At 44.9% G+C, this 144,179-nt stretch overlaps 3 protein-coding genes and 1 pseudogene across 3 annotated transcripts; all 4 read right to left on the bottom strand.

Moving 5' to 3' along the window:
* Positions 1–24,603: 24,603 nt before the first annotated feature.
* Positions 24,604–41,913, bottom strand: LOC135876358 (sulfotransferase 6B1-like). The gene is made up of 7 exons (XM_065401543.1): positions 41,712–41,913; positions 40,326–40,471; positions 32,371–32,460; positions 31,711–31,837; positions 30,213–30,307; positions 27,179–27,335; positions 24,604–24,734 (listed from the first exon to the last, which is right to left on the bottom strand). Exons 1-7 carry the CDS (start codon positions 41,911–41,913, stop codon positions 24,604–24,606), a joined length of 948 nt encoding a protein of 315 aa, XP_065257615.1.
* A 5,779-nt stretch (positions 41,914–47,692) lies between these two features.
* Positions 47,693–79,891, bottom strand: LOC135876159 (sulfotransferase 6B1-like). The gene is made up of 7 exons (XM_065401365.1): positions 79,677–79,891; positions 78,491–78,635; positions 74,460–74,548; positions 73,770–73,897; positions 69,065–69,159; positions 52,586–52,742; positions 47,693–47,823 (listed from the first exon to the last, which is right to left on the bottom strand). The coding sequence occupies exons 1-7, from the start codon at positions 79,889–79,891 to the stop codon at positions 47,693–47,695; spliced, it is 960 nt and encodes a 319-aa protein (XP_065257437.1).
* A 7,196-nt stretch (positions 79,892–87,087) lies between these two features.
* LOC135876394 (sulfotransferase 6B1-like) lies at positions 87,088–112,190 on the bottom strand (annotated as a pseudogene).
* Positions 112,191–121,037: 8,847 nt separating this feature from the next.
* On the bottom strand, positions 121,038–135,388 carry LOC135876449 (sulfotransferase 6B1-like). The gene is made up of 7 exons (XM_065401667.1): positions 135,187–135,388; positions 132,887–133,026; positions 128,347–128,436; positions 127,532–127,658; positions 125,930–126,024; positions 125,242–125,398; positions 121,038–121,168 (listed from the first exon to the last, which is right to left on the bottom strand). The coding sequence occupies exons 1-7, from the start codon at positions 135,386–135,388 to the stop codon at positions 121,038–121,040; spliced, it is 942 nt and encodes a 313-aa protein (XP_065257739.1).
* Positions 135,389–144,179: the final 8,791 nt, after the last annotated feature.

The following is a 144,179-nucleotide window of genomic DNA, read 5'->3' as shown; positions in this document are numbered from 1 at the left end:
AAATGAATATTGGAAGATATTTGTTCCTCTATTTGCCTGGATCTAAAATTGATAATACACCAAGCCACCAAATGATAGTCAAGTCTCTAAACTGTAGATATTTTAAGGTTTGTTTATCTTTGGATTATTTTTAAAAGGCTTTATGAGAGACGTGTGGTTTCCTTAAGAAATTATTTGGGGACTGGAGGGGAAATCCCAGATCACTGAGTCCAGTCCCCTGCTATCACAGGCAACCCTGTCATATAATTTGAATGAAGAGAGGGTGGCCATTTGCCAAACAAGGAAAAGGAAGGAAAGACAAGTACATGGTGGAAGGTCCAAAGACAAGATGTAGGACAAGGATACAGAAAGGACACCACCGGAGAAGCATAGAGATTAAGAGTCAGAAACTCTCTGTGGTTGTAATAGAGATATTTGGCCACTTTTATACATTAGAGAAATCCACTGAATTCAATCATGTAATGATCCCTGTATCTCACACCCACAGTTACTTTTCTAGTCCTGACTCATTGACTCCAACATTAATGAGCTGGATGAAAGTGTAAAAACTGGAAAAGGTTTGTGAGAAAATTACATTTGGAACTTGTTTGACCAGCTATAACTGGATTCTCTTTTGGTGGGTATAAAAAACCTGTTAATATGTTTAAAATGACAGAACATAAGAGCTGGAAGAATAATGCAAAAATCTTCTATAACTGATGTGAAATGCACTCACCTTGGCTATGCTCCTGCCATTTTTGCATTCTCCTTAAACATTGCAAGCCTTTCCTTAAACATTCAAAGAATCAAGTTTCACTGGCATGAATATGGAGAGAAAGTGAATTTTAAAGTTGTCTGTGTGAGTATTCTCACACCGGCTGAATTATAAATGTGTACATGCAACAATTCACCCAGGAAGTGTGAATCAGGGAACTGAACTAATACCATGTGACTTAAGTGCCCAGTAACAGTTAGGCAACACAGCTCAAATTTTGAATAGAAACAATCAAGCCATAGAATAAAACATTCAAAAAGATATTTTGCAAATAATATTGATCACTGAGGAACCTGTGGTTGTCTTGTGGAAATTCTGGAAATAGAAAAAAAAAGTTAAATGCATCAAATAAATTCGTTGGTGTGAAATATTAGCTCAGTTCTACAAACAATTAGAGCTGGTCAAAAATAGCAGAGAAAACTAAGTAAAACTGTTTTCAAGGTCTCCCACCCCCACCCCTGTATTTTGATTGTAGTGTCAAAACTCAAACTTTAATTAAAAATGAGGGTCCACCCACTGCAGGGAGTGGGGGGTAGTACCCAGATCAGTTACCTCAGGGAGCTGTGCCACAAACCAGGTATGCTCTCTGACTCCCCCTCCCCCACCTCATATAATGCACCTCGACAGGAAGAACCACTGGGCAGCTCTTGCATAGGGGAGAACAGAGGACAATCCAAATGGCAAATGATGCATCTGACAGATAGTGGAGTCTCCTGTGCATTTTACCAGAGAGGGAGAATTGGGATTGAATGGGAAGAACTGGAACTGGTTATAGCATGTGGCATTGCTCTTTGCTTGTCTCATTAGCTTATCAACACCATTCCCTCTAGACCCCCCTCTCCCACCCCTTTGGCACACTAGGAGAAGGACAAGGCCTCAGAATAAACTTGCTCTGTGTCAATGTCACCAATCTTTGGCAAAAGAGGTTAAAATAGATCAAAATAGAAAGGTGGAAGTGACTGGTTTTGGTGGTTGTCCTGGATGTTATCATGGTTGTTGAGGTCTTGACATGAATATCATTGCATTGTCTTGTGCAATGGGAAGTGGTATGGGATAGAGAATGGAGATGAGGAAATGTGTCTGAAGGGAGGCAGCATCCTTCAAAAGGCCCATAGCCAGCCAAACAAACGTATGGACGTGCTTGTGAACACAGACCATAGTGCTGCATGGGGGACGACACTGGAGTTCTTATCCACAGAGCTAGGACAGGAGACAGAACTAATATTGCCATTCTGCCATTGAGATTCTAGCTCAGGTTGGCAAAATTAAGAGCAGGGTCCCCATTTTCCCCAGGAAAGAAGGGGAGTTGGAGGTGGCAGTATACTTCTTTCCCACCCAGAGGAGAAGCCAGCAGGGAAATAGAAATATGAATGTAAATAGGGGACTCCACCTTGGACAATTCTTCTCCATCTGCTGCTCCACCTGCTGTTGGAAAGGCTTGGGGCCTACTAAGGTAAACTCCCCAGGGGGTGTGTTGAGCATGCTAAGGCACGGAGTGGCCCTTAACATGGAAATGAAGGAGAACATACTTCCAGGAATGACTCCATGACAGCTGCTCCACACATCCAGCCACCAGCTCCCACTTCTGCTCCCAGTTCTGATTCTCCCATCTCACAATTTGTCATTTCACCAGCCATTGCAGTGACAGAAGGTAAGGGAGTTCTCCTGAGCTCCCCCAAGCAGTAGAGCAGAGGAGGGGAACTCCCTTACTCAGCATCTAGAATGGGTTTAGCTGCCAGGCTGCACTTCCATGTGCTCCCTTTTGCTTTAATCCTTGCTCAGCACCTTTTTTTCATTGTGCATTGTAGAAGCACATGCCTATGTGAGGTCACTGGCTCTGCTCCTCTATCTGATTGGGCTGATATCAAGGGAGAGGTCTCTGTGACACTGGGTCAACATCTCTGTTGCTGTAGCTGTAGCTGGCTGAACTGAAACCAAAGCAAGACACAGGCTTTTCTGAAGTTACTACCTCAGAACGTCTGGCTTGCTGGGCTAGTGTCAAGCAACAGCAAGAAAGATGAGGTTGCTAGTCCAGCAGCAGTGGTTCAAATAGATCAAAATAGGATAGCCACCATTCTTGTGTTTGTGTCTCATCACGGTTGTTGATGTCATGTTGGGGTTGTTGAGTGGCAGCTATGTTGTCCTGTTAACTCCTGCTTGGCACTCAGAATGAGCTGTAGGGAATAGGACTGGCCAGAAGTGAACTGTGTTAGTGTTTTAGTGCGTGCTTAAGCAAGACACAAAACATTACAGGAGGTGGCCTAGGAGCAGGCGAATTTATGCTGGGATGGAGAAGAAAAGGTGGGAGAAAAAATGAAGGTAGTCAGATAAAGGGAGAGGGGGGAGAGAGAAAAAACAACAAGCTGAGAACAAAGAAAGAACAGGAGAAAGAGGAAAGGCAAAAGGAGAGATGGTGGCAAGCATGCCAAGAGTGAGGGGACACGAACAGCCTTGGGAGGTCCATATGTCAGTTGGTCACCAGGGAACAATTTAACAAAAATGTTTGGTAACCATTGCCATATGGGGAGTGTAGGAAAACGGTCTGCTGTGCATTGTTTGTGATTTATTCAGCTCAGGCAGGAGTAATATAACCCTGAACAAAGGTCTTGACAGGTAGGTAAAAGAGGAAAATATGTTTTACAATGTGGTTAAAATAAATCAGTGTGCACCACATGCTCTCCTCCACTTGTGCTCATACACAGTTCTTAAACCCTTAAAAAAAAAAAAAAAAAAAAAGCTTTCCAATTCACCTCAGCTCACCTTTAAATGAATGTTTTGTTTTCTCAAAATGTCAACAAGGAAAAGCTGTCACCGAACATTAGCTGTATACCCAACATCTTGCTATTCATGGCTTATGAATAATTGCTTGGCATATGCCAGCTTGCCTTAATTATGGTTTGAATACATACAAAGTAGATGGATTGTTCTGTTAGGAGCTAATACAATAAATATCACAGCGTCTCTTTTGGCTTGATCAAGCAGAGCTACAGCTATCACAGCTCTGTTACCTGCTAGCAACCACTCATCATGGGCTAAATTCAGTAAGTGGGTTCAAGTCAATGGAGTTAACCTAATATTGAATAAGGGCCAAAATATTTTGGCCATCGTGCAACCACTCTTGGGGCCTGATTCTCCTCTCACACTGCTTTTGTACTAGCATAACTCCATTGATGGAACTGGAGTTTCTCCTGTCAATTACCCAGGTGTAAATCAGGAAAATTGGCACCCAATATTTCTCTCTTTTCTCTGTCAGCTTGGCTCATGGGATCCTAGGAGTTAGAAATGGAAAAGACCACCTAGATCATCATAGTCTTTGTCCTACAAGCGCACAGTGAATGGCCAGATCTTTCAGGCCTTCCTTATGTAAGTAATCTTTACTCCTGTAAATAATCCCTCAGTTTCAATAGAATTATTCCTGTGAGTACAGGTTTGCGGGACTGGGCCTCTAACCCCTCCTACTGATAGAAAACATATCAGATATTAAACTGCCTCAAGTCAAGACCACCTCTCTCTTTCTTTCCACAAAGATCCTCAGTTGGATCACTTTTGCCAACAACCCCTCGTTTTGAAGATTTAGGTGGCAGGGAGTTATCAGTGGAGAACTCTCTGCTGTGAAATTTTGCTTCCTCCCTTGATCTGACAGAATGCACATCTGTTGACCTTCTGGACAGGGAACATGGCTCATCTATTTACTCAGGCCTTTGCCTGCAGAGGTAGCAGTGGGAAATGTGTCTAGTTTATTCTGGATGTGATTCTACATAGAGCTGACATAGATCAACAAGCTACTACTTGGTTTTCAAATCTGTACAGCCAAAGGCTGTTTGGACACATTTAATAAATACAAAAGGAAATACAAAATACTACATTTCACCTGAGCTCAACTAGCACAGCAAGAACTCCCTCGAGAATGCATGTAAGGCCTTATGGGGGTGACTGACAGAAAGCCAGTATTCGTTAAAAGAAAGCAAAAAAAAAAAAATCAAATTTTGCTTTTCATCCTTCCTGCCTGTCTCCATTACAAACTGGCGAATTAACAAAAAATCTAGACATTAAATACTGTCCATTCATTTGCTTTGCTTTGTGTACAAAGAAGTCATGGTTCTGTCCATTCATTTGTTTTGTGTGCAAAGAAGTTATGGTTCATAGTTGTCACACTCATTTTTCCATGTTGCCAACGTTCCCGCTCACCTTTGAGCACACACAAAACTATATTGGATTGTGGGAAAGAGAAGGGAAGGAAATGAAGGAGCGGGGGACAAGGTTAGCCAGGGTCATTGTAAGAAAGATGGGACAAGAAGGGAAATGTGGGGTGATGTAGAGGCGTGCACCCCTTCCCCCAAACACACATCAACTTCTATGCCGTATTACATGCTGGAGCACTGTGGTCCTACAGTGTACCACCATGACCTTAGGCTGCATGGTGCTTGCACACTGGGTTTTTTAAAAAATACAGTTTAATGAAATAACATGTTAACTGATGAATGTAAATCAAGCAACCCTTATTGATGCAAGCAGTCTCAATGAAGCTGAGGGTTGCAAAATCGGGGGGAGAGAATTCTGTAAATGCCTCTCAAAAAAAGTGATCCGAGAATAGATCTGTAATGTTAATTGTTTGTGATCCTTTTGAATAGAAGATGCAGTCCAGTGTTTCTCAACCTTTTTGATACTAGGGACGGGCTTGCTGCCTTCCTAAACTGTCAGGATGATCTCAGGGACCAGTGCTGGTTCACGAACTGGTGGTTGAGAAACACTGAGTAGTCTATAAAAAACAAATGGAAATCAATATCATTAGAATGAGATGCTTATTTTTTCTTTCTTCTGTTTCTGTACCATAACCAAAAACATTTTTTTATTTCCAATTTATTTTTAAATGAGAATTGACTTCTCCCATGAAAGTGAACACAACTAATGACAGGTTTCAGAGTAGCAGCCATGTTAGTCTGTGTCAGCAAAAAGAACAGGAGTACTTGTGGCACCTTAGAGACTAACAAATTCTCAGAATTAATCTTAATAATATGCAGATCTTTACCTTAGCCTGTAGTGCCATCTAGTGATTGTTCCTTTAAAAGAGCAATAGTTCGTATGTTCTCATTTATTTTATGTTTCTTCACTAATGTGCCATGCAAAAATGCAATGCTATGAAAATTACTAAAATTAGAAGACAATACTACATGCACAGCAATTTGGGCACCGTGGGGTCCATATACAGGGCATCATACTGCAAACACTCATGCAAATGTAGTAAGTGGTAGTCCCTGTTTGGGTGCCATTTGTGTTACAGATACTTGGCTTAAATTATGAACAATTCTAGGACACTTCCTTTTCCTGCACTTCAGCTTAACTCTTTTCTGAAGCACAGGCCAGAGTTCTGCCTTTTCAAGACTTTTTGGAAAGAATTACACAGAGTTAAACCTCAGGGCTACTGTTTGCAAAACCCTGAATGTAGGTGCTTGTGACAGCTTCCAAGCCGGTACCCCACACTAAAATAATTATGCTAGATTCTTTTAAAAAAGTCATTAAGGACCAATTTTCAGAGTAGCAGCCGTGTTAGTCTGTATCCGCAAAAATAACAGGAGTACTTGTGGCACCTTAGAGACTAACAAATTTATTAGAGCATAAGCTTTCGTGGGCGCATCCGAAGAAGTGGGTTGTAGCCCACGAAAGCTTATGCTCTAATAAATTTGTTAGTCTCTAAGGTGCCACAAGTACTCCTGTTATTAAGGACCAAATTTTCTAACATAGGAACCTGATATGTGCCCTTAAAAATTATGTGTGCATGTACAAACTTCTAATTGCATATAAAACCAGGCAGTAACATGCTCAAAGATCTACTGGCATATGTACATGCATGCTTTGTCCACTCAATTCTCTGTTTGCATGGACATATGATGTGCCTGTGTTTAAGGCCTTGTCTATGTAAGAAAGTTACACTGGTTTAACTTATTTTATCACTTATGCAAGTAACACTCAGATTTACTTCCATCTTTCCAATGATTCATTTTCAGCAACAGAGAATGTCATCCAGTGCCAGCTGTGAACTTAAGGATGTCAAAGAAGTTCCTAAAATGAAACGCTGGTTAAAACAGAAATGTCTCTTATTGGGGCTAAGCAGCTGCTCCATGTCCCACCTCCTGTTATTGTCACCCAATGAGGGTCACATCCAAACTTCTCTTCCCACATAAAAACATACACATATTCCCTCTGATCCTTTTTTTAGAGAAGAAATTCTCTACAGTGTGGCCTTAAAATGTATCTGTAACCTGGATCCTCCTGAAAACTTGAGAAGTCTGGCAACGTCTCAATTCTTTATTCTCAAACACTGCAGTCTTGTCAGCAAACGAAAGTCTGGGGATTCTCACAGCTGGCAGTGCTTCAGTCCTTGGATTAATAGTTGACTTGGCTTCTCAGTAGCTGGTAAAATAGGCACTCTGCAGCCTGTATCACAAGTGGTACAAGTATTGGGATCAGCATATAAAATTACAGTTTCCTGTGGATGTCTGAAAGGCTGTCACTCTAGACCAGGGGTCGGCAACCTTTCAGAAGTGGTGTGCCGAGTCTTCATTTATTCACTCTAATTTAAGGTTTCCCGTGCCGGTAATACATTTTAACGTTTTTAGAAGGTCTCTTTCTATAAGTCTATATTATATAACTAAACTATTGTATGTAAAGTAAACAAGGTTTTCAAAATGTTTAAGAAGTGTCATTTAAAATTAAATTAAAATGCTGATCTTACACCACCAGCCTGCTCAGCTCGCTGTCAGCCTGGGGTTCTGTTCACCTAGGCCGGCAGCGGGCTGATCAGGGCCTGCCGCCGGGACCCCAGACCTGGGGGGAGGGGTGTTTCAGGGATCAGGGCAGAGGGCTGGGGGAGGGGGTTCAGGGCAGAAGGCTGGGGTGTGTGTGGGGGGGTTTCAGAGATCAGGGCAGAGGGCTGGGGTGTGTGGGGGGTGTAGGGCAGAAGGCTGGGTGTGGGTGGGTTTCAGAGATCAGGGCAGAGGGCTGGGGTGTGTGGGGGGTGTAGGGCAGAAGGCTGGGTGTGGGGGGGTTCAAGGGTCAGGGCAGAGGGCTGGGGGTGTGTTGGGGTATGGGGGGTTCAGGGCAGAGGGCTAGGGGGTGTGGGGGTGCAGGGCAGAAGGCTGAGTGTGTGTGGGGGTTCAGGGCAGAGGGCTGGGGCTGTGGAGGTGTGCAGGGCAGAAGGCTGGGTGTGTGTTGGGGTGGGGGGGTTCAGGGCAGGGGGGGTGCAGGGCAGAAGGCTGGGGTGCTCGGCTCATGGGGGTGCTCCCAGCCCCCTGCCCTGAGCAGCTCAAGGCAGGGGGCTGGAAGGGATATGCCCTGTTCCACCCCCTTCCCCCAGGCTCTGTCCCTACCTCTCTCTGCGTCCTCTACGGAGATCTTCCCCCTCCCCCTCGCTAGGGCCATCAGCTGATTGGCGCAGGGAAGGAGAGGAGGAGGGGCAGGAAAGCACCACGCTGGGGGAAGAAGCGGGGGAGGGGGGAAGCTTGGCTGCCGCAGAACCAAGCTTCTGCCTCCTGCCCCCGCAGGGGAGAGCAGTGAGCAGGGGGGCTGAGTGGGGCTGGGGGCCAGGACCGCAGCAGGGAGCTGCGTGCCACTCAAAATCGGCTCGCGTGCGGTCTTTGGCACGCGTGGCCTAGGTTGCCGACCCCTGCTCTAGACCATTGGGCTCTATCGTATCCCCACGAGAGCAACTAAGTCAGAGATGGATTTACAGACCCTCACCTCTCTGAGCTCTAATTCTTTTCTCTTTACTCAAGACACAATCTTAGTAGGAAGTAGTTAGCTAAAAGCCAAGTGTTATTTCAATAGACTCTGTAGCCTCAAGATGTGACAAATGCTCCCCCCCCCCCCAACTCTCCCTCTGGGTCCATAAAATACACTGTAATGGACCTTTCATTACTTCAACTGAGGGTGTCCCTATTATGTAAAGTCGGAATAACTCTGTATTGTATAGGAATTGGGTAATATCCCTTTAAGTAGACTGTAATCCCTCTAGTAGGCCTCACTGTCTCCTATTGCACTAACCACCAGAACTTAATAGAGCAGCAGTGTATATAAGTAGCTAGATCATGTACGTTTATATAAGAACATAACCTAAGAACATAAGAACGGCCGTACTGGGTCAGACCAAAGGTCCATCTAGCCCAGTATCCTGTCTACCGACAGTGGCCAATGCCAGGTGCCCCAGAGGGAGTGGACCAACAGGCAATGATCAAGTGATCTCTCTCCTGCCATCCATCTCCATCCTCTGACAAACAGAGGCTAGGGACACCATTCCTTACCCATCTTGGCTAATAGCCATTAATGGACTTAACCACCATGAATTTATCCAGTTCGCTTTTAAATGCTGTTATAGTCCTAGCCTTCACAACCTCCTCAGGAAAGGAGTTCCACAAGTTGACTGTACGCTGCGTGAAGAAGAACTTCCTTGTATTTGTTTTAAACCTGCTGCCTATTAATTTCATTTGGTGACCCCTAGTTCTTGTATTATGGGAATAAGTAAATAACTTTTCCTTATCCACTTTCTCCACATCACTCATGATTTTATATACCTCTATCATATCCCCCCTTAGTCTCCTCTTTTCCAAGCTGAAGAGTCCTAGCCTCTTTAATCTCTCTTCATATGGGACCCGTTCCAAACCCCTAATCATTTTAGTTGCCCTTTTCTGAACCTTTTCTAGTGCCAGTATATCTTTTTTTAGATGAGGAGACCACATCTGTACGCAGTATTCGAGATGTGGGCGTACCATCGATTTATATAAGGGCAATAATATATTCTCAGTCTTATTCTCTATCCCCTTTTTAATGATCCCTAACATCCTGTTTGCTTTTTTGACCACCTCTGCACACTGCACGGACATCTTCAGAGAACTATCCACGATGACTCCAAGATCTTTTTCCTGACTTGTTGTAGCTAAATTAGCCCCCATCATATTGTATGTATAGTTGGGGTTATTTTTTCCAATGTGCATTACTTTACATTTATCCACATTAAATTTCATTTGCCATTTTGTTGCCCAATCACTTAGTTTTGTGAGATCTTTTTGAAGTTCATCACAGTCTGCTTTGGTCTTAACTAGCTATATAGTTAATAAACGTGGTTATTTGGAGCCCAGCTGTGTCCAGCTGGTTTCCTCATTTCTTAACATTGTGTGCAGAGCAGACACAACAAACACCTGTATCCAACATGGTATTGGGACCCAAGTCTTACAACAGACACATCTCTTGGTCCTGCATTGATCAGCCACTGAGTCCACAGGGCTGTCTTTACCTCCTGTGTCTACAACCTTCCCCTCTCTAATGTCTGATTGGCTCTGCTATCAGATGGTGAATATGTGTGGGCCCTGCAAGATGGTTTGTCCTTACTGGAAACTGTCTTTACGGCTTCTGAAACAGTTATTGAGCATGTCTAATAACTGCTACACCCTATATCTAGCTGAGTTGTGCTGCCCTGGATTCAGACAAAAATCCATGTCTCCTCCCCACTGCTTCTCTCCCTGCCTTTGGACTTAAAAACCAAATGTTGCTGTATAAAGCGTGAGGATTATACAACCTTAAGTTCGTGAGTAGTGCCAATCACTTCGGTGGGACTACTCACATGCATAAAATTAAAGAGAATGAATGTTTGCAGGTTTGTGACCTTATTGTGTCTCAGTGGCCCCAAATCAAATTTGCAATGTTTTTAAGTAAAAAGATGGGGTGAAGGGTGTTAAACAGACGACAAGCTCAGCCTGTGTTCTGAATGCCAAATGGTGTTCTTTCTGGTTTGTGACATCACCTACCTAAAGATTCTGCAGGCCAAATGCTGCTCTCATTTCAACATGTACAACTTAATTGGCCAAGAATTATGCCCTGTGTTCCACCTGCGTAATTCTGCCCTTCCATAGGATTGCACAGGTGTGACTGAGCACATAATTTGAGAATGGTGGGCTTGCACAGATAGCCCTTCTAATGAAACTTAGTTACCAATTCTGTTAATGATCCATGAGCCAGAAAAGGATCCAGTTCACGCTCCCTTCTGTGTTATTTCCAGCAGACTGACAGTAGTGAAATGTGACTCTTTGTACAAAAAGGAGAGGTGACACTGCACTGTGTTGCCAACTCTTGCGATTTTATTGTGAGTCTCACAATATTTCTTAAAGCGCCAGCTCCCTCAGTCAAGTGATTATGTGAAAATTTCATCTTGCATTTTAAAAAAATAAACATGTTTCTAGCCCTCATGGTTGTAGACAAAAGCTGGAAAATGTGCCCCAAGTGAGTTTAAACACTCAGAAACCAGAAGGCAAACAAAAAGAGCCATAAACTTATTGGTTTTTTTTAATCGCATGATTTTAAGCCAATCCCATGATTTCTTGAGGCCTGACTCATGATTTTGGAAGGCTTGGGATTGGCAATACTATTGCATACCCAAAGGGAGAAGATCTGTTGAGCAAGAAGATTCCATTTTCACATTGGCACTTTTCATGGCAGATGTACTCCATAAGGAGAACCCTTTATTTTCAGACTGAATACTGACTGTTGTCACTGCTTCATCCAAAATGGAGACAGTAGTTCCACAAAGTGGTATTTAGGGAAACCAAAGATGGTCTGGTGTTTAAAGCACAGATCTACTGGTCGGGGGGAGGGGCGGTTAGTCTGGCTGTGCCACAAGCTTTCTTTGTCATGTTGGGCAAGTTATTTAACTTATTTGTGCTCTATCTGTAAACTGGAGATAATAATACTTAACTTCACAACAGCTATGAGTGTAACTACTGATATTTGGAAAGTTCTCTGAGAACTTCAGAGAGTGCCTTTTGGAGTACAAAGTAGTATAAAACTAAATAAACATAGTCACACACAAAGAATCAAATAATTCAGCAGAGTTCCTTTTGATTGTCAGACTTTGTCTCAGAGATGCTCATGATCGCGTCCTAAGGACTATGTACTTGTGGCAAGGACTGTTCATTTGAGCCATGGAGAGCCAAATCTCATGTGGAGTATGTGGGGAGTGAAAAACTTCTCTGATGCCCCTTTCTGTACCTGGCCATAGGACAAGCAGCAAGTTCCAGTTAGTGGGTGACAGTTGCCAGCCATCAGGAGTAACACTCTGATTTTGAAAGGAATATATTCAGTCTTATTAAATATTAAATATTATTAAAGTCCCAGTTTTGTGTACTTTGATTTTAAAAATAATGAAGGTCTGAGGGTGAGCTAAGAGGCAGAAAAATAAAGCATTACATTTTCTATCATCTAATGTTACACAGCACAAGCTAATTGGTTGTGGTCAAGAATTTTTTCTTTCTTCCAGCCTGTAATGCACAAATGCAAAATTAGGTGCATTGTAGCTGGGATTTTCCACTCATTCATCCAGGACTGGCCGTTGTTGGCAACATGATAAATGACAAGATGGTTCTTGGATCTATTCTTGTATGGAAAATCCTGTTTTCCTGAGTTTCTTTGTTTTCCAGAAGACAAAGAGACAATGCCTTCAAGAGCCACTCTGAGCAATCAGTTTGCAAATTACCAAACATGGTGACTATGTTCTACTTTCTGCTGACAGCTGATTCTTTAAAAAAAAAATCAAAGTTTTAATAAAGAAACATTAGACACTAAACACACGCAAAGTAGTGTAGATCTCTAATTACTATGTTTGACAAAAAATGTAATGAAAAATATACCCCTTAATTCTTTCCAGTAAAGACATCTGATGACTTGTTACCACGATCTCTTTGAGAAAGCCTTTCCCATAGCCATGCGATTGATTCCATTGCTGTGGAATTGCAGTTATCATCTGACTTTTGTATTTTGCATTTCTAACATTTCATCTAGATTAATCTTTCGCTAAATAAAGAAAGAAGCATTTGTTCACTTTGAGAGGTACCATCTGGTTTGAGTTTAACTGGGGGTGGAGGCTGAGGGGGTGGGGGGAGAGAAGTAGTTTTCAATGTGACAGTAAAAAAGGAGCCCAGAGCAATAGGTTTGGGAAAGCATGTTTACCCAACTATCCCCAGCATTCTATTTCAGTATAATCCAAAACACCTGTTCCAGGGCTCACACCTAGGTAAGGCACATGGCTGGGCCAGGGCCAGACTCCCCTTTTTTCCGACTCTGCAAATTAATAGATGATGTTTGCCCTCTGGTGGCTGTTTGGGGCTACAGCAGTGAACAAGGATACCTATAAGGATGATGATGAAGTATGGGCCTTAACAAACATTGAACTTTGTTGTACCACTGAATCAAGTGGAAGGTCAAATCTACTGATTAGTCAGAGGTTAAAGAGATATTGTATGAAGTATTTTAAAAACTATGTTGAAAATAAGTTACCTCACTCTTTCTGGCACACGGGATGGGGGACAGAGAGAAGCAGCTCTGGATACAAATAAAGCGGCTCTGGATTACTGCTTCCTCCTATTCATGCATGTGTGGGTTGTACACAAACTGCTAGTAGGGAGAGGGGATGTCATGATCCATCTCGTATTTGTGTCTGAGAGTGGGTTGGAGGGGAAATCATACTGTAACTCGTTTGTGTGATGGTTGCGGGGATAAGGACCATACATCATGTCCTTGCGGGGGCAAGGGCCAAGGCCTCTGCACTCCCACTCTCTTTTGCCAAGGGTGAGTTGTGGTGAAGCTCTTTGCTAGGATCTGAGCGATAAAACACTCAGCCGCACCTAGAGACTGAGCCCAACCTCATCAAAGTCCATGGGGGCTTTGTCATGTACTTCAGTGGCAACAGGGCTGGCCTTACCATGAGGCAAACTGAGGTGGCCGCCTCAGGTGCCAGACTGTGTGTGTGTGGGGGGGCGCCACGAGGACCCAGAGTATAGAAAATTGTCTGCTGCCAGTGCATATGTATTCTCTCTGCTCTAGATGCAGAGAGATGGTGGAGTGCTGTGCTGGAGGAAGGAGGGCACAAGAGACACAACAGGCAGGCAGGAGAAAAGGTGAGAGGGAATAACAGAAAGCAGCAGGAGCTGAAGGGAGAGAGAGGAGGAGGAGCCTCTTATGCACCTCTCTAGCACCCCCGGGAGCCTGGACTGATTAACACCAGCTTCTCAGGGAGCTTCCTGTTTCCTGCTGCTTCCCTGAACCCATTTGAGGAGAACAAGCAGTCAACTGAAGTAGTAGGAGCCAGTTAGGCCCTTAAGACGCTGATATCTTCCCTCACTCAGGCCCTGCTACCAGCCTGCTGATTTGTCCCCTTCAATTGAGTGTTGAGAGCCACTATAGCTGGCACGGAACAGCAGTCATGTGTGAAAGAAGAAAACGCCCCTCTGGGGCAGCATTCAGAAAAAGAAAGAAAGCAAAGGAAGCTTTTCTAGCTAAGCAGGAAGGAGCTCTCCTGAGATACATAGACACAAATGTTCACGATGAGCCTTCCGGCCCCAGTGAGGATGTGAATGGTGAGGAGATGCCTGATCTTCCAGTTAGTCAGAGTGCAGGTGACCTGGCAGCTACTGCAGCATCCATATCTCCATCTCAAATGGATGTAACCATGCACATTCCTGAAGAAAAGTGTAGATCAGAGAAGAGTGTGGTGGAGGTGCAAGAAACAGCTGCTGCTGAGTTTAGTTCCCTAAGTCTAGATGATCCAGGACTGTGGACCCACTTGAGCAGTAGCCTGAGGGACTTTCTTGTACTGCATGGGCCACAGCAAGTGAAAAACTTCATGTTCCCCAAAGACAATGAAAATAGAAGTTTCCATCCAACACATTACTGGCGTGAAATCCCAGATGATGACAAAGTGGAGAGGCCATGGCTTATATATTCAAAAACCCAGAATGCTGCATACTGTTTTTGTTGCAAACTCTTCCAGTCTAATGTTCCAGCCACATTGGGTTCTACAGGAACAAAGGACTGGAAAAATCTGTCTAGAAATCTGGCATCTCCATTAATGATCTGGAGGATGGCGTGGCACTGCACTCTCAGCAAGTTTGCAGATGACACTAAACTGGGAGGAGTGGTAGATACGCTGGAGGGTAGGGATAGGATACAGAGGGACCTAGACAAATTAGAGGATTGGGCCAAAAGAAACCTGATGAGGTTCAACAAGGACAAGTGCAGAGTCCTGCACTTAGGATGGAAGAATCCCATGCACTGTTACAGACTAGGGACCGAATGGCTAGGAGGCAGTTCTGCAGAAAAGGACCTAGGGGTTACAGTGGACGAGAAGCTGGATATGAGTCATCAGTGTGCCCTTGTTGCCAAGAAGGCTAACGGCATTTTGGGCTGTATAAGTAGGGACATTGCCAGCAGATCGAGGAACGTGATCATTCCCCTCTATTCGACATTGGTGAGGCCTCATCTGAAGTACTGTGTCCAGTTTTGGGCCCCACACTACAAGAAGGATGTGGAAAAATTGGAAAGAGTCCAACGGAGGGCAACAAAAATGATTAGGGGGCTGGAGCACATGACTTATGAGGAGAGGCTGAGAGAATTGGGATTGTTTAGTCTGCAGAAGAGAAGAATGAGGGGGGATTTGATAGCTGCATTCAACGACCTGAAAGGGGGTTCCAAAGAGGATGGATCTAGACTGTTCTCAGTTGGGGAGGCTTAGGTTGGATATTAGGAAAAACTTTTTCACTAGGAGGGTGGTGAAGCACTGGAATGGGTTACCTAGGGAGGTGGTGGAATCTCCTTCCTTAGAGGTTTTTAAGGTGAGGCTTGACAAAGCCCTGGCTGGGATGATTTAGTTGGGAATTGGTCCTGCTTTGAGCAGGGGGTTGGACTAGATGACCTCCTGAGGTCCCTTCCAACCCTGATATTCTATGATTCTATGCCATGAGAAGGCAGCAAATCACCAGAGAGCATTCCATAGGTGGAAAGAACTTGAGATGAGACTAAGGTTGAAGACCATCATAGATGATCAGCATCAAGAGAAGATTGCATCAGAGTCTCTTTACTGGCAAAATGTTCTGAAAAGGCTCATTGCCATTGTGAGAATGCTTGCTACCCAAAACCTAGCACTGCGTGGCACTTCAGATCAGCTGTATGTGCCAAACAATGGAAACTTCCTTAAAATTGTGGAGCTGATGGCTGAGTTTGATGCTGTACTCCAGGAGCTTCTAAGAAGAGTCACCACCCAAGAAATGTACACACGCCACTACCTTGGAAAAACTATTCAAAATGAGATCATACAGTTACTGGCAACAAAAGTCAAACAGAAGATTGTGGCAGATCTGAAGTCAGCAAGACATTACTCTGTTATTCTGGACTGCACACCTGGCATCAGATTCTTCCTCACTCACATGACACCATGGGCTTCAGCATAGCACATCCCTGATTGGTTGTGAATGAGAAGAGAATCCAGCTCAATGGTTCCATGAAAGACTATTAGGATATGTCTACACTTCAGCTGGGAGTGTGTTTCCCAGCCTGGGTTGTTATATCTGTGTTGGTCCCAGGATATTAGAGAGACAGCGTGACCAACAAAAGTTGGCCAATAAAAGATATTACCTCACTCACCTTGTCTCTCCCAGCCCCGATGGACAGACATAGACTAGCTCTGCTTCATCTAGCATCCTAAAAATAGCAGGGAGGATGTTGTGGCATGTGCAACTAGCCTGGGGTAACTAACTTAGCTCAAACCCAGGGGGTCAGGCAGGCTTGGACTCAGTCAGCTAGCCTGAGTCATTGACCCTGCCGCAAGGTCCACACTGCTATGTTTAGCTCGCTAGGTCGGTCTACCCGTTCCAGGAGGCACACTCCCATCTGCAGTGTCATTATGACATTATGGGCCTGATCCTAAAAGCACTTTGTGTGGAACTCCCCATTGTCCACAGCGAGTGCCAAAGAAGGAACAGCTGCAGGATTGTGCTCATAATATGCATACCATGTATTCCTCCCACCCCCAATTAATAATGGGGTCTTTTTGGTCTGTAAATAAAGCTTCCCTGGGAGGTCCATTTTCAAAATGAAATGAGATTGTGGGGGAAGGGAGCTGCTGGTTCTAATATCTTTAGATTCCACAAAGAGCCCAAATAATTATGCTATGTTATACCAGCCAACATACACGTTATTTTGCATGCTATTAGGCCACAAATACTCTTTCGTCAGTCCATTGGTCTTTCACCAACTCCAGCACCCCAGACCACCAGAAACCTCTGTTTCCGAGGTTGGCATGCTTCTCCTCAGAGCTGTGCCAAGGATTTGGAGCTGAGTTGCAGCTAGAAAAATGTCTAAAGCCATCTAGTCTGCATGTAATTTTGATATGAAGAAAATAGCATCCAACAGTGACAGGATTTTAATAAAACCAGGTTTGTTGCTGTGGGCTCATAGAGGCACCAGTATTAAAAAATGTTGTTATATTGAGTACTGTTCTGAGAAATCACCACTGTTTGGAATGAAATATATGCACATGCATACATACTGTGGCCCAAGTTTTGAAAAGTAACTAGTGGTTTTAGGTTGCCTCATTTTTTGGGTGCCCGGTTTGAAACTCCTTAAAGGGCCTGATTTTTAGAATGTGCTGAGCATCTGTCCTCTGAAAAGCAGGCTCCTTTATGGTGTCTTGGGTTGGGCACTGAAAATCACTAGCCAATTCTAACAATCTTGGCCTGTATCTACATCTACACATAGAAATTAGGGTTGGTCTGGAATTTTCTGGCAACATGTATTTTGGCAGAAAATGCAGTTTCTGGAAAATTTCACTCTTGCTGAATTTTTTTGATTTTCCTAATGGAAAATCAAAATGAAATATATTTTGTCTGGGGTCTGGTTGCCTAAGCAGAAACATCTCATTTCCAGGCAAGTTTGACATTAATCCGTATGTGCCTGAGATACTGCAGTGTCTCATGGAAGCTGCAGTTTGAGTGCGTCGTATCTCCATTCTCCTCTATGGGCTAGGCTCCCTCCCTAGACTACATCTCCCATGATACACCTCAGTCTCCCCTCTGATTTCTGCAGTGAATCATGGGACTTGGATGAACATTGCATCATGTGGATGTAGTTTGGCCTGGGAGCCTGGTTGATAGCAGAAAATGGGGATCTAAGCCACCTAAACTACAACTCCTATGAGGCACCACAGCAGCTCAGAAGGACACAGACTATAATACTGAACCAGGCCAAAATGAAAAGTTTCAATTTGGGAATGTCAAAACATTTTGTTTCAGTTGAAAATGTAGAAATGAAACACGTCACCATTTCTGAATTGAAATATTTCAGTACTTACCGTTCTGCGGAAAATTTCAGTATCTTGACTTTTTGTCCTGATATTTTGAGTGAAAATAAATGTAGAAATATCAGAATTTCTCAGGGGGGAAATTCTGCTTTTCAACCAGAAACATCTATATATTATAGATAGATAGACACAGACAAGAAGGCTGCATGATACCTGCAACGAACACTATTTTTGAGAACAAGTAACCAAAAAAATAGGAATGGGAGAACTCATTTTTCTAAATTTGGAATACACACTAACATCATTTGGGGGAGGGATAGCTCAGTGGTTTGAGCATTGGCCTGCTAAACCCAGGGTTGTGAGTTCAATCCTTGAGGGAGCTACTTAGGGATCTGGGGCAAAAATCAGTACTTGGTCCTGATAGTGAAGGCAGGGGACTGGACTCAATGACCTTTCGGAGTCCCTTCTAGTTCTATGAGATATATAGATAGGTATATCATGGTTTCAAAATTGGGTGAAGGGAGAGAAGAAATTTATGAGTCTGATGGGAGGGGGAAAAACACCCAACCTCTTGGGCTAATACAAAGGAGTAGATTAAAAAGGGTCATTCACAAACGCTCAGAAAGCACAATGATACCAGCAGCTATGTCAGATACATGTGTCTTGGGCCTGGTCTACACTAGGAGTTTATGTCGAATTTAGCGCCGTTACATCGAATTAACCCTGCACCCGTCCACACCACGAAGCTATTTAGTTCGACATAGAGCTCTTTTAAATTCGACTTCTGTACTCCTCGAAAACGAGAGGAGTAGCGCTAAATTCGAAATGGCAATATCGAATTAGGCTAGGTGTGGATGGAAATCGACGGTAATAGCTCCTGGAGCTATCCCACAGTGCACCACTCTGTTGACGCTCTGGACAGCACTTCGAGCTCGGATGCTCTGACCAGCCACACAGGAAAAGCCCCGGGAAAATTTGAATTCCTTTTCCTGTCTGGGCAGTTTGAATCTCATTTTCTGTTTGGACAGCGTGGAGAGCTCAGCAGCACTGGCAACGATGCAGAGCTCTCCAGCAGAGATGGCTGTGCAATCTAATAGAAAGAGGGCCCCAGCATGGACTGATCGGGAAGTCTTGGATCTCATCGCTGTGTGGGGCGATGAGTCCGTGCTTTCAGAGCTGCGCTCCAAAAGAAGGAATGCAAAGATCTACGAGAAGATCTCTAAAGCCATGGCAGAGAGAGGATACAGCCGGGATGCAACGCAGTGCCGCGTGAAAATCAAGGAGCTGAGACAAGGCTACCAAAAAACCAAAGAGGCAAACCGACGCTCCGGATCCCAGCCCCACACATCACGTTTCTACGAGGCACTGCATTCCATCCTAGGTGCGGCCGCCACCACTACCCCACCAGTGACCGTGGACTCTGAGGATGGGATATTGTCCACGGCCGGTTCCTCGTCGGAAATGTTAGCGGACGGGGAAGATGAGGAAGGAGATGAGGAGGACGAGGCAGTCGACAGCGCTTGCACCGCTGATTTCCCCGACAGCCAGGAGCTCTTCATCACCCTTACCGAGATCCCCTACCAACCGTCCACAGCCGTTACCCCGGACACCGAATCAGGGGAAGGATCAAGCAGTGAGTGCTTTAAACATCTAAACATTTAATTTTAACATAACTGGAATATTTATATTGTTAAGAATGGGCTTTTCATTCACTCATTTAAACATAGAAACTTTTATTTATAACAAAACAGGAATATTAACTATATCAGCAATTGGTTGTTCATGATTTCTTTGGCTTAGTCAACTATTTAGTCCCAACTATGTATAAAAAATCGAATAATGTCCGGATTTTCATGATTAGGCCACCACAGGACGCTCCACTCTGTAGTCCCTTCTAGTGCAGTTAAACGAAAAGACGGTCAATATGCCCGGGAATTGACAGAGAGTCCTCCTGGGATAGCTCAGCATAGCTCTCCTGGAGGTACCGCTCAAGCATGCGCATCAGGTTCCGTGGCAGGGCGATCTTGTTCGGTCCACCGTGGTAACACACGTTCCCACGCCATGAGTCTATTAAGTAGTCCGGGATCATGGCACGGCAGAGCGTGGCGGCATACGGCCCTGGCCTCTGCATGCTCTCCCGAAGCATCCGTCCCCTCTCGCTCTCCGAGATCCTCATCAGCGTTATGTCGCACATGACGCCCTGCTTTAAATTAGGGAGGGGAATGTTAGTATTGGGACTGCTTTACAGCCACGCGGTGGAGGCGGCAGAGGGGCAGCATACAGGGATCTTTCCCTGGGACAGCCGCGAGGTGGTGGGACAGGGGCAGAGCTCATGCTTCCCTGATTGCTGCCAGCAGAGAGTGGCCTTGCTTTCAGTGCGAAAGGAGCCCAGTGCTACTATTACATTTTTAAGCTGCCACAACTCTACGGCTTACCATGTTTTCCTGCAACAAAAGTAGAGGTGTCCTGCCACGCTTCTCTGATCGCAACTGCAAGACCCAAGGCACTGAAGGCGAGGGCCAAAAATTTGACCTTGTCCTGAGTGCGCATGTGAAAGGTGCAGTGCATGGTGTTGTTCACAGAGAAAGACTATGTTCTTTGTTAGCAACTTCATTTATCTGTCTCAGGAATTCACTCCCTTTTTCCCATTCCCACAGACACATCTGCGACTGTCTCCCAACCCAGCCTGGCATCACACTCCCAGAGGCTAGCGCAGATTAGGAGAAGGAAGAAGAAGACGCGTGAGGACATGTTTTATGAACTTATGGACTGCTCACGAGAGCAGGCAGCCCAGACGACACAGTGGAGGGAGAACTTATCACAAATGCACCGAGCAGTCATGGAACGGGAGGAGAGGTGGCGCCAGGAGGACCAGCAGGCTACTCAAACCCTGCTTGGACTAATGAGGGAGCAAACGGAGACGCTCCGGCGCCTAGTGGATGTTCTGCAAGACCGGAGGCAGGAGGACAGAGCCCTGCTGCTGTCTATCTCTAACCGCCCTCCCCCGCCACCAAGTCCCACACCCCCCTTACCAAAAGTCCAAAGAAGGAGGGGCGGCAAGGGCCGTTAAAACTTTCAGTCAGCCCCTGCACAGTGCTGCAGCAATAGAAGGCTCTCGTTCCACAAAGTTTGAAAAGTCCTTTCCTACCCATCTCACACAAGCCCACGTCCAAGTTTCCTCCCCCCCCTTTTCATGTGCGGTTCATAATAAAACATCTGTTTCTGTTAAGTACTGTTTCCGAGAGTGTCTTTTAGAGGGGATTCTGTCTGAAGGGGGGGAAGGGGTTTGTTACTTGGACAGGACAGTCACCTTTAGCAGGCTACAGAGGCGGGGGCAGGTCCAGCATCAGGACACATACACAGTGCAGTCACCAGTTACCCTGGTCAGTCTGGGAGGCGGTTTTCATGTTCTGTGGTGCGGGGGGGTTGATCTGTGACTTTGTGGCGGGGGAGGGCAGTTAGAGATCTTATGCCGCGGTCCTTATCCTGGATCACAGAGCCACGCAGCAGGGGGTCTGTAACCCTCCGCCCCCTGCCAGAAAGTCACTTGGCCGACACATACACGCAGTCCCGCCCAGGACTGCTGGCAGGCTCCGTTGAAACAACCAATCCAGCACAGCGGAGCCTGTCATTCCAGGAGTTTAGAAGCATCATTTGCATCAAAACACTAAACCCGCCCCCCGCCACAGTCTGCGTCCCCGGTTTAAAACATTCCCGCGAAAACAGTAAGAAAGAGAACCTTGTTCATTAACAAAACGGAACAGATTTTATTTGTTGGGAAGGTGGTGAAGGGGGTATGTAACTTGGAAGGATAGTGAACAGTAACTGGGTAAAGAAACGGGGGCAGGTTCAGCATCTGTGTCCACAAACTAAACAGTCACTGGAGACCCTGCTCAGTCAGGAACCTGGCTTTCAAAGCCTCCCTGATGCATAGCGCGTCCCGCTGGGATCTTCTAATCGCCCGGCTGTCTGGCTGGGCGTAATCAGAAGCCAGGCTATTTGCCTCAACCTCCCACCCCGCCATAAAGGTCTCCCCCTTGCTCTCACACAGATTGTGGAGCACACAGCAAGCAGCTATCACAATGGGGATATTGGTTTCGCTGAGATCACAGCGAGTGAGTAAGCTTCTCCATCTCCCCTTGAGACGGCCAAAAGCACACTCCACCACCATTCTGCACTTGCTGAGCCGGTAGTTGAAGAGTTCTTTCCCTGAGTCCAGTGCGCCAGTGTAGGGCTTCATGAGCCAGGGCATTAGCGGGTATGCAGGGTCCCCGAGGATCACTGTAGGCATCTCCACATCCCCAACAGTTACTTTGTGGTCCGGGAAGTAAAGACCTTCCTGCAGCCGTCTAAACAGACCAGAGTTCCTGAAAACCCGAGTGTCATGAACCTTGCCAGGCCATCCAACGTTGATATTTGTAAAACGTCCCCGATGGTCCACCAGTGCTTGCAGCACCATGGAAAAGTATCCCTTTCTGTTTATGTACTGGCTGGCCTGGTGGTCCGGTCCCAGGATAGGGATGTGAGTCCCATCTATAGCCCCACCGCAGTTTGGGAATCCCATCTCGGCAAAGCCATCTATGATGAGCTCCACGTTTCCCAGGGTCACTACCTTTGATAGCAGTACCTTGACGATTGCCTTGGCTACTTGCATGACAGCAACCCCTACGGTAGACTTGCCCACACCAAAGTGGTTAGCGACTGACCGGTAGCTGTCTGGCGTTGCAAGCTTCCAGAGGGCTATGGCCACTCGCTTCTGGACAGTCAGGGCTGCTCGCATCCGGGTGTCCTTTCGCTTCAGGGCAGGGGACAGCAACTCACACAGTTCGAGGAAAGTCCCCTTCCGCATGCGAAAGTTGCGCAGCCACTGGGATTCATCCCAGACCTGCAGCACTATGCGGTCCCACCAGTCTGTGCTTGTTTCCAGGGCCCAGAATCGCCGTTCCACAGTATCCACAAGACCCAGTGACACCGAGATGTCCTGGGCACTGGGTCTCATGTTTTCTGATAGGTCGGAGCTAGTGTCCGACTTCATGCCGTCACGGTGGTGCCGTAGCCTCCTCTCCTGATTTCTCTGCAGCTGCCTCTGGTAAAGGTGGATGAGAAGCTGCGAGGCGTTGAGAACTGCCACAACTGCAGCGATGGTCGCAGCGGGATCCATGCTCGCACTGCTGTGGCGTCCGCGCTGTCAGTAATCAGAAAAGTGCGCGAACTGATTTCCCGCCGGCGCTTTCAGGGAGGGAGGGAGGGCGGGAGTGACGGACGGATGACGACAGGCACCCAAAAGCACCCTCGACACATTTTTTTACCCAGAAGGCATTTGGGGCTCGACCCAGAATTCCAATGGGCAGCGGGGACTGCGGGAACTGTGGGATAGCTGCCCACAGTGCACCGCTTCCAATGTCGACGCTTGCCCCGTTAGTGTGGACTCACAAAGTCTCACAAAGTCGAATTACTGTCCTTAGTGTGGACACACACGTTCGACTTTGTAATATCGATTCCACATAGTCGAATTAACTAAAATCGAAGTACTCTCGTAGTGTAGACATACCCTTGGTTTTGCCCAGGATGGGTCAGATGTGTCGTGAGAAAACTCCCCACTGGTCTCCACACTTTTTGCTTTATTTTGATTTTGTATCCTCAAGATCTTCTCAGGGCAGGGGTGTCCTATATTTTGGCAATAGCCTGGTTATGCTAAGAGTACAATAGATAGACTGAGAGTTTCAAAGCCAACTAGGAGAATTAACCACTAATTAATTAATTTCCCATTAATTTCAGTTCAGTTGCCCTGGCTTTGAAAATCTCAGCCACAGCTTCCAGAGTAGACCAGTTAGTTTGCAGCAATGATACAAACATTTGCTACTCTGTATAGAGCTTATGACCATGAATAATTCAAGCCTCAGGGATCCTCTTATCTTTTACCAGGCCTAGGGTTGCCGACCCTCCAGGATTGTCCTGGAGACTCCAGGAATTAAAGATTAATCTTTAATTAAAGATTATATCATGTGATGAAACCTCCAGGAATATGTCCAAACAAAACTGGCAACCCTAACCAGGCTTCCAACATGCCCCCTCTGATTAAAACAAGATGAACCAATTAATAACATTTTTAAAACACTTATCAAATCAATGATTTAAAAGGACACAGACAAATAATGAATGCAAGCAGAAAAACAGAAATAGAAAAGCTGCTTGGCTAACAGTTATCCTGGAGGGAATCAGCCTGTTCCACCAGAAGATAGCCAGATTCAAGTCACTGTTAATGTTAATGGCAAAAACTAATCTATTTGGTGGAATTTCTATCGCTTTCGTTCATCTGGACACTCTAAGCCTAATTCTGCACTGACTTACATCAAATGCAACCCCCATGAACTTCATGGGATTTCTCAATGCAGAATTGGCTCTCCGATTAAATTGTTTTTGATAGAATGGTTAAATAACTGATGGTGCTTCGGGCTGATACCTCCTAAGAATAGTGTATATGGTATTGAAGTCTACAGCTTCTTTCTAAGGCAATGCAATACAATGGGCATATGCATACATAAAAGATCTATTAAGCATGGTGAGATATCAAATTTAAAGCACACATCTGAGATAAATTGGTGGTATTAAGGACTAAAACATAATGATTTACAATTGGATACACAGAAGTTTAGGTGATTTTTCCAGTGTACAAAAACAAGTGAACAGATCATACTAAGGGGAAAAGTTGCATTAGGTTTTGCTGTTTTGCTCTTTAGGCCTTGCAATACAACCCATATTTCATCTTTTCTCCCAGTTTAGTTCCTGCTAAACACTCTTCAAATTTTCTGTCCATCTCTTTACTCTGAGCTTCAGAGAAATAGTCCTTCCAGTCACCAACCATTCCTGCAAACATTAAAAAAATATATAATCATTTGTTAGAGAGAAAGGATCATCACTCCTTGGTTGAAGTTGTAACTAGCTTTCCATTGCAAGGCTGATTTTTGCACATCACAACCTTCACTTCCCCATCTATATCCCTAAGAATTGATCCTTTCTACTTGTGACTCTACATTTAGGGTTTGTGACCACAGGATAATTTTTTCAGCAATGAATGAGGTGAATTGGAGAAGCCATCTCTAAGATGTAGGATTTTTTAAAAATACAGGTAGAGTTCTTGGTATATCTTCTTGTTTTGGTGATACCATATCTCAGAAATAATTGGCCCCAGAAAAATCCATTTTGTTATATTCAAGAGTCATTACACTCATTTACACCAGGTCTGATTTGGACCCAAGTCTGTAGCTTTTTTTCTTGATAAGATGGTCTTCAAACTGCAAACTAAGCATGTGTATTGTTAGGTGTGGTGCTTATTCTTAAATAAATGTAGGGGTAGACATCAGATTCTCCATGCACACTCCACCATTAGCAGCTCTGTTCTTGTGTGCCAGCCTCAGCCTGTGGCAGCCACAGATCCTAACTCAGGACCTGATAATGCCCCCATGATTCATGACCCACAGAGGGGAACCACCACACACGAATCTGATGTATTCTTTGCGGAGGTGAGGTGAACCGTCTTCAGAACATCTTCCACTTTCTCTGGAGCGCATGTGATCCACACATCAGGAGAGGAGGGCCAGTGGTGAGGCTGAGGGAGAGATAGACGTGGTCTCCCCCCCCAGTGGACAGGATGCAATGAAATCCCAGTGAAAGATAATAGAGCCCCAGGCTAATGTGAGCTACAGGTAACTCCACTGTATCTCGGAGTACTTCCTGAGCTAACCAGTGGCAGTGCCAGAGTCACTGCAGCAATTGTATTAGGCAATTTCAACTTCTGCACTGATTGTGGCGCTTCTACGTTAGCCCAAGATTCCACAGCCACCAACCACAGCAATAGCACTAGCCCAGGGACAGTCTGGCTCAACACCTATAGTTGGATGCACTCTGGATTTTGTCTTTGGCCTGGGATTGGAGGTGGATGTTACATGCTCGTTACAGTGGGGGTTATCAGTGCTACCCTAGTGGCATCAGAGAGGCCTTTCCCTGGCCATCCACCCAGCAATAAAAGGTTCCTGGATACTATCCCAGCAAGACAAAGGTCCTGAGCCACTAACCCTGGCAGAGGACTGTGCCTTCACATCACACCAGCAAGCTAGAGTTGCCAAGCCTGTGATGTCACAGAGGCCCAGGCTTTCACAACAGCCCTAAAAGATGGGGATGCTAGAGCCAAGACGTCATCAGAACCTGTGCCTTCAGTCAGGGGCGGCTCCAGGCTCTAGCGCAGCAAGCGCGTGCCTGGGGCGGCAAGCCACAGGGGGTGGCGTGCCGGTCGCCGTGAGGGCGTGTAGCGGGGTGCTTACCCCGCTCCTGCCCTGAAGGGCTTAAAACAGCCAGGGATCAGGACTGGGGCAAAGGAAAAGCTACAAGGCTGATTGGGGAAGCAGCCGGAGCTGGGCCATGCCCCAATCAGGCCCCAGCTGGCCTATATAAGAAGGCTGGGAGCCAGGAGCTCAGAGTCTTTCTCTGCATTCAGAGGGAGAAGGGCCTGGCTGCAGCGAGCTAGACACAGGGTACCTGAGTGGAGCAGGGCTGGGGAAAGGCTGAGGAGCTGGGGAGCTCCAGCCTGGATAGTCCCAGGCTGCGACCTAGTAGGAGACCAATGGGTACTGGGGATTGCAGAGGGCAGCCCAGGGCTAGGCCAAGGCAGCAGGTCCAAACCCTCCTTGCCAGTGATGAGTGGCCTATACTGCAGTCTGCCCCAGGGAGCGGGGGCTAGTTGGTGACTGGCAGTGGCCTTATCCTGAGGTGAGGTAGGGATAGTGGATGGGGGTTCCCCAGGGAGGGGAGACCCAGATCTGTGGGGTACTGCCGGGGGGCAGCATCCCAGTAATAGGGGCACCGGGTCCTGGGAGGGACATGGGCTCCAGAGGACGACAAGTCGGATCACCGGCCTGCAGAGGGCGCTCCAGAGGCTGGTGAGCTAATTCCCTGGACGACCAGCAGGAGGCGCCGCAGGGGTGAGTCCGGACATCTACAGGGCGGCAGTCAGGCTGCCTTCGGCGGCATGCCTGCGGGAGGTCCGCTGGTCCCGCGGCTTCAGCGGTAATTTGGCGGCGGGTACACCGAAGGCCCGGGACCGGCAGATCACCCGCAGAAATGCCGCCGAATCCCGGTGACCAGCGGACCGCCCGCAGGCGTGCAGCCAAAGGCAGCCTGACTGCCATGCTTGGGGCAGCAAAAAACATAGAGCCACCCCTGCCTTCAGTTCACCCAGCCAGCTAGAGGTGCTGTGCCAGTGACGTTGCTGCAAGAGACTGGTGATCATTTATAGGAAGTGTTCAGAAATGTACCTTTACGGAAGAGAATTTTCCCAAATGTTCCATGAGTTTTGGAGGATTTCTCTTTCATAGCTTTGAAGCTGCTCTTCTCTGCAACAGTCTGAATATCTTCCTCACTCAGGGAAAACCCAAAGAAGTCAGCTATTTGTTTCAGTCCTAACATCAGATTCTGAAAAAAAGGAAGATAAGAATGAATATTATTGAAATAACATTCAATTTGGATCACACCTGTGGAGTGATTATAACAGTATCTCTGAAGGTTTCGTACTTTCACAGAGCAGAATTACTGTGAAAAATCTGCAACTACTTCATTTTGCATCACTGAGGAACTCTAAGAGGTGTAACTTCCAGGCAGGTTCTGTACAGCGGGCCTTGTCCTGAACTCCTTACTCATGCAAGTAGGATACTTTGGCTAAATGAAGAGTGGGGTCTGTACTTTTTATATGTAGCTGTGCATACAAGTGAATAATAATAATACCTAGCACTTTTGAGCACATAATTGAGTCCAGAGAGTTTGTATCTGTTAATATTCATAGACTTCAGGTGTGCTGAAGCAAAGGGCATTGCTAAGAAATGTGCAAATAAGGATATATCTGAATATAGAATTCTGTACTCTTCATACACCAAATGATGGTGCATTTTGACAGATACAACAGTGAGCTCAAAGAGCTGTTCTAAGGGGATTTGACAATAGTGGTCATAAAAATAATAATAGGGAAAACAAGGAGAATCAAATAAGGTAATCAAATAAGGCAAAAAAAAAGAATTTGCAGAACTTTTCATCCAGAATCAGGATGAAAGGCCAAAAATTAAAATTCTGCAATATTTTGATTCAGAAATGCTGAAATGTTCATATAGAGCAGTGGCTCTCAACCTTTCCAGACTAATGTACCCCTTTCAGGAGTTTGATTTGTTTTGGGTACCCTCAATTTACACCTCACTTAAAACCTACTTGCTTACAAAATCAGACATAAAAACTCAAAAGGGTCACAGCACACTATTACTGAAAAATTGCTTACTTTCTCATTTTACCATGTAATTATAAAATAAATCAATTGGAATTTAAATGTATAGTATATAGAGCAGTATAAACAAGTCATTGTATGAAATTTTAGTTTGTACTGACTTCGCTAGTGTTTTTTATGTAGCCTGTTGTGAAACTAGGCAAATATCTAGATGAATTAATGTACCCCCTGGAAGATTTCTGTGTAACCCCAGGGGTACACATACCATTGGTTGAGAACCACTGCTATAGTGGAAATGTTGTGGTGTTTCCAAAATGAAATATGATCGCTGGGATACCCAGCAGATCACCTGCCAGGCAGGCAGCCTGGTGAGCTGGCCAGCCAAGGAATCCAGTAGCCCAGGGAGCTAGGGAGTCAGGTGCTCAGGGAGCTAGGAGCCCACCTGCCTGCCTGTCCATTCATCAAGCAGGCATCCCTGAGAGACAGCCACCCAGACTCCTGATAGTTTAGGGAGCTGGGGAGCCTGGAAGCCCAGCTCTGCAACTGCTCACCAGATGGGCTGCCAAGGAGCCCGGCTGCTGAGGAACAAGTCGCCTGAAAGCTCGGGACAACCCCAGCTCCACCACTGAGACTGCCAAGAAGCATGGGAACAGAGAGGTGGGCAGGCGGGTGAGCTAGCAGGAAAGCAGGCAGGCAGGATGGCCAGTTGGCTGTCCTACCTGGTTTCCATTGAAAGTATTGAAGCAATCTACATGTTCCCACGGAACACGTAGAGTCCATCGAATCAGCATTTTCTGTTGGAAAGCTGAAAACCTCTTAGAGAGACCGAGAAAGAGATTGCATTAGGATTTTTTTTAATAGATTTAGTGTGGGGCCAAGGTACCACACTGCAGGCACTGAAGAAATTAGATCACCCTGTTTTTATTTTATTTTTTAAAATCATCTCCAAAATACCTTGGTAATTTGCAGCAAGCTTTCTAGGAAAAAATCTATCCTACCCTACGTCACAGCTGTAAAATTTCAGGTGAATTTATTTCAGTTTAGCAAGGTTGGGTGTCGGGATCATAATCAGACTGAAAACTGAACACGTTTTCCCCACCGAAACTATTATACAAGTTGTTAGCGTTTCCCCATGGTCACTCTCCATATGCTTTGTGGTAGCTGGACATAATAGGAAGGCATGCTAAAGACAGCCTGGATTTACAAATGGAAATTGTTATTAGATGGCTTTGTGGATTTTGTCAGTGCTTCATACACTTCATGTTACTATAATTTAGGTTTTAATGCAATATGTAGAATACAATCCCATCCAGCTCACTCATGTGTGAGATTTGGAGAAGTCCACATTGGTTACAGATGGCCATATCTTATTGTCCTCCATTTTGGAAAAATTTCCCACTAAAGACAATTAAAGTTTTGACTGAGTGAGGACTGAAAAACTTGGCCGGTTTTATTGTGAAGATGATTGGTCTGAGTTTCAGAGATGCCGGGCACCCACACGCCCCAGCGAAACCAGTGGGAACTGTAGATGCTCAGTATTTTTGAATATTAGGCCACTGGCTCATGTTAACAGTTTATGTTAAAAAAAATCTTAGGGCTAAATGAAGGCGTGGTGTAAGTGGGTGCAAAACCATTGAAAGATAACGGTGTTACCCCTGCTTACAGCAAGGCTGATATTGGCTCTTGGTGATCATTTCCCCATGAAGTGGATACTATTACATGTAGGCCTTATTCATTCCAAAGTCTCTTTGTTCCTAGATTCATGTTTCTTGGCACAGAGGGTGAAATTCCATCCTACTCAGAGGTCTTGAACTAGGTCTATATGACATTTGCATCTGACTTATTTCTTCATAGGGTTTAAGTAGAGGTGGTTAAAAAATTTCCACTGAAACATGAGGGTTTTTTTTAATAAAATGTGGCTTTTTGATTAAATTTTCATGAAAATTTCTGTTTTGTCAGTTTCTGTCAAAAACAAAATGAATTGTATAGCCCTTGCATGGGCTTAGTAGCTGTGTTGTTATCATTAGCTATGCACTATTTAGGTATGAAGTAAAGATTCCCTTAAACAGCATTAACCTCACCTCTTTCAGCTCTTCATAGGTTATCGCCATAACATTTTCATCAGCCACATGCTTGTTCCATTCAACTAAATAATCAAAATAGGAGCCCCGGCATACTCGAGAACAAAAAACAGAAAATCAGAATGATTCAATAATAATGAGGCAAAGGTGAATTGAGACAGGGGACATGGACTCCTTTCATAGGCTTAGGCTGACTTCATGGTGTCAGACAGGGTTTTGAGGTGAGGACTACAGTAACACATTTTGCCACTGCTCCTCTGAACAGAAGCAATAAGTGTTCCTTCCATCTGACGGCTAGGTACTGACCAGTAATGGAAGAGCACACATCTGCTAAGTGCAAATGACTAAACACCCTCATAACCACCTTAGGGACATAGCATGCAAGCTGGAAAGCTAGCCAGCTGAACATTCCAGCGCCACTCCTTTTTGCCAGGGAGACATCCTGTCTGACTGCTGGCTGGGTCGAAAAGGAGTCTTTCCTTTGCACTGATCCCAACTACAGCTGAGTGAGTGATGGATTTTTTGGTACAGACACTAAACTAAAAAAAATAAAAAATGATCGTTTGATTTGAACCAATAACAATTTTTAATTTTTTTAATAAAAAAAGTAGAAAAAAAATTGGTTTAGAAGCAACCAAAATGTTTCACTTGACTCCAAACAAATTTTATTTTGAATTATTCACTTTGATTCAGACGTTTTAGGTGCTTTTCACCCTTTTTTGTGGTAATTTAAAAGTGAAGTGCCATTTTGAATAGAAAAGTTGAACAAAATATTTCAAACTGAAAAAGTCAAAATGAAACGATTCAGAATGATTGAAACAAAATGTTTCCTCTGTTTAGAAATTTTGTTTCTAAAATTAGAAAATTTCTAAAATTACAAAATTTAAATTCTAAAATTTAGTTTCAAACAAAATTATTTATCAAATTCAACCTGAAATCAGCAAACATTTTTGGCCCCCCAAAAAACAATTAGTTGAAAACATTTTGCTCACCTCTATTCCCAAGGATTTTAGCCTTCTACCCAGTAAATGAATTCAGCTTATGCATCGATTAGCAGAAAGAAAAGTTATAGGGTGAAGTTGTTTTGAATGGGAATATTGGGTTTGGATTTCTAGGCCAGCATGCTTATGCCTATTTTAATAAGTATTAGCATGGTTGGTAATATAATTCATATTTAATTTCCTAAATCTGTGTTTCAGATTATATAAGATTCAGGGTAATGGTGGTCAGGCCATAAAAGCTTACATGACTTATTCAAGATCACAGAGGGAGTCAGTGTCAGTGAATAAATTATCTCTTGATTTCAGGGGTCACAGTCTGATTTCAATTACAACATTTATAAATCTAGAATAACTTTAAGACCAAGAAGTTTTTCTTGAATTATAACAATACAACTGAGATCAGAATCTGCCCTAGGTCTTCCTGAATCCCAGTGCCCAGTTTTGCCAATGCACTAATTAATCAGAATAGCTAAAAAAAACAGAAAAACAGAGTGTACTTTTTCCATGCATAAAAGCTTCAAAATACGCATCCCATGAGCCGAAGGAGGGAAGTGTAGGCATATTGTTGTGAAAATGGAAGTAAGATACAGCGGTGTCTTTTGGATTTCGAACCAGCAGCAGTATCTAAAAAACATAAGTAAATGATTTATTTGTTTAAAGGTTGAAAGTCAATACAAAAAAGTTTGTACTTTTCCTAGCACAATGAGCACTATGGTAATACAAATAATTAACAATAATTAGGTAAGAAAAAGTTTTATTTGTTTAACAATCACAGCATCAGTAGAATCAGTTTAATTAATTTTGCCTTATTTGAAAAATAAGGAATGGCTAAGCTCATTAGCAGGATATTTCTGCTGAAATGATAGCAGAGAAACAGTAAACATTTAAATTGTCAGCATTAGGTTTCAGTGTTCATGCACCATGTAGATGAATGGGGCCAGTTTACTCCCAGCCTAAAGCTATTCTTTCAGCTGTTTGCTGTCCCAGTACATAACACTGTATCAGTTTACATGCAGAAATCTTATCTTCACAACCATAAAACCTAGATGGAATCATAGAAAACACAAGGCCCTGCATATAACATAGAGGAAATCCAAACAGGTCTGAAAATGCCATTACAGTGGGTATTTTCTACGATACTGTAAATGAGGACTCACCTTGGCCTTGCTTTTGAAAATAGATTTCGGCAGGACTTGAGGAGGGAGATTTGTTGTTATGATTCTTCTGAAAGGTAATTCCTTCATCCTCTTTGAATAAAATTGGAAAGAAACATAGAATTAAATAGCCTCTTTAATAGAATTTTATTTTAAGAACTATCTGTTTTTAAAAAAGTAGACTTAGCAGGAAATAATATTTCTTTCCTGCCAATCCAGAGGGTGACTATTTCACTACCATTAATATACGGCAGAATCGAAGACAAATTAGCATTAATTTTTCCAAGGCCGCCTTGAATCTCTCATTTCTTTCAAACTTTAACTACCATGCTCCCAATTATTAATGTTCCTTTAATTCCCTCTAATGAATGTGGCCCCATGTATGTTGCTCCTCCAGAGGGAATACTGTGCAAGACCCTGTTCTAACCGTATTTCCAGCCTGACTAGAAATAGGGGGCCTGTTCTTTTGAGATTTCCAGCTGAGTTTAGGCAGAACCAGTGATACACTCATTATCTAATGGCTGTCAATAAGCACTTCTCCAGGACCTCTTAGACATTCAGATAAACAGAACTAGCAAACCACTCTGCAATAGCATGACTCCCAGTAAGGGTGCATCTGATGGCATCTGGTGGCTTTGTGCCCTAGCAGATGGATAAAGCAGTACTGGTATTCAGGAGACCTGAGTGTTTGTGTGCAAGTCATTTCTCCACTCTGTGCCTCAGTTTTACCTTCTGTAAAAGGGGGATAATGATACTTACCTCCTTTGTAGCTTTGAGAGCTACTGGTTAAAAGTGCTATATAAGAGCATGGTATTATTATGCCTGTCTAATCAGTGTCTTTCTATAGTTCCAAAAAGACAGGTCACCGTGTCACAAAAATCAGCATCATAGCTTGGGCCCTACCAAATTTATGGTCCATTTTGGTCAATTTCATGGTCATACAATTTTAAAAATCATAAATTTCATGATTTCATCTATTTAAATCTGAAATTTCACTATGTTCTAATTGTAGGGGGTGGTGACCCAAAAAGGAGTTGTGGGGGGGTTGCAAGGTTATTGTAGGGTGGGTTGCAGTAATGCTACCCTTACTTCTGCACTGCTGCTGGTGGCGGTGCTGCCTTCAGAGCTGGGCAGCTGGAGAGTGGTGGCTGCTGGCTGGGATCCCAGCTCTGAAGGCAGAGCTGCCGCTAGCTACAGTGCAGAAGTAAGGATGGCATGATATGATATTGCCATCCTTATTTCTACGTTGCAGCTAGTGGGATGCTGCCTTCAGAGCTGGGTGCCCGGCCAACAGCCACCAGTGTCTGGCCACCCAGCTCTGAAGGCAGCGCAGAAGTAAGCGCGACCCCCCTAAAATAACCTTGGAACCCCCTCCCCCCCCGCAACTCCCTTTTGGGTCAAGGACCCCCAATTTGAGAAACGCTGGTCTCCACCGTGAAATCTGTATAATATAGGGTAAAAGCACACAATAGACCAGATTTAATGCGGGGAGACCAGATTTCACGGTCCAAGATACGTTTTTCATGGCCGTGAATTTGGTAGGGCCCACTCACAGCTCTGTCTAATTGTCCTTAGAGATGGGAAATCCAGTTCAAACAGAGTAAAAACAACCTAAATCTTGAATCAAAACAATTTTTTTTTCAGTTTGATAAAGTGAAATGCAAGGGGTGGCTAAAGCATAGTACTGGGAGTCCGAAGACCTGGGTTCTTCCCTTTCTGGCTCCATCACAGGCCTGGTCCACACTAACCCCCCACTTCGAGCTAAGGTACGCAACTTCAGCTACTTTAATAACGTAGCTGAAATCGAAGTACCTTAGTTCGAACTTACCGCAGGTCCAGACGCGGCAGGCAGGCTCCCCTCGCCGAGCTGGAGTACCGGCGTCGACGGCGAGCACTTCCGGGATCGATTTATCACGTCTAGACAAGACGCGATAAATCGATCCCAGAAGATCGATTGCTTACCGCCGGACCAGGAAGTAAGTGTAGACCTACCCACAGACTTCCCATGCTACCACTTTCCGATAAAGGAGAGACAATGTGGCAGTGGGAGGAGGAGCATTACTTGAAGACTAGTGAGCTGATGTTGGGAGTGTTTTGGATGGATGAGAGAAGGAAAGGTGGAGAAGGATGGAATATGGGAAATGGGAAAGTCGAAGGGGGAAAGAAGTGGATTTTTCAAAACAATTCAGATTAATCTGAATGAGCATCTAATGGACCTGGAGACAGGATGATGTCCCCCCACCACAGCAGAGCCTTCTAGATCAGGGTTTGAGATGCATTGACAGGACAGGGTGAAGATGTTTGTATTCAGGGATTTCTCTAGACTTCTCCCCCCCCCCCACCCCCCCAGTTTCATGCAGTATTTCCAATTTAGTTGTTGGTTGGAAATTTGAATTGAAATTCAAACATTAATACACACTTTAAAAGCATATACAGTATATGAGAAAATACTTGTACCTGAGAAAGCATAATGGGTTTGAAAAGTATTAACAAAGACTAGCTTCCTCATACAGCTTTATTTATGACAATGTTGGCACATTCATTTTGGCAATGTTGGCCTACCTTATAATTTAAAATTATGATTTGTAAGCAAGGTCTGAATGAGCTCTCTCCTGACAGCTAGCGATGAGCCAGGGAGGGGGGAGAGGCTTCAGGACCAGACTGTATTTACATGAACACAACTACTCTGCCTAGGTATCCAGCAGACAGAGCTGTGCTGTCCAACTGATCCATTTGGGCTGGTGTTAGGTTACAAATCACTGAAGTATTAAATGTGGGGGTAATGAAATGTTGTTATCCTTACTGTATGAGTAAAGGGCAGCAGAACTGTACTTAGCCTGACTGAATGAGGGGGGTCTCCCTCAGTGCTTGATTTGTGCTAGGGCTTGCCAGGGCTGAGCCCCGGCACCTCTAGGCTCGGCAGTTCATAGCCCTGGTACCTCTGGGCTTGTCACATCAGTTATGAAAGTAACAAACTTCCTTGAGCCCCAGCACCTCTTTCATTACAAATTAAGCACTGGTCACCCTCAACTAAACTGCACTCCCTAAGCAGGAGGTTTGGATGCCATATCCTAGTGAAGAGAGAGAAGGTGGAGCACAGGTGTTTTGCTTGGTGGTGTGGGCTCTGCCTAAGAGTCAGAGGCACTATTTGACCTGTCCCTCTCTCCTGTTTAGAGAGAGAGATGATTAGGCTTCATAGAGAGTCTTTTGGTTTAAGTGACCACTGGAGCTGAAATCACTGATAAGATCTAAGTGCTTAGACCTGCTGCAGGACAGCATTTCTGTGGAAGAGACAGCCCAGCCTGCACTAGCAGTGAGGTTCCCCCACTGAGAGCTGAAATCACTGAGAGCTGGGTGGAACCTCGAGAGACAGACTCGCAGGGGTCACAGTGGCAGGTGGCAGCAGAAGGTGACAGTGCAGGGCCATTGGGGCGGAGCAATAGAGTGAACGGTGGCATGACAAACAACAGCGGCCAGAGCATTGGACTATGTTTTAGTGACTTCACTCCAGAATGCTAGATTTGTGACTGGGAAACTTATATAAATATACATTTTCTAGTAGGCCAATATTTTTAAAATGCATTATTTGCCAAGGTCATTATCTCACATATTTGCTATCTCAAGAGATCATTATTTTGGGGAGTTTCTGTACTAAACTTTTTGCTTATTATAATTATTTTTTATGTAAGAATGGCATATTGGGTCAGACCAATGGTCCATCTATCCCAGTATCCTGTCTTCCGATAGTGACTATTCCAGGTGCTTCAGAGGGAATGAAACAGAACAGGGAATCATCGAGTGATCCATCCCCTGTCGTCCACTCCCAGCTTCTGGCAAACAGAGGCTAGGGACGCTCAGAGCATGGTGTTGCATCCTTGCCCATCCTAGTTAATAGCCATTGATGGACTTAGCCTCCATGAACTTGTCTAGTTCTTTTTTGAACCCTGTTATAATTTTGGCCTTCACAACATCCCTGGCAAAAAGTTCCACGGATGACTGTGCATTGTGTGAAGAAATACTTCCTTTTGTTTGTTTTAAACTTGCTGTCTACTAATTTCATTGGGTGACCCCTGGTTCTTGTGTTAAGTGAAGGGGTAAATAACACTTCCTTATTCATTTTCTCCACACCAGTCAAGATTTTATAAGTCTCTATCATATCCCCTTTTAGTCATCTCTTTTCAAAGCTGAAAAGTCCCAGTCTTTTTAATCTCTCCTCATATGGAATCTGTTCCATACCCCTAATCATTTTTGTTGCCCTTCTCTGAACCTTTTCCAATTCCAATATATCTTTTTTGAGATGGAGTGACCAGAACTGCATGCAGTATTCAAGATGTGGGCATATCATGGATTTATATAGTAAAAGTGGAGGAGCTTGGTTTGCCAGACCGATCAGCTAAGCCAATACCGACCACCTATATGAAAAGGCTGCAAAACACCAGGCCTCTGGACTGCATCAACATGCAGAAAGCCTTATAAGGCAGTCACTGACAAAGCCAATTTTAGAAGAATGTAATAAGGCTGTTAAGGATGCTGGAGACACAACTCAGTTTATGTGAACCAACATGGCTGTTGCATCATACTTTCTATTTAAGCAAGACATACCACACACTACAACTGGAGGCCAATGTTAAGTGCATAGTCACTTGTTAATCCTGAAGCTGGACACTGGTTTCGAACAAGACTGGCAAATGCTCGCTATCTTTCTGAAAAAACTCAGCTGACTCTCTAGAAGCATGGGGTGCAACAGTGAAAGATTCAGCAGTTGAAAAAGTGAAGAACTCTCTCACCATATTCAAAATATGTGCATACATGGCTGATGAATGCACCAATGCAAATAGGCATCAAGTATTAAGTCATTGCGTATGTTATCTTGATGTCTGTGGTAGGCCAGTAGATGCATTCTAGATGTTCAGGTTATAGAAGATACTTCAGCTGCATCTGTGACATCTTAGAAGAGTTAAATGCTTGTAAACTGAACCCTGAACAGATGGCTGCTTGTGCATTTGATGGAGCTACAAATTTCTCTGGAAGACATAGTGGAGTACAAGCTTTGCTTAGAGAAACATGTAATCCTAATCCCTCCTATACACACTGCAGAGGCCATCTACTCCAGCTAGTGCTAGTACAAGCTGCAGAATCTTCACAAGACATTAAAAAGCCATACATTTAATGGCTTTTTATACTCTTTCTAAAAAAAAAAAAAAAAAGAGTCTAAAAGGACTGAACGTCTTGGAAACAAATAGAAGTTACACTGGGATTGAAGTTCAAATTAGTCCAACCTGGGAAAGCCTGCTGGCTTTCTCATGAGCGATTCTTGGCTGTTGTCTTAAAATTACTGCAGCTGTTATTATTGGCGTTGGAAAGTATCCACCAAGACAGGACAGATCTAAGTAGTGAGGCCGGTGGACTACTTTTGTTACTAAGTTCAGAGAAGACTATCACCATTTTCTCTCTTGTAAGTCTACTGTTAAAATCACTTGGGTTATTAAACAATGTCATCCAGGCATCTGCTACAACAGTAGTAGATCTTTGTCCGGCAATAGAAGCTACCCTTGGATCTATCAGAGATATCCATTGAAAATGTACTGGAAGAAGCAAAGACTTCAGTCCAGAAGTTGACTAATGAAGGTACGTATATTGACTCCTTAAGTGAAGAAGACAAGAAGTGTTTGTTAAGCCAGCTGAAATAGTACACAGACTTGATTCTTACAAATCTACAATAGCGATTTCTGGATTCTACTCAACCGCCACATAGCTTTTACAGATGCCTGTCTTATAAAACACCTATAGTTGAGTGGAATGAGGCACTACCAGCAATAGGGCTGCTATGTGATCAGGACAGAATAGAGAATTTTGAACACAGAGTGGAATAGTGTAGAATGAATGAATGAAGATTTAACTTCAACTTCTTTATCATCACTAGTGGTTTGACCCCATCTTTGTGCTATGTTTCCTGGGATGAAAGAAGTAGGAATTCATCTCTTGCTACTCCCAGTCACAACCGTTACAGTTGAGTGTTCTTTTTCCTAATTGAATAGAATTTTGTGTTCTGAAAGAAGTCGCCTTCTGCCTGATCATGAGCATATCATGAAGGACTGGAAGTAACAGACACACAAGGAGACACCAAAGAGTGCAAAATTACAACAAGAACTCAAGAAGGATGTAGATATAGTGCTTCATAGTAGGCTTAAGTAGCCAACTTTAATTTGTGTGATGATTTTAAAACATGAGTTAAATCTAATAAAATGGTTGTGAAACATTTTTCAGTTTTTACTCTGGTGCCATACAGCCCCCCTTCACCCTCACAGTCTCAACCCTCATCGGCCCTCCGCCCCCTCCCCCCTGAATATTCCAACACCCCGTCTAATTTCAATTCCTGGGAAAACACTGTTTGCATTACTTGTGTTATGAGAGCTTTTTGGCCAAACAGAGGACCCCATAAGATGAAGACTTCGATATGACACCTTTCTCAGGCAATAAAATCAGTTACTTACAGAAATGATAAAATAATAAAACACACAAATTCTGTCTACAGGGAGTGTACATGGCATATCAACCAGCTGTTCAGCAGCTGCAGATTTCGTGAGCTTTGTACTGGTGTTAGAGGTTGTTCATCTAGGATTAATCACTTATCTCTTGAGTTTTTGCTCCTGTTGATCTCTATATTTGACAGTGAATGAAACTTCTCCTTATGACATGGGAAGTAATATTTGTCCAGTAATTGTTATTCATTCATACGCCCACTATCTCTTTTTATTTACTCATTGATCTGCACGTTTGTCCCTAATGTTTGGGCGTTTTTGCCCATTGACACCTCAGAAAAGCTATAGACCAAGAGGAAGTATAGATCCAAATATCTCTGCTGCAGTTCTGGCTTCCAACCAGATTTATGGACCTGTCATGCTGCCAGCAATAGGTACACGGAGCCAGGAAAGGGTCCCAGGGGCAGGTCCAACCAGATAGTTGATATGGTCCCTCAGTTTCACCATATGTGTCCCCGAAAGGATCAGTGTTCCCTTCACACCCCTCCCCGCCCTCACTCTTGGGCAGATTACTACTGCTGTCTTCTGTGGGAGAGCTGTGCATGGGCCTAGGTTTAGCACCCTGCTGTGTTTACCCCCTCAGTCTGCTCTCGGTTTTGGAGTAATTTGGTGCAATACTATGGCCCTAACACCATTCAGTGTTATCTAATGTCCTTTTCCTGCAATAGATGAATGCAATACCAAATCTTGATCTTGCCTCTCTCAGTGTGGAGCCCTTCCACGCTCTATGGCCCACATAGATCTGTGGAGCAGTGCAGAGATTGAAAGGGGAAGACCCTCAAGGGCAGCAGCCATAGAACTATTCCCTACTACCCTTTTCTCCGAAGGCAGAGTCTGAGTGCTCTCCCATTGCCTCCCCAAATAGCTCTGAAATAAGGGGAGGGATCTCTCCAGCTGAATGAAATCCTGGGAAACCATGAGGCAGAAAATCAATCCTGGAGCTGACTGACAGTTTAAAAAGGAGCTGTTAGCAATCAGAATGGGAGACTCCTAGGCAAAAGACATCCCCTGTCATGGAAAATAAAACGGAGAGGGGTAACAGAAACTCCCCTAAACCCCTAGTCCCATTCACAATTGCCTGTTTTGGGGTGGGGGCCCTGAAATCCTTCCTCTCCACATAGTCAGCTCTATGGGGACAGTAGTAGTGCAAAGGAGAGAGCGATAGATCGGAATCTAAGGAAACCCTGTGGTGGGAAGGTCATTTGCATGAATTCTCCACCCCTTGTCTGAACTTCCATGGTTTCCAGTCATGGACTGGCTAAGCAAATGCACTGCACCCTGATTGTGCTGACCTGATCACACCTTGGGGGAGGTAAGAGTCCTCCATAGCCTGTAAAATTCAAACATTACATTTTATCAATTCTTAAATATGTCAAACAGTTCATATTAACATTTCTAATATCATCCCGTGCTGACCTTAAATTTCTCTGGATCCCCAAATTCTAGACGTGGAAATACAGATAATTCATTTGTAATATTAATTCTCTCATTAATTTCCTCCTCTGTATATTTTGCAGCTGTAATTTCCAAGTCATTTAAGACTTGATCAAGCCAGTTAGTACCTGAAACAAGATAGAAACTGGTTTCAAGACTACGGAAGTGAAAATTGTCACAACAAGTCTTGAATGTGTTTAGTTGCAAATACCTGTGTATGATATCAATTACTGTGCAAGAAAAACATTAACATTCAAGGATAGTAGCTAACTAAACTGAAATCTTACTTTGATACAGGGATATTTTCCTGTTGTTAATGACACAAGCTATGAGTGAACAGAAGTGTCATATGATTGGGCCAAGTAATCTGTCAACAAACAGGAACAGTCCTGTTTGTGAAGCACATACTTCTTTGCGATTAACAATTTAGTTATAAATCAGTAAATTAAAAACCATGTTTTCTGGGTGAATTCATGTCACAGATAAATGCAGGCACCACCATTGTCACTGACTAGGCTCCTACTTGCCAATCCAGGGTAAGCCATTAGTACTAGCTTGACCAAAAGCCAAATATACAATAATGGTTTCTAAAAAGAAGAAATCAATTTGGGGGAAATGGACAGAAACACTTGTGATCACAGTTATGTGAAATCTGGATACCCTCATATCTGTGAGTCACATTGTGTTTTTTCTCACATTTCAGTTGTGTAAATTTGGAATCATTCAATTGGCTTCAATTGAGTGTTTGCAGATGTACAGCAGTGGAACTGACAGCGGAATTTGATCCAATTTTTCCATGTGAGACTTGCTCAATTAATAAGTGAAGGAATTGTTTTTCAAACCACCAGCTCTTCAAACTCAGTCAAATTGACAGTCAAGCTGTTTGCTTCTCAGCTCATTCATCATCACAATGCAAAATATTAGTAAAGGTTTGTTGGCTGTATTGAATCAGATCTACAATGAGACACACATGAACATTTTATAATGTGTCTCCTCTGATGCTTGGATGCCACATTACAATCTTATATCTTTCATGCTTGTGAACAGGAATTTATGTTCAACATGTAGTAGATCATGCTATCAAAGATCAAGAAATCTTTTTCTGCAAGGTACATGTTCATAACACTGGACATATGGTTACTTAAAATGTAAATATTCAAAAGGAGAAGAAAGTAATTGACAGTCATTAATGGCTGAAATTATTATTCTCACCTCATTCATCTGAACAATCCCTAATACAGTATCTTCATGATGGACAGCATTTTCTATAAACTGCAGTCATGTATAATCATTGTATTAAATGCTGCCTAATCATTCATAACTATAACATTTCAAATTTAATTTTTGTAACAAGCTAGCAATATTCACCATTTTTAGCGTAACCCGCTAGGATCACATCGTCACTCCTGGCTTCAAAAGAATCAAGAACTTGAAAAGTTTTCGGGTTGCAAAAAGCAGCAGGGTACAAAATTCCCTCATAGGAAAATAGCAGATCTTCAGGGGCTGCCTTTTCACTATCAGCCAATGTCTTATTCAGATATTCAGCTACTGTCTTTCTGCTCTTATCCATGTTTGTGAAACTCTCTATTCACAGAGACTGAAACACAAGCTGTCTTTTAGAGAAATAATTGTGGTAGTGATGTACAGTGTAATTTAATGGTAATGACACTCGCTCGGGCATGAAGGTAAATGTTACTGATTAATTTGGAGTGTTTGAGGTTGAAAGGGGCTGTGCCCGGGCCCAGAGTCAGAAGGGGCCCCAGACAGCCAGATCCCCTGGCTGGCTCAGCTTGCTCTGCCCCCCCCCCCCCCCCGGCCCCGCCTCTGCTCCACCCCCACTCCTCAGAGGACTACAGCAGGGATCGGGCGCCCTGCACTCACCGGTGGTGGTAAGTGGAGCGATCCGGTCCCAGCCCGCTCCACTCCGCCGGCTCCCAGCCACGCCGCCGGTGAGTGCTGGGGGGCGGTTCCCCCAAGTCCCAAGGCTGGGAGCCAGGGGAGCGGAGCGGGCTGGGGGCGAGTCACTCCACTTCCCGCTGCCCTGTGAGTGCGGGGTGGGGCCTGCCCTGCAATCACCGGGTAGCACGAAGTGGAGCGACCCGGCCCCAACCCGCTCCGCCGGCTCGTTCTGGGGGGTGGTTCCCCCCTGTAAAAAAAATTGCAGAATTTTAAAATATTATGCACAGAATTTGATGCAGAATTCCCTCAGGAATATGGGGCGCTGTACAGCTGCAATGATGGGACTGTGAAGGGGGTGCTGGACAGTAGGGGATCTGTGGGTTGGGGAGCTGGGCAAGGGGTATGGTGTGCAGGGTGCTGTTCAGTTGTGGTGGGAGGTCAGCGGGAGAGGTCTCTGGGCAGGGGGTGCTGGGCATAGAAGGTCTGGAGGCATGGCACATAGGGATCTGTGTGGGAGGTCTCTGGGCGAGGGGGCGCTGGGCATAGGGATCTGTGGGGGAAGTCACTGAGTGAGGGGGTGCTGGGCATAAGGGCAGGGCACTGGGCAGGGGGGCAGTGTGGAAGGGGCATGCTGGCAGCACAGGGCTCAGCAGGCCAGTGTGCGTCTAGCAGTTGTGGGTTTGCAAACAGTGCCCTTCTGCTGGGCTGAGTGGGGCCACTCCCGCTGCACTGCGCTTCATTGCCCCCAACCGGCCCCTCGCCCCCCCATCACATGCCCTATTTCCCCAATGGGGGCCCACAAATATGTTTGGCGCTGAGCCCACAAAAAGTTAATCTGGCCCTGGCTGTGGCCTTCTGTACTGAGCTTTCTAAATATCTGGAACTATAATCATCCCAGAGAAACACGCATTGAGCTTTGCATTCAGCAGTTCCCACCTGGGTCAAGGGAAGTTTTCAGATACTCAACAATTTTGAAAATAAGGTCATTTATTTAAGTAGCTATAATATGGATTCAGGAACCCAATTTTAGGCATCCATTTGAAAACACAAAACCTTGCTCAGTGTATTGTAGTTACACTACAGTTTTCTTATGCTTTGTATATTCTTTTACACATATCAGCAACATCTTTGGTACAAGGCCAGAATGCCTTCCTTTGGAGAGGAATTTACTTCATGAAGTAAGCCTTTTCCCTAAAATTGCATTGGCTTTTTGCATGAGCCATTTTGCAATACAAAGTGAGGTGCAATTTGCTGTCCACTCTCATGTATGTCTACACTGCAAGTGAAGGTGTGATTATAGCACAGGTAGGCATAATCGTGGTACCTTTAATCTAGCTAGTGCTGGAAACAGCGGTGTAGATGTGGTGTCACAGGCTTCAGCACAGGTTAGCAACCAGCCTACAAACCCACTGGGAATCCTGGATATGTGCTCTGGTTGTTAGCCCATGCCAAAGCCTGTGCCGTCACATTTACACTGCTACTGTTACCTGGGCTAGCTAAATTAAAGCTAGCATGGAGGTTCCTACCTGTGCAATGCCTCCACACCTTGACTTGCAGTGTACCCCAAAATCTCACGCCAGGATCTATATCTTGGTTTGAAACGGCAGGCCACAGCAATTGTTAGTACAAGTATAGTCTGACACCTTGTGGTTTTACAAAAACAACTAGTGGATATTAATGATATAATTAAGTGATAATTGCTGGAGATCCAATTCTTACTTACTTTGAATCATGCCCTGAAGTCAGTGGTACTACTCATCTGAATAAGGTAAGTAGGATTTGTCCCCCAAGGGGTGCTGGGTTTCTGGGGTTGTGGGAAAAAACAGTGCGAATCTGTGAAATAGTGTAAAGACGGTTTCTTAACTAAAGTTTGATTGTATTATAGCTATAGCAGTTGCAATATCAATAGTTAAAGATGACACATCAATGTGTATAGTGCTTGATGCTGATCTCACACCAACTTTATGCCGGAGTAAGGGTAGCTGTTTGAAATGCAACATAACAGGCAAGTTTGAACTAATGTTGCTATAGTGCCAATATTTCAACACCGGCCCAAAACAGACTTCACAATCTGATATAGCCATATCCCAAACTGTCACCCTCAACACCAAGCATTTCTCATTAGCGTCAAGGGAAAAGCATCTAGCTACTCAGCAATTTTGAATATCAGGCCTAATTTCCAATGCCTAAATTTGGACTTAAGAACCTAACTTTAGGCTCCTATATTCAAAAATCTTCGAAATTTTAAACTGCTGTGTTGTTATACTGCAGTTTGGGTGAGTTCTGTTCCACTTTGCAACCCTAACTTCAAGTTAACAAAGTTTGTTTGTTTTTGTCTGTGAGTAATAAAAGAAAGCTTGTCTTTGAATAAAATGTTGTATATTGTTTAAAAATAAAGGAAGAACTACATTTCCCTAATAGTATTAATATTTATTATTTATATTATGCTAGTGCCTGTAGGCCCCAACCAAAATCAAGTCCCTGTATTACTAGGTGCTGTATAAACAAAGGAAGAGTCAGTTCAGTTCCTGCCCTGAAGAGCTTACAATGTAAATAGACAAGACAAACAAAGGATGGATGATAAAACAGAGGCTTGGAGAGAAGTAACTTGCCAAAATTCACAAAGTAGGCCAGTGGCTGAGCTGGCAGTAGACACAGGTCAACTGACTCCCAGGTTAGCACCCTAGCCAATAGACCTGAAGCAGTCGCTAACTTTTCATTAACAATGAGTTTCTGGCTGCAGGAATAATAGAGTTCATAGTCCAGTATTTTAATTATTACTGCCCAGAGCTAAAGGGCACATGTCAGCTTGTTAGCTTTGCTGAACTGAACAAAATACATCAGGCTTGATTATTCACTGCATTACCCTTTGTCTAGTACAGTATATCTATAAACTACTGTAGTTATTTTATATACGTCATTAACATTTTGGTCCCAGGGCGGAGTACCGTATATTTTATTGCTTATGGTGTTGACTTGCACCTTTGGCTTCTGTTCTGAAAGTCAGAGGCACTTGATAGATTGGAATTGAACCATCCAAGCCACACAGCTCACAATTACATTAGGTGTTTCTTCAGAAATCTCCCATCCAAATTCTTACCAGGCCTGAATCTATTTAGCTTCAGAGAAACTGATGAGGTCACAACCTATAGTGAAATAGCTGTAATTATTTCCTGCTCATAGAATCATTTATGGAAAAAATCCGACTAGCTCATCCAGTCCATCTCACTGCCAGTTCAGGATTCTTCCCTGCAATACACCTTCTGGTGCTTTGTTCTATCTAGATTTAAGTGTCCCCAGATGATGAGGTTTCAATGTATGTTACACAGCTTAATACACTTCTCTGTCAAGATTTTTTCCCATTCAGATTAAACTCTCCCTTTTTCAGAGACACACCTATAGTCTTGTACACCCAGGTGTTAAAAGAAAGAATTCTTCTCCCTATTTGATATATTCCTCTGCTTTCTGTCAAATAGGTGTCAGCTGCTTTCTTGTCCCTACTTAGCTGCTGTTTAGCCAATCTATACATACTGAGCGAAATTCTTCACTGGGTTACACCCTTGAAAATCCAGAGAAATTCCATAGATTTTGGCAAAGTCAGTCCTGACTTAAACTGGTGTAACCAAGAGCAAAATCTGGCTCACTCTATGAATCTCCTTTATAAATCAATCCCTCCACCCTGCTGATAAACTTTGTTGATCTTATCTGAACTGCGCCTAGTTTGTCAATATCTTTCTAGCAATGAAGTTCTCAGAACTGAACACAATATTTCAGGCACAGGCAAGTAGAGCCACATAGAGGGGAAATATCACCTCTTTGTTTCATTAGGATTTTCCCTTTGCACCCTAAACTTGTACTGACCATTTCACAGCAGCCATATACTATTACAATCTGAAATGTAGTTTGCTGTCCACTTTCACCCCATTCAGCATTGCTGCTTCCTATATACTCCCACTGAATATGTGTGTTTGAGATTACTTTTCCCTAGGGAAACAATAGGCATTTATTCAAGTTAATCGCTATTTTGCTATACTCTGGCCATTTTTATAATTTCTCCCTGACCCTCTGTATCATCTGTTTGCACTTGGTGTTCTTGGCTCCAGTATTTGAACCTTATCTTGACGTCAGGTCAGCATGCCTGGAATTTTATTCTTGTTAACAAATCTGTTGAATGTTAGTGCTTAGGAAAGATGCTGAATTTAAGCCATGGAGATTAAAGTCTTCTCTTTATCCATACAATAAGTACTACATGGGCCACGGGAGCACCAGTGTCCTTACCCTCCCCTGCCAATCAGCTTTTCCCTGCCTACTGCATGGAAAGCCAAGGGTATTTCAGTTTCCCTGTTCACTCAATTATTGCAATTGTTACCATATCCAGTTAGTGCCTTATATATTCGGCACACTTCAAACACCTTTTTCTGAAAGCTACTATCCCACTAGCGACCCTAAGCATCAGGATGGGCTACCCCAAAGCCTCAAGCCAAGTTTTATGTCTCAGAGACCAACAGAATCTGTGAAATAGCATCTAAGCCATTGCTAGACTATAGTTTTAATTGCATTATAGCTACAGCAATTACAAAAGCAAGAGTTAAAAATGACACACAAGAAAATTTGTACAGGGCCTGACTCTGCTCTCCCTGACACCAATTTTGTACTAGTGTAACTTCACTGATTTCAATGGAGCTGCTGCTGATTGACACCCATATATCCAAGAGGAGAATCAAGCTAATGTAGTTTGGGATACTAACAGCCAAATTCTTTGTGGGTATAAATGGGCACAATGCCTCTGACTCCAATACTTTCCCCATTTACACCAGCAGGGAATTTGCCCATAAATCTGCAGGCAAATTTCCCAAAGCCATTCAGACCCAGACTAAAACTCTATTTTCAGAAAGATGAAAAACATGAAGAAAATATTGTGTTCCTTTATTTTAATAATTACTCTCTCTCTCTCCTTCCATTTGAGCAATGCTTATTATGGGTCTTCTTATGGAAAGATTTGTACTGACTTGAGCTGGGGTTGAATCAGTCCCTGTCTTTGGTAGAAATCCCTTTGTGAAGAAGATGCTTCATTTAAAACATTTTTTGAAAATGTCTCCACATACCAAATGCTGTTAAATATTTTAGCAAGACTGGTGGAGTTGGGTGAGATGGGGCAATGGTAGGGGGGAAAGAGGGTAGTTGGGGAGAGAGGTTCTTCTAGGTGATATGTACTGGAGCAGTGGTGTAGTATTAGTCTGGGTCTGACTGATTACAATAGCATTGAATAAAGGAATGCAGTCTAAGCATGCTGAGAATCTGCTGTCACTGTAAAGAGAGGTGGAGTGTTGCGATCATTTACAAACATTCAGAGAAGTTTGGATCACTTGATCTATTTTTCTAGTGCATGTAATGCAACTGATCTGATAGAATTGTGAGGAACTGTTGCTTTACCAATGTTTTCTTCGTCCTCAGGCTTTGCAGTACACCTCATACTTTATCTTTGCTCCCAGCTTAGTTCTTGCTAGGAGTTCTTCAAACGTTTTGTCCATTTCTTGGTTCTGATCTTCATTAAAAAGATTCTTCCAGTCGCTAACACCACCTACAAAGAAGCAACATTTATTGTGTTAGTATGTATAATATATGTACAAAAACTTTGAAAATGAAGAATTTAGCATTTCTATTTTTTTCTAAAGATCAGTGATTTTGATCACTTTCGCTAACTGGAGTGTGTTGCTATGATTTTTAAACACAAGGCCTGATTCAGTGTTACTTCAGTGTAATTCTACTGATGTCAGTGGAATGACTCCAATGTAAAACTCCTATAATAGAGTCCATCTCATTAAGCTTCATTGACTAATACAGTATAGCACATAAAAAGGAAAATGCACCTCATTTAAGGAAAGAAAGTAATTATTAGGACTTTATGCAGTACAGTTTTGTGAGGCAGCGTTGAGCAAATAAAGGGGAATTACTTATCTGAATTCCCCTTAGCAGATGATTGTGAGACTGGTATTCACAGCAGCAGCATCAGTGTAGTATGCTCTCCCAAGAGAAGGGACAAGAATCATGGAACTGGAAGGAATGCTGAGAGGTCTTCTAGTCCAGTCCCCTGCACTCATGGCAGGACTAAGTATTATCTAGACCATCCCTGACAGGTTTTTGTCTAAGCTGCTCTTAAAACCCTCCAATGACAGAGATTCCATAACCTCCCTAGGCTATTTATTCCAATGATTAACTACATGGGAGGAGTTTTTCCTAATGTCCAGCCTAAACCTCCATTGCTTCAATTTAAGCCCATTGCTTCTTGTCCTATCTTCGGAGGTTAATGAGAACAATTATTCTCCCTCCTCCTTGTAACAACCTTTTATATACTTGAAAACTGCTATCATGTCCTCCCTCAGTCTTCTCTTCTCCAGACTAAACAAACCCAGTTTTTTCAATCTTCCCTCAGAAGTCATGTTTTCTAGACTTTTAATCATTTTTGTTTTTCTCCTCTGGACTTTCTCCAATTTGTCCACATCTTTCCTGAAATGTGGCACCCAGAATTGGACACAGAACTCCAGCTGAGGATGTATCAGCTCAGAGGAGAGCTGAAGAATTACTTCTCCTGTCTTGTTTACAACACTCCTGCTAATACATCCCAGAACGATCTTTGCTTTTTTTGCAACAGTGTTACACTGTTGACTCATATTTAGCTTGTGATCCACTATGACCCCCAGACCCCTTTCCGCAGTACTCCTTCCTAGGAGTCATTTCCCATTTTGTATGTGTGCAACTGATTGTTCCTTCTTAAGTAGAGTACTTTGAATCATAGAATATCAGGGTTGGAAGGGACCTCAGGAGGTCATCTAGTCCAACCCCCTGCTCAAAGCAGGACCAATCCCCAACTAAATCATCCCAGCCAGGATGTCCTTATTGAATTTCATCCTATTTACTTCAGACCATTTCTGAATGGTTTGTCCAGCTCATTCTGAATTTTAATCCTATCCTCCCTTCACCACACACCTAGCACCTTTCCGAGCAGGGTAGAGCAATCTCCCTCTCACTTCCTCCTGTGCTCTTCCTTCCTGTGCCTATTTGTGGGTTTGGGTTAATAGCTTAATTGGCTTTTCTGCCCTGCCCGACCCACTAATTAAGCACAGGTCTGCCTTGTCAGCTCCAATCTGCTATGCCTGATTGCAGCTGCTGTGAACTGAGTGTTTACTCATGGGTTCCTACCTAGCACTCTGTCACACAAGGCAATAAAAATGTATCCCCTGACATTCTTTGGAGAGATCTGCCTCAAAATCCTTACCTACCAGTGAAGGGAGAGGGGAGTTCTAGTTCACTCTGTTCATAGATCTTTAGCCTTGGGCCTAAATCTAGAGCCTTATAAACTCTAGATTGCTCCTGTGAGACTATGTCCTCTTTGTCCTCAGTGATTTTTATAAAAATGATACATGTTCCCAAAATGAGTCACTTATTAAAGAAGATTGTCTGAAATTTTGAAGATCCTTCTATTAACCTCTGTCATTTTTGTGATAAAATAAAATGAAAAAAGCATAATGAATCTGGGTTACAAATTCCATATTTTCAAATTTAGTCTACACATTTAATAATTGGCATAGGTAGAAAAAGGAACAGTACTTTTTCCAGTCATGAAAGCTGTGAAGAACTCATCCCAGGTCTCATAAGACGGAAGTGGAGACATGACATTGGTAAAATGGTAAAAAGATTTTGAACAAGCACCAGTATCTAGAAAATTAATATATATTTCTGGAGCTAGACCTAGCAAAACGGCAGTATCAGAAAAATAATATTATTTAATTATAATATTGATAATTTCTTGGACCTCATATATTAGGCACATAAGTAACAATTTAATCCTAGATGCAAAGGATGCAATTCTTTCATTATTCCTCCTCATTAGATTTTGAAGATTACTGGCTAAATTCACTTGTGTGCTTGTCCTGAACTTCTTGGAGTCTCAAGTAATTAAAGATTAATATTCTATTAAAGATTGTGTCATGTGATAAAACCTCCAGGAATATGTCCAAACAAAACTGGCAACCCTAACAAGGCTTTCAACAAACCCCCTCTGATTGAGACAAGATAAACCAATTAATAACAATTTAATACACTTATCAAATTAAAGATTTAAAAGGACACATACAAATAATGAATGCAAGCAGAAAAACAGAAACAGAAAAGCTGCTTGGATAACAGTTATCCTGGAGGGAATCAGCCTCTTCCACCAGAAGATAGCCAGATTCAAGTCACTGTTAATGTTAATGGCAAAAACTAATCTATTTGATGGAATTTCTATCGCTTTCGGACACCTGGATCATCTGGACACTCTAAGCCTAATTCTGCACTGATTTACATCAAATGCAACCCCCATGAACTTCATGGGATTTCTCAGTGCAGAATTGGCTCTCCGATTAAATTGTTTTTGATAGAATGGTTAAATAACTGATGGTGCTTCTGCCTGATACCGCCACAGAATAGCGTAGATGATAATGAAGTCTAGGGCTCCTTTCTAAGGCAGTGTCATACAATGGGCATATGCATACTTAAAAGATCTATTAAGCATGGTGAGGTATCACATTTAAAGCACACATCTGTCATAAATTACTGGTATTAAGGACTAGAACATAATGATTTACACTTGGATACACAGAAGTTTAGATGATTTTTCCAGTGTACAAAAACAAGTGAACAGATCATACTAAGGGAAACAGATGCATTAGGTTTTGCTCTTTAGGCCTTGTAATACAACCCATATTTCATCTTTTCTCCCAGTTTAGTTCCTGCTAAACACTCTTCAAATTTTCTGTCCATTTCTTTATTCTGCAATTCAGAGAAATGGTCCTTCCAATCACCAATAATTCCTGCAAACAATAATATATATATATATATATATATATATATATATATATATATATATATATATATATATATATATATATATATATATATAATCATTTGTTAGAGAGAAAGGATCATCACTCCTTGATTGAAGTTGTAACTAGCTTTCCATTGCAAGGCTGATTTTTGCACATCACAACCTTCATTCCCCCATCTATATCCCTAAGAATTGATTCTTTCTTCTTGCGACTCTACATCTAAGGTTTGTGACCACAGGAGAATTCTTTCAGCAATCTATGAGGTGAAATGGAGAAGCCATTTCTAAGTTGTAGGATTTTTTAAAAATACAGGTAAAGTTCTTGGTATATCTTATTGATTTGGTCATACCATATCTCAGAAATAACTGGCCCCAGAAACATCCATTTTGTTATATTCAAGAGTCATTACACCAGATCTGATTTGGTCCCAAGTCTGTAGCTTTTTTTCTTGATAAGATGGTATTCAAACTTCAAACTAAGCATGTGTCTTGTTAGATGTGGTGCTTATTCTTAAATAAATGTAGGGGAAGACATCAGATTCTCCATGCACACTCCACCATTAGCAGCTCTGTTCTTGTGTGCCAGCCTCAGCCTCTGGCAGCCACAGATCCTAACTCAGGGCCTGATAATGCCCCCATGATTCATAACCCATAGAGGGGAACTTCCACACACAAATCTGATGTATTCTCTGTGGAAGGTGGGGTGAACTGTCTTCACGTCATCTTGCCCTTTCTCTAGAGCCCATCTGATCCACACATCAGGAGAGGTGGGCCAGTGGTGAGGCTGAAGGAAAGACAGACGTAGTCTCCCCACCAACGGACGGGATTCAGTGAAATCCCAATGAAAGATGATAGAGCCCCAGACTAATGTGAGCTACAGGTAACCCCACTGTATCTCGGAGTACCTTCCTGAGCTAACCAGTGGCAGTGCCAGAGTCACTGCAGCAATTGTATTGGGTGATTTCAACTTCTGCACTGATTGTGGCGCTTCTGCATTAGCTCAAGATTCCACAGCCACCAATAACAGCCATAGAACTAGCCCAGGGACAGTCTGGCTCAACACCTATAGTTGGATGCACTCTGAATTTTGTCTTTGGCCTGGGATTGGAGGTGGCTGTTACATGCTCATCACAGTGGGGGTTATCAGTGCTACTCTAGTGGCATCAGAGAGGCCTTTCCCTGGCCATCCGCCCAGCAATAAAAGGTTCCTGGATACTATCCCAGCAAGACAGATGTCCTGAGCCACTAACCCTTGCAGAGGACTGTGCCTTCACATCACATCAGCAAGCTAGAGTTGCCAAGCCTGTGATGTCACAGAGGGCCAGGCTTTTACAACAGCCCTAAAAGATAGGGATGCTGCAGCCAAGACCTCATCAGAACCTGCGCCTTCAGTTCACACAGCCAGCTATAGGTGCTGTGCCAGTGACTTCACTGCAAGCGTCTGGTGATCATTTATAGGGAGTTTTCAGAAATATACCTTTACAGAAGAAAATTTCCCCAAATGCTCCAGGAGTTTTGGAGGATTTCTCTTTCATAGCTTTGAAGCTGCTCTTCTCTGCAACAGTCTGAATCTCTTCCTCACTTAGTGAGAACCCAAAGAAGTCAGCTGTTTTTTTCAGTCCTAACGTCTGATTCTGAAAAAAAGGAAGATAAGAGTGAATATTATTGAAATAATATTCCATTTGGATCTCACCTGTGGAGTGATTATAAGAGTATCTCTGAAGGGTTTGTACTTTCACAGAGCAGAATTACTGTGAAAAATCTGCAACTACTTCCTTTTGCATCACTGAGGAACTCTAAGAGGTGTAACTTCCAGGCAGGTTCTGTACAACGGGCCTTGTCCTGAACTCCTTACTCATGGAAGTAGGATACTTTGTCTAAATGAAAAGTGGGCTCTATACTTTTTATATGTGGCTGTGCATACAAGTGAGTAAGTATAATACCTGGAGCTTTTGAACACATAATTGAGTCCAGAAAATTTATACCTGTTAGTATTCATACACTTCAGGTGTGCTGAAGCAAAAGGCATTGCTAAGAAATGTGCAAATAAGGACATGCCTGAATAAGGAATTCTATACCCTTCACACACCAAGTGACGGTGCATTTTGACAGATACAATAGTGAGCAGAAAGAGCTGTTCTAAGGGGATTTGACAGTAGTCGACCTAAAAATAATAAGAGGAAAACTAGGAGAATAAAATAAAATAATTCAGCCCCTCAGAACAAGCCAGGAAACAGAATTTCCATCCCACCAAAAAAATTGAATTTGCAGGACTTTTAATCAAAAATTAGGATGAAAGGCCAAAAATTGAACTTCTGCAATATTTTGTTTCGGACATGCTGAAATGTTCCTATTGTGGAAAGGTTGTGGTGTTTCCAAAATGAAATATGATTTCTGGGATATCCAGCAGATCACCTATCTGGCAGGCAGCCAAGGAGCCCAGTAGCCCAGGGAGCTAGGGAGTCAGCTGCTCAGGGAGCCTAGGAGCCCACCTGTCCATTCATGAAGCAGGCATCCCTGGAAGCCAGCCACCCAGACTCCTGGCCAGAGGCAATTATGGTTTTGTGGGGCCCTGGGCCACAGCAAGTGGGATCCCCTCCCCATCCCTTCCACCTGCAGACCTCCCACTCCCCTCCCAGCAGTCCTGCTGGGGAAATGGGGTTGGGGCATGGGGGCTTGCCCTACCCTGCCTGGCACTCCTGCATTGGTACCCCAGCCTGGTCTGCCCACCCGGTGCTCCTGCCGGGGATGGGGCAAGCCCCCGCACCCGCATCCCACTCCCCAGCAGGAGCACCAAGCAGGCAGAGCAGGTTGGGGGACCCATTTTTCCAAGGGCCTCCAATTAGCCGGGGCCCCTGGACATGGGCCCCATTAGCCCTGTGGCTAATCCGCCACTGCTGGTAGTTAGGGAACTGGTGAGCCTGGAAGCCCAGCTCTGCAACTGCTCACCAGATGGGCTGCCAAGGAGCCTGGCTGCTGAGGAACAAGGAGCCTGAAAGCTCGGGACAACCCCAGTTCCACCACTGAGGCTGCCAAGAAGCATGGGAATAGAGAGATGGGCAGGAGGGGGAGCTAGCAGGAAAGCAGGCAGGGTGGCCAGTAGGTTGGCCTGCCTGGTTTCCATCTAAAGTGTTGAAGCAATCTACATGTAGCGTCCATAGAATCAGCATTTTCTGTTGGAAAGCTGACAACCTCTTAGAGAAAGAAAGAGAGAGAGAGAGAGAGAGAGATTGTATTAAGATTTTTCTAAATAGATTTAGTGTGGGGCCAAGGTACCACACTGCAGGCACTGAAGAAATTAGATCACCCTGTTTTTATTTTATTTTTTAAATAATCTCCCAAACACCTTGTCCAATTTGCAGCAACCTTTCCAGGAAAAAATCTACCCTTTATCTGCCCTTTATCACAGCTGTGAAATTTCAGGTGAATTCATTTCACTTTAGCAAGGTTGGGTATCGGGATCATAATCAGACTGCAAACTGAACACATTTTCCCCACCGAAACTATTACACAAGTTGTTAGCGTTTCCCCATGGTCACTCTCCATATGCTTTGTGGTAGCTGGGCATAATAGGAAGGCATGCTAAAGACAGCCTTGATTTACAAATGGAAATTATTGTTAGATGGCTTTGTGGATTTTGTCAGTGCTTTACACACTTCATGTTACTGTAATTTAGGTTTTAATTCAATATGTAGAATACAATTCCATCCAGCTCACTCATGTGTGAGATTTGGAGAAGTCCACATTGGTTACATATGGGCATATCTTATTGTCCTCCATTTTGGCAAAATTTCCCACTAAAGACAATTAAAGTTTTGACTGAGTGAGGGCTGAAAAACTTGGCCGGTTTTATTGTGAAGATGTTTTATCTGAGTTTCAGAGATGCAGCGCACCCACCCCCCAATACTGTTGATGTTCAGTATTTTTGAATATTAAGCCACTGGCTCATGTTGACAGTATATGTCAAGGCTGCTTCCCCACTTTGAACTTTAGGGTACAAATGTGGGGGCCTGCATGAAAACTTCTAAGCTTAACTACCAGCTTAGATCTGGTCCGCTGCCACCACTCCCAAAATGCTAATTCCCTTCCCTGGGTAGCCTTGAGAGACTCTTCACCAATTCCCTGGTGAATACAGATCCAAACCCCTTGGATCTTAAAACAAGGAGAAATTAACCATCCCCCTCCTTTCTCCCACCAACTCCTGGTGGATCAAGATCCAACCCCCTTTGATTTTTCCTTGTTTTTAGATCCATCAGGTTCTTAAAAAGAAGACTTTTAATTAAAGAAAAAGGTAAAAATCATCTCTGTAAAATCAGGATGGAAAATAACTTTACAGGGTAATCAAACTTAAAGAGCCCAGAGGAATCCCCTCTAACCTTAGGTTCAAAGTTACAGCAAACAGAGATAAACACTCTAGCAAAAAGGTACATTTACAAGTTGAGAAAACAAAGATAAAAACTAACACGCCTTGCCTGGCTGTTTACTTACAAGTTTGAAATATGAGAGACTTGTTCAGAAAGATTTGGAGAGCCTGGATTGATGTCTGGTCCCTCTCAGTCCCAAGAGCGAACAACCCCCAAAACAAAGAGCACAAACAAAAGCCTTCCCTCCACCAAGATTTGAAAGTATTTGAAAGCCAGGTTACCTGAGCTTCTTAACCCTTTACAGGTAAAAGGATTTTGGAGTCTCTGGCCAGGAGGGATTTTATAGTACTGTACACAGGAGGGCTGTTACCCTTCCCTTTATAGTTATGACATGCCCCCCAAATCACAGATAGTGTTGGACAGCCGGTTCCACACTGGCTATGATTTCTTCCTGGAGCTCTAGGAAAAAACAGAGTTAATAAGACACATGCACCTTTAGACATACTACTGATTATATAAAAACTAACAATATGTTCCACATTTCAAGAACAATGTTTAACCAGTTGATTCTGGGAAACTTTCCCGGGAGAGTGCATCAGCCACTTTGTTAGAAGCTCCTGAAATGTGTTGTATTTCAAAATCGAAATCTTGGAGAGCTAAACTCCACCGAAGAAGTTTTTTGTTATTCCCCTTGGCAGTATGAAGCCACTGTAGCGCAGCATGGTCTGTTTGTAGTTGGAAACGCCGTCCCCAAACATATGGGCGTAGCTTTTCCAGCGCGTACACAATGGCGTGGCATTCCTTTTCGCTGATTGACCAGTGGCTTTCCCTCTCAGACAGTTTCTTGCTGAGGCCTGGTCTACACTACGTGTCTAGGTCGACTTTAGCAGCGTTAATTCGAATTAAGCCTGGACACGTTCACACAACGAAGCCCTTTCTTTCGACTTAAAGGGCCCTTTAAACCGGTTTCTTTACTTCACCTCCGACGAGGGGATTAGCGATAAAATCGGCCTTAGGGGGTCGGAATTGGGGTAGTGTGGACGGAATTCGACGTTATTGGCCTCCGGGAGCTATCCCACAGTGCTTCATTGTGACCGCTCTGGACAGCACTCTCAACTCAGATGCACTGGCCAGGTAGACAGGAAAAGCCCCGCGAACGTTTGAATTTCATTTCCTGTTTGCTGAGCGTGGAGAGCACAGGTGACCACGCAGAGCTCATCAGCACAGGTAACCGTGATGGAGTCCCAGGATCACAAAAGAGCTCCATCATGGACAGAACGGGAGGTACGGGATCTGCTCGCCATATGGGGAGATGAATCAGTGCTAGCTGAACTCCGAAGCAGTAAACGAAATGGCAAAATATTAGAAAAGGTCTCCAAGGCCATGAAGGACAGAGGCCATAACAGGGACGCACAGCAGTGCCGCGTGAAAATTAAGGAGCTACGGCAAGCCTACCACAAAGCCAGAGAAGCAAACGGAAGGTCCGGGGCAGAGCCGCAAACATGCCGCTTCTACGCGGAGCTGCATGCCATTCTAGGGGGTGCAGCCACCACTACCCCAACCGTGTGCTATGACTCCCTCACTGGAGAAACACACAGGGAAGCGGGTTCGGGGTACGAGGAAGATGAGGATGGAGATAATGTAGATAGCTCACAGCAGCAAGGAAGCGGAGAAACTGGTTTCCCCAACAGCCAGGATATGTTTATCACCCTGGACCTGGAACCAGTAACCCCCGAACTCACCCAAGGCGTGCTCCCATCCCCTGAGGGCACACAGGGGACCTCTGGTGAGTGTACCTTTGTAAATATTACACATGGTTTAAAAGCAAGCGTGTTTAATGATTAATGATTAATTTGCCCTGGCAATCGCGGCCAGTACAGCTACTCGAAAAGTCTGTTAACGTGTATGGGGATGGAGCGGAAATCCTACAGGGACATCTCCAGAAAACTCTCCTGGATGTACTCCCAAAGCCTTTGCAAAAGGTTTCTGGGGAGGGCTGCCTTATCCCGTCCGCCATGGTAGGACACTTTACCACGCCAGGCCAGTAGCACGTAGTCTGGAATCATTGCCTAACAAAGCATGGCAGCGTATGGTCCCGGTGTTTGCTTGCATGCAGACAACATCCATTCCTTATCGCTCTTTGTTATCCTCAGGAGAGTGATATCATTCACGGTCACCTGGTTGAAATGGGGCGATTTTATTAAGGGGATATTCAGAGGTGCCCCTTCCTGCTCTGCTGAACAGAAATATTCCCCGCTGTTAGCCACGTGGTGGGGGGGAGGGGTGAAGTGATCATCCCAGAGAATTGGGTGTGGGGGGGAGGGGAGTTAGTTGGGTTTGTGCTGCATGTTAACCCTGAAACCGCAGCCCCTCCTTTTACATTGCAAACCCATTTCAAATGGCCAACCCAACGGGTGCTTGGTATGGGAAATGAGAGCGCTACTGTTTGAAACCATTCCCACATGTTAAGAAGGTTAAAAAAGCCAAAAGACTGTGTCTTACCATGGCTGCCTGCAAGCCAAAATCTGTGGCCTGGCACTGCGTGAGTGATCTCTCACACCAAACCGGCAGGCCCTCAATATAAGAGGAAAAATGCGACCTTGTAATGAAAGCACATGTGCTGTGTAATGTGAACAGCAAAATTTAACGTGAAAGAGTGTACCCATTGTTCTCTAAAATGTGTCTTTTTTAACCACCTCTCCCTTCTCCTCCACCAGCTGCAAATGTTTCTCCTTCACAGAGGCTAGTGAAGATTAGAAAGAGAAAAAGGAGGACGCGGGATGACATGTTCACAGAGCTCCAGATGTCCTCCCACGCTGACAGAGCACAGCAGAATGCGTGGAGGCAGTCAATGACTGATTACAGAAAAGCACAATATGAACGAGAGGAGAGGTGGCGTGCTGAATCGCGGGATGAACAGAGCAAGTTGCGGGATGAAGATGATAGGTGGCGTCAGCTTGCAGACAGAAGGCAAGAGTCGATGCTCCAGCTGCTGGAGCATCAAAGTGATATGCTCCAGCGTATGGTTGAGCTGCAGGAAAGGCAGCAGGAGCAGAGACCGCCGCTACAGCCCCTGTGTAACCAACAGCCCTCCTCCCCAAGTTCCATAGCCTCCTCACCCAGACGCCCAAGAACACGGTGGGGGGGCCTCCGGCCACCCAGTCACTCCACCCCAGATGATTGCCCTAGCATCAGAAGGCTGGCCTTCAATAAGAGTTAAAGTTTTAAACTGCAGTGTGTCCTTTTCCTTCCCTCCTCCCCCACCCATCCCGGGCTACCTTGGCAATTATCCCCCTAGTTGTGTGATGAATTAATAAAGAATGCATGAATGTGAAGTAACAATGACTTTATTGCCTCTGCAAGCGGTGCTCGAAGGGGGGAGGGGAGGGTGGGGTGGTTGGCTTACAGGGAAGTAGAGTGAACCGGGTGGGGGTGGGGGCGGAGGGTTCATCAAGGAGAAACAAACAGAAGTTTCACACCGTAGCCTGGCCAGTCACAAAACTCGTTTTCAAAGCTTCTCTGATGCGCACCGCGCCCTGCTGTGCTCCTCTAACCGCCCTGGTGTCTGGCTGCGCGTAATCAGCAGCCAGGCGATTTGCCTCAACCTCCCACCCCACCATAAATGTCTCCCCCTTACTCTCACAGATATTGTGGAGCACACAGCAAGCAGCAATAACAATGGGGATATTCTTTTTGCTAAGGTCTGAGCAAGTCAGTAAGCTGCGCCAGCGCGCTTTTAAATGTCCAAATGCAAATTCCACCACCATTCGGCACTTGCTCAGCCTGTAGTTGAACAGGTCCTGACTCCTGTCCAGGCTGCCTGTGTACGGCTTCATGAGCCATGGCATTAAGGGGTAGGCTGGGTCCCCAAGGATCACGATAGGCATTTCAACATCCCCAACGATTATTTTCTGGTCCGGGAAGAAAGTCCCTTCCTCCAGCTTTCGAAACAGAGCAGAGTGCCTGAAGACGCGAGCATCATGTACCTTTCCCGGCCATCCCACGTTGATGTTGGTGAAACGTCCCTTGTGATCCACCAGGGCTTGCAGCAGCATTGAAAAGTACCCCTTGCGGTTTATGTACTCGGTGGCTTGGTGCTCCGGTGCCAAGATAGGGATATGGGTTCCGTCTATCACCCCACCACAGTTTGGGAATCCCATTGCAGCAAAGCCATCCACTATGGCCTGCACATTTCCCAGAGTCACTACCCTTGATATCACCAGGTCTTTCATTGCCCTGGCAACTTGGATCACAGCAGCCCCCACAGTAGATTTGCCCACTCCAAATTGATTCCCGACTGACCGGTAGCTGTCTGGCGTTGCAAGCTTCCACAGGGCTATCGCCACTCGCTTCTCAACTGTGAGGGCTGCTCTCATCCTGGTATTCTGGCGCTTCAGGGCAGGGGAAAGCAAGTCACAAAGTTCCATGAAAGTGCCCTTACGCATGTGAAAGTTTCACAGCCACTGGGAATCGTCCCACACCTGCAGCACAATGCGGTCCCACCAGTCTATGCTTGTTTCCCGGGCCCAGAATCGGCGTTCCACGGCATGAACCTGCCCCAGGAACACCATGATTTCCACATTGCTGGGGCCTGTGCCTTGTGAGAGGTCTATGTCCATGTCAATTTCCTCATCACTCTCATCGCCACGCTGCAATCGCCTCCTCGGCTGGTCCTGGTTTTGCTTTGGCAGGTCCTGGCTCTGCATATACTCCAGGACAATGCGTGTGGTGTTCATAGTGCTCATAATTGCCGCGGTGATCTGAGCGGGCTCCATGATCCCAGTGCTAGCTATGGCGCCTGGTCTGAAAAAAGGCACGAAACTAGTATCTGACGGACCAGGGGAAGGAGGGAGGGAGGGAGGGAGGGGCGAGTGACAACATGGCGTACAGGTACAGGGAATTAAAATCAACAAAGGTGGCTGTGCATCAGGGAGAAACACAAACAACTGTCACACAGAATGGCCCCCCCCAAAGATTGAACTCAAAACCCTGGGTTTAGCAGGCCATTGATTTCACGGCGGGAGGGGGAAGCTAATGAATACAGAACAAATCTATTTTTTACATCTTAAGACGATGGTGCAGCATGACTGATAGCCCTCGGCATCTTCTGGGTGCTTGGCAGAAAATACTGGGCGCTTGGCAGAAAATAGCATACTATGACTGATAGCCATCATTGTCAAGACAGTTCGATAGGACTGAGCATGTCTGCCCAGGTGCCCATGATTGACAGCCACTGCAGTACGATGATGACGGTTACCAGTCGTAATAAACCATCTACTGCCAAAAGGCAAAAGGCAAGGGCTGGTGCAATGCAGCCCTACAGCTGCCAGCCCCACGGCTGCCAGCACCCAGATCACCGATGAAGGCTACCAGTCATGCTGCACCATCTACCGCCAAAAGGCAGTTAGCTGCTGCTGCTGTGTAGCAATGCAGTCCCACGTCTGCCGGCACCCAGATGACATATGGTGACGGTGAGCTGAGCTGAGCGGGCTCCATGCTTGCCGTGGTATGTTGTCTGCACAGGTAACCCAGGTAAAAAGGCGCAAATCTATTGTCTGCCGTTGCTCTGACGGAGGGGGAGGGGCCTGACGACATGTACCCAGAACCCCCCGCGACACTGTTTTGCATCATTCGGGCATTGGGATCTCAACCCAGAATTCCAATGGGCGGCGGAGACTGCGGGAACTGTGGGATAGCTACCCATAGTGCAATGCTCCGGAAGTCGACGCTAGCCTCGGTACTGTGGACGCGGTCCGCCGACTAGAGCACTTAGAGCATTTTATGTGGGGACACACACAATCGGCTGTATACAACCGATTTCTATAAAACCGGCTTCTATAAATTCGACCTAATTTCGTAGTGTAGACATACCCTGAGAAACACAACAGGATGGAATTCTTGATCCGGTCCTTCCTGCATTAAAACTGCTCCCACGCCCCGCTCGGACGCATCTGTGGTTAATAGGAACGGTTTGTCAAAGTCTGGGGCCCTTAGCACAGGGTCAGACATGAGTGTCGCCTTAAGCTGGTTAAAGGCCTTTTGACACTCATCAGTCCACCGAACTGCATTTGGCTGTTTCTTTCTGGTTAGGTCTGTCAGGGGGGCGGCGATTTGGCTGTAGTGTGGTACAAATGGCCTATAATATCCGGCCAAGCCTAAGAAGGATTGGACCTGTTTCTTTGACTTTGGAACCGGCCACTTTTGGATAGCATCCACTTTGGCCTGTAGCGGATTTATAGTTCCTTGACCCACCTGGTGCCCCAGGTAAGTCGCTCTGTTTTGGCCTATTTGACACTTTTTAGCCTTAACAGTTAGTCCTGCCTGCCTGATGCGCTCGAAGACTTTTTCCAGGTGCTCCAGGTGTTCTGCCCATGACTCAGAAAAAATGGCCAAATCATCGAGGTAGGCAACTGCAGATTCTCCCAATCCCGCTAGGAGACCATCTACAAGTCTTTGGAAGGTGGCGGGTGCATTTCGCAGCCCGAAAGGGAGTATATTAAATTCATACACCCCTGCTTGGGTGACGAAGGCTGACCTTTCCTTGGCGGGTTCATCTAGTGGTACTTGCCAGTACCCCTTCGTTAAGTCTAAGGTAGAGATGAATTGGGCATGTCCCAATTTCTCCAATAGCTCATCTGTGCGTGGCATTGGATAGTTGTCAGGACGAGTTACAGCATTTAGCTTACGGTAGTCCACGCAAAAGCGTATTTCCCCATCTGGTTTGGGAACTAGAACCACTGGAGATGCCCATGCACTGTTAGAGGGGCGGATTATACCCATCTGTAGCATGTCCTGGATCTCCCTTTTTATAGCAGTTTGGGCATGAGGTGACTCCCAGTAGGGTGGGGTTCTAATTGGGTGAGCATTACCTGTGTCAATGGAGTGGTATGCCCGTTCGGTCCGTCCTGGAGTGGCTGAGAACATTGGCGCAAAGCTAGTGCACAGCTCCTTGATCTGCTGCCGCTGCAGACGTCCAAGGGTCGCGGAGAGGTTCACCTGTTCCACACCACCGTCACTTTTTCCTTCGTAGTAGACACCTTCAGGCCACTCCGCGTCATCTGTTTTCTGGGCTGTAAACTGGGAAACCTTTAATTCTCTGGAATAAAAGGGCTTAAGAGAATTAACATGGTATACCTTAGGCTTTATGTTGGAGGTGGGGGATGCTATGAGATAGTTAACAGCTCCTAGGCGCTCCTGGACCGTGAATGGTCCTTCCCACTACGCTTCCATTTTATGGGCCTGGAGCGCCTTTAAGACCATGACTTGGTCTCCTACTTTGAAGGACCGTTCTCGGGAATGTTTATCATACCAGGCCTTTTGCTCTTCCTGAGCATCCTTTAGGTTTTCTTTAGCAAGGGCTAAAGAGTGTCGGAGGGTGCTTTGTAGGTTGCTTACAAAGTCTAGAATGTTAGTTCCTGGAGAAGGCGTAAACCCCTCCCATTGCTGCTTCACCAACTGTAATGGCCCCTTAACCTCGCAGCCATACACAAGTTCAAATGGTGAAAACCCTAAACTGGGATGTGGTACAGCCATGTAGGCAAAAAGCAACTGCTGCAACACTAGGTCCCAATCATTGGAGTGTTCATTTATGAATTTACGTATCATGGCCCCCAAAGTTCCATTAAACCTCTCCACCAGGCCATTGGTTTGATGGTGGTAAGGGGTAGCAACCAAGTGATTCACCCCATGAGCTTCCCACAGGTTTTTCATGGTCCCTGCCAGGAAATTAGTTCCCGAATCTGTAAGGATGTCGGAGGGCCAACCTACCCTGGCAAAAATGTCTGCTAATGCCTGGCACACACTTTTAGCCCTGGTGTTGCTTAAGGGTACTGCTTCCGGCCATCGGGTAGCAAAATCCATGAAAGTCAGTATGTACTGCTTTCCTCTGGGTGTCTTCTTTGGGAAAGGACCCAGAATATCCACAGCTACTCGCTGAAATGGGACCTCAATTATGGGTAGTGGCTGGAGAGGGGCTTTGACCTGGTCTTGGGGCTTTCCCACTCGTTGGCACACCTCACAAGACTGGACATAATTAGCAACGTCCTTGCCCATTCCCTCCCAGTGGAAGGACTTCCCCAACCGGTCTTTGGTTCGGTTCACCCCAGAATGGTCACTGGGATGATCATGGGCTAAGCTCAAGAGCTTTACCCGATACTTAGTGGGAACTACCAACTGTCTTTGAGGATGCCAGTCTTCCTGGTGCCCACCAGAAAGAGTTTCCTTGTATAAAAGTCCTTGTTCTATCACAAACCGGGATCGGTTAGAAGAGCTGAGAGGCGGTGGGGTGCTCCGTGCCGCCGCCCATGCTTTCTGAAGGCTGTCATCTGCTTCCTGCTCGGCCTGGAACTGTTCCCTTGATGCTGGAGACATCAGTTCCTCCTTGGACTGTGGACTTGGGCTTGGTCCCTCTGGAAGAGATGCAGGTGCTGGGGCTGTTTCCGTTGACTGTGAACCGCTGTCCGCTGGTGCACTATGTTGTATTTCAGGCTCCGGCTGAGCCTCTTGGGTAGGGTTATCTGCTGCTTCTGCCAGTTCAGGCTCGCTGGTGCCCTCTGGCGTTGGAGTTGTAGACGGGTTTGCAAACGCTGTACTCAGTGCTGGCAATGGTTCTGGCGCTGGTTGTGTTGCCAGTTCCGGTTCTGGGACTGGCTTTGGCTGGGTCTCTGGGATTGGATCCACTACGGCTGTTGCAGTCGTTGGCAGGGGATCCGGTTCCACCACCTTTGTCTGGGTCTCTGGTAACACAGACGGGGCCCTGGTGGACGGTTCAGGAACAGGGATGGGGGTGAAAGCTTGCTTAGCCTGGCTGCGGGTGATTATTCCCACCCTCTTGGCTAGCTTCACATGGTTGGCCAAGTCTTCCCCCAGCAGCATGGGGATGGGATAATTGTCATAGACTGCAAAAGTCCACATTCCTGACCAGCCCTTGTACTGGACATGCAACTTGGCTGTAGGCAAGGTTACAGACTGTGACATGAAGGGTTGAATTGTCACTGGAGCCTCCAGGTTGATGAGTTTGGGGTCCACTAGGGATTGGTGGATAGTCGACACTTGTGCCCCAGTGTCCCTCCAAGCGATAACCTTCTTTCCACCCACTCTCAAGGTTTCCCTTCGCTCTGAGGGTATGAGAGAGGCATCTGGGTCTGGGGATCTTTGGTGTGATTGTGGTGTAATGAACTGTAATCGGTTGGGGTTCTTGGGGCAGTAAGCCTTTATATGTCCCAGTTCATTACATTTAAAACATCGCCCTGCTAAGGTATCACCGGGGCGATGTTGGTTGGTGGAGACTGGTGTGGTGGGGTGAGAAGGCATCTGAGGTTTCCCTTGGGATGTAGGTGGGGCCTTGGGTTGTCCCCGGTGATAAGGTTTTGTTTCGGGTTGCTCCTTCTGATATTCGCTCCAACTGCTACTAGTTTTTTTCTTTTCTGCCACCTCCACCCATTTGGCTCCAATCTCCCCCGCCTCGGTTACAGTTTTGGGCTTCCCATATAGGACGTACCTTTCTATTTCCTCAGGAACACCCTCTAAAAACTGCTCCATTTGCATTAGGAAGGGCAACTCATCCATAGATTTAACATTTGCTCCTGATATCCAGGCATCCCAATTTTTCCCAATGTGGTAGGCATGTCGGGTAAATGACACGTCTGGTTTCCACCTTAGGGCTCTGAACCGCTGACGGGCATGCTCAGGTGTTAGCCCCATTCTGATTCTGGCCTTGTTTTTAAAAAGTTCATAACTGTTCATAGCAACAGAGGGTCCTGTGGCACATTTAAGACTAACAGAAGTATTGGGAGCATAAGCTTTCGTGGGTAAGAACCTCACTTCTTCAGATGCAAGTAATGGAAATCTCCAGAGGCAGGTATAAATCAGTATGGAGATAACGAGGTTGAGGTGCTCTGCTAGCAGTTGAGGTGTGAACACCAAGGGAGGAGAAACTGCTTCTTCCTGTGTTGTTGGTGGGAGGGTATCTGTGTATCAGTGCGGTGTTCAGTGTTATCTTGAAAGTATTCTTTGAGTCGGAGGCGGCGAAAGTAGGCTTCCAGATCACCGCAGAACTGTATCATGTTCGTGGGGGTGCTGGGGCAAAAAGAGAGTCCCCGAGATAGGACAGACTCTTCTGCTGGGTTGAGTGTGTAGCTGGATAAATTGATGATATTGCTGGGTGAGTTAGGGGTACCCCTGTTGTGGCCCCATGTGGCAGGTAGGATTTTAGACAGCTTACAGTCCTTTTTCCTTTGTAGAGAGGTGAAGTGTGTAATGTAGATCTCCTGTCTTATTTTAGTAAAGTCCATTTGTGTGGAGGGTTGGTTATTTATGAAAGTCTCCAGGTTGGAGAGCTCTTTCTTGATGTTTTTCTGTTTGCTGTATAGGATGCTGATCAGGTGGTTCCTCAGTTTCTTTGATAGTGTATGGCATAATCTCTCACTGTGGTCTGTGCAGTATGTAGATAGCAATGGATTTTTCACCTTCAGTCCATTTGGTATGATGTCCATCCGTTTGCATTTGGAAAGGAAGATGATATCTGTCTGTATTTGTGCAAGTTTCTTCATGAGGTTGATAGATTTCCATTCCATACGGCTAAATGCAGTGGATTACAAGCTGTCAGGAACAGTATCCCTGATGATGACACAGCACAACTTATTGCTGAGCTCTGTGACTTTATCCTCACGCACAATTATTTCAAATTTGGTGACAATATATACCTCCAGACCAGTGGCACCGCTATGGGCACCCGCATGGCCCCACAATATGCCAACATTTTTATGACTGACCTGGAACAACGCTTCCTCAGCTCTCGTCCACTCACGCCCCTTCTCTACCTACGCTACATTGATGACATCTTCATCATCTGGACCCATGGGAAGGAGACCCTGGAAGAATTCCACCACGATTTCAACAGCTTCCACCCCACCATCAACCTCAGCCTGGACCAATCTACACGGGAGGTCCACTTCCTAGACACCACCGTACAAATAAGCGATGGCCACGTTAACACCACCCTATACCGAAAACCCACCGACGACTACGCCTACCTTCATGCCTCCAGCTTCCACCCCGGACACACCACACGATCCATCGTCTACAGCCAAGCACTGAGGTACAATCGCATCTGCTCCAACCCCTCAGACAGAGACCAACACCTACAAGATCTTCACCAAGCATTCTCAAAACTACGATACCCACAGAAGGAAATAAAGAAACAAATCAACAGAGCCAGACGTGTACCCAGAAGCCTCCTGCTACAAGACAGGCCCGAAAAAGAAACCAACAGAACTCCACTGGCCATCACCTACAGTCCTCAGCTTAAACCTCTCCAACGCATCATCAGTGATCTACAACCCATCCTGGACAATGATCCCTCACTTTCACAGACCTTGGGAGGCAGGCCAGTCCTCGCCCACAGACAACCCGCCAACCTTAAGCATATTCTCACCAGCAACCACGCACCGCACCATAACAACTCTAACTCAGGAACCAACCCATGCAACAAACCTTGATGCCAACTCTGCCCACATATCTACACCAGCAACACCATCACAGGACCTAACCAGATCAGCTACAACATCACCGGCTCATTCACCTGCACGTCCACCAATGTTATATATGCCATCATGTGCCAGCAATGCCCCTCTTCTATGTACATTGGCCAAACTGGACAGTCACTACGCAAGAGGATAAATGGACACAAGTCGGATATCAGGAATGGCAATATACAAAAACCTGTAGGAGAACACTTCAACCTCCCTGGACACACAATAGCAGATGTAAAGGTAGCCATCTTACAGCAAAAAAACTTCAGGACCAGACTCCAAAGAGAAACTGCTGAGCTCCAGTTCATTTGCAAATTTGACACCATCAGATCAGGATTAAACAAAGACTGTGAATGGCTATCCAACTACAGAAGCAGTTTCTCCTCCCTTGGTGTTCACACCTCAACTGCTAGCAGAGCACCTCACCCTCCCTGACTGAACTAACCTCGTTATCTCCATACTGATTTATGCCTGCCTCTGGAGATTTCCATTACTTGCATCTGAAGAAGTGAGGTTCTTACCCACGAAAGCTTATGCTCCCAATACTTCTGTTAGTCTTAAAGGTGCCACAGGACCCTCTGTTGCTTTTTACAGATTCAGACTAACACGGCTACCCCTCTGATACATAACTGTTCATGTGTTCCTTAGGCATTTCAGACGCCACCTCTGCTAAGGGTCCACTGAGCTGCGGCCTCAGCTCTACCATGTACGGGTCTGTAGTGATGCTGTACCCAAGGCAGGCCCTTTCAAAATTTTCTAAGAAGGCCTCAGTATCATCGCCTGCCTTGTAGGTGGGGAATTTTCTGGGATGGGAAGTGGTACCTGGAGAGGGGTTGCTAGGATTGGCTGGTATATCCGGCCTAGCCTGTGCTAATTCCAGTTCATGCTTCATCTCTTTTTCTCTCAGCTCCATAGCTCTCTTGTGGGCCTCCTCTTTGGCTTTTTCTTCTCTTTCATGGGCCTCCTCTTTGGCTTTCTCTTCTCTTTCTCTCTGCTCCATAGCTCTCTCATCAGCTTCTTTCTCGAGTTTTTTTAATTGGAGTAGTCTCTGATGTTTCTTTTCATTTTCTTCTGCTTCTAGTCTGACCAGTTCTAGTTTGTTAACTACGTCACTGGTACTCATTTTCCTGTTTTCTTGTGCTGGGTCACACCCCCTCTGCAGTTCACTGAAACTGGGATGCACTCAGCTCAGGCTGCTCAGGTAACAGAGACTTTCTAACTGGAAGTTTGAAATATGAGAGACTTGTTCAGAAAGATTTGGAGAGCCTGGATTGATGTCTGGTCCCTCTCAGTCCCAAGAGCGAACAACCTCCAAAACAAAGAGCACAAACAAAAGCCTTCCCTCCACCAAGATTTGAAAGTATCTTGTCCCCTTATTGGTCCTTTGGGTCAGGTGTCAGCCAGGTTACCTGAGCGTCTTAACCCTTTACAGGTAAAAGGATTTTGGAGTCTCTGGCCAGGAGGGATTTTATAGTACTGTACACAGGAGGGCTGTTACCCTTCCCTTTACGTTCAGTATTTTTGAATATTAAGCCACTGGCTCATGTTGACAGTATATATTAAAAAAATCTTTATTAGGCCTGGTTTAAGTGGGTGCAAATCCATTGAAAGATAACGGTGTTACACCTGCTTACAGCAAGGCTGATGTTGGCTCTTGGTAATCATTTCCCCATGAAGTGGATACTGTTAGATGTAGGCCTTATTCATTCCAAAGTCTCTTTGTTCCTAGATTCAAGTTTCTTGGCACATTGGTGGTCACAGAGGGTGAAATTCCACCCTACTCAGAGGTCTAGAACTAGGACTATAGGACATTTGCATACCATTTATTTCATCATAGGGATTAAGTAGAGCTGATTTTAAAATTTCCACTGAAACATGAGGTTTTTTTATAAAATGTGGCTTTTTGATTAAATTTTCATGAAAATTTCTGTTTTGTCGGTTTCTGTCAAAAACAAAATGAATTGTATAGGCCTTGCATGGGCTTAGTAGCTGTGTTGTTATCATTAGTTATGCACTATTTCAGTATGAAGTAAAGATTCCCTTAAACAGCATTAACCTCACCTCTTTCAGCTCTTCATAGGTTATCGCCATAACATTTTCATCAGCCACATGCTTGTTCCAGTCAACTAAATAATCAAAATAGGAGCCCCAACACACTGGAGAAAAAAAAACCAGAAAATCAGAATGATTCAGTAATAATGAGGTAAAGATGAACTGAGACAAGGAATGTGGACTCCTTTTATAGGCTTAGGCTGACTTCATGGTGTCAGACAGGGTTTTGAGGTGAGGACTACACTAACACATTTTGCCACTGCTCTTCTGAATAGGAACAATAAGTGTTCCTTCCATCTGACGGCTAGTACTGGCCACTAATGGAAGAGCACACATCTGGTAGGTGAGTAATTCTTAACCTGGGGTGCATGCACCCCCTGGAGGTGCGAGATGCCCTTTCTGGGGTTGCGAGATATGCCAGATTTTTTTAGAAGGTAAATCATTGAAAACACAAATTAAGCACAGGCATGTAAGTACAACTACTTTGTTTAATTAAATCTATGTATTTATTAACATTATACGTTTTAAGGGGTGCGAGAAGGGTGATAAGGGGTGCGAGAACATATTTTGAGAACCAAAGGGGTGCAGGCTGCAGTAAAGGTTAAGAACGACTGTACTAGGTGGAAAGGACTAAACACCCTCTTAACCGCCTTAGGGACATAGCGTAGAAGCTTTCCAGCCAGCTGAACATTCCAGCGCACTCCTGTTTGCCATGGAGACATCCTGTCTGACTGCTGGCTGGGTCGGAAAGGAGGCTCTCCTTTGCACTGTTCCCTATCACAGCTGAGTGAGTGATGGATATTTTGGTTCAGTGAACCAAAAAATCCAAAAAAGAATCTGGCTTGAATTGAACCAAAAACAATGTTTAATTTTTTATTTATTTTTTTGCTGAATCAAAAAAGTAGAAAAAAATAGTTTAAAATCAACCAAAATGTTTCACTTGACTCCAAACAAATTTTATTTTGAGTTATTCATTTTGATCCAGCTGTTTTGGATTCTTTTCACCCTTTTTGTAGTCTTTTCTTTAACTGAACAAATTTGAAAGTGAAATGCGATTTTGAATAGAAAAGTTTAACAAAATATTTCAAACTGAAACAATCAAAATGAAAGGATTCAGAATGATTGAAACAAAATGTTTCCTCTGTTTAGAAATTTTATTTCCAAACAAAACTATTTACCAAATTCAGCCTGAAGTCAGCAAATACTTTTGACTCCCAAAAAACAATTAGTTGAAAACATTTTGCTCACCTCTATTCCGTTCTTTATGCACCAGTGGGAAGAATTTTAGCCTTCTACCCACTAAATGAATTCAGCTTATGCATAGATTAGCAGAAAAAAAAGTATAGGGGGAAGTTGTTTTGAGTTGGAATATTGGGTTTGGATTTCTAGGCCAGCATGCTTATACCTATTGTGACAAAGCTCTGTCCTTGTCTCCGTGGGTCCCGCGTTTCCTGGCAGATTTTGCTAGCCTCAGAGGCTCACTGTGACCCTCTACATAGCCCTTCTCTCTAGAGGCAAGGGTCACAGCCTACTTGAGCCATTTTCATCATAAGCCAGCAAGGGAGGTGAGGAAAAGCTATCCTCCCTTGCACCGTCTCTGTTGTCTCCCAGTCTCAGTGATTAATGAGGGGGGCAAAGAGGGGAGCCCAGGCCCACCCTCTACTCCGGGCTCCAGCCCAGGGACCCTAATAGTATCAGCTATGGTAGCTGACTTTTTAGAAACAGGATGTGTACAATTCCCTGGGCTACTTCCCCACAGCAGCCCCCCACTTCCTCAAGATCCACTTCACCCTTACCTCAGGGCTTCCTTCCTTGTGCCTGATATGGTGTGTACTCCTCAGCCTCTCCAACAGCCCAACTTCCTCCTACAGCTCCTGACATGCACACCCACCTGACTAACTGGGAGGCTTTTAACTAGTTTCAGCCAGCCCCTGATTGGCTTCAGGTATCCCAATCAACCTAGTGTCCTCCCTGCCTTCCGGAAAGATCTTAATTGGCCTCAGGTGTCTTGATTAACCTGGAGCAACTGCCATTTGGTTACCATGGTAACAGGGATTTGTTTAGCCTGGGGCTAACATACCTGTTTCTCACTACTTTCCTATAGCCATCTGGCCTTGCCCAGTCACATAACCCCCCACCCCCTCTGCTCAACACCATAGAGTTCGGCAACTTGGGACACCAGGCATTGCTGTGGTGGCATCCAGCCCTGTGCCGTATGCGGAACTGGAACGGTTGGAGGGATAAGAACCACCTGGTGACCCTTGCGTTCTTTTCCTTATTCTGCTGCATCCACTGGAGGGGTGCATGGTCCATCACAAGAGTAAATTGCCGGCCTAAGAGGTAATAACACAATGTCTCCATAGCCCATTTGACAGCAAGACATTCTCTCTCAACTACTGCGTACTTCTGGTCTCTTAGGAGCAGCTCTCTGCTTAGGTAGAGGATCGGGTGTTCTTCTTCTCCAACCATTTGTGACCGAACCACCCCCAACCCCAACTCAGAAGCATGTGTTTGTAAAATAAATTCCCCAGGGCTATGAGTATGGGATCATTACAGAGGGCCGTCCAAAGGTCTATGAATGCCCCCTCTGCTGCATCGGTCCACTTCACCATGTCTGGACCTTGGGCCTTCACCAGGTCTGTTAGGGGACTTGCCCTAGTGGTGAAGTGGGGAATAAAACGTCTGTAATAGCCTACCATGCCTAGGAACGCACGGGCCTGCTTCTTTCGGGCCGGCCGGGGCCAGCTTTGAATCGCCTCTAGCTTATTCGTTTGGGGCTTCACTATGCCCCTTCCTACAATATATCTGCTAGCTCTATGGCGCATTTAGCAGGATTAGCGGTGAGGCCAGCCCGCCTTATGGTGCGCAGTACTGTCTCAACTTTCTCCAAGTGGGTTCCCCAGTCTGACATATGGATGATGACATCATCTAGGTACGCAGCTGCATAACTAGTATGGGGGCACAGCAGCTTATCCATGAGGTGCTGGAATGTGGTCGGGGTCTCATGTAACCCGAAAGGGAGGACGGTGTACTGGAATAGCCCGTCCGGGGTGGAGAACACTGTCTTTTCTTTAGCTTCTTTAGTCAGGGGAATCTGCCGATACCCTTTTGTCAGATCTAGTGTAGTCAAGAATTGGGCACAACCCAGTCGATCAACCAGTTCGTCGATGCGTGGTATGGGATATGCATTGAATTGGGATATTTCATTCAGTTGGCAAAAGTCATTACAGAATCTCGTGGTACCGTCAGATTTAGGCACTAGAATGATTGGACTGGACCACTGACTGTATGATTCTTCAATAACCCCTAATTCTAACATTTTCTTTACTTCGGCCTTGATTTCTTCTCTTTTGGCTGCTGGGATACAGTAGGGTCTCAATGTTACCTTGGCTCCAGGGATCGTGCAGATATGGTGATAGGTCTCAGTTGTCCGCCCCGGTTTTGTAGAGAACACATCTCGGTCGCGATTAATCACATCGGTTGCCTCGATCTTTTGGATCGGCGTCAAGTTTGGTGATATCCTCAATTGCTCATGTAAGTTATCCTCCTGGGGAAGGGTCTCCTCGGTGACTAAGCATGCCTCTCGATTGTGCCAAGTGTCCTCCCTGCCTTCTGGAAAGATCTTAATTGGCCTCAGGTGTCTTGATTAACCTGGAGCAACTGCCATTTAGTTACCCTGGTAACAGGGATTTGTTTAGCCTGGGGCTATTGTTGATGTCACTAGGCATAGCTACCAGGTAACTCGGGGGGGGGGGGGGTGGAAGGCCATAAGTGCCGATGAAACCCCCCTGCTCTGGGTCTAAGTGAGCTAAAGCAACTCCATCTTGTGAACTTTAACCAGCCTCAATGCTAACCAGCCTAAAAGGAGAATATGTAATGGTCAGCTTTTTAGCAGACAGCTGCAGTTTCGCTCACACTAGCAAAAGCAGTAGTGATAAGGAAGAAGGGGGGGAAAGGGGGGAAGTCTACTACGTAGAGGCCTACAAGGCCAAAGATAAGCATGCGGACGAGAACTTTTCTAACACGCCACAATGTAGTGCCTACTGTAACCGCTGTCGGGAAGGGAGGGGTGGAGGGGAAACAGAACAAAGGCTTACACACAAACAGCTTGGAATATAAAATGGGAAACTTGCTTGTATTTGTTGCGCTTCTGATTTGAGACATGCTGGTCTCCTGAGTGCCTTTTCGAGATCTCGAATAAATTTGGTTTGCTTCACCACCCTGGTGTGTCTATTGGTGCGACGGGCACACCGGGCAACGAACCCCCTGTTGCCCCCTCGGGCCCTCTGGGCCAGCAACACTAACATACCTGTTTCTCATTACTTTCCTATAGCCATCTGGCCTTACCCTGTCACACTATTTTAATAAGTACTGTATTAGCATAGTCGGTAATATAACTCATATTTAATTTCCTAAATCTGTGTTTCAGACTATATAAAGTTCAGGGTAATGGTGGTCAGGCCGTAAGAGCTTACATGACTTACTCAAGATCACAGGGGGAGTCTGTGTCAGTGAATGAATTCTCTTGATTTCAGGGGTCACAGGCTGATTTCAGTTACATCATTTATAAATCTAGAATAACTCTAAGACCATGAAGTTCTTCCTGAATTATAACATTACAACTGAGATCAGAATCTGCCCTACGTCTTCCTGAATCCCAGTGCCCAGTTTTCCCAATCCATTAATTACAGAATAGCTAAAAAACAGTGTGTACATTTTCCATGCATAAAAGCTGTAAAATACTCATCCCATGAGCCGAAGGAGGGAAGTGTAGGCATATTGTTGTAAAAATGGAAATAAGATACAGCGGTGTCTTTTAGATTTCGAACCAGCAGCAGTATCAAAAAAAATATAAGTAAATGAATTATTTGTTTAACGCTTGACAGTCAATACAAAGAAGTTTGTACTTTTCCTAGCACAATGAGATCCTGGTCTATTACAAGGGCTCTTGGCGCTATGGTAATACAAATAATTAATAATAATTAAGTAAGAAAAAGTTTATATTTGTTTAACAATCACAGCATCAGTAGAATCAGTTTAATTAATTTTACCTTATTTGAAAAATAAAGAATGGCTAAGCTCATTAGCAGGATATTTCTGCTGAAATGATAGCAGAGAAACAGTAAACATTTAAATTGTCAGCATTAGGTTTCAGTGTTCATGCACTATGTAGGCGAATGGGGCCAGTTTACTCCCAATCTAAAGCTATTCTTTCAGTTGTTTGCTGTCCCAGTACATAACACTATATCCGTTCACATGCAGAAATCTTATCTTCACGACCATAAAACCTAGATGGAATCATAGAAAACACAAGGCCCTGAATATAACATAGAGGAAATCCAAACGGGTCTGAAAATGCCATTACAGTGGGTATTTTCTACGATACTGTAAATGAGGACTTACCTTGGCCTTGCTTTTGAAAATAGATTTTGGCAGGACTTGAGGAGGGAGATGTGTTATTATGATTCTTCTGAAAGGTAATTCCTTCATCCTCTTTAAATAAAATTGGAAAGAAACATAGAATTAAATAGCCTCTTAAATAGAATGTTATCTTTTTGAGAATTATTTGTTTTAAAAAATTAGACTTAGCAGGAAATAGACTTAGCAGTGGATTCTTGCCAATCCAGAGGGTGACTATTTCACTACCATTAATATACAGCAGAATCTAAGACAAATTAGCATTAATTTTTCCATGTTCTTCTTGAATCTCTCATTTCTTTCAAACTTTAACTACCAGGCTTCCAATTACTAATGTTCCTCTAATGCCCTCTAGTGAATGTGGTCCCATGTATACTGTGCAAGACGCTGTTCTAACAGTATTTCCTGCCTGACTAGAAATAGGGGGCCTGTTCTTTTGAGATGTCCAGCTGAGTTTAGGCAGAACCAGTGATACACTCATTATCTAACGGCTGACAATAAGCACTTCTCCTGTTCTCCAAAACCTAACTCTTACACGTTCAGATAAACAGAACTAGCAAACCTCTCTGCAATAGCACCCTCTAGTGACTCCCAGTAAGGGTGCATTTACTGACATCTCAGGGGTGGCTTTGTGGCCAAGCAGATGGATAGAGCACTAGACTGGTACTCAGGAGACCTGAGTGTTTTTACACAAGTCATTTCTCCATTCTGTGCCTTAGTTTCACCTTCTGTAAAATGGGGATAATGATACTTACCTCCTTTGTAAAGTGCTTTGAGATCTGCTGATTAAAAAAAGCTATATAGGGCATGGTATTATTATGTGTGACTAATGAATATCTTTCTACAGTTCCAAAAAGGCAGTTCACCATGTCACAAAAATCAGCATCATAGCTCTGTCTAATTGTCCTTAGAGATGGGAAATCCAGTTCAAACAGAATAAAAGCCAACCTAAATCTTGAACCAAACCCTTTTTTTTTTCCAGTTTGATAAAATGAAATCCAAGGGGTGGCTAACACATGATACTGTGAATCAGGAGTCCTGGGTTCTTCCCTTTCTGGCTCCGTCACAGATTTCCCATGCTAGCCCTTTGCGATCAAGGAGAGACAATGTGGGAGGAGGAGCATTACTTGAAGACTAGTGAGCTGATGTTGGGAGTGTTTTGGATGGATGAGAGAAGGAAATGTGGAGAAGGATGGAATATGGGAAACGGGGAAAGCTGAAGGGGGAAAGAAGTGGATTTTTTCAAAACAATTCAGATTTATCTGAATGAGCATCTAATGGACCTGGAGACAGGATGATGTCCCCGCACTACAGCAGAGTCTTCTAGGTCAGGCTTTGAGATGCATTGACAGGACAGGGTGAAGATGTTTGCATTGCTTGTGTTATGTGAGCTTTTTGGCTAAACAGAGGGCCCTCTGAAGTCTCAGGCAATAAAATCACGTACTTACAAAAATGATAAAATAAAAGCACACACAAGTGCTGTCTACAGGGAGCATATATGGCATATCAATCAGCTGTTCAGCAGCTGCAGGTTCCGTGAGCTTTGTACTGGTGTTAGAGGTTGTTCATCTAGGATTAATCATTTATCTCTTGAATTTTGGCTTCCCACCAGATTTATGGACCAGTCATGCTGCCAGCAGTAGGTACACGGATCTAGGAAGGAATTCCAGGGGCAGGTCCAACCAGATAGTTAATATGGTAGGGTTACCATATGTCCAGATTTTCCCGGACATGTCCGGCTTTTTGGTCCTCAAATCCCCGTCTGGGGGGAATTGCCAAAAAGCCGAACATGTCCGGGAAAATATTCCCAGCTTTGTTTTGCCGGCATCCCTGCCCCAGTCCCCTGCTTACCTTAGAGCGGCTCCGGCAGGTGCGAGCTGCAGGCGGATTCCCCCGCAGCAGCGGCGGCGGCTGCTGCTGCTGCTGCTCCCCCCAGACACCTCAGCTTTGTGTAGCTGAAGAGCCGAGCTGCCCGACCGCTACCGGCTTCACGGTTTGCCGGGCAGCCCCCAGACCTCCAGACCCTGCTCTTCCGGCCGGGCGCTTTCCCAGCGCAGCCGGAGCCCGGGAGGGGAAGTGCCCGGCCAGGGGCGCAGGGTCTGGAGGTCTGGGGGCTGCCCAGCAAACCGTGAACCCGGTAGTGCTCGGGCAGCTGTTTCGCGTGGCTGGGAGGGAGGAGGGGGAATGCGGGGCGCTCAGGGGAGGGGGCGGAGTTGGGGCGGGGACTTTGGAGAAGGGGCGGAGTTGGGGCGGGGAAGGGGCGGAGTTGGGGCGGGGAAGGGGCGGAGTTGGGGCGGGGAAGGGCCGGGGCAGGGAAGGGGCGGGGCCAGGGCCCCGTGGAGTGTCCTCTTTTTTTAATGTTTAAATATGGTAACCCTAGATATGGTCCCTCAGTTTTACCATATGTGTCCCCGAAAGTATCAGTGTTCCCTTCACACCCCTCCCTGCCCTCACTCTTGGGCAGATTACTACTGCTGTCTTTTGTGGGAGAGCTGTGCATGGGCCTAGGGTTAGCACCCTGCTGTGTTTGCCGCCTCAGTCTGCTCTTGTTTTTGGAGTAATTTGCTACAATACTATGGACCTAACCTAAGTTCCCTCTAAACTGCACGGCCACTCAGCAGTCTACCAAGTGCCACACACTTCAGGTGCCCCTCCCCCCACTGCCGCACTGCTTCTGCCCTCTGTCTTGGAGCCCCTGGCCAGCTGCTCCCAGAGCCTCCTGCTTGCTGTGCAGAGTGTGTGTGTGGGAGGGGGGGGCACTGATGTCAGGGTATCCACCTCCCCTTCCCACCCCAGTACTCCATATCCACAGAGCAACAGGGGCACGACAGAACTCAGAAGTGGGATGGCGAGAACTTGCTGGTGGTTGCTGGTGTCTGTCTCACACACCCACACTGTGTATGTCTCTGTCTCACACACACACACTTTGGCTTTCACACTCACCTCTCAACACATACTTGTATTGTTGTTGTTAGTTCTTGAGCACTTTAAAAGAAGTATGTTATTTGAATTTTTGACTGGTCTATGCATTTCATAATTTGTATTTCTCTCTTACGCTTAAGAGTCGTGAGTTCTAAAATGCCTTAACTGTCCTGGCTGGAATAATTATCCCTATGGTAACACTTTAAAGGTATATATATTATATCTAGGCTTTTTGTTTCTACTGGTGGTGCACATCCACACATTGCCTTGATATGATGCACATAACAAAATTCATTCTACACATGGATGGAAAAAATTAGAGGGAACACTGGCCCTAACAGCATTCAGTGTTATCTAATGTCCTTTTCCTGCAACAGATGAATGCAATACCAAATCTTGATCTTGCCTCTCTGTGAGCATGAATCCCTTCCACGCTCTATGGCCCACCTAGATCTGCGGAGCAGTGCAGAGATTGAAAGGGGAAGAGCCTCAAGAGCAGCAGCCACAGAACTATTCCCTACTATCCTTTTCTCCGAAGGCAGAGTCTCAGTGCTCTCCCATTGCCTCCGTTAATAACTCTGAAATAAGGGGAGGGGGTCCCTCCACCTGCGTGAAATCCTGGGAAACCATGGGGCAGAAAATAAACCCTGGCGCTGACTGAACATTACAAAAGAAGCTGTTAGCAATCAGAATGGGAGACTCCCTGGAAAATGAAATGGAGAGGAGTAATAGAATCCTCCCTCAACCCCCAGTCCCATTGCTAATTGCCTGTTTTCTGGTGGAGGCTCTCAAATCCCTCCTCTCCATATAGTCAGCTCTATGGAGACAGTAGTAGTGCAAAGGAGAGAACGACAGATCAGAATCTAAGGAAACCCAGTGGTGTGGAGGTCGTTTTCATGAATTCTCCACCCCTTGTCTGAACCTCCATGGTTTATAGTCATGGACTGGCTAAGCAAATGCACTGCACCCTGATTGTGCTGACCTGATCACACCTTGGGGGAGGTAAGAGTCCTCCATAGCCTGTAAAATTCAACCATTACAGTTTATCAATTCTTACAGTTCATATTAACATTTCTAATATCATCCCATGCTGACCTTAAATTTCTCTGGATCCCCAAATTCTAGACGTGGAAATACAGATAATTCATTTGTAATATTAATTCTCTTTTTAATTTCCTCCTCTGTATATTTTGCAGCTGTAATTTCCAAGTCATTTAAGACTTGATCAAGCCAGTTAGTACTGAAACAAGACAGAAACTGGTTTAAAGACTACGGAAGTGAAAATTGTCACAACAAGTGTTAAATGTATTTAGTTGCAAATACCTGTGTATGGTATCAATTACTGTGCAAGAAAAACATTAACATTCAAGGATAGTAGCTAACTAAACTGAAATCTTACTTTGATACAGGGATATTTTTCTGTTGTTTATGACACAAGCTATGAGTGAACAGAAGTGTCATATGATTGGGCCAAATAATCTGTCAACAAACAGGAACATACTTCTTTGCGACTAACAATTCAGTTATAAATCACTAAATTAAAAACCATGTTCTCTGGGTGAATTCATGTCACAGATAAATGCAGGCACCACCATTGTCACTGACTAGGCTCCTACTTGCCAATCCAGGGTAAGCCATTAGTACTAGTTGGACCAAAAGCAAAATATACAATAATGACTTCTAAAAAGAAGAAATCAATTTGGGGGAAATGGACAGAAACACTTGTGATCACAGTTATGTGAAATCTGGATACGCTCATATCCGTGAGTCACATTGTGTTTTTTCTCACATTTCAGTTGTGTAAATTTGGAATCATTCTATTGGCTTCAATTGAGTGTTTGCAGATTTACAGCAGTGCAACTGACAGCAGAATTTGATCCAATTTTTCCATATGAGACTTGCTGAATTAATAAGTGAAGGAATTGTTTTTCGAACCACCAGCTCTTCAAACTCAGTCAAGCTGTCTTCTTCTCAGCTCATTCATCATCACAATGCAAAATATTAGTAAAGGTTTGTCGTCTGCATTGAATCAGATCTACAATGAGACACAGGAACATTTTCTCTAAACTGATAAACGCTGAACATACAGTTACTTAAAATGTAAATACTCAAAGGGAGAAGAAAGTAATTGATGGTCATTAATGGACAAAATTATTCTTCTCACCTCATTCATCTGAACAATCCCTAATACAGTGTCAGTCATGTATGATCATTGCACTAAATACTGCCTAATCATTCATAACTACTGTATAACATTTCACATTTCATTTTTGTAACAAGCTAGCAATAGTTACCATTTTTGGGGTATGCCACTAGGATCACATCGTCACTCCTGGCTTCAAAAGAATCAAGAACTTGGAAAGTTTCAGGGCTGCATAGAGTAGCAGGGTACAAAATTCCCTTATAGGAAAATAGCAGGTCTTCAGGGGCTGCCTTTTCACTATCAGCCAATATCTTATCCAGATATTCAACTACTGTCTTCCTGCTCTTATCCATGTTTGTGAAACTCTCTATTCAGAGAGACTGAAACACAAGCTGTCTTTTAGCAAAATTATTGTGGTAGTGATATATGTTGTAATTTAATGGTGAATGACACTCCCTTGGGCATGAAGGTAAATGTTACTGATTAACTTGGAGTTTTTGAGATTGAAAGGGGCTGCGGCCTTGCGTACTGAGCTTTCTTGATATCTGGAACTATAAGTATCCCAGGGAAACACGCACTGCACTTTGCATTCAGCAGTTCCCACCTGAGTCAAGGGAAATAAAGTATATGGAGATATACCTATCTCATAGAGCTGGAAGGGACCCTGAAAGGTCATCAAGTCTAGCCCCTTGCCCTCACTAGCAGAACCAAGTAATGATTTTGCCCCAGATCCCTACGTGGCCACCCTCAAGGATTGAACTCACAACCCTGGGTTTAGCATGCCAATGCTCAAACCACTGAGCAATCAGGCCATTGATTTACATAGCTATAATATGGATTCAGGAGCCTAATTTTAGGTATCCATTTGAAAACACAAAACCTTGCTCAGTATATTGTAGTTATACTACAGTTTTCTTATGCTGCATATATTCTTTTACATATATCAGCAACATCTTTGGTGCAAGGCCAGAATGCCTTCCTTTGGAGAGGAATTTACTTCATGAAGTAAGACTTTTCCCTATGCAGTCTAAAATTGCATTGGCTTTTTGCATGAGCCATTTTGCAATACATAGTGAGGTGCAATTTGCTGTCCTCTCTTATGGATGTCTACACTGCAAGTGAAGGTGTGATTGTAGCACAGGTAGGCATAGTCATGGTAGCTTTAATCTAGCTAGTGCTGGAAACAGCGGTGTAGATGTGATGTCACAGGCTTCAGCACAGGTTAGCAACCAGCCTACAAACCCAGTGGGAATCCTGGATATGTGCTCTGGTTGTTAGCCCATGCCAAAGCCTGTGCAGTCACATTTACACTGTTACCATTACCTGGGCTAGCTAAATTAAAGCTAGCATGGAGGTGCCTACGTGTGCTACAACCACACCTTCACTTGCAGTATAACCCAAAATCTCATGCCAGGGTCTATATATTGGACTCAAACAGCTGGGTTGAAATTGCAGGGCACAGCAATTGTCAGTACAAGTGTAGTCTGACACCCAGTGGTTTTACAAAAACAACTAATGGATAAAATTAATGATCTAACTAAGTGATAATTGCTGGAGATCCAGTTCTTACTTACCTCACTCATGCCCTGAAGTCAGCGGTACTACTCATCTGAATAAGGCAAGTAGGATTTGTCCCCCCAGGGGTGCTGGGTTTCTGGGGTTGTGTGAAAAAGCAGTGAGAGTCTGTGAAATAGTGTAAAGACTGTTTCTTAACTAAAGTTTGATTCTATTATAGCTATAGCAGTCGCAATATCAATAGTTAAAGATGACACATAAATGTTTATAATGCTTGAGTCTGATCTCACAACAGTTTTATGCCGCTGTAAGGGTAGCTGTTTGAAATACAGCATAACAGGCAAGTTTGAACCAATGTTGCTATAGTGCCAATATTTCAACACCGGCCCAAAACAGACTTCACAATTTGATATAGCCATATCCCAAACTGTCCCCCTCAACACCAAGCATTTCTCATTAGAGTCAAGGGAAGAGCATCTAGGTACTCAGCAATTTTGAATATCAGGCCTAATTTTCAGTGCATAAATATGGACTTAAGAACCTAACTTTAGGCTCCTATTTTAAAAAAATCTTGGAAATTTTAAACTGAAGTGTTGTTATACTGCAATTTGGGTGAGTTCTGTTCCACTTTGCAACCCTAACTTCAAGTTAACAAAGTTTGTTTTTGTCTGTGAATAAAAGTGGGCATTCACCCACGAAAGCTTATGCTCCAATACGTCTGTTAGTCTTAAAGGTGCCACAGGACTCTCTGTTGCTTTTTACAGATCCAGACTAACACGGCTACCCCTCTGATAAAAGAAAGCTTGTCTTTGAATAAAATGTTGTATATTGTTTAAAAATAAAGGAAGAACTACATTTTCTAAATAGTATTAATATTTATTATTTATATTATGTTAGTGCCTGTAGGCCCCAACCAAAATCAAGTCCCTGTATTGCTAGGTGCTGTATGAACAAAGGAAGAGACAGTTCAGTTCCTGCCCTGAAGAGCTTCCAATGTAAATAGACAAGACAAACAAAGGATGGATGATAAAACAGAGGCTTGGAGAGAAGAAGTAACTTGCCAAAATTCACAAAGTAGGCCAGTGGCTGAGCTGGCAGTAGACACAGGTCAACGGACTCCCAAGTTAGCACCCTAGCCAATAGACCTGAAGCAATAGCTAGCTTTTCATTAATGATGAGTTTCTGGCTGCAGGAATAATAGAGTTCATAGTTCAGTATTTTAAAAATGACTGCCCAGAGCTAAAGGGCACATGTCAGTTTGTTAGCTTTGCTGAACTGAACAAAATACATCAGGCTTGATTATTCACTGCCTTGCCCTTTCTCTAGTATATCTATAAACTAGTTATTTTATATATGTCTAACATTTTGGTCCCAGGGCAGAGTACTGTATATTTTATTACTTATGGTGTTGACTTGCACCTTTGGCTTCTGTTCTGAAAGTCAGAGGCACTCGATAGGTTGGAATTGAACCATCCAAGCCACACAGCTCACAACTACATTAGGTGTTTCTTCAGAAATCTCCCATCCAAATTCTTACCAGGCCTGAATCTGTTTAGCTTCTAAGAAACTGGTGAGGTCACAATCCCTAGAGAAATAGCTGTATTTATTTCCTGCTCATAAAATCATTTATGGAAACAATCCGACTAGCTCATCCAGTCCATCACACTGCCGGTTCAGGATGCTACCCTGCAATACATCTTCTGGTGCTTTGTTCTATCTAGATTTAAGTGTCCGCAGATGATGAGGTTTCACTGTATGTTACACAACTTAATACACTTCTCTGTCAAGATTTTTTCCCATTCAGTTTAAACTCTCCCTTTTTCAGAGACACACCTATAGTCTTGTACACCCAGGCATTAAAAGAAAGAATACCTCTCCCTCTTTGATATAGAATCATAGCATATCAGATTTGGAAGGGACCTAGGACGTCATCTAGTCCAACCCCCTGCTCAAAGCAGGACCAATCCCCAACTAAATCATCCCAGCTAGGGCTTTGTTAAACTGGGCCTTAAAAATCTCTAAGGAAGGAGATTCCACCACCTCCCTAGGTAACCCATTCCAGTGCTTCACCACCCTCCTAGTGAAAAAGTTTGTCCTAATATCCAACCTAAACCTCCCCCACTGCAACTTGAAACCATTACTCCTTGTTCTGTCATCTGGTACCACTGAGAACAGTCTGGATCCATCCTCTTTGGAGCTCCCTTTCAGGTAGTTGAAAGCAGCTATCAAATCCCCCCTCATTCTTCTCTTCTGCAGACTAAATAATCACAGTTCCCTCAGCCTTTCCTCATAAGTCCTTTGATATATTCTTCTGCTTTCTGTCAAATAGGGGTCAGCTGCTTTCTTGTCCCTACTTAGCTGCTGTTTAGCCAATCTATACATATTGGGCGAAATTCTTCGCTGAGTTACACCCTTGAAAATCCAGAGAAATTCCATAGATTTTGGCAAAGTCAGTCCTGACTTAAACTGGTGTAACCAAGAGCATAATCTGGCTCACTCTATTAATCTTCTTTATAAATCCCTCCACCCTGCTGATAATCTTTGTTGATCTTATCTGAACCGCACCTAGTTTGTCAATATCTTTCTAGCAATGAAGTTCTAAGAACTGAACACAATATTTCAGGCACAGGCAAGTAGAGCCACATAGAGGGGAAATATCACCTCTTTGTTTCATTAGGATTTTCTCTTTGCACCCTAAACTTGTATTGACCATTTCACAGCAGCCATATAGTATTAAAAACTGAAATGTAGTTTGCTGTCCACTTTCATCCCTTTCAGCATTGCTGCTTCCTATATACTCCCACTGAATATATGTGTTTGAGATTATTTTTCCCTAGGGAAACAATAGGCATCTATTCAAGTTGATTGCTATTTCGCTATACTCTGGCCATTTTTATAATTTTTCTCTGACCCTCTGTATCATCTCTTTGCACTCGGTGGTGTTCTTGGCTCCAGTATTTGAACAACTGCCTTACCTTGACATCAGGTCAGCATGCCTGGAATTTTATTCTTGTTAACAAATTTTCTGTTGAATGTTTGTGCTTAGGAAAGATGCTGAATTTACAGCCATGGAGATTAAAGTCTTCTCTTTATCCATATAATAAGTACCACATGGGCCACGGGAGCATCAGTGTCCTTACCCTCCCCTACCAATCAGCTTTTCCCTGCATACTGCATGGAAAGCCGAGGGTGAAGGGTATTTCAGTTTCTCTGTTCACTCTATTATTGCAATTGTTACCATTGTGACGGTATCTCCCATAAGGCTTTATGGAAATATGCTTAGAATGTGTTTTATGCTACATATGCCATGTAACATATCTCTGTAAAGGTTATAATCTACGGAATGTATTAATCCTATTTGCATGCATGTATTATTTTTGTATTCGACGTTATGAATGTTATGAATGTTGGCTGTGTACTGGCTTGATTTCTAAATAATTTTAGTAGAGCATTTGGTCAGTTCCTGGAGAAAGAAATGTTGAAATTAAGTATCTAATCAAGAAACACTTAAAGGACAATGGATCTTGGAATGCTCCAATCCACATAAGAAGTAGACGTTAAAGGTAGCATGTAAACAGTGGATGCTACCTGTAAAAATTGTGAGTCATGCATGGACATGTGACTTCCCCAGGTGACTTCTAAACTCCATCAGGGAGCTGGACTTTGCATAGGAGTGAGGAGGGGGGTCTCCACCCACAAGAGAAAGACTATTTAAACCCCTGGGAGACCCCTCCATTTTGTCTTCAGGTGGCTAAAGAGGGAGCCTCTCCACGCCCCAGGATACTTGAAAGAAACTGGAACAAAGGACAGTAACTACAGGGGGTGTGAGTGATTGCTGGACCCAGGCTAAAAGGAGATTAGTCTGTAAAAGGGAGCATTCTGGAACTGGTGAGGATCTTATCTGTATTCAGTTTGATTAGACATAGATTTGCGCATTTTATTTTATTTTGCTTGGTGACTTACTTTGTTCTGTCTGTTACTACTTGGAACCACTTAAATCCTTAAATATTTAACAAAATATTTCAAACTGAAACAATCAAAATGAAATGATTCAGAATGATTGAAACAAAATGTTTCCTCTGTTTAGAAATTTTATTTCCAAACAAAACTATTTACCAAATTCAGCCTGAAGTCAGCAAATACTTTTGACTCCCAAAAAACAATTAGTTGAAAACATTTTGCTCACCTCTATTCCGTTCTTTATGCACCAGTGGGAAGAATTTTAGCCTTCTACCCACTAAATGAATTCAGCTTATGCATAGATTAGCAGAAAAAAAAGTATAGGGGGAAGTTGTTTTGAGTTGGAATATTGGGTTTGGATTTCTAGGCCAGCATGCTTATACCTATTGTGACAAAGCTCTGTCCTTGTCTCCGTGGGTCCCGCGTTTCCTGGCAGATTTTGCTAGCCTCAGACGCTCACTACATAGCCCTTCTCTCTAGAGGCAAGGGTCACAGCCTACTTGAGCCATTTTCATCATAAGCCAGCAAGGGAGGTGAGGAAAAGCTATCCTCCCTTGCACCATCTCTGTTGTCTCCCAGTCTCAGTGATTAATGAGGGGGGCATTAACTACAGGGGGTGTGAGTGATTGCTGGACCCAGGCTAAAAGGAGATTAGTCTGTAAAAGGGAGCATTCTGGAACTGGTGAGGATCTTATCTGTATTCAGTTTGATTAGACATAGATTTGCGCATTTTATTTTATTTTGCTTGGTGACTTACTTTGTTCTGTCTGTTACTACTTGGAACCACTTAAATCCTACTTTCTGTATTTAATAAAATCACTTTTTACTTATTAATTAACTCAGAGAATGTATTAATACCTGGGGGAGCAAACAACTGTGCATATCTCTCTATCAGTGTAATAGAGGGTGAACAATTTATGAGTTTACCCTGTATAAGCTTTATACAGGGTAAAATGGATTTATTTGGGTTTAGACCCGATTGGGAGTTGGGCATCTGAGTATTAAAGACAGGAACACTTCTGTTAGCTGCTTTCAGGTAAACCTGCAGCTTTGGGGCAAGTAATTCAGACCCTGGGTCTGTGTTGGAGCAGACGGGAGGGTCTGGCCCAGCAAGACAGGGTGCTAGAGTCCTGAGCTGGCAGGGAAAGCAGGAGCAGGGGTAGTCTTGGTACATCAGGTGGCAGCTCCCAAGGGGGTTTCTGTGATCCAACCCGTCACAACCATATCCAGTTACTGCCTTATATATTCAGCACACTTCAAACACCTTTTTCTGAAAGCCGCTATCCCACTAGCAATCCTAAGCATAAGGATGGACTACCCCAAAACCTCAAGCCAAGTTCTATGTCTCGGAGAACAACAGAATCTGTGAAATAACATCTAAGCCATTGCTAGACTATAGTTTTAATTGTATTATAGCTATAGAGTTTCCCCCATTTACACCAGCAAGGAATTGGGCCATAAATCTGCAGGCAAATTTCCCAAAGCCATTCAGACCCAGACTAAAACTCTATTTTCAGAAAGATGAAAAGCATTAAGAAAATATTGTGTTCCTTGATTTTAATAACTACTCTCTCTCTCCTTCCATTTGAGCAATGCTTAATATGGGTTTTCTTATGGAAAGATTTGTACTGTCTTGAGCTGGGGTTGAAGCAGTCCCTGTCTTTGGTAGAAATCCCTTTGTGAAGAAGATGCTTCATTTAAAAATTTTTTTGAAAATGTCTCCACATACCAAATGCTATTAAATATTTTAGCAAGACTGGTGGAGTTGGGTGAGATGGGGCAATGGTAGGGGGGAAAGAGGGTAGTTGGGGAGAGAGGTTCTTCTAGGTGATATGTACTGGAGCAGTGGTGTAGTATTAGTCTGGGTCTGACTGATTACAATAGCATTGAATAAAGGAATGCAGTCTAAGCATGCTGAGAATCTGCTGTCACTGTAAAGAGAGGTGGAGAGCTGTGATCATTTACAAACATTCAGAGAAGTTTGGATCACTTGATCTATTTTTCTAGTGCATGTAATGCAACGGATCTGATAGAATTGTGGGGAACTGTTGCTTTACCAATGTTTTCTTCGTCCTCAGGCTTTGCAGTACACCTCATACTTTATCTTTGCTCCCAGCTTAGTTCTTCCTAGGAGTTCTTCAAACGTTTTGTCCATTTCTTCGTTCTGATCTTCATTAAAAAGATTCTTCCAGTCGCTAACACCACCTACAAAGAAGCAACATTTATTGTGTTAGTATGAATAATATATGTACAAAAACTTTGAAAACGAGGAATTTAACATTTCTATTTTTTTCTAAAGATCAGTCATTTTGATCACTTTCGCTAACTGGAGTGTGTTGCTATGATTTTTAAACACAAGGCCTGATTCAGTGTTACTTCAGTGTAATTCTACTGATGTCAGTGGAATTACTCCAGTGTAAAACTCCTATAATAGAGTCCATCTCATTAAGCTTCATTGACTAATACAGTATAGCACATAAAAAGGAAAATGCACCTCATTTAAGGAAATAAAGTAATTATTAGGACTTTATGCAGTACAGTTTTGTGAGGCAGCGTTGAGCAAATAAAGGGGAATTACTTGTCTGAATTCCCCTTAGCAGATGACTGTGAGACTAGTATTCACAGCAGCAGCAGCAGTGTAGTATGCTCTCCCAAGAGAAGGGACAAGAATCGTAGAATCATGGAACTGGAAGGGACCTCGAGAGGTCTTCTAGTCCAGTCCCCTGCACTCATGGCAGGACTAAGTATTATCTAGCAATGTGCTGGCCGCGGCTTCTCGCCGCCCCCATTGGCCCGGGACGGCGAACCGCGGCCAGTGGGGTCCGCAATCGGCCGAACCTGCCGCGTCAGCAGGTAAATAAAACTGGCCCGGCCCGCCAGGGTGCTTACCCTGGTGAGCCGCGTGCCGAACGTTGCCAACCCCTGATCTAGACCATCCCTGACAGGTGTTTGTCTAAGCTGCTCTTAAAAGCCTCCAATGACAGAGATTCCATAACCTCCTAGGCAATTTATTCCAATGATTAACTAGCTGAGAGGAGTTTTTCCTAATGTCCAACCTAAACCTCCATTGCTTCAATTTAAGCCCATTGCTTCTTGTCCTATCCTCGGAGACTAACGAGAACAATTTTTCTTCCTCCTCTTTGTAACAACCTTTTATTAAAGGTTAATAAAACTGCTATCATGTCCTCCCTCGGTCTTCTCTTCTCCAGACTAAGCAAACCCAATTTTTTCAATCTTTCCTCATAGGTCATGTTTTCTAGACCTTTAATCATTTTTGTTGTTCTCCTCTGGACTATCTCCAATTTGTCCACATCTTTCCTGAAATGTGGCGCCCAGAATTGGACACAAAACTCCAGCTGAGGATGTATCACCTCAGAGGAGAGCGGAAGAATTAATTCTCATGTCTGGTTTACAACACTCCTGCTAATACATCCCAGAATGATCTTTGCTTTTTTTGCAACAGTGTTACATTGTTGACTCTTATTTAGCTTGTGATCCACTATGACCCCCCAGATCCCTTTCCACAGTACTCCTTCCTAGGCAGTCATTTCCCATTTTGCATGTGTGCAACTGATTGTTCCTTCCTAAGTAGAGTACTTTGTATTTGTCCTTATTGAATTGCATTCTATTTACTTCAGACCATTTCTCCAGTTTGTCCAGACCATTCTGAATTTTAATCCTATCTTCCCTTCACCACACACCTAGCACCTTTACGAGCAGGAGGAAAGGATCTCCCTCTCACTTCCTTTTCCTCTTCCTCCTGTGCTCTTCCTTCCTGTGCCTATTTGTGGGCTTGGGCTAGTGGCTTAATTAGCCTTTCTGCCCGGCCCCACCCACAAATTAGGCACAGGTCTGCCTTATCAGTGCCAATCTGCTATGCCTGATTGGAGCTGCTGTGAACTGAGTGTTTATTCAGGGTTTCCTACCTAGCACTTTGTCACACAAGGCAATAAAAATGTATCCCTCGACATTCTTTGGAGAAATCTGCCTCAAAATCCTTGCCTACCAGTGAAGGGAGAGGGGAGTTCCAGTTCATTCTGTTCATAGAACTTTAGCCTTGGGCCCAAAAGCCTGATTCAGCAATTTGGGCTTCCTTATAAACTCTAGATTGCTCCTGTGAGACTGTTTCCTCCTCGTCCTCAGTGATTTTTATAAAAATGATACATATTCCCAAAATGAGTCACTTATTAAAGAAGATTGTCTGCATTTTTAAAGATCTTTCTATTAACCTCTATCATTTTTGTGATAAAATAAAATGAAAAAAGCATAATGAATCTGGGTTACAAATTCCATATTTTCAGATTTAGTCTACACATTGAATAATTGGGATAGGTAGAAAAAGGAACAGTACTTTTTCCAGTCATGAAAGCTGTGAAGAACTCATCCCAGGTCTCATTAGAGGGAAGTGGAGACATGCCATTGGTAAAATGGTAAAAATATATAGCTATGTCTTTTGGATTTCGAACAAGCACCAGTATCTAGACATAGCAAAACTGCAGTATCAGAAAAATAATAATATTTAATTATAATATGATCTGGAGGATGGCGTGTACTGGACTCTCAGCAAATTTGCAGATGAAACTAAACTGGGAGGAGTGGTAGATACGCTGGAGGGTAGGGATAGGATACAGAGGGACCTAGACAAATTAGAGGATTGGGCCAAAAGAAACCTGATGAGGTTCAACAAGGACAAGTGCAAAGTCCTGCACTTAGGACGGAAGAATCCCATGCACCGCTACAGACTAGGGACCGACAGGACCAGATTAACTTTTTTGTGGGCCTGGTGCCAAACATATTTGTGGGCCCCCCTGGGGAATAATTGTAAAAGGGGCCGGGTGTAAAAGCACAGTGGGGCAGGAGCTATGGTTGGTCTCTGGAGCAAGGGAGGGGTCAGGGGTAAACTGCAAGCACAGCAGGGCTGGGGAGGGGGTAAACAGGATCCCCCCCGCCCCTGCCCACATAGAGCGGGTATCTACCTGGTTCTAGCCCATTCTCTTTGTCTCTCTCTGCACTGAGCTTCCCCTCCTCCCACAGCAGCAGGACAGGTTCTCTTCCAGTCCTCCGGAGTGGGTGTTGGGAGTGGGAGAAGCGGAGGCTAATGTGGTTACTCCTATAACCTGACATTTAGTTTCCAGTCAGCACTGCTAACCGGAGACTCAGGTCTCATTTCCTACTTGAGTTTCCAGTCTAAAACTGAATACCTGGCAACAGGGCTGCCAGAAAAGCCTGAGGGGGGGAGAGGGGCAAGCAATCATTTTTAAAAGTGAGAGGGCTAAGCCTTAAGGGGTGGTCAAGTGGGGGGGGAGGTTAAGGAGTGGAGAGGAGCTAGTGGGCAGGGCCATGTCTGCTGTACTGCCCAGGTAGTGTGGAGACTGTGGGGATCAGCTGACACAGTATCCAGGGCTGGTGCAAGGATATTTTGCACCCCAGGTGAAACTTCCACCTTGCCCCCCCCCCCGAGCATCGCTTATTATAAATTTTCAAACATGAATGCAGTGGAGTCACACCTTACGCGGGGGTTAGGTTCTAAGGTCAGCGCATAAGAGGAAAATCGCGTATAGTGAAAATTACCATAAACTACAGTACACACAGTATACATAGTATACACTGTCTACACTAGAACAGGGGTCCTCAATCTATGGCACGCGTGCCAAAGGTGGCACGTGAGTGGATTTTTTTTTTTTTTAATGGCAGGCTGCGGATCCCGGCCACCACTGAGCCTGCTGCTGGCCTGGGTTGCGTTCACTCAGCTGCCAGCTGGGGTCCCAGCCGGCGACTCCGCTCAGCCTCCTGCCGTTCACCCAGGCCGGCAGGAAGCTGAGCAGGGCTGGTGGCCGAGACCCTGGCTGGCAAGGGGCCGGCAGCCAGAACCCCAGATCGTCAGCGGGCTGAGCAGGGCCAGCGATCAGGACCCCAGACCGGCAGTGGGCTGCCGGTCTGGGGTTCCGTCTGCTGGCTCCTGCCAGCCAGGGTCCCAGCTGCCGGCCCCACTCAGCCTGCTCAGCCTGCTCAGCCTGCTGCCAGCCGGGGTCCCGGCCGCCGGATCCACTCAGCCTCCTGGCGGCCTGGGTGAACGGAAGCCCAGGTCAGCAGGAGGCTGAGCGGGGCCGGTGGCCAGGACCCCGACTGGCAAGGGGCTGGCAGCCAGAACCCCAGACTGGCAGCAGGCTGAGCGGGGCTGGCGGCTGGGACCCCGGCTGGCAGGAGCCGGCCCACTGCTGGCCCTGCTCAACCCGCTGCCAGCTGAGTGAACAGAACCCCAGGTCGGCAGCAGGCTCAGCGGCAGCCGGGACCCGCAGCCTGCCATTAAAAAAAAATCAGCTTGCGTGCCTCCTTTGGCATGCATGCCGTAGGTTGAGGACCCCTGTTCTAGTGTATTCTGTACTTTATGGTAATTTTCACTATACACAATTTTCCTCTTACACAGTGACTTTAGAACCTAACCCCCATGTAAGATGTGACTCCACTGTAGTGTAAAAAAAAAAAATTGGGCACCACTTTTTGGCACCCCCAAATCTTGGCGCCCTAGGCGGTTGCCTAGTTCGCCTAGTGGTTACACCGGCCCTGACAGTATCCCCAGCCCAGGTGACGTGACAGCCAGTGGTGGATTTAGAGTTAGTGGGGCCCCCAGCCCTGTGCTCAGCTTCATTTTTGGGGCTCCTCCTTGGGACCCAGTCAAGAAAAAGAACATTCTCTCTTAGCTCCCCCTGCCCCCGTTTTTCATTCTTTTTTTCTTCATCCTCCTCCCATAAGTAATAGAAAGTAAATGAAAATAAAGTGAGGTACCTTGATTGTTCTTGTAGTCTAACTTATTTTTCCACAGTCCACTTGAAAATCACGGAGGGTCTCGACAGACCACTGAATGATCTTTCCAAATATTGTAAAAAAATGTTCGGGTACGGAGTCTGGCCAGGAGCTAGGGTGAGGGAGGGAGCTCAGGGTTGGGACAGGAGGTTGGGGTGTGGAGTGCTTACCTGGGGCAGTTCCTGTTTGGTTCTCAGGATGGGGGTGGGGATGTGGGGGAGTGCAGGAGTCAGGGCAGGGGGCTGGGTGTGTTTGAGGGGGGTGCAGCAGGTTTCAGGGCAGGGGCTGGGGGGCGTGAGGGGGGGATGCAGGGGTCAGGGCTGGGTGCTGGGGAGGTGTGGGGGGTGCAGGGGTCAGGGAAGGGGGCTGGGGGTGTGTGAGGGGGTGCTGAGGAGGTGTGAGGGGAGTGCAGGGTCAGGGCAGGGGGCTCAGGGTGTATGAGGGGATGCAGGGGGCTGGGTGTGTGTAGGGGGGTGCAGGAGTCAGGGCAGGGGGCTGGATGTGTGTGAGGCAGTGCAGGGGGCTGGGTGTGGTGGGGGTGCAGGAGTCAGGGCAGGGGGCTTGGGGAATGTGAGGGGGAACAGGGGGTGAGGGGTGCAGGGGTTACGGAGGACAGGGGGCTGGGGGGTTATGGGGGTGCTCACGCAGGGGGCTGGAGGAGGTATGCCCCAATTCCAGCCCCTTGGCTTCCCCAAAGCCTCACCCCGCCTCTTCTCCTCCTCCTCCCCGCAGCGGCGTGCTGCGGCTCGCTCCTCCTTGCCCCCCTCCTGCCGGAAAGGCTGATCTAGCTGACCGGCAGGAGTGGGGGAGGGAACGTAGTACGCTGGGGAAAGAGGCGGGGGAGAGGCCTCTCACCCCCGCCTCTTCTTCTCCTCCTCTTCCTCTCCGGAGCGGCGTGCTGCAGCTCCCTCCTCCCCCCTCCTACCCAAGGCTGATCCAGCTGATTGGCGGGGGGAGGGAACGTAGCACGCTGGGGAAAGGGGCAGGGCAGAAGGCAGGCTGCAGGCGGAGGCTGCCACGGAGCCGCAGCAGCCGGCAGCATCAAGCTCTGACCCCACAGGAGGAGGGGAGAAGAGCACGCCGGGGCCCCTTTCGACTGTGGGCCTGGCGCCATGGTGCCAGTGGCACCATGATAAATCCGGTATTGGGGACTGAATGGCTAGGCAGCAGTGCTGCAGAAAAGGACCTAGGGGTTACAGTGGACGAGAAGCTGGATATAAGTCAACAGTGTGCCCTTGTTGCCAAGAAGGCTAATGACATTTTGGGTTTATAAGTAGGGGCATTGCCAGCAGATTGAGGGACGTGATCATTCCCCTCTATTCGACATTGGTGAGGCCTCAACTGGAGTACTATGTCCAGTTTTGGGCCCCACACTACAAGAAGGATGTGGAAAAACTGGAAAGAGTCCAGTGGAGGGCAACAAAAATGATTAGGGGGATGGAGCACATGACTTATGAGGAGAGGCTGAAGGAACTGGGATTGTTTAGTCTGCAGAAGAGAAGAATGAGGGGGGATTTGATAGCTGCTTTCAACTACCTGAAAGGGGGTTCCAAAGAGGATGGATCTAGACTGTTCTCAGTGGTACCAGATGACAGAACAAGGAGTAATGGTCTCAAGTTGCAGTGGTTTAGGCTGGATATTAGGAAAAACTTTTTCACTAGGAGGGTGGTGAAGCACTGGAATGGGTTACCTAGGGAGGTGGTGGAATCTCCTTCCTTAGAGGTTTTTAAGGTGAGGCTTGACAAAGCCCTGGCTGGGATGATTTAGTTGGGGTTGGTCCTGCTTTGAGCAGGGGGTTGGACTAGATGACCTCCTGAGGTCCCTTCCAACCCTGATATTCTATGATTCTATGATTCTGTGATAATTTCTTGGACCTCATATATTAGGCACAGAGATAACAATTTAATCCTAGATGCAAAGGATGCAATTATTTCATTATTCCTCATTAGATTTCAAAGATTATTGGCTAAATTCACTTATGTGTGCTTGTCCTGAACTCCTTGGAGTCTTCAGGAATTAAAAATTAATCTTTAATTAAAGATTATGTCATGTGATAAAACCTCCAGGAATATGTCCAAACAAAACTGGCAACCCTACCCAGGGTTCCAACATGCCCCCTCTGATTGAGACAAGATGAACCAAAAACAAGTGAACAAATCATACTAAGGGAAACAGTTGCATTAGGTTTTCCTCTTTAGACCTTGCAATACAACCCATATTTCATCTTTTCTCCCAGCTTAGTTCCTGCTAAACACTCTTCACATTTTCTGTCCATCTCTTTACTCTGAGCTTCAGAGAAATGGTCCTTCCAGTCACCAACCATTCCTGCAAACATTAAAAAAATATATAAATATTTGTTAGAGAGAAAGGATCATCACTCCTTGGTTGAAGTTGTAACTAGCTTTCCATTGCAAGGCTGATTTTTGCACATCACAACCTTCACTCCCCCATCTATAGCCCTAAGAATTGATCCTTTCTTCTTGTGACTCTACATTTAGGGTTTGTGGCCACAGGAGAATTTTTTCAGCAATCTAAGAGGTGAACTGGAGAAGCCATTTCTAAGATGTAGAATTTTTTAGAAATACAGGTAGAGTTCTTGGTATATGTTCTTTTTTTGGTCATACCATATCTCAGAAATAATTGGCCCCAGAAACATCCATTTTTTATATTCAAGAGTCATTACACTCATTTACACCCGTTCTGATTTGGCCCCAAGTGTGTAGCTTTTTTTCTTGATAAGATGGTCTTCAAACTGCAAACTAAGCATGTGTCTTGTTAGGTGTGGTGCTTATTCTTAAATAAATGTAGGGGAAGACATCAGATTCTCCAGGCACACTCCACCATTAGCAGCTCTGTTCTTGTGTGCCAGCCTCAGCCTCTGGCAGCCAGAGATCCTAACTCAGGGCCTGATAATGTCCCCATGATTCATAACCCACAGAGGGGAACTTTCACACATGAATCTGATGTATTCTCTGTGGAAGGTGGGGTGAACCATCTTCATATCATCTTCCCCTTTCTCTGGAGCCCATCTGATCCATACATCAGGAGAGGTGGGCCAGTTGTGAGGCTGAGGGAGAGACAGACGTAGTCTCCCCCCCAACGGTTGGGATTCAGTGAAATCCCAATGAAAGATAATTGAGCCCCAGGCTAATGTGAGCTACAGGTAACTCCACTGTATCTCGGAGTACTTCCTGAGCTAACCAGTGGCAGTGCCAGAGTCACTGCAGCAATTGTATTGGGTGATTTCAACTTCTGCACTGATTGTGGCACTTCTACGTTAGCCCAAGATTCCACAGCCACCAATAACAGCCATAGCACTAGCCCAGGGACAGTCTGGCTCAACACCTATAGTTGGATGCACTCTGAATTTTGTCTTTAGCCTGGGATTGGAGGTGGATGTTACATGCTCATCACAGTGGGGGTTATCAGTGCTACTCTAGTGGCATCAGAGAGGCCTTTCCCTGGCCATCCACCCAGCAATAAAAGGTTCCTGGATACTATCCCAGCAAGACAGAGGTCCTGAGCCACTAATCCTTGCAGAGGACTGTGCCTTCACATCACACCAACAAGCTAGAGTTGCCAAGCCTGTGATGTCACAGAGGGCCAGGCTTTTACAACAGCCCTAAAAGATAGGGATGCTGCAGCCAAGACCTCATCAGAACCTCCGCCTTCAGTTCACCCAGCCAGCTAGAGGTGCTGTGCCAGTGACGTCACTGCAAGGGACTGGTGATCATTTATAGGGAGTTTTCAGAAATTCAGTTTTTACGGAAGAGAATTTTCCCAAATGTTCCATGAGTTTTGGAGGATTTCTCTTTCATAGCTTTGAAGCTGCTCTTCTCTGCAACAGTCTGAATCTCTTCCTCACTCAGGGAGAACCCAAAGAAGTCAGCTATTTTTTTCAGTCCTAAAGTATGATTCTGAAAAAAAGGAAGATAAGAATGAATATTATTGAAACAACATTCCATTTGGATCTCACCTGTGGAGTGATTATAACAGTATCTCTGAAGGGTTCGTTCTTCCACAGAGCAGAATTATTCTGTAAAATCTGCAACTACTTCCTTTTGCATTACCAAGGAACTCAAAGGGTATGTCTACACTACGAGGGTAGTTCGATTTCTCTTAAATCGAAAATGTAGAATCGATATTGCAAAGTAATTCGACTTTGTGAGTCCACACTAACGGGGAAAGCGTCGACATTGGAAGCGGTGCACTGTGGGCAGCTATCCCACAGTTCCCGCAGTCCCCGCTGCCCATTGGAATTCTGGGTCGAGCCGCCAATGCCTTCTGGGTAAAAAAAAAAGGGTCGAGGGTGCTTTTGGGTAATTGTCGTCATCCGTCCGTCACTACCGCCCTCCCTCCCTCCCTGAAAGCGCCGGCGGGAAATCAGTTCGCGCAATTTTCCGGTCAGTGCCAGCGTGGACGCCACAGCACTGCGAGCATGGATCCCGCTGCGACCATCGCTGCAGTTGTGGCCGTTGTCAACGCCTCGCAGGTTATCATCCACCTTTACCAGAGGCAGATGCAGATAAACCAGGCGAGGAGGCTACGGCACCGCGGTGAGGGCCTGAAGTCTGAGAGTAGCACAGGCCTGTCAGAAAGCACGGGACCCAGCGCCGAGGACATCACGGTGACAATGGGTCATGTGGATGTTGTGGAATGGCGATTCTGGGCACGGGAAACAAGCACGGACTGGTGGGACCGCATAGTGCTGCAGGTCTGGGACGAATCCCAGTGGCTGCGAAACTTTCGCATGCGGAAGGGGACTTTCCTTGAACTTTGTGAGTTGCTGTCCCCTGCCCTGAAGCGCAATGACACCCGGATGCGAGCAGCCCTGACTGTCCAGAAGCGAGTGGCCATAGCCCTCTGGAAGCTTGCAACGCCAGACAGCTACCAGTCTGTCGCGAACCACTTTGGCGTGGGCAAATCTACCGTGGGGGTTGTTGTGATGCAAGTAGCCAACGCAATCGTTAAGGTACTGCTCTCAAAGGTAGTGACCCTGGGAAACGTGGAGGTCATCATAGATGGCTTCGCTGCGATGGGATTCCCAAACTGCGGTGGGGCTATAGATGGAACTCACATCCCTATCCTGGGACCGGAGCACCAGGCCAGCCAGTACATTAACAGAAAGGGCTACTTTTCAATGGTGCTGCAAGCACTGGTGGACCATCGGGGACGTTTTACAAACATCAACGTCGGATGGCCGGGCAAGGTTCATGACGCTCGCGTGTTCAGGAACTCTGGTCTGTTTAGACGGCTGCAGGAAGGTATTTACTTCCCGGACCACAAAATAAGTCTTGGGGATGTGGAGATGCCTACAGTGATCCTTGGGGACCCAGCATACCCGCTAATGCCCTGGCTCATGAAGCCCTATACTGGCGCCCTGGACACTGAAAAAGAACTGTTCAACTACCGGCTCAGCAAGTGCAGAATGGTGGTGGAGTGTGCTTTTGGCCGTCTCAAGGGGAGATGGAGAAGCTTACTGACTCGCTGTGATCTCAGCGAAACCAATATCCCCATTGTTATAGCAGCTTGCTGTGTGCTCCACAATCTCTGTGAGAGCAAGGGGGAGACCTTTATGGCGGGGTGGGAGGTTGAGGCAAATAGCCTGGCATCTGATTACGCCCAGCCAGACAGCTGGGCGATTAGAAGAGCCCAGCGGGACGCGCTGTGCATCCGGGAGGCTTTGAAAGCTAGGTTCCACAGTCAGCAGGGTAACCAGTGACTTTTAAGGTTCTGTACAGAGAAGCTGAACCTGCCCCCGTTTCTTTACCCAGTTAATGATGACTATCCTCTCCAGTTACAGACCCCCTCCACCCCCTTCCAAAAAAATAAATTTAGTTTTATTTTGTTAATGAACACCGTTGTCTTTATTACTGTTTTCGCGGGAATGTTTTAAACCTGGGACGCAGACTGTGGTGGGGAGCGGGTGTAGTGTACTGATGCAAATGATCCTTCTAAACTCCAGGAATGACAGGATTCGCAGTGGCGGACTGGTTGTTTCAACGGAGCCTGCCAGCCCTCCTGAGCGGGACTGCGTGTATGTGGGGGCTATGTGACTTTATGGCAGGGGGAGGAGGGTTACAGATCCCCTGCTGCGTGGCTCTGTGATCCAGGACAGGGACCTCTGCATAAGATCTGTAACTGCCCTCCCCCGCCACAAAGTCACAGAGCAACCCCCACCCCCCGCACAGAACATGAAAACCACCTCCCAGACTGACCAGGGTAACTAGTCACTGCACTGTGTATGTGCCCTGCTGCTGGACCTGCCCCCGCCTCTGTACCCTGCTAAAGGTGACTGTCCTGTCCAATTACCAAGCCCCTTCCCCCCCTTCAGACAGACTCTCCCACAAAAGAACATGATTGAAACAGTAATGAACAGAAACGTATTTTTTATTAACAACCACACATTAAACTGGGGGGTGAAACTTGGACGGGGGCTTGGGTGAGGCGGGCAGGAAAGGACTTTTCAAATTTTGGGGAATGACAGCCTTCTGGTGCTTGAGCAGTCTGCAGGGGTCGAGTGAGAGTTTTCACGGACTCTGCCGCCCCTCCTTCTTTGGACTTTGGGCGAGGGGGGTATGGGACTTGGTGGCGGGGGAGTGCGGTTACTGATAGACTGCAGCGGGGCTCTGTCCTCCTGCCTCCGTTCCTGCAGAACATCCACAAGGCGCCGGAGCGTGTCCGTTTGCTCCCTCAGAAGTCCAAGCAGCGTTTGAGTCGCCTGCTGGTCTTCCTGCCGCCACCTCTCCTCACGTTCCATGTGTGTCCGGTGCATTTGGGACAAATTCTCCCTCCAATGGTTCTGCTGTGCTGCCTGGGCTTGGGAGCAGCCCATTAGTTCTGAGAACATGTCCTCTCGCGTCTTCTTCTTCCTCCGCCTAATGTGCGCTAGCCTCTGGGAGTGTGATGCCAGGCTGGGTTGGGAGACAGTCGCAGATGTGGCTGTGGGAATGAGAAAAAGGTAGTGAATTCCTCCGAAACATAAATGTAGTTGTGAACAAAGAACATAGTCTTTCTCTGTGAACAAGACCATGCACCGCACCTATCACATATGCACTCAGGACAAGGTCGAATTTTCGAACCTCGCCTTCAGTGCCTGGGGTCTTGCACTGCCGATCTGGGAAGCGGGGCAGGACACCGGAATTTCTGTAGCAGGCAGACATGGTAAGCCGTAGACTTGTGGCTGCTTAAAACTTTAGTAGTACCACTGGCCTCCATTCACATTGAAAGCAATGCCAGTCTCTGCTGCCAGCAATCGGCCAAGCAGGAACTCTGGCCCTGTCCCACCCCCTCGCGGATGTCCCAGGGAAAGATCCCTGTATGCTGCCCCTCTCCCGCCTCCACCGCGTGGCTGTAAACCAGCGGTTACAGTTCTGTAAAGGAACTTGCAAGCAGTCCCAATACTAACAGTCCCCTACCTAATTCAAAGCAGGTCATCATGAGCGACATAACAATAATGAGGATCTCGGACAGTGATAAGGAAAGGATGCTTCGGGAAAGCCTGCAAAGACCAGGGCCCTGTGCCGCCATGCTGTGCAAGGCAATGATCCCGGAGTACTTGAGGATCTCCTGGCGCGGGAACGTCTCCTACTTCGGAGGACCCAATAAGGCCACTCTCCCCAGGAACCTGATGAACAGGCTTTCCCATTACCTCCAGGAGAGCTTCCTCGAGATGTCCGTGGAGGATTTCAGCTCTATCCCCGGACATATAGACCGCATTTTAATATAGCTGCAGTGGCAGGGACTAAAGAGTGGAGCAGCTTGGGCAGCAGAATCATGCACAACCGGACACTGCTAGATTTTTTTTAAATAGTTGGTACTGAATACTTAAGCGCCCAGGGTAAAGAAATCATGAAGAACACATTGTTCTTATTCTTAATATTCCAGTTTTGTTAAAAATAAATGTTTAGATGTTTAAAACACTTACTGCTTGATCCTTCCCCTGAATCTGTGTCCGGGTTAGATGCTGGGGAGGGTTGGTAGGGGATCTCTGTAAGGGTGATGAAGAGCTCCTGGCTGTCGGGGAAATCAGCTTGGTAAGCGCTGTCGACTGCCTCGTCCTCCTCATCTCCTTCCTCATCTTCCCCGTCCGCTAACATGTCCGAGGAAGCGGCCGTCGACAATATCCCATCCTCAGAGTCCACGGTCAGTGGTGGGGTAGTGGTGGCGGCCGCACCTAGGATGGAATGCAGTGCCTCGTAGAAACGGGATGTGTGGGGCTGGGATCCGGATCGTCCGTTTGCCTCTTTGGTCTTCTGGTAGCCTTGTCTCAGCTCCTTGATTTTCACGTGGCACTGCGTTGCATCCCGGCTGTATCCTCTCTCTGCCATGGCTTTAGAGATCTTCTCATAGATCTTTGCGTTCCGTCTTTTGGAGCGCAGCTCGGAAAGCACGGACTCATCGCCCCACACAGAGATCAGATCCAAGACTTCCCGATCAGTCCATGCTGGGGCCCTCTTTCTATTCTGGGATTGCACGGCCATCTCTGCTGGAGAGCTCTGCATCGTTGCCAGTGCTGCTGAGCTCGCCACGATGTCCAAACAGGAAATGAGATTCAAACTGCCCAGACAGGAAAAGGAATTCAAATTTTCCCGGGGCTTTTCCTGTGTGGCTGGTCAGAGCATCCGAGCTCGGACTGCTGTCCAGAGCGTCAACACAGTGGTGCACTGTGGGATAGCTCCCGGAGCTATTACCGTCGATTTCCATCCACACCAAGCCTAATTCAATATGGCCATGTCGAATTTAGCGCTACTCCCCTCGTTGGGGAGGAGTACAGAAGTCGAATTTAAGAGACCTCTATGTCGAACTCAATAGCCTCGTGGTGTGGACGGGTGCAGGGTTAATTCGATGTAACGGCGCTAAATTCGACATAAACGCCTAGTGTAGACCAGGCCTAAGAGGTGTAACTTTCAGACAGCTTCTGTACAGCAGCCACTGTCCTGAACTCCTCACTCATGCAAGTAGGATACTTTGGCTAAATGAAGACTGGGGTCTATATTTTTTCTATGTGGCTGTGCATACAAGTGAGTAATAATAATACCTAGAGCTTTTGAGCACATAATTGAGTCCAGAGAGTTTGTACCTGTTAATATTCATACACTTCAAGTGTGCTGAAGTAAAAGGCATTGCTAAGAAATGTGCAAATAAGGACATGCCTGAATAAGGAATTCTATACCCTTCACACACCAAGTGATGGTGCATTTTGACAGATACAATAGTGAGCAGAAAGAGCTGTTCTAAGGGGATTTGACAATAGTGGACCTAAAAATAATAAGAGGAAAACTAGGAGAATAAAATAAGATAATCAAATAAGGCAGGCCCTAAGAACAGCCCAGGAAACAGACTTTCCATGCCAGAAAAAAAAATTAGTTTTCAGAACTTTTCATCCAGAATCAGGATGAAAGGCCAAAAATTGAAATCCTGCAATATTTTGTTAAGGACATGCTGAAATGTTCCTACAGTGGAAATGTTGTGGTGTTTCCAAAATGAAATATGATTGCTGGGATACCCAGCAGATCACCTACCTGGCAGGCAGCCTGGAGACCTGGCCAGCCACAGAGCCAAGTAATCCAGGGAGCTAAGGAGTCAGCTGCTCAGGGAGCCTAGGAGCCCACCTGTCCATTCATGACGCAGGCATCCCTGGAAGCCAGCCACCTAGAGTCCTGGCCAGAGGCGAATTACAGATTTGTGGGGCCCTGGGCCACAGCAAGTCGGGGCCCCTCCCCACCCCTTCTGCCTGCAGCCCTCCCCCCCGCCCCCCAGCCGAGCAGTCCTGCTGGGGAAATGGGATTGGGGGCTTGCCCTGCCCTGCCTGCACTTCTGCACTGATACCCCAACCCGGTTCGCCCGCCCGGTGCTCCTGCCGGGGAGTGGGGCAAGCCCCCGCACCCCCATTCCGCTCCCCGGCTGCAGCACCGGGGAGGCGGACCAGGTTGGGGCACCCATTTCTCCAGGGCCCCCCAAATGGCCGGAGCCCCTGGGCACGGGCCCCATTAGCCCTGTGGCTAATCCGCCACTGCTGGTAGCTTAGGGAGCTGGACAGCCTGGAAGTCCAGCTCTGCAACTGCTCACCAGATGGGCTGCCAAGGAGCCTGGCTGCTGAGGAACAAGGAGCCTGAAAACTCAGGACAACCCCAGCTCCACCACTGAGGCTGCCAAGAAGCATAGGAATAGAGAGGTGGGCAGATGGGAGAGCTACCAGGAATGCAGGCAGGCAGGGTGGCCAGTTGGATGGCCTGCCTGGTTTCCATCGAAAGTGTGGAAGCAATTTACATGTTCCCACGGAACACGTAGAGTCCATGGAATCAGCATTTTCTGTTCGAAAGCTGACAACCTCTTAGACAGAGAGAGAAAGAGAGATTGTATTAAGATTTTTCTAAATAGATTTAGTGTGGGGCCAAGGTACCACACTGCAGGCACTGAAGAAATTAGATCACCCTGTTTTTATTTTATTTTTTAAAATCATTTCACAAAACCTTGGCAATTTGCAGCAATCTCTCCAGGAAAAAATCTACCCTAACCTTTATCACAGCTGTAAAATTTCAGGTGAATTCATTTCACTTTAGCAAGGTTGGGTGTCGGGATCATAATCAGACTGCAAACTAAACATGGTTTTTCCACTTAACCTATTATACAAGTGGTTAGCGTTTCCCCATGGTCACTCTCCATATGCTTTGTGGTAGCTGGGCATAATAGGAAGGCATGCTAAAGACAGCTTTGATTTACAAATGGAAATTATTGTTAGACGGCTTTGTGGATTTTGTCAGTGCTTTACAGACTTCATGTTACTGTAATTTAGGTTTTAATGCAATCCCATCCAGCTCACTCATGTGTGAGATGGGTCTTACTTACATCCCATCCAGCTCACTCATGTGTGAGATTTGGAGAAGTCCACATTTTAGTCCACATTGGTTACAGATGGCCATATCTTATTGTCCTCCATTTTGGCAAAAATTCCCACTAAAGACAATTAAAGTTTTGACTGAGTGAGGACTGAAAAACTTGGCCAGTTTTAGGGTGAAGATGTTTGGTCTGAGTTTCAGAGATGCAGCGCACCCACACACCCCAGCAAAACCAGTGGGAACTGTAGATGCTCAGTATTTTTGAATATTAAGCCACTGGCTCATGTTGACAGTATATATTAAAAAAATCTTACGGCTAAATGAAGGCCTGGTGTATGTGGGTGCAAATCCATTGAAAGATAACAGCGTTACCCCTGCTTACAGCAAGGCTGATGTTGCCTCTTGGTGATCATTTCCCCATGAAGTGGATACTATTAGATGTAGGCCTTATTCATTCCAAAGTCTCTTTGTTCCGAGATTCAAGTTTCTTGGCACGTTGGTGGTCACAGAGGGTGAAATTCCACCCTACTCAGAGGTCTTGAACTAGGTCTATATGACATTTGCATCTGACTTATTTCTTCATAGGGTTTAAGTAGAGCTGGTTAAAAAATTTCCACTGAAACATGAGGGTTTTTTTATAAAATGTGGCTTTTTGATTAAACAAAATGAATTGTATAGGCCTTGCATGGGCTTAGTAGCTGTGTTGTTATCATTAGTTATGCACTATTTAGGTATGAAGTAAAGATTCCCTTAAACAGCATTAACCTCAGCATTAACCTCACCTCTTTCAGCTCTTCATAGGTTATCGCCATAACATTTTCATCATCCATATGCTTGTTCCATTCAACTAAATAATCAAAATAGGAGCCCCGGGACACTGGAGGAAAAAAACCAGAAAAACAGAATAATTCAATAATAATGAGGTAAAGATTAATTGCGACAGGGGACATGAACTCCTTTTATAGGCTTAGGCTGACTTCTTGGTGTCAGACAGGGTTTTGAGGTGAGGACTACAGTAACATGTTTTGCCACTGCTCCTCTGAACAGAAGCAATAAGTGTTCCTTCCATCTGACGGCTAGTACTGGCCACTAATGGAAGAGCACACATCTACTAGGTCAGTAGTTCTTAACCTGGGGTGCACGCACACCCTGAGGGCAGGGCTGGCTCCAACTTTTTTGCCGCCCGAAGCAGCGAAGCGGGGGGGGGGGGGAAAAGATAAAGCCAATCGGCAGCAGCTCAATCATGCTGCTTCATTCTTCAGCGGCAAGTCGGCGGCGGGTCCTTTGCTCCCTCTCTTCCTCTTTGGCGGGAAGACCCGGATGTGCCCTCCCTTTCCATTGGTCGCCCCAAGCAGCTGCTTCCTTCACTGGTGCCTGGAGCCAGCCCTGCCTGGAGGTACGAGATGCCCTTTCTGGGGGTGCGAGACATGCCAGATTTTTTTAGAAGGTAAATCATCGAAAACACAAATTAAGCACAGGCACGTAAGTAAAACTACTTTGTTTCATCAAATCTATGTATTTATTAACTTTATACATTTTAAGGGGTGCAAGAGGGGTGATAAGGGGTGCGAGAACATATTTTGAGAACCAAAGGGGTGCAGGCTGCAGTAAAGGTTAAGAACGACTGTACTAGGTGGAAAGGACTAAACACCCTCTTAACCGCCTTAGGGACATAGCGTAGAAGCTTTCCAGCCAGCTGAACATTCCAGCGCACTCCTGTTTGCCATGGAGACATCCTGTCTGACTGCTGGCTGGGTCGGAAAGGAGGCTCTCCTTTGCACTGTTCCCTATCACAGCTGAGTGAGTGATGGATTTTTTGGTTCAGACAGTGAACCAAAAAATCGATTTGAACCAAAAATAATGTTTAATATTAATTTATTTATATTTTGCTGACTCAAAACAGTAGAAAAAAATTAGCTTAGAATCAACCAAAATGTTTCACCAAACAAATTTTATTTTGAGTTATTGATTTTGATTCAGCCGTTTTGGATTTTTTCACTCTTTTTGTAGGTTTTTTTCTTTAACTGACCAAATTTGAAAGTGAAATGTGAATAGAAAAGTTTAACAAAACATTTCAAACTGAAACGGTCAAAATGAAATGATTCAGAATGATTGAAACAAAACGTTTCCTCTGTTTAGAAATTTTATTTCCAAACAAAACTATTTACAAAATTCAGCCTGAAGTCAGCAAATATTTTTGACCCCCAAAAAACAATTGGTTGAAAACATTTTGCTCACCTCTAGTACCTTCTTTATGCACCAGTGGGAAGAATTTTAGCCTTCTACCCAGTAAATGAATTCAGTTTATGCATAGATTAGCAGAAAGAAAAGTATAGGGGGAAGTTGTTTTGAGTTGGAATATTGGGTTTGGATTTCTAGACCAGCATGCTTATACCTATTTTAATAAGTACTGTACTAGCATAGTCGGTCATATAACTCATATTTAATTTCCTAAATCTGTGTTTCAGACTATATAAAGTTCAGGGTAATGGTGGTCAGGCCGTAAGAGCTTATATGACTTACTCAAGATCACAGAGGGAGTCAGTGTCAGCGAATGAATTATCTCTTGATTTCAGGGGTCACAGGTTGATTTCAGTTACATCATTTATAAATCTAGAATAACTCTAACTAAGACCATGAAGTTCTTCTTGAATTATAACATTACAACTGAGATCAGAATCTGCCCTATGTCTTCCTGAATCCCAGTGCCCAGTTTTGCCAATCCATTAATTAATCAGAATAGCTAAAAACAGAAAAACAGAGTGTACATTTTCCATGCATAAAAGCTGTAAAGTACTCATCCCATGAGCCGAAGGAGGGAAGTGTAGGCATATTGTTGTGAAAATGGAAGTAAGATACAGCAGTGTCTTTTGGACTTCGAACCAGCAGCAGTATCTAAAAAAAATAAGTAAAATAATTATTTGTTTTAAAGCTTAAAAGTCGATACAAAAAAGTTTGTACTTTTCCTAGCACAGTGAGATCCTGATCTATGACTAGGGCTCTTGGCGCTATGGTAAATAATTAATAATAATTAAGAAAAAGTATATATTTGTTTAACAATCACAGCATCAGTAGAATCAGTTTAATTATTTTTACCTTATTTGAAAAATAAGGAATGGCTAAGCTCATTAGTAGGGTATTTCTGCTGAAATGATAGCAGAGAAACAGTAAACATTTAAATTGTCAGCATTAGGTTTCAGTGTTCATGCACCATGTAGACGAATGGGGCCAGTTTACTCCCAATCTAAAGCTATTCTTTCAGTTGTTTGCTGTCCCAGTAAATAACACTATATCCATTCACATGCAGAAATCTTATCTTCACAACCATAAAACCTAGATGGAATCATAGAAAACACAAGGCCCTGCATATAACATAGAGGAAATCCAAACGGGTCTGAAAATGCCATTACAGTGGGTATTTTCTACGATACTGTAAATGAGGACTTACCTTGGCCTTGCTTTTGAAAACAGATTTCGGCAGGACTTGAGGAGGGAGATGTGTTATTATGATTCTTCTGAAAGGTAATTCCTACATCCTCTTTAAATAAAATTGGAAAGAAACATAGAATTAAATAGCCTCTTAAATAGAATGTTATCTTTCCTGCCAATCCAGAGGGTGACTATTTCACTACCATTAATATACAGCAGAATCTAAAACAAATTAGCATTAATTTTTCCATGTTCTTCTTGAATCTCTCATTTCTTTCAAACTTTAACTACCAGGCTCCCAATTATTAATGTTCCTCTAATGCCCTCTAGTGTATGTGGTCCCATGTATACTGTGCAAGACGCTGTTCTAACAGTATTTCCTGCCTGACTAGAAATGGGGGCCTGTTCTTTTGAGATGTCCAGTTGAGTTTAGGCAGAACCAGTGATACACTCATTATCTAACGGCTGACAATAAGCACTTCTGTTCTCCAAAACCTAACTCTTACACGTTCAGATAAACAGAACTAGCAAACCTCTCTGCAATAGCACCCTCTAGTGACTCCCAGAAAGGGTGCATTTACTGACATCTCAGGGGTGGCTTTGTGGGCACTAGACTGGTACTCAGGAGACCTGAGTGTTTGTGTGCAAGTCATTTCTCCATTCTGTGCCTCAGTTTCACCTTCTGTAAAATGGGAATAATGATACTTACCTCCTTTGTAAAGTGCTTTGAGATCTGCTAATTCAAAAAGCTATATAGGAGCATGGTATTATTATGTGTGACTAATGAATATCTTTCTACAGTTCCAAAAGGACAGCTCACCATGTCACAAATATCAGCATCATAGCTCTGTCTAATTGTCCTTAGAGATGGGAAATCCAGTTCAAACAGAATAAAAGCCAACCTAAATCTTGAACCAAACCTTTTTTTTTTCAGTTTGATAAAATGAAATCCAAAGGGTGGCTAAAGCATGCTACTAGGAATCAGGAGACTGGGTTCTTCCCGTTCTGGCTCCGTCACAGACTTCCCGTGCTACCACTTTGGGATCAAGGAGAGACAATGTGGCAGTGGGAGGAGAAGTGTTAGTTGAAGACTAGTGAGCTGATGTTGGGAGTGTTTTGGATGGATGAGAGAAAGAAAGGTGGAGGAGGATGGAATACGGGAAATGGGGAAAGCTGAAGGGGGAAAGAAGTGGATTTTTCAAAACAATTCAGATTAATCTGAATGAGCATTTAATGGACCTGGAGACAGGATGATGTCCCTGTTACTACAGCAGAGCCTTCTAGGTCAGGGTTTGAGATGCATTGACAGGACAGGGTGAAGATGTTTGCATTGCTTGTGTTATGAGAGCTTTTTGGCCAAACAGAGGGCCCTATAAGATGAAGTCATCGATATAACACCTTTCTCAGGCAATAAAATCAGTTACTTACAGAAATGATAAAATAAAAGCACACACAAATTCTGTCCACAGGGAGCGTACAAGGTATATCAATCAGCTGTTCAGCAGCTGCAGATTCAGTGAGCTTTGTACTGGTGTTAGAGGTTGTTCATCTAGGATTAATCACTTATCTCTTGAATTTTTGCTCCTCTTGATCTCTATATTTGACAATGAATGAAACTCCTCCTTATGACATGGGAAGTAATATTTGTCCAGTAATTGTTATTCATTCATGCTCCGACTATCCCTTTTTATTTACTCATTGACCTGCACATGTATCCCTATGTTTGGGCGTTTTTGCCCATGGACACCTCAGAAAAGCCACAGATCGAGAGGAAGTATAGATCCAAATATCTCTGCTGCAGTTCTGGCTTCCCACCAGATTTATGGACCAGTCGTGCTGCCAGCAGTAGGAGCCAGGAAAGGGTCCCAGGGGCAGGTCCAAGCAGATAGTTGATATGGTCCCTCAGTTTCACCATATATGTCCCCAAAAGTATCAGTGTTCCCTTCCTCGCCCTCACTCTTGGGCAGATTACTACTGCTGTCTCCTGTGGGAGAGCTGTGCATGGGCCCAGAGTGTCACTGAGTTGGGGGAAACAAGGCCCTGCACCCCTGGCTTCCTGCGATTCACCATGACTCTCAGCCAGCCAGTAAAACAGAAGGTTTATTTAGACGACAGGAACACAGTCCAAGACAGGTCTTGCAGGTACAGACAACAGGATCCCCTCAGTCAGGTCTATCTTGGGGGGCCAGGGGAGGCCAGGAGGTCTGTCTGGCCTCCCCTCCATTTTCCCAGCCAGCTCCAAACTAAAACTCTCCAGCCCATCCTCTCCCTTTGTCTCTTTCCCAGTCCAGGAGGTCACCTGATCTCTTTGTTCTCCAACACCTTCAGTTGGCACCTTTGCAGGGGAGGGGCCCAGGCTATCAGTTGCCAGGAGACAGGGCGTAGGCCATTCTCTGTGCAGACCCTTGCACACTCCTGCCCTCTAGGGCTCTGCAACAATCGCACACCCTTATCCCACCACCTAGATACTTAAGAAATGCATAGGGGAAACTGAGGCACCCACACAGTATTTAGAGAAAACATTAAGAACATTCCCACTTCATCACACAGGGTTAGCACCCTGCTGTGTTTGCCGCCTCAGTCTGCTCTTGTTTTTGGAGTAATTTGCTGCAATACTATGGCCCCTAAGTTCCCTCTAATCTGCGCGGCCGCTCAGCAGTCTACCAAGTGCTGTACACTTCAGGTGTCCCTCCCCCGCACTGCCGCACTGCTCCTGCCCTCTGCCTTGGAGCCCCTGGGCAGCTGCTCCTAGGAGCCCCCTCCCTTTCCTATCCCTGTACCCCATATCCACAGAGCAGGGGGGGCACAACAGGGCTCAGAAGTGGGACAAAGGGAACTTGCTGGCAGCTGCTGCTGCTCTGTCTGAACAAGCAGGCTTCAAAGACTGGTGAGTACCAATCTACTTAAAAGGGCAGCGTACTTAAAGGGGCAAAGCGGGTGTCTCTCTATCTCTCTCTCTCACTCACACACACGCTATGTGTGTGTCTCTGTCTCTCTCTCTCACACAAATAAACTGTGTGTCTCTGTCTCACACACCCACAACCACACTGTGTGTGTCTCTGTTTCTCTCTCACCCACACACACTGTGTGTCTCTGTCTCACACACACACACTCTGTCTTTCACACTGACCTCCCAACACATATTTGTATTATTGTTGTTGTTACTTCTTGATACCTCTTTCAAAGTGCTGTTATTTGGGTTTTTGACTGGTCTATGCATTTCATAGTTTTTATTTCTCTCTTACGCTTAAATTTTATTCTTTGAGTAGTGAGTTCTAAAATGCCTAACCTGTCCTGGCTGGAGTAATTATCCCTATGGTAACTCTTTAAAGATATATATTATATCTAGGCTTCTTGTTTCTACTGGTGGCACACATACACACATTTGATATGATGCACATAACAAAATTAATTCCGCACATGGATGGTAAAAAATAGAGGGAGCAATGGCCTTAACACCATTCAGTGTTATCTAATATCCTTTTCCTGCAATAGATAAATGCAATACCAAATCTTGATCTTACCTTGAGTGTGGAGCCCTTACACAGCGTTATGGCTCACCTAGATCTGTGGAGCAGTGCAGAGACTGAAAAGGGAAGATTCTCATGGGCAGCAGTCATAGAACTATTCCCTACTACCCTTTTCTCCGAAGGCAGAGTCTGAGTGCTCTCCCATTGCCTCCCCTAACAGCTCTGAAATAAGGGGAGGGGTCTCTCTAGCTGAGTGAAATCCCGGGAAACCGTGAGGCAGAAAATCAACCCTGGTGCTGAATGAGAGTTACAAAAGGAGCTGTTAGCAACCAGAATGGGAGACTCAATGGAAAATGAAAGGGAGAGGGGTTACAGAATCTTCCCTCAACCCCTAGTTCTGTTAGGTAAAAAGCAAGTCCTTACTCACCTCTCCAGCACCCGAGTTCGTGCGGAGTTGGTATGGGCTCACAATCTGTCAGAGACCAGACACCAATTCGTTGATCAACGGGCTCACACTATCCTTAGCTTAAAAGGCTTCAGAGTAATGTGGCAAGTTTATTAGGGGTGAGCATCAATATTTATACACAGAAGTAAACAAAGTGATTAACAGATCATAATGGTCATGCATAATCAATCAAGATTCTACAGGATAAAACAGGTTAAAATGTAGATTCAAAAAGACAAAAGGGGAGATGGCTACTTAAGGGGAAGGGGGTGTCATGAGTAGTTCGCAGGTCAGAGCTTTGATTAAAAGTTCAGACAGAGACATCAAGTCTGGGTTAAGTTTAAGCTCATCAAAAGTTCAGACTCAACAGTTCCATTACTAATTGCCTGTTTTGGGGTGGAGGGTCTCAAATCCCTCCTCTCCACATAGTCAGCTCTATGGGGACAGTAGTAGTGCAAAGGAGAAAGAGCGCGACAGATCAGAATCTAAGGAAACCCAGTTGTGGGGAGGTCATTTTCATGAATTCTCCACCCCTTGTCTGAACCTCCATGGTTTATAGTCATAGACTGGCTAAGCAAATGCACTGCACCCTGATTGTGCTGACCTGATCACACCTTGGGGGAGATAAGAGTCCTCCATAGCCTGTAAAATTCAGCCATTACATTTTATCAATTCTTAAATATGTCAAACAGTTCATATTAACATTTCTAATATCATCCCGTGCTGACCTTAAATTTCTCTGGATCCCCAATTCTAGATGTAGAAATACTGATAATTCATTTGTAATATCAATTTTCTCATTAATTTCCTCCTCGGTGTATTTTGCAGCTGTAATTTCCAAGTCATTTAGGACTTGATCAAGCCAGTTAGTACCTGAAACAAAAGAGAAACTGGTTTAAAGTCTACGGAATTGAAAATTGTCACAACAAGTGTTGAATGTATTTAGTTGCAAATACCTGTGTGTGATATCAATTACTGTGGAAGAAAAAACATTAACATTCATGGATAGTAGCTAACTAAACTGAAATCTAACTTTGATACAGGAGTATTTTGCTGTTGTTTATGACACAAGCTATGAGTGAACAGAAGTGTCATATGATTGATCTAAATAATCTGTCAACAAACAGGAATAGTCCTGTTTGTGAAACACATACTACTTTAAAACTAACAATTTAGTTATAAATCACTAAATTAAAAACCATGTTCTCTGGGTGAATTCATGTCACAGATAAATGCAGGCACCACCATTGTCACTGACTAGGCTCCTACTTGCCAATCCAGGGTAAGCCATTAGTACTAGCTTGACCAAAAGCAAAATATACAATAATGACTTCTAAAAAGAAGAAATCAATTTGGGGGAAATGGACAGAAACACTTGTGATCACAGTTATGTGAAATCTGGATACCCTCATATCTGTGAGTCACATTGTGTTTTTTCTCACATTTCAGCTGTGTAAATTTGGAATCATTCCATTGGCTTCAATTGAGTGTTTGCAGATTTAGAGCAGTGAAACTGACAGCTGAAATTGATCCAATTTTTCCATGTGAGACTTGCTCAATTAATAAGTGAAGGAATTGTTTTTCAAACCACCAGCCCTTCAGACTCAGTCAAATTGACAGTCAAGCTGTTTTCTTCTCAGCTCATTCATCATCACAATGCAAAATATTAGTAAAGGTTTGTCATCTGCATTGAATCAGAACTACAATGAGACACACAGGAACATTTTCTCTAAACTGATAAATGCTGGACATATAGTTACTTGAAATGTAAATATTCAAAGGGAGAAGAAAGTAATTGACAGTCATTAATGGCCGAAATTATTTTTCTCACCTCATTCATCTGAACAATCCCTAATACAGTATCTTCATGATGGGCAGCATTTTCTATAAACTGCAGTCATGTATAATCATTGCATTAAATGCTGCCTAATCATTCATAACTATAACATTTCACATTATTTTTTGTAACAAGCTAGCAAAATTCACCATTTTTAGAGTATCCTGCTAGGATCACGTCGTCAGTCCTGGCTTCAAAAGAATCAAGAACTTGGAAGGTTTCAGGATTGCAAACAGCAGCAGGGTACAAAATTCCCTTATAGGAAAATAGCAGGTCTTCAGGGGCTGCCTTTTCACTATCAGACAATGCCTTATCCAGATATTCAACTACTGTCTTCCTGCTCTTATCCATGTTTGTGAGACTCTCTATTCAGGACTGGGAATGGCTGAGCCATTACAAACATTGACTCTATCTCCCCTTGTAAGTATTCTCACACTTCTTATCAAACTGTCTGTACTGAGCTATCTTGATTATCACTTCAAAAGTTTTTTTCTCTTACTTAATTGGCCTCTCAGAGTTGGTAAGACAACTCCCACCTGTTCATGCTCTCTGTATGTGTGTATATATATCGCCTCAATATATGTTCCACTCTATATGCATCCGAAGAAGTGGGCTGTAGCCCATGAAAGCTTATGCTCTAATAAATTTGTTAGTCTCTAAGGTGCCACAAGTACTCCTGTTCTTTTTGCGGATACAGACTAACACGGCTGCTACTCTGAAACCTGTCATTATGCAAGGCACTGCATTTAGCCGTATGGAATGGAAATCCATCAACTTCATGAAAAAACTCGTACAGATACAGACAGACATCATCTTCCTTTCCAAATGCAAGCAGATGGACATCATACCAAAAGGACTAAAGGTAAAAAATCCATTACAATCTACATATCACACAGACTATGCTGAGAGACTGTGTCACACACTCTCAGAGAAACTGCGAAACCACCTGATCAGCATCCTATACAGCAAACAGGGAAAGATTAAGAATGAGCTCTCAAAACTGGATACTCTCATAAAAAAACAACCTTCCACACAAACTTCCTCATGGATAAACTTTACAAAAACTAGACAAGCCATTTACAAGACAAACTTTGCCTCTCTACAAAGGAAAAAGGACACTAAACTATCTAAACTGCTACATGCCACAAGGAGCCACAACAGTAGTTCCCTTAACCCATCCAGCAATATTGTTAATCTTTCCAGCTATACTCTTAGCCCAGCAGAAGAGTCTGTCCTATCTCGGGGCCTCTCCTTTTGTCCCTCCAGACCCACGAACATGATACAGTTCTGCGGTGACCTAGAATCCTACTTTTGACATCTCCGACTCAAAGAATATTTCCAACATACCTCTGAACAGCATACTAACCCACAGAATCCCCCCTACCAGCACTACAAAAAAAAGGATTCTGCGTGGACTCCTCCGGACAGTCGAAACAACAGACTGGATTTCTACATAGATTGCTTCCATCAACGTGCAAAGGCTGAAATTGTGGAAAAGCAACATCACTTGCCCCATAACCTCAGCCATGCTGAACACAACGCCATCTACAGCCTCAGAAACAACCCTGACATCATAATCAAAAAGGCTGACAAAGGAGGTGCTGTCGTCATCATGAATAAATTGGAATATGACCAAGAGGCTGCTAGACAGCTCTCTAACACCACATTCTACAGGCCATTATCCTCTGATCCCACTGAGGATTACCTAAAGAAACTACACCATCTGCTAAAAAAACTCCCTGACAAAGCACAGGAACAAATCTGTACAGACACATGCCTAGAACCCCGACCAGGGGTATTCTATTTGCTACCCAAGATCCATAAACCTGGAAATCCTGGACACCCCATCATCTCAGGCATTGGCACCCTAACATCAGGCTTGTCTGGTTATGTGGACTCTCTCCTCAGACCCTACGCTACCAGCACTCCCAGCTATCTTCGAGACACCACTGACTTCCTGAGGAAACTACAATCCATCGGTGATCTTCCAGAAAACACCATCCTGGCCACTATGGACGTAGAAGCCCTCTACACCAATATTCCACACAAAGATGGACTACAAGCTATCAGGAACAGTATCCCCGATAATGTCACAGCTAACCTGGTGGCTGAACTTTGTGACTTTGTCCTCACCCACAACTATTTCACATTTGGGGACAATATATACCTTCAAGTCAGCGGCACTGATATGGGTACCCGCATGGCCCCACAGTATGCCAACATTTTTATGGCTGACTTAGAACAACGCTTCCTTAGCTCTCGTCCCTTAACGCCCCTACTCTACTTGCACTACATTGATGACATCTTCATCATCTGGACCCATGGAAAAGAAGCCCTTGAGGAATTCCACCATGATTTCAATAATTTCCATCCCACCATCAACCTCAGCCTAGATCAATCCACACAAGCGGTCCATTTCCTGGACACTACTGTGCTAATAAGCGATGGTCACATAAATACCACCCTATACCGGAAACCTACTGACCGCTACACTTACCTACATGCCTCCAGCTTCCATCCAGGACACACCACATGATCCATTGTCTACAGCCAAGCTCTAAGATATAACCGCATTTGCTCCAATCCCTCAGATAGAGACAAGCACCTACAAGATCTCTATCAAGCATTCTTAAAACTACAATACCCACCTGCTGAAGTGAAAAAACAGATTGACAGAGCCAGACGAGTACCCAGAAGTCACCTCCTACAAGACAGGCCCAACAAAGAAAATAACAGAACACCACTAGCTGTCACCTTCAGCCCCCAACTAAAACCTCTCCAGCGCATCATCAGAGATCTACAACCTATCCTGAAAGATGATCCTTTACTCTCACAGATCTTGGGAGACAGACCTATCCTCGCTTACAGACAACCCCCCAACCTAAAGCAAATACTCACCAGCAACCACACATCACTGAACAAAAACACTGACCCAGGAACCTATCCTTGTAACAAAGCCCGATGCCAACTCTGTCCACATATCTATTCAAGTGACATCATCATAGGACCTAATCACATCAGCCATACCATCAGGGGCTCATTCACCTGCACATCTACCAATGTGATATATGCCATCATGTGCCAGCAATGCCCCTCTGCCATGTACATTGGCCAAACCGGACAGTCTCTATGCAAAAGAATTACTGGACACAAATCTGACATCAGGAATCATAATACTCAAAAACCAGTGGGAGAACACTTTAACCTGTCTGGCCATTCAATGACAGACCTGCGGGTGGCTATCTTACAACAGAAAAACTTCAAAAACAGACTCCAACAAGAGACTGCTGAGCTGGAATTGATATGCAAACTAGATACAATCAACTCAGGATTGAATAAGGACTGGGAATGGCTGAGCCATTACAAACATTGACTCTATCTCCCCTTGTAAGTATTCTCACACTTCTTATCAAACTGTCTGTACTGAGCTATCTTGATTATCACTTCAAAAGTTTTTTTCTCTTACTTAATTGGCCTCTCAGAGTTGGTAAGACAACTCCCACCTGTTCATGCTCTCTGTATGTGTGTATATATATCTCCTCAATATATGTTCCACTCTATATGCATCCGAAGAAGTGGGCTGTAGCCCATGAAAGCTTATGCTCTAATAAATTTGTTAGTCTCTAAGGTGTCACAAGTACTCCTGTTCTTTTTGCAGATACAGACTAACACAGCTGCTACTCTGAAACCTCTCTATTCAGAGAGACTGAAGCTTAGGCTGTATTTTAGCGAAACAATTGTGGTAGTGATGTACAGTGTAATTTAATGGTGAATGACACTCCCTCGGGCATAAAGGTAAATGTTACTGATTAATTTGGAGTGTTTGAGATTGAAAGGGGCTGTGGCCTTGTGTACTGAGCTTTCTAAATATCTGGAGCTATAAGCATCCCAGAGAAACACACACTGCACTTTGCATGCAGTAGTTCCCACCTGAGTCAAGGGAAGTTTTCAGATACTCATCAATTTTGAAAATCAGGCCATTTATTTAAGTAGCTATAATATGGATTTAGGAGCCTAATTTTAGGTATCCATTTGGAAACACATACCCTTGCTCAGTATATTGTAGTTACACTACAGTTTTCTTATGCTGCATATATTCTTTTACATATATCAGCGACATCTTTGGTGCAATGCCAGAATGCCTTCCTTTGGAGAGGAATTTACTTCATGAAGTAAGCCTTTTCCCTATGCAGTCTAAAATTGCATTGGCTTTTTGCATGAGCCATTTTGCAATACAAAGTGAGGTGCAATTTTCTGTCCATTGTCATGTATGTCTACACTGCAAGTGAAGGTGTGATTGTAGCACAGGTAGGCATACTCATGGTACCTTTAATCTAGCTAGTGCTGGAAACACAGTGTAGATGTGGTGTCACAGGCTTCAGCACAGGTTAGCAACCAGCCTACAAACCCACTGGGAATCCTGGATATGTGCTCTGGTTGTTAGCCCATGCCAAAGCCTGTGCAGTCACATTTACACTGTTACCATTACCTGGGCTAGCTAAATTAAAGCTAGCATGGAGGTGCCTACCTGTGCTACAACCACACCTTCACTTGCAGTGTACCCCAAAATCTCATGCCAGGATCTATATCTTGGACTCCAACAGCTGGGTTGAAACAGCAGGGCACAGCAATTGTTAGTACAAGTGTAGTCTGACACCTTGTGGTTTTACAAAAACAACTAGTGGATAAAATCAATGATCTAACTAAGTGATAATTGCTGGAGATCCAGTTCTTACTTACCTCACTCATGCCCTGAAGTCAGTGGTACTATTCATCCGAATAAGGCAAGTAGGATTTGTCCCCCCAGGGGTGCTGGGTTTCTGGGGTTGTGTGAAAAAGCAGTGATAACAGTTAAAGATGACACATAAATGCGTATAATGCTTGAGTCTGATCTCACACCAGTTTTATGCCGCTGTAAGGGTAGCTGTTTGAAATACAGCATAATAGGCAAGTTTGAGCTAATGTCGCTATAGTGCGAGTATTTCAACACTGGCCCAAAACAGACTTCACAATTTGATATAGCCATATCCCAAACTGTCACACTCAACACCAAGCATTTCTCATTAGAGTCAAGGGGAGAACATCTAGGTACTCAGCAATCTTGAATATCAGGCCTAATTTTCAGTGCCTAAATATGGACTTAAGAACCTAACTTTAAGTTCCTATTTTCAAAAATCTTGGAAATTTTAAACTGCAGTGTTGTTATACTGCAGTTTGGGAGAGTTCTGTTCCACTTTGTTAACTTGAAGTTAGGGTTGCAAAGTTTGTTTGTTTTTGTCTGTGAATAATAAAAGAAAGCTAAACCAGAGCTAAAGGGCACATGTCAGCTTGCTAGCTTTCCTGAACTGAACAAAATACATCAGGCTTGATTATTCACTGCCTTACCCTTTGTCTAGTATATCTATAAACTACTGTTGTTATTTTATATACGTCATTAACATTTTGGTACCAGGGCAGAGTACCGTATATTTTATTGCTTATGGTGTTGACTTGCACCTTTGGCTTCTGTTCTGAAAGTCAGAGGCACTTGATAGGTTGGAATTGAACCATCCAAGCCACACAGCTCACAACTACATTAGGTGTTTCTTCAGAAATCTCCCATCCAAATTCTTACCAGGCCTGAATCTGTTTAGCTTCTGAGAAACTGGTGAGGTCACAACCCCTAGTGAAATAGCTGTATTTGTTTCCTGCTCATAGAATCATTTATGGAAAAAATCCAACTAGCTCATCCAGTCCATCTCACTGCTGGTTCAGGATGCTTCCCTGCAATACATCTTCTGGTGCTTTGTTCTATCTAGATTTAAGAGTTCCCAGATGATGAGGTTTCACTGTATGTTACACAACTTAATACACTTGTCTGTCAAGATTTTTTTCCCATTCAGTTTAAACTCTCCCTTTTTCAGAGACACACCTATAGTCTTGTACACCCAGGTGTTAAAAGAAAGAATTCTTCTCCCTATTTGATATATTCCTCTGCTTTCTGTCAAATAGGTGTCAGCTGCTTTCTTGTCCCTACTTAGCTGCTGTTTAGCCAATCTATACATACTGGGCGAAATTCTTCACTGGGTTACACCCTTGAAAATCCAGAGAAATTCCATAGATTTTGGCAAAGTCAGTCCTGACTTAAACTGGTGTAACCAAGAGCAAAATCTGGCTCACTCTATGAATCTCCTTTATAAATCAATCCCTCCCCCCTGCTGATAAACTTTGTTGATCTTATCTGAACTGCGCCTAGTTTTTCAATATCTTTCTAGCAATGAAGTTCTCAGAACTGAACACAATATTTCAGGCACAGGCAAGTAGAGCCACATAGAGGGGAAATATCACCTCTTTGTTTCATTAGGATTTTCTCTTTGCACCCTAAACTTGTACTGACCATTTCACAGCAGCCATATACTATTACAATCTGAAATGTAGTTTGCTGTCCACTTTCACCCCATTCAGCATTGCTGCTTCCTATATACTCCCACTGAATATGTGTGTTTGAGATTACTTTTCCCTAGGGAAACAATAGGCATTTATTCAAGTTGATTGCTATTTCGCTATACTCTGGCCATTTTTATAATTTCTCTCTGACCCTCTGTATCATCTCTTTGCACTCGTTGGTGTTCTTGGCTCCAGTATTTGAACAACTGCCTTACCTTGGCATCTGGTCAGCATGCCTGGAATTTTATTCTTGTTAACAAATTTTCTGTTGAATGTTAGTGCTTAGGAAAGATGCTGAATTTACAGTCATGGGGAATAAAGTCTTCTCTTTATCCATATAATAAGTACCACATGGGCCACAGGAGCACCAGTGTCCTTACCCTCCCCTGCCAATCAGCTTTTCCCTGCCTACTGCATGGAAAGCCAAGGGTGAAGGGTATTACAGTTTCCCTGTTCACTCTATTATTGCAATTGTTACTGTGACGGGTTGGATCACAGAAACCCCCTTGGGAGCTGCCACCCGATGTACCAAGACTACCCCTGCTTCTGTTTTCCCTGCCAGCTCAGGACTCTAGCACCCTGTCTTGCTGAGCCAGACACTCCCGTCTGCTCCAACACAGACCCAGGGTCTGAATCACTTGCCCCAAAGCTGCAAGTTTACCTGAAAACAGCTCACAGAAGTGTGCTTGTCTTTAGTACTCAGATGCCCAACTCCCAATGGGGTCTAAACCCAAATAAATCCGTTTTGCCCTGCATAAAGCTTATGCAGGGCAAACTCATAAATTGTTCGCCCTCTATAACACTGATAGAGAGATATGCACAGTTGTTTGCTCCCCCAGGTATTAATACATACTCTGAGTAAATTACTAAATAAAAAGTGATTTTATTAAATACAGAAAATAGGGTTTAAGTGGTTCCAAGTGGTAACAGGCAGAACAAAGTAAGTCACCAAGCAAAATAAAATAAAATGTGCAAATCTATGCCTAATCAAACTGAATACAGATAATCTCACCCTCAGAGATGCTTCAGTAAGTTTTTTCTCAGACTGGACACCTTCCAGGCCTGGGCACAATTCTTTCCCCTGGTACAGCTCTTGTTCCAGCTTAGGTGATAGCTAGGGGATTCTTCATGATGGCTCCTCTCCCCCTTTGTTCTCTTCCACCCCTTTATATATCTTTTGCATAAGGCGGGAACCCTTTGTCCCTCTGGGTTTCCACCCCCGCCCCCTCACTGGAAAAGCACCAGGTTAAAGATGGATTCCAGTTCAGGTGACATGATCACATGTCACTGCAAGACTTCATTGCCCACTTGCCAGCACACACATATACAGGAAGACTAACAGGTAAACACAGCCATCTGCAGACAATGGTCCTTGTTAATGGGAGTCATCAAGATTCCAAACCATCATTAATGGCCCACACTTTACATAATTACAATAGGCCCTCAGAGTTATGTTTTATATTTCTAGTTTTAGATACAAGAGTGGTACATTTCTACAAATAGGATGATCACAATCAGTAGATTATGAGCTTTGTAATGATACCTTACAAGAGACCTTTTGCACGAAGCATATCCCAGTTGCATTATATTCAGTTATTATCAAATCTTTATAAAACTATCCCAGTGACATTATATTCACTTATTATCATGTTTTTATAAAACCATATAGACTGCACAACGTCACAGTTACCATATCCAGTTAGTGCCTTATATATTCGGCACACTTCAAACATCTTTTTCTGAAAGCCGCTATCCCACTAGCGACCCTAAGCATCAGGATGGGCTACCCCAAAACCTCAAGCCAAGTTCTTTGTCTCGGAGAACAACAGAATCTGTGAAATAGCGTCTAAGCCATTGCTAGACTATAGTTTTAATTGTATTATAGCTACAGAAATAACAAAAGCAAGAGTTAAGAATGACACACAAGAAAATTTATACAGGGCCTGACTCTGCTCTCCCTGACACCAATTTTGTACTAGTGTAACTTCACTGATTTCAATGGAGCTGCTGCTGATTGACACCCATATAACCAAGAGGAGAATCAAGCTAATGTAGTTTGGGATACTAACAGCCAAATTCTTTGTGAGTATAAATGGGCACAATGCCTCTGACTCCAATAGAGTTTCCCCCATTTACACCAGCAAGGAATTGGGCCATAAATCTGCAGGCAAATTTCCCAAAGTCATTCAGACCCAGACTAAAACTCTATTTTCAGAAAGATGAAAAGCATTAAGAAAATATTGTGTTCCTTTATTTTAATAACTACTCTCTCTCTCCTTCCATTTGAGCAATGCTTATTATGGGTCTTCTTTTGGAAAGATTTGTACTGACTTGAGCTGGGGTTGAAGCAGTCCCTGTCTTTGGTAGAAATCCCTTTGTGAAGAAGATGCTTCATTTAAAACATTTTTTGAAAATGTCTCTACATACCAAATGCTATTAAATATTTTAGCAAGACTAGTGGAGTTGGGTGAGATGGGGCAATGGTAGGGGGGAAAGAGGGTAGTTGGGGAGAGAGGTTCTTCCAGGTGATATGTACTGGAGCAGTGTTGTAGTATTTGTCGGAGTATGACTGATTACAATAGCATTGCATAAAGGAATGCAGTCTAAGCATGCTGAGAATCTGCTGTCACTGTAAAGAGAGCTGGAGAGTTGTGATCATTTACAAACATTCAGAGAAGTTTGGATCACTTGATCTATTTTTCTAGTGCATGTAATGCAACTGATCTGATAGAATTGTGGGGAACTGTTGCTTTAACAATGTTTTCTTCGTCCTCAGGCTTTGCAGTACACCTCATACTTTATCTTTTCTCCCAGCTTAGTTCTTGCTAGGAGTTCTTCAAACGTTTTGTCCATTTCTTGGTTCTGATCTTCATTGAAAAGATTCTTCCAGTCGCTAACACCACCTACAAAGAAGCAACATTTATTGTGTTAGTATGAATAATATATGTACAAAAACTTTGAAAACGAGGAATTTAACATTTCTATTTTTTTCTAAAGATCAGTCATTTTGATCACTTTCGCTAACTGGAGTGTGTTGCTATGATTTTTAAACACAAGGCCTGATTCAGTGTTACTTCAGTGTAATTCTACTGATGTCAGTGGAATGACTCCAGTGTAAAACTGCTATAATAGAGTCCATCTCATTAAGCTTCATTGACTAATACAGTATAGCACATAAAAAGGAAAATGCACCTCATTTAAGGAAAGAAAGTAATTATTAGGACTTTATGCAGTACAGTTTTGTGAAGCAGCATTGAGCAAATAAAGGGGAATTACTTATCTGAATTCCCCTTAGCAGATGACTGTGAGACTGGTATTCACAGCAGCAGCATCAGTGTAGTATGCTCTCCCAAGAGAAGGGACAAGAATCGTAGAATCATGGAACTGAAAGGGACCTCGAGAGGTCTTCTAGTCCAGTCCCCTGCACTCATGGCAGGACTAAGTATTATCTAGACCATCCCTGACAGGTGTTTGTCTAAGTTGCTCTTAAAACCCTCCAGTGACAGAGATTCCATAACCTCCTAGGCAATTTATTCCAATGATTAACTAGCTGAGAGGAGTTTTTCCTAATGTCCAACCTAAACCTCCATTGCTGCAATTTAAGCCCATTGCTTCTTGTCCTATCCTCGGAGACTAACGAGAACAATTTTTCTTCCTCCTCTTTGTAACAACCTTTTATTAAAGGTTAATAAAACTGCTATCATGTCCTCCCTCGGTCTTCTCTTCTCCAGACTAAGCAAACCCAATTTTTTCAATCTTTCCTCATAGGTCATGTTTTCTAGACGTTTAATCAGTCCAGAGGAGAACAACAAAAATATCTCCAATTTGTCCACATCTTTCCTGAAATGTGGCGCCCAGAATTGGACACAAAACTCCAGCTGAGGATGTATCACCTCAGAGGAGAGCGGAAGAATTAATTCTCATGTCTGGTTTACAACACTCCTGCTAATACATCCCAGAATGATCTTTGCTTTTTTTTGCAACAGTGTTACATTGTTGACTCTTATTTAGCTTGTGATCCACTATGACCCCCCAGATCCCTTTCCACAGTACTCCTTCCTAGGCAGTCATTTCCCATTTTGCATGTGTGCAACTGATTGTTCCTTCCTAAGTAGAGTACTTTGTATTTGTCCTTATTGAATTGCATTCTATTTACTTCAGACCATTTCTCCAGTTTGTCCAGACCATTCTGAATTTTAATCCTATCTTCCCTTCACCACACACCTAGCACCTTTACGAGCAGGAGGAAAGGATCTCCCTCTCACTTCCTTTTCCTCTTCCTCCTGTGCTCTTCCTTCCTGTGCCTATTTGTGGGCTTGGGCTAGTGGCTTAATTAGCCTTTCTGCCCGGCCCCACCCACAAATTAGGCACAGGTCTGCCTTATCAGTGCCAATCTGCTATGCCTGATTGGAGCTGCTGTGAACTGAGTGTTTATTCAGGGTTTCCTACCTAGCACTTTGTCACACAAGGCAATAAAAATGTATCCCTCGACATTCTTTGGAGAAATCTGCCTCAAAATCCTTACCTACCAGTGAAGGGAGAGGGGAGTTCCAGTTCACTCTGTTCATAGAACTTTAGCCTTGGGCCCAAAAGCCTGATTCAGCAATTTGGGCTTCCTTATAAACTCTAGATTGCTCCTGTGAGACTGTTTCCTCCTGGTCCTCAGTGATTTTTATAAAAATGATACATGCTCCCAAAATGAGTCACTTATTAAAGAAGATTGTCTGCATTTTTAAAGATCCTTCTATTAACTCTATAAAACTCCAGTTGAGGATGTATCAGCTCAGAGTAGAGTGGAAAAATTACCGGTACTTCTCGTATCTTGTTTACAACACTCCTGCTATTACATCCCAGAATTATCTTTGCTTTTTTTGCAACAGCATTACACTGTTGACTCATAGTTAGTTTGTGATCCACTATGACCCCCAGATCCCTTTCCATGGTAAAGTTTCCTAGGCAGTCATTTCCCATTTTATATTTGTGCAACTGATTGTTCCTTCCTAAGTAGAGTACTTTGGATTTGTCCATATTTAATTTCATCCTGTTTACTTCAGACCATTTCTCCAGTTCATCCATATCATTCTGAATTTTAATCCTGTCCTCCAAAGCACTTGCAACCCTTCCCAGCTTGGTATCGTCCACAAACTTTAAAAGTGTACTCTCTATGCCATTATCTAAATCATTGATGAAGATATTGAACAGAACCAGGACCAATCCCTGCGGGACCCCACTTGATATGCCCTTCCAGCTTGACTATGGACCACTGATAACTACTCTCTGGGAGTGGTTTTCCAACCAGTTATGCACCCACCTTATAGTAGCTTCATCTAGGTTGTATTTCCCTAGTTTGTTTATGAGAAGATCATGCGAGACAGGATCAAAAGTCTTACTAAAGTCAAAGATATACCACATCTACTGCTTCCCGCCATCCACCAGGCTTGTTACCCTATTTGTTTTTGACACATCCATGCTGTTTGTTACTTATCATCTTATCTTCTAGGTGCTTGCAAATTGATTACTTAATTATTTTCTCCATTATCTTTCCGGGTACTGAAGTTAAGCTGAATGATCTGTAATTCCCCAGGTTGTGCTTAGTCCCCTTTTTATAGATTGTCTCTATATTTGCCCTTTTCCAGTCCTCTGGAATCTCTCCCATCTTCCATTATTTTTTGAAGATAATTGCTAATGGCTCAGATATCTCCTCAGTTAGCTCCTTGAGTATTCTAGGGTGTATTTCATCAGGCCCTGGAGACTTGAGGACATCCACCTTATCTAAGTAATTTTTAACTTGTTCTTTCCCTATTTTAGCCTCAGATCCTACCTCATTTTCCCTGGCATTCACTATGTTAGACATCCAATTGCTACTAAACTTTTTGGTGAAAACTGAAACAAAAAAGTCATTTAGCACTTCTGCCATTTCCACATTTTCGGTTATTGTTTTTCCCCCTCGTTGAGTAGCAGGCCTACCCTGTCCTTGGTGTTCCTCTTGCTGCTAATGTATTTGAGGAAATAGAAAGCTGCAATGCTGTACATCAGTGTTTCTCAAACTGGGGTCCCCCCTTGTGTAGGGAAAGCCCCTGGCGGGCCGGTTTGTTTACCTGCCCCGTCCGCAGGTCCGGCCGATCACGGCTCCCACTGGCTGCGGTTCGCTGCTCCAGGCCAATGGGAACTGCTGGAAGTGGCGCGGGCCGAGGGACTTACTGGCCACCACTTCCAGCAGCCCCCATTGGCCTGCAGCGGCGAACTGCGGCCACTGGGAGCCACGATCGGCCGGACCTGCAGACGGGGCAGGCAAACAAACCAGCCCGGCCCGGCAGGGGCTTTCCCTACACAAGCGTCGAACCCAGTTTGAGAAACACTGCTGTACACACTCTTATTGCTAGCCCATGCCCGGATCCATGCCACTGCGTCTTCACTACTATTTTTACCCATGCTAACTAAATTAAATTGAGCATGAGTATGCCTACCTGAGCTGCAGTCAGACCTCTGATTGCAGTGTAGACACACCCTAATGCAAACTGGATTAGCTTTAAGACCGAAAAAAAAGAAAATACCCACTTTGGGTCCCCGGTACCATACAAGATCTGCAGCTGGCCCTATATCCTTTTGACCATAGGGGAGGAAACAACTTATTGCTAAATTCCCACACTCTGTGTCTCTTCTCACCCCAAACTCAAGAGGGTCAGCTTTGGCAGGGGCAAAAGGGGTAGCTGATAAGGAATCCAAATGTCCAAAGGCAGGTGTCCAAAGTTAGCTAAAGGATTTTTTTCGGACATTCTCCTTTAAAAAGGAATTTCTGATGAAATGTTAATTTATATGCAACAATATTTATTTTCAAATATTTTTATCAAATGAAAATAAAATGCATTTGCTGTTAATAAATGCTAGTGTTATGTCTGCAAAAAAAGAAGTAGGAGATGATTTGCCACAGCTGCTGGAAGACTGGTTGTATCTTTGGAACTTTTTAGGAATTCACCTTTGCGGAAGAGAACATTGCCAAATGCACCATGGGTTTTGTGGGCATTCTCTTTCATAGCCTGGAAGCTGCTCCTATCTGCAACCGCTTGAAGCTGTTCCTCAGTCAGGGGCAACACGAAGAATTCAGCTATCTTTTTCACTCCCAAAGCCCTGTTCTGGAGAGAGGATGTTAGTCAAATAAAATGCATTATTTTATTTCTGTGGTATTTCCACTTACAGTAGCTGGCTTGATATTTTCCTGTAGTGTGTTTAGCGGGCTTCAGTGTGATTGAAGTGGTGCATAGATCTTATGCTGGCCCTCTGTATAGACATGAATTGCACCCAGTGTGAGGAAAGCTGTTAGACTTAGTCTCTACATAGCTGAGGTCACAATATACTGTCTATACACACCTTACAATTAAATGCCTACTCAGATAGGGATATGCATATCAGTTATTTGGGAATTAGGCTTTAAAAATATTTTGGCTTATACTAGAGCTGATCAGAAAATGGGGGGGGGGGGAATCATGAAAAAACTGGTTCAATTTTTTTTCTCATTGAAATTTCAGCAAAAAAATATTATCAGAAATCAAATAGGTGAACATTTTGGCTAGTTCTATTTCATATGGTAAACTGTTGGTGCTTTGGAGTTCACTCAAAAGACAATCTGTATAATTGTTACCTAAACACTTCTTCAGTAACCTCACCTCTTTCAGTTCTTCGTAGGTTATTGTCATAACATTTTCATCGTCAACATGCTTGCTCCATTCACAAATATAGTCAAAATAGGACCCCCAAGGCACTGGAGGACACCAAAGAATCATATAAATTAATAATTATTAACACGAATAATGGCTCAAGACTGAGTATATTTCTTAAAACCTAGACTGATAGTTAGAACTTCAGACTGACCCTTCTGCCAGGCGGCATAGTCTCATGGCACCCTGGAAGACTGTTAGAACTTGATGTTTACTTAGCCCACTAAAGACATAATAGGATTTAGTCCCGTTCCGGGTACCAGAATTTTAGAAGTTTTAATTAGAAACCTCTATGTTCCTTTTATTCCTCAAACACTTTGTATTGGAAATTAATTATCATCTCTTAACTATAAAATAAAGTGAGAGATGCAGCTAGGTTGTTTTGCCTGGGTTTGAATGTTTTTGGTTACTTACCGTGATATTTTAAAAAAAGATATTTGCTATTTGTTCATTTGCCAACACTAGAAAGCCGCCTTTTAATAAACTGATTTGTGGCAGGCCAGACTAAAACAAAAGTCACGTCTGGGGACTTTGCAAACGGGGAAAAGGGTTTCTCAGCTGAAGGCATAGACGGGGTGTAAGAGGTCCGGACTCACCCCTGCAGCGCCTCCTGCTGGTCGTCCAGGGAATTAGCTCACCAGCCTCTGGAGCGCCCTCTGCAGGCTGGTGATCCGCCTTGTCCTCTGCACTGGCCCCCGTGTCCCTCCCAGGACCCCGGTGCCCCTTGCTCTGGGTGCTGCCCCCTGGCAATACCCACACACACACTAGGTCTCCCCTCCCAGGGGAACCCCCACCCACTAACCCCACCTCACCTCAGGATAAGGCCACTGCCAGTCACCAACTATCCCCACTCTCTGGGGCAGACTGCAGTATAGGCCACTCATCATTGGCAAGGCTGGGTTTGGACCTGCTGCCTTGGCCTAGCCCTGGGCTGCCCTCTGCAACCCCCAGTACCCCTGGCCTTCTCCTAGGCCGCAGCCTGGGGCTTTCCAGGCTGGAGCTCCCCAGCTCCTCAGCCACTTCCCCTAATCAGCCAGGTTTTACCTTGCCCTGCCCCAGCCCTCTGCAGGGCTTTTCCAAAGCCTCAGGGCAGGAGCGGGTGTTCACCCTGCTACATGGGGTCTTTATTTCAATTCCCCTTCCACGGCAATAAAAATTTATCCCCCAACATTCTTTGGAGAAATCTGCCTCAAAATCCTTACCTACCTGTAAAGGGAGAGGGGAGTTCCAGTTCACTCTATTCATAGAACTTTAGCCTTGGGCCCAAAAGCCTAGGTCAGCAATTTGTGCTTCCTTATAAACTCTAGATTGCTCCCATGAGACTGTTTCCTCCTCATCCTCAGTGATTTTTATAAAAATGATACATGTTCCCACAATGAGCCCCTTTTAAAAGAAGATTGTCTGAATTTTTAAAGATCCTTCTATTAAACTCTGTCATTTTTGTGATAAAATAAAATGAAAAAAGCATAATGAATCTGGGTTACAAATTCCATATTTTCAAATTTAGTCTACACATTGAATAATTGAGATAGATAGAAAAAGGAACAGTACTTTTTCCAGTCATGAAAGCTGTGAAGAACTCATCCCAGGTCTCATAAGACGGAAGTGGAGACATGACATTGGTAAAATGGTAAAAAGATGTAGCTACGTCTTTTGGATTTCGAACAAGCACCAGTACCTAGAAGATTAATATATATATGTATATTTCTGGAGCTAGACATAGCAAAATGGCAGTATCAGAAAAATAATATGTAATTATAATATTGCTAATTTCTTGGACCTCATATATTAGGCACAGAAATAATAATTAATCCTATATGCAGAGGTTGCAATTTTTTCATTATTCCTCATTCGATTTCAAAGATTATTGGCTACATTCATTTAAGTGTGCTTGTCCTGATCTCCCCAAATTAATTATATGCTATCTGTATGTGCTTCATCTGAAACAAGACTCCTTCACCCCTTTGGGTTAGTGAATGTTCTTAAAATAAACTGGATTAAACGTTACAGGGGCAAATTCAGAGGTCATATTGGAAAAAATAAATGGTGGTATTCAAGCTCCATCCACAGCGAAGCCCCTCCCACTAGTGACACCAAAATGAGAGACCACCCACAGTAGACTGTGTAGCAATTCCTCTATCACTGGAGGATCCCTCTTCTTCTGAGTGTCCTTATGGGGCTGGATATACTCTCAGACTTCATTGTGATGTGACGTGAAGTCTACCGGAGGACTAGGCCCTAAAAGTGGCCGTACTGAGCACTTGGTACCTATGATGTAGACTTTAAAAATGACAATGGAAGTCTAAAGGAGCCTGAAAATTCTACTGAAGGGTGTATGTCTACAAGACATTAAAATAAGCACTCACCTTGGCTTTATTCTTGAAGATGGACTCAGGTAGATTGTGCGGAACGAGATGAGTAAATATAACTCTTCTAGAAGATAATTTCTCCATCCGCTTTAATACAAATTGAAAGAAGGGGAAAAGCAGACAAATCAATTAATGTAACATTACATTTTCTGTAACCCTGTGCCAAAATACCCCATTGCTGGTATATCAATGGCTCTGGAAACCTCTGCTGAGCTGATAGCAGATTTCATGTCTTAGGAGTTCTGTGATTTTTCTGGGACCAGTGTCTCTAATCTATAGACACCCCTGAGTGTAGTAGATTTGGGAAGAGACCTGGCTAGTATCCAACGGGTAAAGTGAAATATGATTTCACACTTCCCCCTACATGATAATAATAATATAATAATAATAATAATTAATGGAGATATCCCATCTCCTAGAACTGGAAGGGACCTTGAAAGGTCATCGAGTCCAGCCCCCTGCCTTCACTAGCAGGACCAAGTACTGATTTTGCCCCAGATCCCCAAGTGGCCCCCTCAAGGATTGAACTCACAACCCTGGGTTTAGCAGGCCAATGCTCAAACCACTGAGCTATCCCTCCCCCCCAAATGATGGAATACATCTAAAAATAAGGAACAGAATCTAACTGGAGAATGAGTGAAAAGGGAGATGAGCACTGAAGGACCTTGTTTGGGGTCAAAAGGGTGAGTTATAAAGATGGGGGGATCTGTTGGGACTAAGAGAGAGGGAGTTGGGAACCAGAAGAAGGAAAGCGATTCTGGTTGGGTTGAGAGGGAGGAGAGAAAGATGGGACAAGGAGAAGAGAGGAACATAGAAAAAAGGGATAGCCCAGAAAGTTCAGGACAAGCATCTGAGCTCTGACTCCTCTTGGCGGTATCTTTCGAAGAGTGCCCATCAGTAACTGGCATCCTCGTTTGCAGTCTCAGCAAAAAGGCCAAGGACTGCATAGGCACTGGGGATGGAGCTACTCTGTCACCTCTAGAGCTAGCTCATCTAGGTTGCGATACATTGGCAAGACAGCACAGGGAGCCTCTCACTAACTCTGCAGAAGCTGTAGCTCTTTTCTGGATAAATTAACTTAATCCTTCACAAGCACTAAGCTCACATCAGAAAAAAAACTAACCACATGAATGAAAATGTTAACAAATACACAGACTGGAGGCGGTGAGCAGCAGAGCAGTGATGGATTGAAACAGCCTGGTACTGGTGCAAGAGGTATTTCATCTAGGATTAAGCACCCAGGCCTGGATCCACAAAGGGACTTAGTCATTGCGATGCTCAGTATTGCATCACCTGATTTTTAGGTCCCTAGAAAACCACAGGAACCAGACTGTGATCCACAAAGCCTGAATTAGACAACTGAGGCTCCCTATACAATGGATGGGGAGAGACAGGTGCCTTAGAATGTGATCTGCAAAGCCAGCATGCTGGGGAGGAGCCACCTAAATTAGCCAATGGGAGACACAGGTGAGAAGGTGTATGCTAAGCCCTCAGAGATAGTGCTTAAGTCCGGGCTACTGGGAGGTGCCTATCTCTGCTAGTGATCCACAAACTTAGGCACTCCTCTGCCTAAGATAGGCACTCCTCTGCCTAAGTCACATATGATGCTGGCAGACCAGGTGCGAGCTATGCCAAGGCCCCTACGCCTCACCTGAACACTGACAAATGCACAGCTGGAAACCAGTCTGGCTCACCTGTATGTTCGTATTGTTAAAATCGGTATTAGTACAGGGCCGCCAAGAGGAGTGCCCACGCGGACTGTCTGTGGTACCATATTAAGGCTGTTATAGTGCTTGAGAAGTTCACACTTGATATCTGGTTGGTGAAATCTAAGTATAGAGTTCACAACGAGCTTTGGGTTTGTGCCCTGAATCTTAACAGTGTGCCCTGAGGTTGGGACTCATGCTCTTGAGACACTCCAGACAGCTTGACGGTATGGTGGGCTTGATCTGGTAGGTGTGCTCAGAGGCAGCATTTCTCAAATGTGGCTACCGTGGCAGCATGCAGCCACCAGGAGCTTTTCTTGCAGCCACAGCCTCCTGGGCTGGGAGAGATGCGGGAAAGTAGCAGCCCATCCCCTTCCCTGTTGCTCCTGGATGCCCCGCCTTGGTGTTGGTTGCTGGGGCCACCAGCAGGGGTTGGGCCCTGCCCCCCTCTGGAGACACCTGGGGCACAACGCTTGAGGAGCAGGCACCCAGTGAGTTCCCCACCTTCCCGGGGGCAGTGGGGCTCAGGCTTTGGACTTCAGCTCTGGGGTGGCGAGGTGGCAGGCTCTGGCCGCAGGGCTTCGGGCTCCAGCTGCGCAGCAACAGGTCCCAGGCTCCAGCATTGGGGCTTCAGGCTCCATCCCCCTACTGCCTTCCCTGGACCCCCGTCCAGGGCTTAATTTGTCCCCAGGCTTGGCAGGGCTGAGTAAGTCTGCTGTGAAAAGTAATACTTGTATGTTTGTTAATATCACTTTTCACAATGGACTTACTAGCTAGCAATAAATAAATGACAATGATTAGGGCGTGTATATGTATAATTTATTTGTTTTTCCTAAAGCTAATTAAGTGTTTTAGGAAAAAGTGTGAGAGTGGCCACTAGCAAGAGTTGGTGGCCACACTCTGAGGCCACCAAAAAATTTGTCCTGAGAACCCAGATGTACATAAAAAAACTGGGGTGGGGGTGCGGGATGGAAACAAGGAGGAGAAGGAACACCTCCCTTTTAATCTTTAGTCCAGTGGTGAGGGTACTCACTGAGGATATGAGAGACAGCCCCCCGGTTAACTCCCCCCTGTGCCTGATGAGGTGAATGGATTTGAACAAGAAACTCCCACCATTCATGTGAGTCCTTTAATCAGTGGCCTATGGAGTGACACTCTTTTTTCTCACCTAATTAATATTCAATTAGTCAATTAAAGTGGAACAACTTCTGTAGGAGAGATTGAAGGAGGCCCACATCAGAAGATCCCATAGTCCAGTGGTCAGGGTACTCACCTGAGAGGTGGCAGATTTCTGTTCAGATCCTTTCTACTCACTGGGTAGACTTGAACCAGTGGTCTCTCACATTCTGCTGGGCTAAAGAGTATAAGGGAGGTGGTTCTCTCCTCCACTGCCCATTTTGGGTAGAGCTAGATGGCCTCTTGAGCATGCCTACTGGATTGGCCTTAGCACACCAGCTAGGCAGAGGAACACCTATATTCCCCAGTTTGTGGATTGCACAGGAATTAGTGGGGAAGATAGACATCTGGATGCCTAGGGAAGTCGCTGTGCACATGCCCAGAGGCAGAAACATAGGTGCCTAGAGAACTTTTACTGCAAAAACTTAAGTGGCGTGTGAGTTTGGGCACCTACAGGGTTAGGTGGCAACCAATCAGGAGTTTTGTGGATCGCAGTGGAGCCTAAAATTGGGACTTCAGTACCTAAGAACCTTTGTGGGTCTGGCCCCAGCTCTTGCATTTCCATTCTATTCCATGGTCTTTGCATTTTACTTTGTATGGAACTCCTCCTTATACCCTGTAGCGGGGTGGCTACCCCGCTCCTGCCTAAGGGGTTTAAAACAGCCCTGGTAGAGGGCTGGGGCAAAGGGAAAAGCTACTGGGCTGATTGGGGAAGTAGCCACAGCTGGGCCACGCCCCAATCAGGCCCCAGCTGGCCCTGCCTGTATAAGGAGTCTCTCTCTGCCTTCAGAGAGAGAAGGGCCTGGCTGCAGGGAGCTAGACAGGGTACCTGTGGTGGAGCAGGGCTGGGGAAAGGCTGAGGAGCTGGGGAGCTCCAGCCTGGATAGCCCCAGGCTGCAGCCTAGTATTAGGCCAAGGGGTACTGGGGGTTGCAGAGGGCAGCCCAGGGTTAGTCCAAGGCAGCAGGTCCAAACCCAACCTTACCTGTGATGAGTGGCCTATACTGCAGTCTGCCCCAGGGAGCGGGGGCTAGTTGGTGACTGGCAGTGGCCTTATTCTGAGGTGAGGTAGGGATAGTGGGTGGGGGTTCCCCAGGGAGGGGAGACCCTAGTACTGAGGGGGGTACTGCCAGGGGGCAGCACCCCAGATACAAGGGCACCGGGGTCAGGGAGGGACATGGGGGCCAGAGGACAGGTGGATCACCAGCCTGCAGGGGGCGCTCCAGGACGCTGGAAGAGCTAATTCCCGAGACGACCAGCAGGAGGTGCCGCAGTGGTGAGTCCAGACTGTCTACATACCCTATTTGGAATAATATATTATTGAGTTTTTGTAAGTGTCTCATGTAATTGTTATTAATTTGCATTCTCCTCAACTCTTTCTGACTGCCCATTTACCAACATTTCCCCCTGAATTGGGTAGCACATGCAGGATCTATTCTAGTCATAGAAATTGCTGTAGTTGGACAGAGACCTTTCTTTGCAATGGGTATTTCACATACCATGTTGTCATCAATTATATGTGAAACAGTACATCTTAGCAGTTTCAGTAAGTGTTCAGGCCCAGATCCTCAAAGGAATTTTGGCAGCTAACTCCCATTGATTTCCATGGGAGTTAGGTGCCTAAATTCCTTTGAGGATCTGGTCCTCAGTTCCCACCTGATATTTCTCAGCATCTCCAACTTCAAGGTAGGGAAATTCTTCCAGTTCCTCATCATTCAGGCTATTTGTTTCATCTTCATTATTCTCTGCAGATGTTGTTACCAAGTCAGTTAAGATCTGGCCAACCCAATTGGTACCTTAAAAATACACAGAATTGGTTTAAAAACCTTTGGGGAAAACATAATTTCTCAGATTTCAATGAATATACAACAAATGGAAAGATTTGTACACAGTGTATTAAGTAACTAATGGACAAGAAAAATCAATGAGCTTCAAGGAGCTAAATAATTTATGTCTGGGCCTAGCAGACAAACTGGGACCAGACTTGATAGCAAGAGCTCCAGGGCTTCCTAAAAGAGCATAATTCAGGTCTGCTCTTTTCCTACAATGGAAGAGAAGCCTATCTAACTTAGCTTGTAGTGACATGAAAAATAATGTGAGGCTAAATCTGCATATAAATTGTTTGTTGTTTTGAAATGTTTTTTTAATGCTTATTCCACTGCAAATAAACATACTGATTTTAAGAAGGCAGTTGGTCACTATATCACTGGTCACAGGGTCCCAAAGGGAAGAAATTCAGGTTTCCAGTTGGACCTGCATGGTAAGAAGTGGTTGGCATAGATGTGGTGTTGAATCCTGATCCTCAGCTAAGGGTGGGGAAGTTGTGAAATTCAACACCTGAGACAGGTAAGAGCATAAAGCCTAATACCTGAACAACAGGTGCACTAAGAGAGACTAAACGGGACAGAGATGCACCCAGCCTCAGCAGCGTGATACTTACCATACATGAAGTTCAGATGTACAGAATTATTCAGTTAGATAACACAGGAATATTAATCAAAATCAACAAGAAATATTCTGGTTCTGCGGTGAATTGTACTCTCTAACTGATCCTGTTGTTACTTTGTCAAAACTCCTGTTAAGCCAAATCCATCCCTAATGCGACTCCAAGTCAGTGACGTTACATCAGGATTGAATTTGCTCCATTAATTTCTGTTCTTGGTTACATTTTATACAGTAGAAGCAGTATATGGGAATTATTAAAACCATTGACATCTATTTTAATTAGGCTTGGAAACCAACAGAATGGAGAATAGAGACCCATTTTATACCTATTTTAGTAGTTCTAGATTAGTTATAAGAGATGTTTTCCTCTTCTTTTTTCTGGTGAAAGTTTTCTAAAGACCTGACTGGGACTTTAAAAATCTAGCCAAGTCTGAAGACTGTGCTGTATAGTAACATTATTATACTGGTAGGTAAAGTTGTACACAGAACTCCAGTTTGTAAAACTATCTAGTAGAAAGTGATATTTTAATGCATCAAGTGTAAAAGAGCATAGAGTGAGTTCTCACCCTTAGCCTCGCATTTCCTGACATTTGGGTGCTGGATTTCTCAATATTTATTGTTGCATTAAAGACAGTTACCCCCATGCCCACAGAATTTTTGGAAGAATAGGGAGAAATGCCAGTAGAGTAGATGTGGGATAATCTGTCTCCCATGCTAAGTCTCATTCTCATCTGTAATAGTTAGAGATTGGCTTAAGCCCTTAATCATCAAATTTAATAACTCTTCCAAAAGTTTCATCATAATTATGATAACTAGATATTCTTGTCTTCCATGTAAATGTCCTGTCCCTTTTTGAATCTCCATAAACTCTTTGCTTCAGTGACTTCCTGTGGCAATAAATTCTAGCCTTTAAAGTTTCATACAGAATAATTTTCAGTTTCATCACCCAACTAGGATTGAGTGAAATCTATGGAAAGAAAAAATTACAAGAATTCATGGAGAATTATTCACTAATTCACTTTCCATGATTTCACAATCCTAACATTTCAATTTTTCAAGAAGTTTCAGAAGACTGCAATGTTTTTAATAGGAAGAAACTAAAAGAAAGTAAAGAATGTTGCGCATGAGAAACCAAATGCTAAATTTTATGCAAAAATACTTATTTGTAAATGTTGCAAATGTAACAACATGTACCATACTACAAAAGAATATATACGCACCACAGAAGCGAGTAATGTTTGCTGTGAAAACCATTACTTTGATTTTCCTAACCTGTGCATTTAAATTTTTAACCATAGCATTGACAATAACAATAGCAATGGCATTTCTTTGGCAAGGAATATGAGATAAGTCATTTTATTTCTCATTCATATGAATAATTCCCATTGCCATATCTTCCTAACCAAGGTTATTTAACATAAACTGAAATAATTAGTTCAGTTTTAACTACAGCCTGGTTATTTATAATTATATTACACCTTATATTTCCATAGCAAACAAATTATATTCACCAGATTTAGGATACCCTGCTAGGATCACATCCTCCTGCCTGGCTTCAAAGGACTCAAGAGCCTTGAATATTTCAGGACTGCACACAGTTGTGGGGTAGAGAATCCCCTTGTAAGAAAAAAGCAGATCATCACGGTCCATTGTGTCACAAAGAGCAATTCCCTTATCTATCATATCAATGAATTTCTTCCTATGGTTTGCCATTCTCCTCTCTCTTGATGTAAAGCTGTATGCAGACAGACATGTGCAGACTACCTTTTAGTAGACCTTTTGTGGATCAAGTAAACAACTTTGACTCCTCCCTATTCATCTGTAGAGAGAGATTCTGCCCCAGACAAAGAGCCTGATCTAGCTCGCATTGGAGTCATTTACAGTCCTGTCATTGACATCAGTGGGAGTTGGAGAAGACCAAAAGAGGAAAACAAGGGAATTAAATTGCTTCTTAAGCCAAAACTCATATATAATTTCAAAATATCACGTGTAAAACATTGCTGTAGAATGAGTACCTATTGCATGTATACATAATACATTAGTGACATGCAAAAAATTACACTGATGCCAGGCTCCTGTTGGGATGGTACATGCCCCAAAGTAGGTTTCCCATGGTAACCCTGCCCTTTTACATACGCATTATACTGTTTTTTTTCTTTACACAATCACATCATTCTTTGAGTCCTGAAGAGTGGCCCCTGTGTAGGGCTTGTAGCTGCAGAATTCGCCTACTAGGGTGGGTAACCACAGGCTCCATTTGGTGGCCTTGGGGGTACAATGGCTAGCTCCTCCTTTCAGCCAAATATTTTCTCAAGTTTGGAGTGAGATGATGGAGTTTTTGCTATCTAGTGATTGGGGGGTGGCTGTACATATGAGTACATAATGTTTTATTAATGATTATTATGTTTATTAATATAGATCAATTGGTGTCTGTGTCAAGGGATGAAATCCTGGCTCCACTGAACTCAAAGGCAAAGCTCCCATTGACTCCAGCGAGGCCAAAATCTCTGCCTTGAGGAGCATTTATGGTCTCAGCCTTTCTCATACTGTATTCCCATGAGCAATAAATCCCATTCTCCTCATTCACTGAATCCCACTCTCACAATTCCAATCACTTATTTGAAGACTTTTGGACCCTCCTTAAATTCTCCTGTCTGCACAGGACTTTGCTAAATTCTTCAAAGAGAGAACTGAGACCGTATTAGGGTTAGGGTGGGGTTTTGATGGTAGAACCACGGCCCATTTTTTTCAAACCCTACCCCAATGAAATAATTTGGGATCTGTGTGGGAAATCTTAAGGGATTTCACTCCTGCAGGTATTTCTTCAAGAGGGGGTGCGTGGGCCCTTTGTTTGTTATGGATGGATTTTTATGATCAGGCACAACAGTAAGATTAGGTCATGCCAGAATGGAGATTAGTGGTGGAAAGCCAGCTAGAAAAAGTGAGTTTTGAGGAGGGATTTGGAGGAGAATTAAGTATCTTGGCAAAAGGCTTGATAAAGTCTTAGTAATATGAGCTCTCAGTACAGCATTCAGCTATTAAACATTCTCTAAGAGATTAGGAGAGAGCACGATACTTTATACAGATTATATAACGTGCAAATTCACAAGGCCGTCTGAATGCATCAAATGTGAAAAGGGGAGATTGGCAGAGGAATATAATTTTGTTTAAGCTTCTAAGAAGGTGTTTACAAAAAGTGGAGAATTAAAAAAGATTAGAGCACTTGGTAGTATCCGGTGTAATGAAATCCATTCTGTCCAGCTCACCACCTCCCAAAGGTCTAGGACAACAATGCAGTGTCTGAACTGCTCTTTACTGAACATAGAGCTTTGCAGGGTAAGTTAGTGGGCTTCAGCCATGATGCCCACAGAACACTGGCAGCTGATAATAGCTAGGTTAGCGGTGAGCTGACTGCTGCTTCTGATCTTCTATTTGGCTCCCTTAACAACAAACAACAACCCACCTCTCAACCATACCCTCAATACCTACAAATTGTACACACAGCTAGTCTAAGAAAAAAACAAGTTCATATTACTGTCACAGTGTTCTGTCTTCTCCCCACACAATCCTGCTCTGGTTTTTTCAGCCATCTGTTGCATCTGGTCTTAAACTAAAGGCATGTTTACACAGAGAAAGCTGTTCATGGGCTAGCCTACCTGAGCTAGCTTGAATCCAGCCAGCATGAGTAACAAGAGCAATGAAGACAGTGAATAGCAGGCTTCAGTGTAAGCAGTACAAGCCCAGCATCGACCCTGGATACATGTTCAGCTCACTAGCCTGCTCTGAAGCCCGTAGTGTGCTGTCTTCACTTCTACCCATATTAGCTGATTCAAGCGATCTTGGGTAGACTAGCCCATCCACAGCTTTTGCTGTGTAGACATACCCTAAAAGTGTAAGCTCTTTGGGACAGGGATTGTCTTTTACTGTCTGTCTGTTCAGCTCTTAGCACAGTGAAGACCCCGTCTAGGCACTATTGTAATAATAATAAATAATTAATACATAAGTAATAATGGGCCCAATTTGGGAAGGATTAACTTCCATAAGCTAAAATCATGAAGATTGTGGGTGTAATTTTAGAGTGACTGAAGTCAATGGGAGCTTTGCCATTCATTGAGGCCAGGATTTCATCCTGTATATTGCAAGTCAAGATTCTGAGGGCCCAGGAGAGAACAGGACAATCAATAGCAATAGAAGCAGAAAGATTGGGTCCTGAAAAGGGGTGTGCTGGGGAGGGTGGGATACTAATTGATGTGTTAAGAGTCTCAAAATGGTTTCCGAATTTGTGGCAGTCCTAAAATAGCTGAACAATAGCAATCAAATTCTTTTCCAGTGCAAACTGGTGCAGATCCATTGATGTCAATGGAGCTGCCTGTGAGAGAAATGATGAACACCAGCAGAGCTCAGAGTATTGTATCAACTTTGTAAATGTGATCTGCATTTTTGTGAGCCAGACACTGGAAGTATGAAAGCTTCAAAGTCTTTTTGCGGATACAGACGAACACGGCTACTCTGAAACCTATTGTATTGAGATGAGCCAGATGATATGGGCACATAGGATATTCATAGACCTTTGCATCAATACATGTTATATGTATGTGTATTCCTGGCTTGCTAGGTGGGTTTTCCATGGGACCTGGAATCACTATGGGGTGATTAATGCAAACTCCCAATACTTCTTATGTAGATACCCAGCCTTTGAAACTTTGCAACCTAGGGGAAGGGGCATTGACTGGTTTTATCTGTTTCAGGAGTCCTGGGAAAGAAAGGCCCCAAAACTGTATAAAATGTCAGCCTGAGATGATTGCGGGACTAATTGTGATCCAACAAATTGACACAAACTTTTAACCAAGAGGGCAAACCCTGCTGAAGGATTTGAAGAACTGGAATTTGCCAGCATTTCCATAAGAAAGATGGGGGATCTCGGGTAAGCTTAGTATGCAGTTAGGCCTTTTCTTGCTTTATGATATGTTTTTCCTGTAATGTTTTTGTCCTAAAACAAATATACTTTGCTTTATGAAGTATAGGTGTGTAGGGGGGGTGTGGCTGTCCCTCACTGCCAATCTCTGAGGGAGGCCACACCTCTTTTCTGTCACTCCCCTGGAGTGGCAGTATATCAAAGGGGGAAAGTTAGCAGTCTCGCAGTCTCAACCCTCAGTCAGTGGAGTGCAGCAAACGATTCCAGGGCCCAAACACATAGGCAAGGCAGGGCCCCAAACAGTCTAGAGTTCCAGCCCTCAAGCAGGGCACAGTAGTTAGGGACAGTTCAGGGTCCCAGGCCTTTGGACAGGGTGGGGTGCCTTGCAATCTAGTGCTCTGCCCCTCGAGCAGGGGCAATCACCACCCACAGTCTATGGGGCGCCAGCAGAGATTAGGCACCCAGCAAACAGTCTCGGGCGCCAGCAGGGGCGAATGCCCCCCAGTCTGTTGTCCTGGCTCTGGTGGGTGACAGACAAATGCAGGCCTCTTGGCATAAGGAGGGGGAGTATTGCCACCCCAGGGGGGCATGGCAGGGGGGACATGGGCCCGCCCAATTCCACCATGTCCCAGCCCAGGGCCCTAACAGTGGCAGAGTGGTCTGCCACTAGGTCAGTGGGGAATCCACCGGCAACACGTTGTTGGTGTCACTAAGCATAGCTACCAGGTAACTCGGGAGAGTGGAAGGCCATAAGTGCCGATGAAACCCCCCTGCTCTGGGTCTAGTGAGCCAAAGTAACTCCATCTTGTGAACTTTAACCAGCCTAAATGCTAACAGCCTAGAAGCAGAACATGTAACAGTCAGCATTTTTTTTAGCAGACAGCTGCAGTTTCGCTCAAACAGCAAAAGCAGTAGTGATAAGGAGAGGGAGAAGGGGAGGGGGAAGTCTACTACATCTAGGCCAGCAAGGCCAAAGATAAACATGCGGACGAGAACTTTTCTAACACGCCACAATGTAGTGCCTACTGTAACTGCTGTCGGGAAGGGAGGGGTGGAGGGGAAACAAAACAAAAGGCTTACACAAGCAGCTTGGAATATAAAATGGGAAACATGCTTATATTTGTTGCGCTTCTGATTTGAGACATGCTGGTCTCCTGAGTGCCTTTTCGAGATCTCGAATAAACTTGGTTTGCTTCTCCACCCTGGTGTGTTTATCAGTGCGGCGCACACCGGGCAACGAACCCCCTGTTGCCCCCTCGGGCCCTCTGGGCTGGCAACAACGTTGACCTGGCAGCCCCACAGCCAGACAGTAGTCTGGTACCCCGGGCTGCTTCCTATACTCCCCCTCAGGTGTACCTGAACCCTGGGGTCATCCTTCATCTCCCTGGGGTATACTACCAGTGGCAATCCCAGCAACTCCTCAGCGTCAGGTATGTCTGGCAAACCTGGTCCCTGAGACAGCAGTGGACTGGAAGCATCTGCCTCCCTCAGTGGTTCCTGCTCAACTGAGCTACAGGACCTGCCTTTTATGCTTCCCATTCCTGTCCCACCTCTCTGCTTCCGGCATGGCAGGCGTGGACCTCCTGGTTCCGCCCACCATGGGGGTGTGTGGCCCTCCGTCACTGCCAATCTCTGACGGAGGCCACACCTCTTTGCTACACATACACACCCTCAAGCCCAGCTCCCGTTCTCCGGGGCCAGTCAGGTCCCCTTCCCCAAGTCTTGACAACGTGTCTGTGTTGGTGTGCTCCTTACCCGACTGACATTGTACAGTTAAGGCAAATGGCTGTAAGGCCAGATACCAGCGCATCAACCATGTGTTGGTGTCCTTCATTTGTTGGAGCCATCTGAGGAGTGTGTGGGCTGTTACCACCACAAAGGAGCTGCCTAGGAGGTACTAGCGAAGGGCCACTACTGCCCATTTAATGGCCAGTGACTCCTTTTCAATCACCAAGTAGTTCCTCTCCCTCAAACAGCTTTAGGCTAATATAGAGGACTGGTGTTCCTTCCCGTCAATGTCCTGAGAGAGGACAGTGCCCAGCCCTATTGTCAAGGCATCAGTTTGGACAATAAAACCGCGTCCCAAGTCAGGACTATATAACATGGACTCCTGGCACAGGAGGTCCTTCAACCCTCAGAATGCCTTCTCACAGTCAGGATCCCACCGTACATACTGTGGCTGATCTTTAGTCAGCAGGCCCATCAAGGGGGCAGCAATGGTGGCAAAGTCGGGGATGAAGTGCCGGTAGTACCCCACTAGCCCCACAAAGTGTCGGACCTGTTTCTTAGTGATGGGGCCTGGGTGGTCCTGGATGGCTTGGACCTTCCTGACTAGGAGCCGCAATGTACCCTTGTCCAAGGGTATAGCCCAGGTAGTTTGTCTACTGCCAACCAATTCAGCATTTCTTGGGGTTGGCGGTGAGGCCAAGGGTTCTCAAGATGGCAGCCACTCGGTTTGGGTGGTCTTCCCAGTGGCAACTGTAGACTACCACATTGTTCAGGTATGCCGCGGTGTACTCTATGTGAGGTTGCAGAAGTGCCACAGAGGCCGAAGGGCATCCGGGTAGGGTGATCAGATGTCCCGATTTTATAGGGACAGTCCTGATTTTTGGGTCTTTTTCTTATATAGACTCCTATTACCCTCCACCCCCGTCCTGATTTTTCACACTTGCTGTCTGGTCACCCTACAGCCGGGTAAAATGGTAGAGTCCGCTGGGGGTGGCAAAGGCGGTCTTTTCCTTTGACGCTGGTTCCAGTGGGATCTGCCAATACCCTTTTGCCAGATCAAGGGTGGTAATATATCGGGCTTCCCCAAGGTGGTCAAGCAGTTGATCCACCCAGGGCATCGGGTATGCGTCGAACTTTGAGATTGCATTGATTCTTTGGAAGTCTATACAGAACCTGCAAGTCCCGTCCGGCTTGTGGATGAGCACGATTGGACTGCGCCACTCACTGGTGGACGGCTCGATCACCCCGAGGTCCAACATAGCCTGGATCACCTGTTCTGTGACCTCCCACATGTGGCATAGGAAGGGCTGGGTGGTCACTCAAATCACTTCCCCAGGGTTGGTCTGGATAGTGTGTTGCACAAGGGTGGTCTGTCCAGGAGTGGCCATCAAAGTCCTCGCAAAAGCTTGAAGGAGGTGCTTGGTCTATCTCCTCAGTGAGGGTATCCCTGAGCTGCGGTTCTGTTCATTCAGTCGCCATGGGGAACTGGGGCCCCAGTTCCGGTTCAAGGGGGTAGGGTGTGATCATTAGCCCTTCCCTCTCACGCCATGGCTTTAAGAGGTTAATATGATAATTTGTCACCTCTTTCAACAATCTGGATGACAGATTTCATAAGTAACTGGGCCTGCCTGGTGGATTACCTCATACGGGCCCTGCCATCAGTCTAGGAGTTTGGACTCCTCAGAGAGCAGCAGCATGAGGACCCAGTCTCCCGGCTCGAAGGTCCTGGTGCGCATTCCCTGGTTAAAGGTTCTCGCTTGGGGCCCCTTGGGCAGCCTGGAGGTTTTCCCTTGCGAGGGTCCCAGCCCGGGCCAGGCAGTCTTGTAGATCTAAGATGTACTGGAGGAGGCCCTGAGTCCAGGATGGGGTCTGCTCCCAGGTCTCTTGCATGAGGTCCGGTACCCCTCGAAGCTGGTGGCTGTATAACAGCTCGAAGGGGGAGAATTTGATTGAGGCCTGTGGCACCTTGCGGATGGCGAGTAACATGGGGGGGGGGGGATCAATTGGTCCCAGCGGCGAAGCTTCTCTGGGAGAAACTTCTGGAGCATTCCCTTCAGGGTTCAGTTGAACCACTCAACCAACCCGTCTGTCTGGGGATGGTACACAGACGTCTGGAGCTTCTTGATTCCCAGGATGCAGCATACTTCCGGGAGCAGTTGGCACATGAAATTGGTTCCTTGGTCTGAGAAGATCTCTTGGGGTAACCCCACCCGGGCGATTTTCATAAGTTCCGCCGCGATGGTACAGGTGGGTGTGCTTCTCAAGGGGACAGCCTCAGGGAACCGTGTGGCATAGTCCATCACCACCAGGCCGTATCTGAACCCTGCAGTTCTCCTCGCAATGGGTCCCACTAAGTCCATGGCGACCCTTTCAAACGGCATTCCAACCACTGGCAGAGGAACCAGTGGGGCTTTCGGCATGCTGGGAGGCGCTGCCAACTGACACTCTGGGCAGGACGCACAATGATCTTTTAACCTCTTGATGCACCCCTGGCTAGAAGAAGCGTGCCAAGACCCAGGCCTGGGTCTTCTCTAGTCCCAGATGGCCGGCGGCAGGAATGTCATGGGCCAGCCGTAGAATGGCCCATTGATGGCATCGGGGTATCACCAGTTGAGACCGGGGCTTATGGGTCCAGGGTCGCGGTCAACATGGTACAGTCAGTCCTGTGTTAACTCGAACTGCAGCCATTGGTTGGCCCACTGTGGGTCTGTCGCCAAGTCCACGGCTGTGTCCAAGGTGGAGTCATCTTCCCCAGGCCAGGTCAGGGTGCAGACTTTGGCAGTGACCTAGTCCTGTGGTGGGGCTGGCAGGTCACCTAGGTTAGGGTCCCCCTGTTCAGTGGCCTTGCCATCAAGGTGCTCTCCCTCGAGGGCCATCTATACCGGGGACTCTTGGTGACCCATGGCTTGCAGCAGCTGGGAGAATTCAGGCCAGTCCCGGCCCAAGATGATGGGGTATGGCAGCTTCTGGACCAGGTCCACAGGCAGAACCCAGGTTACCCCATCAATAGTTAGTGACACTGGTGTCATGGGGTATGTCTTCACGTCCCCATGGATGCACCGGAGGCATATCTGCCCCAGGGGTTGGTCAGCCACTGGGACAAGCCACAGTTGCACCAGCGTTTATCCACACCCAGAGTCCACCAGAGCATGTAGTCCTTGCTTGCCCAGGTCCACAGGCACCATCAGCTTGGTTGACGGGTGTCATCGGGCATGGGTTTCCGCCAAACACACCTGGCCAAATGAATAGTCCATGGCTGGGCATTGCCATTGGAGGTGCTTGAATTGGCCACACGCGAAGCAGGGGCTGATGTTGGCAGAGGCGATCCGGGTCTTGAGCTCCTGTGGGGTTCCGGAGGGTCCTGCGGCATAGGTTTCCCTCCGCCACCTCGGCCAAGGGGTGGTCAGCAGGCCATCGGGGCCAGTCAGGCTTGAGGACCAGGGCCGCGGCCACCCTTGCTGAGCAGGTTAAACTTGGCAGTCGTCCGGGGGTTGGATGGGGGGACCGGACCAGTAGGAGTATTAAAAGAATCTACAAATGTCCACCAGATAGTAATGGAATTTTCAAGCAAGTCAGGAATGTAACCCGGGTGCTGTAATGGGAAAGTCAGAAAGTGCAGTGGGCAAATTCTGCAACAAATTATCCATAAATATATTTTGGAATTTTAAGTTAATTTGCTTTGCCTGAAACGTTATAATTCAAATAATACAAAAATTTGACTTACACTTGACATGAGAGCTCTTTGTCTAAGTGTAGTCACAGGAATCAGTGGTTAGTGACCATCCATTGTGAGACAAATGTTTAATCTTTTTTTTTTTTTTTTAACCATGACCTCTGTCCGAGGCCTTTGGCCGGGAAATA

This window comes from Emys orbicularis, chromosome 3 (assembly GCF_028017835.1).
Source record: "Emys orbicularis isolate rEmyOrb1 chromosome 3, rEmyOrb1.hap1, whole genome shotgun sequence".
Taxonomy (NCBI): domain Eukaryota; kingdom Metazoa; phylum Chordata; order Testudines; family Emydidae; genus Emys; species Emys orbicularis.
The sequence above is the reverse complement of the archived record's forward strand: the minus strand, read 5'-3'. Positions and strand labels throughout refer to the sequence as shown.

Excerpts from the sequence above, each read along its gene's own strand:
- LOC135876358 (XM_065401543.1), bottom strand. The coding sequence starts at position 41,913 with ATGGATAAGAGCAGAAAGACAGTAGCTGAATATCTGAATAAGACATTG. Across the intron at positions 31,838-32,370 it reads TTTTCAAAAGCAAGGCCAAG|ATACTGCTGCTGGTTCGAAA; the intron begins GTGAGTCCTCAT and ends TATGTTTTTTAG. Across the intron at positions 24,735-27,178 it reads GAAAATTCTCTTCCGTAAAG|GAATGGTTGGTGACTGGAAG; the intron begins GTACATTTCTGA and ends TAATGTTTGCAG.
- LOC135876159 (XM_065401365.1), bottom strand. The coding sequence starts at position 79,891 with ATGGATAAGAGCAGGAAGACAGTAGTTGAATATCTGGATAAGATATTG. Across the intron at positions 73,898-74,459 it reads ATTTTCAAAAGCAAGGCCAA|GATACTGCTGCTGGTTCGAA; the intron begins GGTAAGTCCTCA and ends TATATTTTTTTT. Across the intron at positions 52,743-69,064 it reads CCTATGAAGAGCTGAAAGAG|AATCAGACGTTAGGACTGAA; the intron begins GTGAGGTTAATG and ends CCTTTTTTTCAG.
- LOC135876449 (XM_065401667.1), bottom strand. The coding sequence starts at position 135,388 with ATGGCAAACCATAGGAAGAAATTCATTGATATGATAGATAAGGGAATT. Across the intron at positions 126,025-127,531 it reads AGCTTTCATGACTGGAAAAA|TGCCTTGGGGGTCCTATTTT; the intron begins GTACTGTTCCTT and ends GGTGTCCTCCAG. Across the intron at positions 121,169-125,241 it reads CAATGTTCTCTTCCGCAAAG|GTGGTGTTAGCGACTGGAAG; the intron begins GTGAATTCCTAA and ends GCTTCTTTGTAG.